The 144179-nt window shown below is 45.2% G+C and overlaps 1 protein-coding gene across 1 annotated transcript; it reads right to left on the bottom strand.

Annotated features, from left to right (window-relative positions):
• Positions 1 to 78195: 78195 nt before the first annotated feature.
• TMEM167B (transmembrane protein 167B) lies at positions 78196 to 138922 on the bottom strand. Its single transcript, XM_069633534.1, has 3 exons — positions 138650 to 138922; positions 102920 to 103051; positions 78196 to 79859 (listed from the first exon to the last, which is right to left on the bottom strand). The coding sequence occupies exons 1-3, from the start codon at positions 138657 to 138659 to the stop codon at positions 79777 to 79779; spliced, it is 225 nt and encodes a 74-aa protein (XP_069489635.1). The 5' UTR covers positions 138660 to 138922; the 3' UTR covers positions 78196 to 79776.
• Positions 138923 to 144179: the final 5257 nt, after the last annotated feature.

Here is a 144179-nt window from a genome sequence, read left to right as displayed (position 1 = left end):
ATTCTTACTGATTTCAGGGCTCACCTTTCTCAGGATTTTCAACTTTTGGCTAAGCACATTGGTAAATGGAAAGACATGTTTCCCTCCTTATTGCTCATTCCTGTGTGAGAGACTTTATTCATTTCCCCATGTTCAGAGGTTTTTTGGAGTGTGGCCACTGTTCGCCCATCCATCCAGATATCATCAGAGGTCACACTACAACCCTCCAACTGAACATGTGTAACAACATCACTTGGCAATTTGTCATTGTCTAATTCTGTGCATTTGTGATTATTCAGTATGATACCAGCCCTTTTAACCTCTTCAAAAATATGTGGTTCAAAGAATTCTTCAGGTGATTGACCTGTACCCTCCTTTTGAGCATTTCTTTTTCCTGCCTGTGTTTGGTCATTGTTTGGATTGCCCAGGGAAGGAGTTATAGCATCGCCACTTACTCCCGGTTCACTGGTATTCCCCATGCATGAGTCAATTTTCTTAAACCTGTCTCTTTGTTCTTTTGGATTTTCAGGTTTTCCTATTTCATTTGTACATATCGCCAATGTTTGATTTAGTTCTAGGTTAAACCGTACCTCTCTTTTAGAAGTATTTGCATTTTCTGCTACATGTTCATGTACTGGTATTTTCACTTTTAAATCATTAGGCATCTCAGAGTCATTATGCAAAATTACATCAGAGCAAACTGTCTTTTTGGTGCTGCAGGTATCAAAAGTACTTAGTCACTTTTCAGAAGCCCCCCGATCATTGCTATGGCCTTCTGCCCCCTCCTTTGATGACTGTTTTTGTGTTATGCAGAGCTTTCCTATTTGCTCAGCCAACATTTTCACTTGGGCCTCGAGGCACTGGAATCTTTCCATCTCTTTAGAATCCTCTCTCTGTGGCCTAGATCGATATTGGTTGTTTTCTCCCTGATTGGATCTATTCTGATACCTCACAGGAGAATGATTTCTATTGGGATGGTTCCTGAACTCTTGATTCATTTGCGGAGGGGAGCGGGGTGCACCCATCCTTTGGTTGTAGTCCCCTGGTGGGGAATCATTGTACTGACGTGACATGTAGTTCATATTCTGTCTCATATCCTGTCTCTCATGTGATGGGTACTGGCCCCTATGTTGATTCCCATTATCAGCAAATCGATCCACATATCGGGGTCTATCCTGATTACCATATATCATGGTATTGGGATCAAATCTGCTTTGTGTCCCCAATGTCTGATAAGGACCATCATTTCTTTGATCCTGATTTTGTCTCTGGTTATTGTTAATACCTGACATATCAGGTCGATAGGAGATAGGCCCCGGGCAGGCTAAGTACCTGGGGCTGATGTAGCTCTCCCTATTACTAGGATCATGTGATTGGAACATTGGTGCAGTGTGTGATGACCTTTGTTGATTACCCCTCTGTTCAGGTGGCAAATTATTTTTACTTGGACTTTAACAGACTCAAGGGACATTTTGGCTGATCTGATTTCCATCACTGTTGCTGAGGGTTCTTTAGATTTAGGTCTAGTATCTCTCATGTGATCACTTTCTCTACCCCGACAATAGAGTACCTCATATAGTTTTGTGCTTTGGTGTACAATCCATTCCAGGGACTTGTCACGGTCAAATTCACGGACCAATTGGGATATGATGTCTTTCTGTAGCCCATAGAAGTAGGCAGTTTTAAACTCTTTGGAATTGGGCTCAAAAGATACATCAAAGCAAGAAAATGCTCTTTTTAAGTCTTGTAAAAACTGGCGAGGGGATGTATTAGGCCCAGCAGTGATTGTGTAAGCGACTTGCTTTGCCTCCTGCAATGACTGCAAAGGAGAAAAATGACACCTAATCTCTTTTTCGAACTCCGCCCATGTCATATTCTGCTGTTCATTCAATCCTCTTATAATACTGGCCGTCGGGGCATCTAAAGTTAAATGAAAATATTGCCTGTACTGTTCCTTAGGTATCTGGAGTGCTTTAAAAATGTCATGAACCACTTCTAAGTGATCCTCAATGCAGCATTCCCCTCCTTTTCTTAAATGGTTTCATCAGGGCTTTATTGGATTTCATTATCTTTATGTGGCTACTTGTTGCAATGCATGGAATTGCACTACTTGGTGACTCAACCCTGGTTCCAGGTGTATGGGATTGGTGGCGGCCCCCAATGGGAGTATAAAATCCCCCAAGGGCGCTGCAACCAAGTTCAGTCACCGGCCCAGTCACTGGGGAACTAGCCCTTTGGGTAGAAATAGAATTCACCTCAACTCCATTAAATGTGGTACCCTTCCGCCTCTCCTGGGACATGGAATGCACATTTGCTGTTCTAAGTCCTTACACTTTTTAAGGAGCCTGTTTGCTTCGTTTTGCAAATAGTTTTCATCACTCATTTTATTAATTACCTCCTGCATGTCGCATATTTGCATTTGGCACTCATTAAATTCTTTATTCCTCTTGTCTCTTTCTTGGAGCATTTTAACCATTTCTTGTTCCGCATTTCGGAGGTCACTTTCTTTCTCATAATGTTCTTTTTGCAAAATCTGCATCCCTGACACAACCTCATCTTTATCTTCTCTAATGTGTTCCACCAATGCTTTTAAGTGTACCAATTCTTGTTCACTGTCCTCAAATTGTTTCTTGCTTTTGGACAATTGAACATCAAAATCTCTGCATTTTAACTGCATGTCTTTTTGGCATACATCCAATTCTGCTCTTAACATTTCCTGATTTTTACTTGCCCCATCTAAGTCAGTCTTTAACCTGTTATTTAGCTGGGTGTCATTTTCTTGCATTCGCAGGGACCTATTCAAAATAAACCAGATTTTGGCGCATAGCCATATCAAACAGTCTTTCTCTGCATTTTTATCGGCTGCATTTAATAACCTTAGAAGGCAGACCTGAATTATGCTGCCTTCTGCAAAAATATTGTCTAGTTTTTCTTTCTGCACCTCACCATGAATGCGGTCATGCCATTCTGAGGTACTGTTTGATGACCACGTCCCATGTGCGAATAACTTTGCCTCTAAATATTGCACTAGGTCTGAGAATGTGGTTTCCCTTTGAGACATTCTGAAATTCGTTTTTGGTGACACACTGCTATTATGAAATGGGTTCCCTTTAATGTACAGATGGCGGTGTGAGACACACTTCCCAGGCACAGTAGGTCTCTAGGACCACTTTCCCGGTCTGCAATGCACCATAAATATGTAGGGTATTTTGTGTATATTCAGGGCCTAGCGATATTTTCTTACCACCAAGAATACAAATAATTTAGCAATAATCACTCCTTGCATTCAGATTGGGTTTGGTATTATAGTGGTATCGTGGCTATGCATTATTTCAGTACACAGATACATTTAGTTGGTATGCATTTTGTTGTGGTACAGTGATGAGCATAATTTATTTGCTTTATTTGTGGCCCCAACATACAAAACCCCTTTCTTTTGTTTAGACTGTTCTTGTGATCTCTAGAGGCCTCAGGCTTCTACATTATTCAAGAACACCACATTTTCATATGGAGTGCCACTGATGGCTGTTATCACTACACCAGTGAGCTATGCTTCCAAAAGGTATTCACAATAACATGTGGTATAATCACTAATTTCTTTACATTAGTGAAACTATTTCCAGAGGCCTCTTTCTCTGCTGACTCATTTACGTCCAACAGACTATCAGATTGTGTTCCACTCAGAAGTCACACACACATACACTGAGTGGAACCACACACACAGCTATTTATAATTACTCATAACATAACTTTTTCCACATGGGATGCTTGACATATATTACCTAATAACCTCCCCTTTTATCAGGTGATATGGGCTAAATGTACCAGAGAAAAACAGAAGCAAATAGAAGCCTTTACACGGATTGTGATTTACATCAGTTTCATTTCAAAAATCATACATTACCAGTTTTGTGAGGCAGTCTATTCTAGAATAAACATAAGAGAAGCAATTGCAAAATACATGGCATTTCATTAGATTCTTTGCAATAATAAAAAGAACAGTGCACCAGTTGACTTGCATTTCTGAATAGCAACATTAGAATGCAGCTATCGCTACACTGCCTTACTGAAATAGCTTTCATTCACACACCGCATTCTCGCTTTGTGTAAGATAATTACCAGCAAAATTGTAGCAGTTCAGCACGCAAACTCTCTGGACAGGTCGCTTTCTTTAAATGGCTCGCGGCTTCCTTTTAGAGCACCCGGCAAGGACATGCAGTTCCAATCTACATTCTTTGGTCCTCAAGCCGGTGCCAATTGACTGGAATCTCCAGCCTGTGAAGGTCAGCAGTACACTGGAACGACACCCCTCAATCAGGCAGCCCCCACAGCAACTCCCGCCAAGTCCTCACCGAAGCTGTGTAAAAATGTCCACTGCCTTTCTTCCTCCCCGAGATGCACCAAGAGACCTCTGTTACAGCCCTTCATGTGACGTGAATCCAATAAAAATCTATCATGGCATACCCTCCTTCTTCAAACAATAGCTCACTTTTCAGTAAGAAACTGTATCCACTAATGTCCTGCTTATTCGAGTTTTGTTTCTTTCGCAAGGACCGTGAAAAGCACAGAGAAAGAGAAAGGAAAAAAAATTCTGAATGTCCGTTTAAAATGACTTTCAGCCTGCCTCATTTTGCACTTGGAGAACACATTATGATATGAATAAGTTAAGATCATGTTAGTACTGTTAATTATATTAGTTCATTAATCCTCTGTGTCTCCTGCAACAGAGGCATTTCAGGTGAGAAAAAAAATATGGTGCGTTTTTAAATGTGAAAAAAATAAAATGATGTGTTTTTGACTGAGTAGCCTGTCTTCATTTATATATCCATATGTTACACCGGCAACACATGCCTTGTTGTACCGCATTATAGCAATATATTGATCCCATGCAGTGGTGCTGCACTCCAAAAACACGCTAAATAATCCTACAACACACCTGATGGGTATTCTCACTCAATTTCTCCACATCACCTACCAGATCCGGATTCACTGCTGTTTGTAGACTACCCGAATCCAGCATCGCCCAGGTAGGACGACCCTCCACCTCCGCTTCGCAGACATACGGGTACGTTGGCTGATGGCTTGGTGAAGTTCCACACTGATTGACATCTTTGGTTGGACCAACATTTCCGACATCCATCGGTTCCGACTTGGTTTTCCTTGGGCGTAACCTCGCCAGATGGCGCCACTCCCCACATTCAAAACATTGAGGGCCCCACGCACTGAGACTAGGACAGGCAAGATGGGACGTCCCCGCTCCTTCACTGTTAGGCCGGAATCTTGTTCCTTCCCAATCTGGTTTCCTAATCATCTAATTCGGCCATCGTGGGGAAGACATTGGGCGGTTCCCCACACCTAAAGAATTTCCCCCAGCCTTGGGAGCAGAGGGTTAGGCCATCAACTTCGCCTGACCAGCTTTCTGATATGCAGAGGCTATGTTGACCGCTTCCACCAGGCTGGGCCTATGATGCTGCCTGACCCATCTCTGCATTGGTAAGGGTAAGGCCTCTATGAATTGCTCCAGAATCACCTTCTCGGCCATCTCGTGCATAGTTGAGGAGTTGGTCTGCAACCACTTCTCCCCCAGCTCTTTTATTCAGTAGAAGGGTTGGTGTGGAGTCTCTTCGATCGATAGCTTCATTTCCCTAAACTTAATCCCATAAGCTTCGTCGTCATGCCCAAGACGTTCCAACACCGCCCGCTTCATGTCTTGGTAACTGGTGTCTCCTGCCGGGTTCGCCGCCGGGTAGGCGCTCTGCATCTCGCCAGTCATGAGGGGGCCGATGTAGTGGCACCACCTCTCGTTTGGCCACTGGGCATTCCTGGCGACCCTTTCAAAGTTGACAAAGAAATTAGTGGGATCTTCGCCGCTAGTGAATTTTTGAAGGACCGACGTTGGCACTGGGGTCTGGCTTCTCATATTTGTGACTTCTAATAGCTGGGCATGCTGTAGCTGCAAGGCTTGCTGGAAGGCCTGTCTATCAGCCTGGGCCTGCTGACTTTGAAGTTGCTGGGCTTGTTGTAACAACTGCTGGCCCTCACTCAATTTCTTTATCAAGTCCTCCATCGTGTTCCGGTCTATCCCACCGCTGCCACCAAATGTAATAAAGCGAGTGGAAATAGACTACACAACAGACAAATGTGAAGTTGGAACTTTATTTTAATTGTTTTTCTTGTAACCTAGGAACAAACAATATTGCAAGACAGCTGGCATTATTCGTGACTCTTGGGACTCCTCCCTCCCTGGACCAGTCTTTAAGTTGTATCTTTTGCCTCTTCTCTTGACCATAAGTTTGAATTAGAGGAGAAGTGCCCTTATAACTTCCTGTGCATCACTTCTGTGCTTTTCTTATTATCCTCGTCCATACCCGAACGTGGCCTTTCATATGACTTTCTTTCTCTATACAGTTCGGTAGATCCCCTTGTGACCTTGTATTAATAGGGCTAATGGGCAGCCTTTTATTGTCAAAGTTCAACCTTCTCCCTTAATTCTTAATTCCCCGTCTTGAGGATATCTCAACTTTACTGGTGCCTCTCCTTATGATGTCATATCAGATTATCCCATCCGCCTCCTCCCCAACTCATTCCGTGACACGGGCTGTTCTCGTGCTCCTCTGCCGTAGGATGGACCCTCTGCTCTGCCCTAGGGCGTTGCACTGGCACTTCACCTCTTACGAAGGCAGAGTTAGCTCCCTGGTCTTTCCGTAATCGTTTCCTCATTCACCTGTGCCGATGCGGACTCACAGCTGATCATACGGCTTCAGCCGCCTTCGACGAGCTGACTGAGTCCTCCTCCGCAACAGTGGGGCTTCAATGCTGCTCCACTGCAACCTTCCAGCTGATCAACCACAAAGCTGATCCCGCGGCTTCAGCGGCCTTCGATGAGCTGACTCCTCCTCTGCAAAGGTGGGGGCTTGTCTCCGCTCCTCCTCACTTTCTCCCTCTGTGAGGTACAAGCCGGGGCCGAACTACGAGACTCACAGTTGGCGGATAGTACGGCCTTCTCCCAACCTTGGGTCTCTATCCCTCTCTCTCGATCTCTGCCGATTCACTACTGCAAACTATTGTAATTTATGATAACTTCACAAGATGCTCAACCGGAGCGTATCTTGGCTCAACCTTCATGGCACCTGTAACGCAGTAGGCCCATTCATATACGATTTCCTCTTCCGAGGTAGCCCTTTCCTCCTCACCCTTCTCTGCAGGCTAAAAAACACAAAACAAAACAAAATGTCCAGTATTAAAGTAAAGCACCTTCTTGGGAGATCTCTTTATCTCTCAGATGTTTTTCCAATAGCTATGGCTCTCCCCTCGCTTATGACATCATCAGTTTACTCTTCCTGCTTAGCATAGGCCCAAGGGGAATTGTAGTTAATTGGCTCTGATATGTCTCAACCTCGTCTGGCATCATCACATACATTTAAAATAAAAACATCTTAGAGGCAATAATGCTTGACAATCAACTACTAGATGTTGTAATGTTTTGCGTTCCAAATTACAAAATCTACACAATATGTCTCCAGGGTGTAACATTTTATCCATTTTATCATAAGGTCCTTGGTAGTCCATAAATTCAACCTAAATCGTAAAAAATCTGAACGATGCTGCGGGTTAGGCGATTGTAGCAAATAGGTGGCTGTTACACCAAATTTTTCTAATAAAATGGATTTTGCTTAAATTTGAGATATATCATGCAGCAATTGTGTGTTAGACACCAATCCACCTCGTATAGTTTTTGTTTAGCTTTTTCAGGATTATTCACCAAGCTATCAGGGGAAATATCAGCATGAAACAGAATTTTCATGGCTCTATGTCGCCATGATTTTGCAAATTAATCATTAGATGCTTTTATATATTTAGCAATTGATGTCAATAAACCTTTAGCATGTTCATTCATGACAAATTTCCTATACGGGCAACAGATCTTCCATTTGTATAAAGCATGCATAGAGATTAGGCCCAATTCATGTCGAATCAATGCAAGAGGCTCTGAACTAGGTAGCTTTAGAGCCTTCTTGCAATATCTGCTCTCAATTTTAGCCGAATAAGAATAGGACTTCCATGATTTACTTTCAGCTCCATAGAGAACAATAGGTATCATTTTTTGTTTGTAATAGGCTATTAATGGAATGATCGACAATGTACAATACTTGGATCTAATTATATATGATTGAGATATAGCAGTTTTCACTTTAATTCCTTTTGAATCTTCATAAAGGATATCTCGAGGATGATTATTAATAAAAACCCCTAGATATTTATAACATGATACCACTTGCAAGGTCGTTCTCTGTAGGATCCACTTATATTTTATATTCCTTTGTTTATTATTCCCAAATTGTATGATCTGCATTTTATCAGTATTGATTGTAATGTAATGACTAGTTGTGTACCTCTCTAGTGTCATCAAAAGTGATTTTAGGCCTTGAGGTGTCCTTGATAGTAATACCATGTCATCAGCATACATTAATATATGTATGGGTTGTCCACTTATCCTTGGTGCACCAATATTCAATTCTGCAAAGCAGGTATTAATATCGGCTATGAAGTAGTTGAATAGAGCTGAGGCCAGTAGGCAGCCCTGCTTTAGGCCACAGTCGGTTTGGATGTAGTCCGATAGTAATCCTTCTTTGATCAAACGAATCTGGATGGAGGTACCAGTGTGTAATTCGATTATCCACTTCAGTATATTCCATGGGAATTTATTGTCTAATAGCTTCTTAAATAAAAGTTTGCGAGGCATTGCATCGAACGCTGTTTTAAAGTCAACAAATGCAACAAAGGTTGATTCTGACATGTCCTATGCAATATGATGGCTTGTAGGGTAATCAGGTTAACACCATTGGCAGGACCTGGTAAGAAACCTGTCTGAAAGGGATCGCTCAGTCGTTTATTCGTTACCATTTATTGAATTACAAGGCGGGCAAATAGCTTACCAGAACAATCTCATAAAGCTATGGGTCGATATGAATTAGGATCCATCTTTTTGATACATAAGTGATCTCCTTCCTCTTATCCATCTATTATAGATCATTTTCAAAGTTTTAATTTGTATCAATCTTAGTTCTATAGGAACATCATGTAGAGATTTTATAGTGTCTCAAATCCACTTTTTACTTCCATATCTGGCGCATGCAGGTGCTTATGTTGATAAAGCCCAGTTCGTAATCGTGTTTGTACAAATATCTGCATTGCCTGAATGTAACAGAAGTTATATCTTGTACATTCTTTTACAAGTAAATGATCAAACCTCATCAGTTTGGAGTTTGTCCACTTGATACGATTACCTGCGTTATTTATGCTCATAAACGCTAGATTGGAGTTTTTCAGTTTAGTTTGATCTTTCCCAGGCCAAAGCCATTGAAGATGTAGTTGTTTGTCGTCACTATGAACATTTGGTTTGACACAATGTTTGTGCTAAATTCAATGATTTAACATTGCATTACACGTAATCTAACACCTAAATACCACTCTGTTCCAAGTGGTATTTGCTGGGATATCTCCCACAATGGAACCATTTAACTTTACAAAGTTCCTAGATTTCATTAGTTTCGACCATCGTAATTCACACGAGTTTAAAGGGACTGAAGCTCTTGAAATTAAATGAAGATTTAGATCACCCATAATGACAGTATGATTCATGGACATATCCAATGCAACTAAATCCAACGACATGTTTATGTTTTTAAAGAAAGTATTTGGCGCCAACTGCAAACGACTCCTGTATATGTATGATTACCATTGAAGATCCATCTTTCGTTAATTTCATCATCTCTATGGAAGGGATGATGTGTTTGTAGATCTCAATTTCAAAGCCTTTGGATTTTTTCATTGCTATTAGAATGCCTGCCATAGGGCGTCCTCTTTCATTCCTTAAAGCAGGAACTATGTACATGTCAAAGGAATCCCATATTGGGTTAGTGATCAGCCAGGTTTCCTGTAACACGACAATATCCGAGACAAAAAGCTCATTATTTTTATTATTTATAAAAATGTCTATTGCTTCTCGTGTTCCAGGATACTAGGGTGATACACTCATATACAAATTGTTATGATTGGTCTTGGGGATGTGCCATGTTTGTATATGTTCTCAATACTGGCACAGAGTATTGATATTTATCCAAATCATGTGAAGTCATGTCTTCCGAAAGGATAAAGCCCAAATTGTATAATGCCACTCTTGCTTGCCATAAAGAGTTAGCAATGAGTCCAGATTTTATGAACAATCTAGCTTCTGTTAAGTCCTTATCATTTGTAAACTCTACCAATTCGATGTCGGTTGAAGATAAATCAGCCAAGTGTGAGACATCTCGGCATATATTCAATATACAAGCTCGATTCAGATCGTATTGGGCACATGGTTGTTCTCGACATCTTAATACTAATTTATGATAATTCTTGTATTTACTGGTGGAAGCATTCCATTGAGTATGTGCTTTGGACCCCATATTAGCTAGTTGTGCAGACTTTTTGGATCACACTTCACCCTCGAGTCAATTTAGATGGTTCAGTGACTTTTTGAATTTGGTTCTCATCTCTCTGAAGGTATGTGGGACCCTTCCAAAAGTGGCGTATATAATGACTGGGGTATGCGTAAAGTGAGATCAATATTTTTATCATTGGTCTTTCGAAATTCTTCAATATATTGCTCAATTGAATTACAAATTTCGTCTCTTAGTTGTTGGATACTCAGCATTTCCTTCTCTTTTGGCTTTTTTGTTCTATATTTGGGAACATAGTGTTGCTTAGCAGACTCATGGGACCACCCTGAACTTTGTTCAGGTCTACAATATCACTTAGAGGTTGATAATCTAAGGGCCTCTGGCCCATCATGTTTCTCAGACATTCAGCTTGAGACGCTTCTTTACAAGGTATTGTAGATTCAGATGTCTTACTGTCTGAAAGGGACAGCAACAGTTTGACAAAATGTCGTGTTTTCAGTCTATGGGCTCTATATAGGGTTGGTTTCTCAATCAACCCTTTCCTCTTCATGATTATTTTCACTATTTTTGCTTAAGTAGGCTGTTTCTTAGCAAAAATATTGAAAGGGTTTTGTAGTAACTTGAAATCAACTACAAGACGAGGATGATCTGTTTCTGCTGTTAATGTTTCAGACTCGTTCAAGCACGGAACTTTATTAGATTCAGGCACATCACTTATCACAGGAGTAAAGACCTCAAGCACTGTGTTTGATACAGGACATTTTTTTGTAGCACAGACATCATTCATGCTTTTTTTGTTTTTCTCATGATTAAATGGTATGCTAAAATCTTTGTCAGGAGAGAGTTTACCATTCACACATGTCAGTGAGATCAGTAATAGCTTTTGTTGTTGACATATAGCTTTTGTTTGGGCATTTTCAGACATTACATTAAGTAACAACTCTGTTTGCTTTGCAATTTTTAAATCCAAAGTTTCATATAATTTAGCAACTGTCAATAGTGCTGCATTGACAGCGCATAGAATGTTATTTAGCACCGGTGACTCAGGAAATGAAAAGCGCTTAGATTGACAGTCATGCAATGGAAACTGTTGTTTACCCGGTACATCACTGAATCTAGGTCTTCTTGGAGTTTGTGCTATAAAAGACAGTGAGTAATTAAGTAAGTGATTATCAGATTTATCAAATAAAATTGGGGATCTGGATAATTCATGCACAGATATCACTTTTTCTGAACTTCTATCTGATGTTACTTCATGGTTAACTATACTTGGGAGAGGGGAGTTAGACCCCTCGTGTGGTTGAATAAGGTGACCCGTGTTAGAACATATATATTGCACTTCAGCGGGTTCAGGACTCTTGAGGCTTGTAGTGTTCATGAATGCTATTGCCTCTTCGTCAATTTCACCTGCTATAGTTAATTCGACATATGCTGCACGCAGAGCGTGTTACAAACCGACTGAACAAATGGCAGAGGGCTTTACTATCGCCATGCCGAATGTATGATTGGATTGAAGAAACCGCTCATTGGAGCAGGTTTCGGGTTGTGTAGATAGGATATTATCATGCTGACACACGGATTCTAGAATTGAATCAGATATTTCTACTGAAACACGCGGGCATGCGTCATTGACTACTGGTGAGATACTAGAAGAGCTTGAGCACACTGCAATGACGAGTGGAAAACTTTCTAAGGAATCTACAACAGAAGGATTAGCGTTTACATTTGGAGGCCAGAGTTTGATGGAGTTCGTTGTAATTCCGGACGACAAAAAAAACCTTATATCTGCTGATAGGGAAATCGCTCGTTGATGTTTTTTTACTTAGGCCACACTATTTACAAGTTCCTGCTACTAGCATTTTTGTGTGGTTATAGGAGTTTATATAGACACCTTTCTCAAAATCAGCCCGATTTCAGTGAATAGCTAAGAGTTGACATAGTATATACTATGAAATTCACCTAATTAGATAACGAAAAAAATTATAAAATGGGTTACTAGATCACGAAGATAGGCTATCTTCCCAGTCTCCTGCTCACCACCGAGAGAGCGATCGCAAATACACTTCAGCAAATTCACTTGTGCAAATGCGTGCGCGCAAACATGTGCGCGCTGTTTATATGGAGTTCTGGGTAGATAGGCGGAACAAAAGCTAAAAACAAAAAAGAAAAAAGCAAAGTGAGAACAGTTACTAGGTAAGTCTCTACAGGGTCTCCTATTGGACTTCCAAAGTTCGAAAGTTAACAATCCATACCGCTGGCTCGTATTGGTGGAAACACGTCGAGCAGCGGTCACGTGATTTTTTTTCCAACAGATGCAACGCTGCTACGGCACTGGATACAGAAGTCCTGGCAGATACTAATAGCGATCCACAGCGAGACATCGATCGCAAATACACTTCAGCAAATTCACTTGTGCAAATGCATGCCAGCATTCAATGAATAAACATGTAGGGATTTACCAACTGTTTATGTAGATGGATGCGCATACCATGTAGAAAATAATGCAGAAAAAGAGCTTGTTGCATGAATAGGAAATATATGGTGGTTTAAAGGTGACAACATTCCAAGAGTAAGCATGACAATAGGTCCCAGAAGAAGTCAAGTGGCAGAATTGGCCACTATTTATGAGGCAGTATCTACAACAGTATAAAATACATTCAATTAAATAGTTCTAATAACTGAATCTGATTATGCGTTAAATAGCTTTGTAGAATATTTACCTGACTGGAAAGTGAAAGGCATGCTCACCTATAACAAGAAACCACTTGAACATGGCAAGAAGATTCAAGCTATAGACAAGCTTGTGTCAGAAAATGATCTGATAATCCATTGGAGTTAAAAATGCGGTCATTTGACAACACCAGGTGAAGACAAAGAAGAGCGTGATATGATGGGTTATTTATAACGCGCTTAATACCCAGAGGTTTCTAAGCGCTGACCGGGGAATCGAACCTGTGTTGCTCCGTGTCGTCTTGCTTCCAAGGCGAGCATGTTGCCCCTGAGCTATCCAACCGAAAACAGAATGACAAAGCAGATCAGTTCACCAAAATTGGAGCTGTAATGGGGGAGTTATTTCCTATTGAACACCTGCTTGGTGAAATACAGGTAGATGCAATAACATCCTCAAGACTCCAAAAGCAGTTGAGCAGCCAGAGGCACAGTGGAGTTTTGATACTCCAGATCAGGACCTAATCAAAGCGCAAAAGGAAGACCTGATTTTAGGCCTATTTTATAACCATTTGTTCGATGCAGAACAAAATCCTCAGACAGAAGTGGACTGCATGGGGAAAGATGAATTGAGACTAAAAAACAAAAAGAAAATTAGGTTACAAGATGGACTGATGATTAGAGAATCAGTGACAGGCCAAATTCAATGGGTAGTGCCTTTGTCATTTTGGGGACTGATGTTACATCATGCCATATCTGCAAGACACAGAGGTTGACAAAAAACCTTGGACATTTTAAAAGATTACACCTATTGGCCACACATTTCCCAAGATGTTGAACTCAGTGTGCGCACAGTTCCAACCTGTGTCACCTGCTCATAGAGCACCATTAATTAAAAGGGATTGGACATTCCCATGGTCTGATTTCCAAATCGACTATGCCGTGCCTGCAAAAAGATCAGCAAGGGGAAACAGTTAAATGCTAACAGTAAGTTTTCTAATGTCCAAATGGATGAAGTGCATTCCAGCCCCTGATTGCAGTGCGCAAAAGGAGGCCAAATTGCTTGTAAATCATATTTTTTCAAGATTTGGGTTACCTCAAAGAATAGAGTCAGACCGTGGAAGTCATTTCTCTAGTGCATTGATGACAGCAAATGTTGGGTGTGAAAAGAAAGCTGCACATTTCTTCCCAGCCCTCCTCTTCAGGGTTTTCAAAAAAGGTAGCAGGTGCTCCTCTCCAGAAAGAGCATGGCACGATAACCTGTTCTGAGATGAGAGTTTGCAGCACATGCTTTTTGCTCACTGTACCTTTCACAGATGGGAAGTATCCATTTGCATATCAGTCTTTGTCCCACCCACAACGGGCAGTCCAGCACCAAAATGCTATGGCAATTCCTCTCTGAACAAGAGTACCAACAGCAACTCCATCATCTCAGAACAGGTTATCATGCCATGTTCTTTCTGGAGAGGAGCGCCTGCTACCTTTTTTGAAATACTGCTCTTCAGGGGGAATGGTACGGTGTAACAGATCAATAGTGGATAGGTTAAAACTGTTTGTAGCTGAAGAAGGTTCTAGTTGGGATTTGTGGCTTCCATTTGTACTAATGGCTATCAGGTCGATGCCCGCTACAGCGACAAATTTCAGCCCCATGAAATATTGACAGGAAGAAAAATGGTTCTGCCACAGCACTTACTTTACAGAACAAATGAACGGGTGCTTGTAAATGCGTCCACATTTCATGAATATGTGGAAGAAATGATAAAGCACTTGCAATATGCGCTTGCATTTGCACAGCAAAATTTGGAAAAGGCCGCTGGTGCAAAGACATATCATAGGAAAGCATCTGTGACACAATATGAAATAGGGGACCAGATTTACAAGTTTCATTTCGGCAAGGGGCAGCATATAAACTCTACATTTCTTGCAGCATGGCGCAATTCTATCCTATTCAGCCAGTGTTCCATCTGCGTCAGGATTCTATTCAGTTAGTTGTGTGTGCAATATAAATGTTTCAAAATCAAAAGGGCCATATTGAATTGTAGATAAGGTTTCACCTGTGGTCTACATAATTGCTAAAAAGGAGGGAGAATTAACAGTGGAACAGTTTGTCCATGTTAATCAAATTAAACCGTTTCACCCGAAACATGAACTGAAAAGACTAGAGTGAGTTGAAACTAGCAGGGAGTTAAACAAAAAAAAACAATAAAAATAGAATTTCCATAGCAGGTGGATAGGTGTAAATAGTGTAAAGATGTCAAAAGGAGATTTAAAGAGGTTAAAAAAAAGAGTAGGAATTATCAAGGTAGTGGACAAAAATGCATTTGAGTAAGCAAATAAGGGAAAGGAGTGTGGTTGAGGCTATCTGAAAAATACTATGTGATATTAGTGTGATTACTTCATGTTGTTTTCAGTAGTCATTGGGAAAATGTCTTGGCTACATGGCATGTTATTTCTATAATTTCCATTTGTGCGTATAGCTAAATTTGATTTCAGGTGCTCCAGTGAAAAAGGAAAAGTAAAAGGTTTGATGTGCTTGTTACTTAAGTTGTCTTTTCTTTTTACTCTAGAAAAATAATTGTTTTCCCCATCAGCACAGGATCCTTGGAGCGCCAGAATCATGGAGGATACCACTGGATTGGAGTCCCTGGAAAGCCCCCTGGACTGAAGAAGGGGGTGAAGATGATGACCCCAAAAGATGAGGAGATGATGACCCCGAAAGAAGTCACACAGAGTCTCCGAATGGAGGAGTTCCACCAAGAACGGTTTCCTGTGCGAATTATTGTTTACAAAGACTTTTTCTTATCAAAAACTATTAAGTTAGACTTATATTTACAAAGACTATTTTTATTGCAGACTATGTTTGCCACAAATTGCTTGTCATCAAACTGATTTTTTCTTTTTTATTACTGTTTTTTTCATTTGATTGAAGCCAATGGCACAGTTTTTGGATTTATGTTTTCTGAAAATGATAATGCTTACCTTTAATGTTTGATAAAAAACAAAGAAGATACAAAGTAAAAAAAAAAATTGGATCACCAATTGAAAAAAAGAGACAAAGATAAAGGTGATCAAGAGAAAAAAAGAGAAAAAGTAAAATAATTTAAAAAAAGAAATTCAAGAAAAAGAACAGATCACCAATTAAAAACAAAAAAGATAAGAAGATAACAAGAGATCATATACAATTTTCTCAGTTATATTCAAGAATTGAGTGGTATCCTTCAAATAAGATGGTAATATCAGCACTAAAGGGTGGATAATGTTGTCCAGATATTCAGATATTGGTTCCGTTGCCCACCCCATTCCGCTTAAGCTGAGCCCTGCTTCCAGCATATCTTGGTATTGTTTGTGTATCTTCAGCAAAAAGTACATAGTGGGTATAATAGGTTATTTCACTAAGTTTCACAATACCACACAAGTCTTATAACCAAGAAAGTCATATGGGAACCAGATTACCTTTTGGCGACCCTAGACGTCAGGGCTCTGTACATGTCAATCAGACATGAACTGGCATTCAGGACTCTAGAATACATATTCAGAGAAAGTTCCTCATCATATTATCAAAATGTAGAACTGCTCAAGGAAATGTTACAAGTCACATTAGCACACAACAAATACATTTTTGATGACACATACTACCAGCAGACAAAGGGTATAACGATGGGTGCCAAATATGCCCCAGGTTTGGCCAAGGTATGCTTTTTTCACAATCTGTCAGAAGGCCCTCTCTGTACCATTTAAAAATTTGCTCATTGAGGCCTGATAGGACTTCCTGTCTAGGGTCTGTCTTAAGTATCTTATAAAAATCAGGTGTTTCCAAATGTGTTTTAGCCATTGTAATATAGTCGTTTGGTTCTTTATCACAATATTACCCCCTTTGTTAGCTTCCTTTATTACAATTGGTTTGTCATTAGCTAGATGTTGAATAGCTTGGTGTTCTGTCCTTGATGGTGTTGGGAAGGGGGCAGCACGGTCACCCACCCAAGGTGCTTTAAGGTAAGGCTAGATGCATTTGAGGCACTATGATGAGCCAGGGGTGAGGGGTACAGTGAGAGGGATGCCTTCCCGTCCAGCAGGACCCCATGTTAATATAACCAATTATAGTGTAACTACATGGTGTGGCCCAAGGCGCAGGCAGCATCGCCATTCTGTGTAGATATGAATAATTACAGGTAGAAGGGAAGGCTTGTGCAGTAAATGCAGCATTACATGCACTAGGCCCGAATCCACGAGGCCACAGAAATCTCCAGTCATGCCCAACCTCCTATGAGGACAGTTTGCACCCCCACCAACCACACCATCTATTCATTGTTCCCAAAAGTGTTGCAAAGATGTGTTTTTCACCCAAGAGGAATGTGCCCTACAAGGCTGCACCTAGAGTCCGGCACCTGGTCCGCAGGTTATCTCACACTAGCCAAAGCACAACCCGGCCCATTCTCGGGTGACCACAAGTTATAGCCCATATAACTGACTGAACCACAAGATCCCCAAATTCCATGGCAGCAGGTGCCACTTGACCACCAACCCCAAAGTAACAAGTCCTGAAATGTTCAAATAGGATGGACAGGGCATATCGTTGAAGCGACAGTCAGTCATCGTTGAAACGACAGTCATGTGATTTCTATTGCGAGGTGCCAGGATGGATACATTATAGTTCGAAATGAGGGTGGAGACCAGGGAGCTGGATGTTGCAGAGGGAGTCTGTGAATGTGTGTGTGTGTGTGTGTGTGTGTGTGTGTGTGTGTGTGTGAAGGTTAGATTGCCCCAGAACTTCCTGTGTGTCTGTCTTAAATCCTGCCAAGTAGCACAGTATGAGTGATAAAACAAGTTGTATAGTAGGAGTATAATTAATTTGTTTTCTGACCTTCCACATGAGAAGATGAACCCTGTGATGAAACATGGATGGACTGGGCTGGGACCAATAAAAGGCCATCCCTTATGGATAAAGATGGTACCTGTATAGGGTCCATCCAATCTGCCATGCAGGTTTTTACTATATGTATTGCCTTATTTATGACAATGTTTTGCTTTAAAAGATTCTGCTTGTACTACTTTTTGGCAGAATGCTCTTAGCAGCAGAGATCTTTGCTGTTGCTCTCATCTGCATGTGAGATTAAACTTGTTATCCTTATAAGATTGACTTGGCCTTTCTTCCCTAGTGTGTTGTATTCTCTCTGGTGTGAGCATTCAGGGACATGCCTTCAGTAGGGTGTCCATAGTATGTTTCCCCTCCGTTTTTGTTTCTTGATTGCTTTATTCGAGGATATCATTAAACTGTAAAGACTATATTACAATGGCTAAAATGCATTTGGAAACACTGGATTGTTATACGTTTTGCCAAAGATACACAAACAATACCATGATAATCTGGAAGCAAGGCCCATCTTAAGTAGAATATGGTGGGCAACGGAACCAAATATCTGGACCAACATTACCCATCCTTTAGTGCTGAAGTTAACTTCTTATTTGAAGGATATCACGCAACTCTTGAATATAACCAAGAAAATCCTATGGGAACCAGATTACCTTTTGCTGCCCTTAGACGTCAAGACTCTGTACATGTCAATCAAACATGAACTGGCAATCAGGACTCTAGAATACACATTCAGAGAAAATTCTGTATTATATTATCAACATTTAGAGATGCTCAAGGAAATGTTACAAGTCACATTAGCACACAATGACTTCATTTTTGACAATAAAACTTACAAAGTACTGGGTTTTTTTGATTACAGAGGCTTAGGACGGTGCCCGATGCAACACGTACTGTCTACAAAAAAGGGTCCTAACTCACCCTTAAGGAGCCAGCAGAGAACAAAGAAAGGGTGTTGTGATGGGTGCCAAATATGCCCCAGCTTTGGCTAACCTTTTTATGGGTTTGTTTGAGGATACCAGAGTATATACGGATCAAGAATATTCCCAACATGCGACTGTATATAGACAATATATACTAATATGGAAAGCCAATCTGAAGGAACTAGAGGCATTTGTTGAAAGGCTCGATATTAATAACTTGGGAATCTCATTTACCTGTAGTAGCAACAAGCAGGCAATAGATCTTCTAGACCTTACAATCTACGTAGATGGAGCTTCTCTGAAAACATGTACATATAGAAAGGCAACAGAAGTTAACAACCCTTCATGCCACATGCTGCAACCATCAAACAGTGAATAACAATATACCAACTGGGGAGTTCATAGGAGCTCAATGTAACTGTCAAGATCCAGCACTTTTTTAAAAATGGAATGTCACCTTCTGACCAGCAGATTTCTTGAAAGGGGTTACCCCACACTGTGCATTGACAAAGCATGAGGAAAAGCACAGAGGATGGAAAGAAGTAACACACTTGCAGAGAAACCAAGGGGAGACAACAACGAGCTACAGTCAATTAAATGTATCACCCAATTTTCCAAGTCATACCTTTGAAAAATCACTGCCATCACTTGCACTTGGATAAAGACCTCACAAGAGATTTTTTGAAGACAAACCACAACTAGGCTTGATGAGGGCCACTGACCCTCAAGAACAAACTCAGCCCTTCATTTTCACCAAGTTCTGACAGTGGCCCAGCTGCAAGATGGCCGACACCTTTGAAGAAGGGGTTTTTCAAGTGTGGAACATGTACAATGTGCAAGTATGCAAATGCAAACACACAAGAATTCCCTGGCTTCAGCGGAAACAGAGTAAGAATTACAGAGAACATCAACTGAAGATCTCAGTTTGTAGTGAATGCAATCTGATGTGTTTGCAAACAGATCTATATTGGAAGTAGAATCCGTGAATTAAGAACTAGGATACAGGAACATATAGCAACAAATTGGGAGTCAAGATTCAAAATTCCCCTTAGCAACACACTGGCAGTCAGCACACCAAATGGAGAATAAAAAAGATTTGCGATTCATTGGTTTGAAAAATGTTTCCGTAGGAAAAGGGGAGCAGACAAAGTACTAAAGCTTTGACAATTTGATGTAAAACTAATAAGCAAATTGCAAGTAACCGAATGGTTGAACAGTGATCACGAGATGGGATTATTTTCTGTGAAGATCACCGTAGCAGCTAAATGGCACTGAACACTGGTATGAGCATATTTGTTGGTTTGTTTTGGGACCAATAATGTTTCATTATATTTGGTGGTTTGATTTGAAAAAGCAATGTCTTGATTCATTATGGCTTGACCGCGTCAGGATGTGGATGGTTAACTGACGCAGCCATTGTGACAATAAGGTAATATAAGACTCACACAATGAACATGGGTATCTGAACCCAGGATCAGATTTCCGGATACATTAAGGAAGTGGAATAGCAAAACAAACAGAATGGGCCTCATTACAACATAGGCAGTCGCGGAATGAATGGTGCCGGTAAGGGACCAGCACCGTTTATTCTGGGGCGCCACATTACGAGGCCTTCAGCGGTTCCCGCTCTGGACAGACCAGACGTCCAGAGCGGGACCCACTAGCAGACCAGGATGCTAACAACGGACCCGTCATTAACAGACCCGTTGTTGGCATCCTCCCCATTCCCATTAAACCCTATAGGGGTTCAAATGGGAATGGGGATGTACCGGGTCTGGGTCCCAGGAAAGGGAATTACCGGGCCCGCTAAAGTCGGCATGGCCCGGTAATTCCCTATTCCTGGAACCCTGACCCGCTACTCGGTTTGGGGGTAGCCATGCCACTAGAAATTGCATGGCAACCTCCAAACTTTTAATGAGGCCCAAAGTATTGGAAGGGGTGTATTTTCCTACCAAGATAGTCCATAACATATTTGACCTTAGATGACAAATATCCTTTGTGTTGAGCATACTGTAAATATGAACATATCTTTCTAGTTGACCTTAGATTACATAAATCCTCTTTAAATTGAGCCCACTGTAAGCATGATCTAATCATGGAATTAGATATGCGGCTACATGTGAAAAATCATGATTAGATCTGTTGTTGTTTATGGAATTCCAAAGTCATGCAATATAAGGAAACATACAAAATATTTGCCTGTCTGATCTCAAATTATATCTATAATCTCTGTATAGAGCACATTCCAAGTGTAATCTAACATGGAGCCAGACATTAGACCATACGTGAAATAATACCACTAGAATATATATCGCCTAGACAATGCATCTAATATAAGGGAACATATTCCAGTAGATGCCGTGGATTTTGGGCAATCCAAGATGACTGCCGATATTTGTAACGTCACGTGCATAATGTCTGGTTCCACACAGTGTTTACATAATAAAGAATCTAAATTGGCACCCGCGACGAGCATGCGCATGTGGACCATTCCAAATATCAAGGTATCCTTCCCTAAAAAGAAGGTAAGCGGGGCTTCGAGGGTGTAGTAATAGGCCGGTTTCCATCTTTTTCTGGATACTATAAATGGTATCCATTGGTCTTAAAGTCTTGATAATATCCCAATCAGACATTGGCCTGCTATTTTTAATAATGTAGGTAGAGCATAATGGATAAAGGGATGGTTTGCAAGAACATCAATTAAGATAATGTTTATATTATAAATAATGTTTTGAGAATGAAGCATGTTGCAAACACATGCACTTTGAGAGTCTCCACTTGCCAGTCTCATTACTTCAAAATGATTTTCAAATTACTGTAATGCATTTGTTTATCTGAAATATTTTCCCAACACACCATAAGAGACCATTGCAACTGCCGATTCAATATGGTAGTTCTTGTGCACACTTCCAATGACCTATCCCGTAGCCTTTCCTCAGTATATATAACTGAGGATGTCTGCAACTTTGCAAGATAATAAGGTGAGCTTTCATGTTGATCTACGAATACAACCCAGGATTAGATTGAAACATTGATGGTGTATATACGCTCCAGGGTGTTAACTTTGTATGAAATAGATATTGACCCACACAAATACTGTACGGTTGGGCAATCAGACAGATTTCCTAATATGCATGGTCACAAGCAATTAGGGTTTAGCTTATGCAACACTAATAAATCACCTATAAACAAGCACTATTTCTCACTCCTAAAACAGCAAGATGGGTATGCATGGAAGATGGGTATGCATGGAATACCATATGCGCACAATAAGTGTCACCAGAGGCACTGGAAATGTAACGGTGGATTGTAATTAATGAATGCTATGTACATGTTATTGAACTTTATTTTCTCATACCTCTCTCCTGTGAGAAACCTGAAGTTGTCTCCCTGACTAGTGCCCAGGGTTCTGTTATCCAGGTGGCCAGGACAAGGCCATCGTTATTGGATCCAGTTCCTTGGGGTGGACCAGTGCAGGAGGATCACCTGGATGAAGGGTCCTCCGGGAGTGGAGGTGGGACACCGACGCGTGAGATGCGGTATCCCTCCTTTCTTATAACACCTTTTCCCCAGCCTACCACGTAGGATACTCAGACACTCTACCCCCTGTTCCCCCCACCAAACACAAACACTTTCTTACACTGCGAAAGACAAAAGACTAACACTAGAGCCATTTACCTGACATGTCCCAACACAAGGGTCAGGCAAAGTCAGGCATTTGACCAGAACCAGAGAATAGAGGTGAGAACTGAAAGAGCGACAAGGAGAGAAGCGACCTTGCCCTTTCCGACCAAGACCCACAAAGCCTCTTTGAAAGGAATCATAAGACCGCAAACAATAGCCAGTGTTTGATGCAGCAGATGTCAACGGTACACAGAGCCCTCATACACTGATACTCAGGGCCGAGAAAGACGCTTGCTACGGTGGTACCGTCCTTGACTCCAGAGACAAGAAATGCCAAGTAGTTCATCACAGCTGGTAAGTCAAAGGGAGAACTGATAAGAAACCAAACTGTGTTGAACGTAAGTTGCGAATGGCAAATTAATTGGAAAACCAGCTGCAGAGGGGCCCGGCAGCATGTCGGTGCTCACTCGATAGACTCTGGGTTATTGCCCTATTGTTGAAACTACCGATACCAGAAGACCGCAGGAGAGCCACAAAGAGAAGGTCAAATTGGACATGCAGGGGTCTAGCAAAACCCCCTGTACAGTCGAAAGTATTTGACCGGCATGTAATTGTAAAGCTAAGGGAGTTGATTCCCACATAGTGAGAAAGGAGAGGGAACTGTGTGGTTGGCAAGAGTGAACCCGACGGAGGGATGCCGACAGAACGGGGAGGAGTATGATGCCACAATGAACATTGTGTTGACAAGCGTGAACTCGATGGAGGGATGTCCACAGTGGCATGTTTAAAAAGTCATTAAGATTTGTGAATGCAAAAGGAGAAATATTGTGAATAAAAGCTGTAATGAACTTGACAGAGGGAGGTTGCTATTCGAGAGGGAGCTGAGCCCGCAAGAGGGGGATCGAGGGGTGAAAAGCCATCACCCACTGTACATACAGAAAGGAACGGTTAGTTTTATTATTTTGAACCCACCGGATCCTCAGAGGCAAGAGTTTTTTTTGTAGAAAAGAGACTTAACCACCGAAGCTCCTGATACTTGAGAACAGAACTGTAATCCCGCCTTGTCCCATGCTCAAAACGTGGGGAACAGAGACCCCCAGCTATAACATCCTGACTTATCATTTGTGAACACTTCTTTCTTTCTTGTGAACACTATCCCACACTTTTTTTGTATTTAGTTGTAAGGATTGGCAATAGTGTTTTTTTTTTTAGTATAGGCCCTTTTATTTGACTTGACGCCACTAGGACTGCCTTATTATTATTTGATGGACCTAGCTTGCTCCCATCTTAGATTTAGGTTTAGATTAGGCATTGTCCCAACCTATCTATACAGTTTTATAAATACCCTTGAGCTGTGATCACTTGCGTCTGTCTTTACTGTTGCCACCATGAGATCCTTACACTCCCCTGAATAATCCTCCCTTTGCCAACCCTGACTTATCTGTGTCTTATTAAAATGTGATGCTCTTACATGCCCTGATCTGCTGTTATTATTATTAACAATTGAACTGTTGCAAACAACATATTTGTTTTTTACTGGAATTATCTTTCTTTTGGAACAATACATTTCTTGATTTTTTTTTAAATGGGTTGACACAACCAAGATTTTATTTTTCTTTTCTTCACTAACTGAATTTAACATTGGTTGATATGTACAGCCCTAATTTGAAAAAGGCCTAAGTGAAGCCGAAACACGTGTCAGACAGGGGCAATGTTGTGTATGAGCATGCAGAATAAAATGTCCACTTTCAAACACTATTTGATCTCACTATTCATCACCTAATTAGTGATGATTCATTGATTATTCAGAAGCCTGCTGCACCATTGGGCGGCATTACTATAAGGTCTTACAGATGATGCGCTGCCATACAGTAGGCTTCTTATGGTAGATCCATTTTTAGAATAAGCCCACTCAGAGGGTCTCCCCCTGTAGATGAGGCTTTGCTAAAGACTAGCCTGCCGTAGCCTAGGACTCCCTTGCAGACAAGCCTCTCCCATCAATGAGCCTTCTCCTTGACTAGACTTTCTTTGGGAAAGGTGCTTCATAAGTCATACTTATAGCCATTCCCTTCGGAATATCATTGAAAACTGAAATAAAATGAAATGGCAGATCAGACAAATGTCACTTCAATTCAATGAGAGGTTTTGTAAGCACCATGTAGGTTAGGTTTGCAAATCCATCCTTGAACAAAGACAGACAAATGGAGCAGGAATAAAGATGCGGTCAGGGCAGGAAAGTAAAGACATTTCTCCTGCATGTATTGCACAGAGATGTTTCTTTAATCTCCAAATAGAGCAGGTTTTGAAGAGGCCTTTATGGAGGATCAGTCATGGTGAGGAGCCGAAGGCACACTTCAATGGACTCTACCCTGAAGGCACACGGTATCCATAGAAATAACATCATATAAAAAATATAGGTGTGGGGTAATGGTATTAGTTAAGGTAAGTAGTGAGTTCGGGGGGAACCAGGGGATCGCCCCAGAGTTATTAAAAAAAAGTGCAAAAAAGTAAAAGTGAATTTTTGTTTTTAGGTCAAAAGAATTTCGTAATTTCTCCTTTCGTTTTCTTTTGTTTTTTTTCATGGACATTCAAGGAACACAGAGTATACTTGGGCTCCCCGTCACCCCTTCTTAGGGGAGTACCAAGAGAGTGCCAAAACTCTAAAACTACATAATAGTAAAGTACTTATCTGCAGCTTTCAGAAAATATGAAGGGTAAAGATGTAGGTTGAAACTTACTGCCAAAAATGTCAAACAATGTGAGAAGCTTGGAGAAGACCCCCATACCGGAATATGCGTTCAAGAATCTGAAAACTAAAGTGAATGCAGTTTCTTGCATTTCTATGAAACTGCTTAATGTTACCAAAGAATCTCAGCCTGACTACAGGGAATATTCCAACACCATGTGAATCTATGAAAGGTCCAATACTAGAGAATCTGCAAGTTAGCATGTCAATTCAGAGGGGCCCAAAATGCCCATAATTACAGAAACCTAAACTACTAGATATAAAAATATTAACCGGTTAAACACAGTGTGGAAACTCGACAAAGAAAACTACATAATGACCAAATATGATAAAACAAAAGGAAACTTGCATAATCGGATAGTTGAAAAAGTAATCACAACAAGCTTGCACACCTGGGAGGCCACAGTCAAGCAAGAACCCAAAGTAGTGGGGCATAAATTGACAACATAAAAAAATAAATCTACAAAGGACTAATTTTATGTTTTGCACATAGTAACACCTTGGTTTTTAAGGATAATAATTGTGAAGGTTTTGGTTATTCCTTCCTCAATCTAAAGTGGCCCGCCAGATCATTACTCCAAATAGAGGACAATCCAGGTGTCAACATACATTGAGTCCAAAGGGATGGACCAAGCCAGCCTGTGCTCTGGCATTAGACAAAAGGGAAGTAAGGCACCCCACAAGGGGCTGACACAGGAGCAGACTTAAATGGGGCTCGGGTGAGCACAGTTTGTGTACTATCAGATGATTGGATCCAAGTCAGAGTTGTCCCTGATACAAAGTGAAAATAGCTAACCCCACCCAAAGGATAGGATGGTGCATATTGTTGAAGGCTGCTGAAAGTTGCAACAGGACCAGGACCCCCCCTACACAAACACTTATCCAAAAATCACTCCAAGATCATCCACAGCTGAAAACATGTATGGGAGGATAGGTCCAGGAGACCCCCCCTCCCCTGCATGCCCCACCTTGTGAGGTTTGTGGCTCGTCAGGGGCCCCCCTGTCACCAGGGCCCAGGTGACGGGGTGACTACTGATCGACACACAGGACTGATCATGCTGTACCATGGATACCATTTTGGAAAGCATCAGGACTCCATTTTAGATATTGACAGCCTGAAACCCAACAAGACAGCCTGCCTGTGAATGCTGCAGCTTGGCCCCCACTCACAGAGAGCCATGCCCTTCCCCTGGCGCCTCCGCTCCATGGCAGATCCGCTGAAGGCCCGTTCTCACGAGCAACCAGACACAAACAAGTATCAGAACAAACACTGTATCATTTACCTTCCGCATTACATCACTGTCCCCGAAGTGACCTGACTCGCGGTTGAAGTCTGGAAAATAACAACAGGCCTCGACCCTGCATCTAACCCGTAACATGTAGAATATATGATGTCAATACCCTCTTTGTATGAACCCTTGTCGATGTCCAACCACACTCCAATGCCTGACGGTTTACAAAGGTTGCTATATCAAATATAGACACCCATGTTTAAGAAAGAAATAATTCATACGTTTTGGTAAAGCAAACATGGTCTCAGATCATATACGGTACCATGTGTAATGAAAAGAAATTGATACTGACCGCCTAGGGCTAACTAACGAATGCTGCTAAGTTCAAAGGAAGGCAAACGGAGCATTACTGCAAGCATGTGTGTATGTGCATAGAGGGACACGTTTAAATGTACAAGCCAGAATGAAAATGTATTATCGTCTCTGAATGTATTGCTTCCATGCTTCTGAGTACACCATCAAACCTAATGCAACCTCATGTGTTATTCAGTTACTGCCATGTGACATTGCTAAAATATAGTCGTCTAATGTTTAATGATGTATGTAACACTGCCAAATTATTGTAGACAAATATAAAACAATATACGAATGTATAGACGGTAGAAATGTGTGATCGTTTTAATATTACCAACTTTATTAATCATTTCCTTGGTTTACATAATGTGCAGCCTAAGCACAGAGAATTACACACACACACACACACACACACACACACACACACACACAAGGCCATCTCCCCTCCTTTCGTCCTCTCCCCTCCCCTCCCACCAAGGCACGCCAGGATAAGCTGGTATGCGAGCAGCACAGCCTCACCTCTCCCCATTCTGCTGGACCCGCTTCAAGTATTCACCTCCCCCCCATGTCCCAGACCGCCATGGTCGGCCAAATGAATTATTTACACCCCAGTCCTAAAACCCCACCGCCCCAAGGGGACAGAGGTACACCCTCGCTGATCCAGTGGCCCTTCCGGTTCACCCTAAGTTAATGTGCCTTGGGAAACAGATATTCAACCCTGTACTAACATATCATAAAGTAATTCTTTACTACATCTAACGAGACCAGAATGGCAGTGCAACTCACCCCATGCCCTCAGACCAGACCCCAGGTTTAGGACACCCGGTCAACAGGTCAGAAGTAACAGTGTCTTGATGTATTGGTAAAGCCTCACATTATACGTATTCCTTCCGTGTCTTATTAACCTTTAGAGTAACCTATTGCAGGATTTACAGGACAACCAGAATTATCTAAATGAATGAATGTTGTATGTGTGGCCACAAGGGCAGAAAGTCAGGGCACCCGTCCATCAACGACACTGACCGCGCCTGGCCTGGTAGCCCCACCCCGATGAGCCCAGCTGACCTATCTGCCCCACGTTGGCACCACGCTGATATCCACCAACCACGGAGCGGCTCGTCACAACTGCACCTATAATTAGTCGACGCCACCCAATCCCCAAGATTATGCGCCCCCTATAGTGTGTAGGTTTCTATGACGAAATTTTGTAATAAATAAGACTGTCTTTGCTATTGTCAGTCAGAGCGCTCTTGGAGCTTGCGGAGTCCTTTGCATGCCCTATTTGATTAGATAAAGAACCTTTTACTTTTACCCGCACTTGGTCCTAGCCTCATTCCCGTTTGGGTGTGTCTTTTATTGCCTCTCATTGCGGGGAGGGCTTTTGGGGACGCTTGCCTTCAACCACTAGCAGTTTTACTTGTTTACTTGGCAGCTGTGAAAGTTGGGGAGTAACAGAAACCACAATAAATGGTGTGCTAAATTATAACAATAATCTCAATTAGCCCAGTGTAAAAGATGAATTAATGACGATGCATAAGTCAGCAGCCAACAAGGTGTGCACCTCTTTAAAGCTACAAGTGGGACTGGAATTTCAGGGTGACGAGGCACAGTGGCTCCACAATTTCAAGAAGCTGAACCTAGACATGCAGCAGAAGGAAGCCATTATCCGGCCATTGTCATATTCAGTGCTTTTCAGAAATAATAAACAGCCATGGACCCGAATCCCATCAGACAACCATAGACACTGTCAATGCAGCCAGCTGGTTGCACAAGCATTGGGGAGGAGTAATAGGAGTGTCCAGGGCATTTGGACGACTAGAAAATGAGAATTGTGTGATCATTAGGATGGTAATTGTAATTGGTTATTTATAACCGCATGCTCAGAGGTTTCTAAGCGCGGATCCGGGGATCGAACCCATGTTGCTCCGTGTCGTCTTGCGTCCAAGGAGAGCACGTTGCCACTGAGCTATCATCGCGAGGCTGCGGCTGAGACATTGTTAACTCATGAGAAATGTAAGAATGCATTTGTTGTACATTTATCAACCCTTGAGCACTGTATTGCTGCCCTAGCTGGCCTTTTAACAGATCTTCTGTATAGTGAGATTAAGGTGATGTGGTGTATAATAATAGATGGAAACGACTGTTTTGCTTCCATAATGAGACTTATTTCTATTAGACCACACGATATTTGAGAAGGTTCTTCATGATACAGAATAAGTCATGTGGGTGGCCCTAGGGCATGTATAGCGTTGTTTACAGAGGCCGATTTTAGTAGGGTTTGACACTTGGGTGTGCCACTATGGATTATTGATGAATCATCAGGCCAGCTAGTGAGTCGGTCTGGGTCATATAAATGAACCATTTCCAAATTATAGTGTAACCAGTCCCCATGGCTAGATAGCTTTTCTGGTTGAAAGGGATAACAAGAAGAATAAGGAATATACATAGAGCTCCCTTAACGTGTAACCAACCACTCGTTGCTACAGGCAGCTCTGGGAAACATCGAAGTACATTCAAATCAAACTGGCAGCTTAAACCTCTGCTTCCATATGTGTTTTCCCCCCAGCCTTTATCCAATGAAAATGAAATCTGGAACCCCCCCCCCCCCCCCCGCTTATTGAAAGGGCTTGGCCTCAGAATCTAGAAGTATGGAGCACCACCACATCGGTGTGAAAGAAATATGCTTTGGCACAAAACCTGGTGCTCACGGACAGACAGCCACAAAACCAGACATTTTCCACAGGACTTGGACAAGGTGGTGGCCTGACCTATGGTAATTTCGCCTTTAGACCACTGAAGTGCCTCCATATTCAATCCATTGGAAAAGGTTGTCCAAGCAATGAAGCGGTAAGCACTCCACAGACAGGCATGTTCTGCAAGAACTTTACCAGATTCCAGTCTCCACCTGATCAGGTATGAGCAAGGGGCCGATACACAAGGGACTGGTTACTGGGTTGATATCTGTCCAGACACCATGCGGCTTACTAGTAGTGTAATGTTTCTAGTGCTTCTTTTTCTTGAAGTCTTCAACACTTCCACATTGCGGCTCAAGACTAGGATGCCCAAAGAAAATGTCCTTTGGGACCAGGCCAACAAGGCCATAGACTGGGCGTGTGTAGAAGATCGCCCATCCCTGTTGAGAATGAAGGTCTCCGTACCAGCAGAATCATTGATTTTTGGGCAGACCCCAAACTGTCAGAGTAACAGTTTGTGCTGGGCCACATAGGTGCTTTCAGGATTACATGAATCACTTATCTCCAGAAAAATAAGGCTAGTCAGCATAGTCTGCAATGACATGCATCAGCGACAAAACTAGTGCAAATATGTTAATTGCACCAACCCAATCAACTCCCGCATTCATCCCGAGACTTCAATGGCATGAATTGCTGATTGGCCACCATGAGTCTGGTTGCACTAACATAAGTCCTCCCAGAATAAAAAGGGGGGAAAATGGGATACAGCGAAATCCCCATCAGGTGCCAATGCTGGGGTGACGGATCATGGGCGGGCTCTACAGCAACACAAGCCGAGCTGCCAAAGTATCAATATCAGGGAAGGCCTAAGTGACCAGCTCAGCCTCACCATCAGCTGTTTCTCCCAACAAATTAACGAGCAGAGGACAATGATAAGAATGCATAGGCAAGGATGGTTAAAGACAAGGGCATCACCTGTTTGTGCCCAAGGGAGAGAGCATCTGCCTCCCCTGCTCTGGTAAAACGGGCTATGCGAAATGGAGAACTTTCTTTCAGCAGAAACGTGAAATGTTGGACCAAAATTCACCAATTTCTCCCATGGACTGAAATGGGGGACTTTGACTGTTTGTGCCAGAAATAGTTTTATTGGCGTGGCGTTGCTTCAAAGGCCCAAAATGTGAGCCAATTAGGGGGTTATGATGGGGTTCATCCCACTAACCTACTGAAATTGCAGGCACCCAAAAAAACAAAAATACATCCCCAAAAGTGTTGAATCAGAGAGAAAATAAATATGCTTCCAAAAGCAAAATGTCACTTCCCCAGCAGAAAACAGTCTGGAGAGACTGGACAATCAGCCAATAACTCACATGACAACCACCACAGCAGCAAGAGGGAACTTTTATCTCTTTTCAGCTGTAAAGAAATGTCCAAGGAAACCCCTGGACTATCCCCGTCCCAAGAAACCGGCAACCGGTATCACTGAGAGTGGTAAAAAAAAAAAAGAGGATTCTTCACTGCATAGTAGTAAAGGAAAAGCATTCAATATAGTGAGACAAGTATTTTGTTAAATAACAGTTGTGCAAGAACATGGCTAGAAATGTATGGGGTAATTCATAGATTTCAGCGCATATGCAGTGCACGCGAGCAGCGCAGAGAGTGAGCGTGCCCCAGCCGTGTTTGCTAAACAGCATTCTGGCGCACCACGTATTCATGGAATTTCAAAGCCATTTTGAGCGCTGGGGCAGAGAAGATCCCGCAGCGGCAGTTACGCCCCCAAGAACGCCCCTTGCGCAAGGAAAAGGCATTGAAATCCCCAATGCAGCGCACAGTGGCGCGCTAACCCTGCACCAGTTCACAGGGCCGGTACAGTGTATTTTGGGGGTGTGTGGGAAGTATCACACGTGATAGGGCTTGTGTGAGCGGGGTACGTGTATTCTGGGGGTGCGCGGAAGTTTCACATACGATAGGCCTTGTGCGAGCGAGGTACCAGTGTTTTGGGGGTGCGTGGGAAGTATTACATGCGATAGGGCGTGTGTGTGTGTCGTAGGTGTATTTTGGGGGTGCGCGGGAGGTATCACACGCTATAGGCCTTGTGCCAGCGGGGTACATGTATTTCGGGGATGCGCGGGAAGTATCAAACGTGATAGGACTTGTGTGAGCGGGGTACGTGTATTTTGGGGGTGCGCAGGAAGTATCACACGCGATAGGGCTTGTGTGAACAGGGTACGTGTATTTTGGGGGTGCACGTGAGGTATCACACGCCATAGGCTTTCTGCGCGCGCGGTACGTGTATTTTGGGGGTGCGCGGGAAGTATCACACGCGATAGGCCTTGTGCGAGCAGGGTACGTGTATTTTGGGGGTGCGCGGAAGATATTACAATCGAAAGGGCTTGTGCGAGCAGGGTACGTGTATTTTTGGGGTGCGCGGGAAGTTTCACACGTGATAGGGCTTGTGCGAGTGGGGTATGTGTATTCTGGGGGTGCGCGGGAAGCATTACACGCGATAGGGCTTGTGCAAGCGGGGTACGTGTATTTTGGGGGTGCGCGGGAGGTATCACACGTGATAGGCCTTGTGTGAGCGGGATATGTATATTTTTGGGGTGCGCGGGAGGTATCACACATGATAGGCCTTGTGCGAGCGGGTTACGTGTATTTCGGGGGCGCGCAGGAACTATCACACATGATAGGGCTTGTGCGAGCGGGTTACGTGTATTCTGGGGGTGCGTGGGAAGTATCACACATGATGGGGCTTGTGCGAGCGGGTTACGTGTATTTCGGGGGCGCGCAGGAACTATCACACATGATAGGGCTTGTGCGAGCGGGGTACGTGTATTCTGGGGGTGCGCAGGAAGTATTACACGCAATAGGTCTTGTGCAAGTGGGTTACGTGTATTTTGGGGGTGCGCTGGAGGTATCAACCGCTATAAGGCTTGTGCGAGCGGGGTACGTGTATTCTGGGGGTGCGCGGGAAGTATTACATGCAAGTGGGGCTTGTGCGAGCGGGGTAGGTGTATTTTGGGGGTGCGCGGGAGGAATCACACGTGATATGCATTGTGCGAGTGGGGTACGTGTATTTCGGGGGTGCGCGGGAAGTATCACACGCAATAGGGCTTGTGCGAGCGGGGTACGTGTATTCTGGGTGCGCGCGGGAGGTATCGCAATGTTGTGTATGAGCATGCAGAATAAAATGTCCACTTTCAAACACTTTTTGACCTCACTATTCTTCACCTAATTAGTGGTGAGTCATTGATTATTCAGAGTGCCTGGCGCACCATTGGGCTGCATTACTATAATGTCTTACAGATCATGAGCTGCCATACAGTAGGCTTCTTATGGTAGCTCAATTTTTAGAATAAGCCCACTCAGAGGGTCTCCCCCCGTAGATGAGGCTTTGCTAAAGACTAGCCAGCCGTAGCATAGGACTCCCTTGCAGACAAACCTCTCCCATAAATTAGCCTTCTCCTTGACTAGACTTTCTTTGGGAAAGGTGCTTCATAAATCATACTTATAGCCATTTCCTTCAGAATATAATTGAAAACTGAAATAAAATGAAATGGCAGATCAGACAAATGTCACTTCAATTCAATGACAGGTTTTGTAAGCACCATGTAGGTTAGGTTTGCAAAAACTTCCTTGAACAAAGACACAAATTGAGCCAGAATAAAGTTGCAGTCAGGGCAGGACAGTAAAGACATGTATTGCACAGAGATGTTTCTTTAATCTCCAAATAGAGCAGGTTTTGAAAAGGCCTTTATGGAGGATCAGTCATGGTGAGGAGCCGAAGGCACACTTCAGTGGACTCTACCCTTAAGGAACACGGTATCCATAGAAATAACATCATATAAAAAATATAGGTGTGGGGTAATGGTATTAGTTAAGGTAGGTGGTGAGTTCGGGGGGAACTGGGGGATCGCTCCACATTATTAAAAAAAAAGTGCAAAAAGTAAAAATTAATTTTTGTTTTTAGGTCAAAAGAATTTGGTCATTTCTCCATTCATTTTCTTTTCTGTTTTTTTATGGACATTCAAGGAACACAGAGTATAATGGGCTCCCCACCCCCTTCTTAGGGGAGTACCAAGAGAGTGACGAAACTCTAAAACTCCATAATAGTAAAGTACTTATCTGCAGCTTTCAGAAAATATAAAGGGTAAAGATGTAGGTTGAAACTTACTGCCATAAATGTCAAACAATGTGAGAAGCTTGGAGAAGACCCCCATACCGGAATATGCGTTCAAGAATCTGAAGACTAAAGTGAATGCAGTTTCTTGCATTTCTATGAAACTGCTTAATGTTACAGAAGAATCTCAGCCTGATGAAGTGGGAGAATGGAAAACCAGGCTCCCGTCCTTCACCTCTCGCGCTTGGCCTAGAGGGTCACGGCCCAGACACCCGCCACGAGAAGAGTTTGTCCATTTACCAGACGACCAAATACCCTGGTACAGGAACATACGGATGTGTCCATCTGCCTGCCCAACAGCCCGCACTGGCCATGCCGACACCTGCGGTTCGGATCAGCTAGACTAAAATCCACACGTCGTTAGAGATGCCATGACGACCTAGACAACGGGAAGCACTTCTGTACAAATATACACACTGAACATTTCCACACCAATCTACACGAAGAACATACTCAGTGCTCTGACGTAGGCGACAGGCATATTCACGGACGTGCATCTTTATTATTTTTATATAGGCTTTCAGAATGCAGAAACGCAAGACGCATCATGAACTCATTTATAACGCTTGCTCACGCTTCTCTTGAAACCCATTACCACCATAGAGATATACTGGAAACACGATACTGGTCATGGAAATATATGCTATTATAACCTAAAAGCACCTATGCACCAAACGGACTAATTATGCACCAGGCCCAAGTAGGCCTCAACCAAGAGCTCCCGTGGACATTAACAAAGCACGAGTCAGGTTGCTGATCCTGCAGAAAGAACCCAGTGGAGCAACCAGCCAAGGTCGTAATGTTGCAAACTCACAGTCCAAGAACACATCATCAAAGGCACGATGTTGCAACCTCGCACCCCGCGCACCAACGTTAAAGTCACGCCGGCAAATTAAACCAGACGCGCAGTAGAAAAAGCAATATTAATTGTGCAGAATTCTGCCTCTTTCACGGTCCCTCCCCACGTGACCAAGCCGAACCTGACGAGATGCCAAAGCCCAGGAGGAAAAAGGCGTCTGGGTCCCTCGCTACGAGACACAGGCCAATACACTTGAAAGGCTCAATGGACATCTGCTACAGTGGGAGCGGTCAGCCTTCCACCTATGAATAAATCCTCACATTGTCTGCACGTACCCATATTGAAACATTGTTGCAATCACAGGTACACCGAGAGCTGGGAACAACGGTGGTCCCAGGCTGGGAAGCTCACGGGTGCACCAATCAGAACATGGGGCTCTCATCTCAGACGTCAGTAACATTAGCCAATCCTCAGGAGTCTTCATGTAACAATTCTTATGTATCTAATTGTAGGGACAACCCAGATATACCACCTGACTACACCTTGTCCACTAATATCATTCTCTATATGTGTACTATACTAACCCTACCACTCGAGCAACCAATTAAGAGTGGCGATAGGTTTTTTGCTAACTTTTTGACGTGACGCAAGTAGCGCGTCATAATACAGTAAAAAGGGCCTGCGAGCCCCACGATTGTGTGTGTCAGGACGAACGCGTACGCTCCTTGACCCATCCCTGCCGTTTGCATAATAAACAGCAGAAGTTGCCTTGCTCCTTGTGTGTGCCTCATACTCTGTCTCGATCCGAGATATACACGGGAGGAGTTGGGGCCTCCCTGCCCGGAGGTCTGCGGACGGCCCGGCCGACCCCGGCAGAATTTCCCCCCGACAAGTTGGAGGCACTGCTGAGATCTGTTTAAGATCGACTTTTATTTTTAATTTTTCCAGGCACTCCCGTTGCGAGGAGGCCCGGCGGCGCGGCCCCCTCTGCCGTTGCCCCCTTCTGAGGACTACAGGACCATCGCGGAGCTGCGAGAGGACCGGACAGCGCAATCCGGATATTGGCCCTCGGGAGCCGGTTGAGAAGTATCCCGCCCGCGGTCGGCGAGTGTCCAGACGTGGTCCAGACGAGGGGAGGTGGCGAGCCGCTTGGAGGGGTGCACGCAGTCGAGCGGCCCTGCATCGAGAGAACTTGGTGAGCATGACACGCACAACAAGCAATGCGAAATTGTGAGGGAAGGGGAGGAAGTAAATAAGGGAGGAGGGAGGTATTGTAAAGCGGCGAAGGTTTAACTGAGTGTTGCTAATGGAATGAATGGTAGCGAAACGAGTGCGAGAGCAGGCGGCTAACGTTACGCGAAAGAGGGGGGCGGGGCACGAAAACATCACGTGCAGCCGCTCGTAACAGTGAGCTAACGTTACGCGAAAGAGGGGGGCGGGGCACGAAAACATCACGTGCAGCCGCTCGTAAGACACTGATTGGCCTAAATCGCGACTACGTGTGAGGGTGGGTGTGTGGTTTCCTACGATTTGACATTTATTATTCAATGAGTAGATGAGGTTCCCTATTGTTCGAGCAAGAAACTCGATAGGTAGATGACGTTTCCCTGTGGGCGGTGGCTAGTTACGTAGTTGCCCAAAACAGAAGATAATTGGCTGGTTAAGCCCTCCTGTTGAGGGGCGTATCACGCGCGAGGCGACGCAGCGTGCGCAGTCCGGTTATAGTATTGATGAGATTACCTTGTTCCAGGAGAGACAGGAAGACAGCTGTAGGGTTAGCGGGGTAGATTGCAAGTGTATTTTGAATTTAAAGAACATAACACGAATATACCAGTAGCTCGAAGAAATTGGTGACGTCACCAGTAGGGATTTAATAGGATATCGCGAGCACAAGGAACCTTGGGTTTGAGAGTGGTGGGGAAGAGAAGCATGATAAAGGAGCTGATACGGAGATAAACTATAAACCAGTGGAAAGAAGAAGGGGAAAGGGGCGTGGCTGCGCACGGAGAATGCCGGCCACGGCAAGTGTAAAAGGGGGAGGAGAACGGAGAAACAGGACGACTGTATAAGATCGTCGTAAGGGGTACGCAGCCGCAGGGGGCTGCGTGCGCTTCGGCCGCAGGGGGCCGTAGGGGAAGGAATATAATATAACATCATATTTATTATTATTGCATAATTTGTCAAAGGATTGTCGTAAGTCCCCACACTTGCGGGGCGAGGTAAGCAATACAAGGTTGTATATTGTAAACTGCTAGTAAGGGGAAGGGTAACAAGGGGAGTGCAACCATGTCATACGGGAGAGGGTCGGGAGGGTGGGGGAACACCCTCACTACCCCACTACAGCACATATGCACCACACTGCCACCACACAGGGAGAAGTTAATTAAGTACAGCATAGAGTGGACCCAGGGGACAGACAACAAAATGTTAACACCATGGCCGCCTAATGGTAGTTTCGATCCATATGCCCAACATTCACTACTGAACCATCTGCACAATACATACAAGGGGAAGAAGTTGGCAAACCATGTGGAGGTGTTTAACTTATGGAGGATGTTCCAGGGGTCTCGACCAGGACCAAATGGAATGTTCTCTATGGGGGAAACACCGGAAGAAAAGGAGATTAAGAAAGAAGGAACGGGTGGGGAAAAGGAGTGCGAAAGCACAAAGAATACGAGGAACGAAAGACAGGGAGGAGAAAAGGTTGATAAATCAGACGACATAAAAAAGGAACAGAGCAATGAGATACCCATAACACCGGGAGTGAAAACAGAGGGAGGAGGGTTGTACCCTTTAAGAGAATTAGGAGAAATAGAAGGACAGTTAAGGGCGGCTGAAGGATACTCAAACCCGGCATACAGCCCTCCACCATATGTGGCTCATGGGAAGATACCAATGGGGGAAGGGAGGATTAGAGAAGAGCAGACTGTAGAGATAGGAAACGATGAGTGGGTAGCTGCACAGATATTGTTGAAATTACGAGGCTCACTAACTGGAGAAGAAAGGGAGGCGGTAAAGAGAACAAACGAGGATAGTGCCAGAGAGAGTGAAATGAGGGGAGAGGAGCTACTACGGCAGAAGGAAGAGATTTTGGAGGAAAGATTAGCAAAACTAAGGGATGAGCAGAATGAACTGATCAAACAACTTGAGAGGGAGGAAAGAGAGAGAGTGAGGAAAAGGAAAGAAGGTAAGGACGAATTGGAAAGATTAAGGGAACGAAGTGAGGAGCAAAAGAGAGAAGCTGAAAGGGTAAAAGCAGCAGCAGATAGGGTATCAAGAGTAGTGCTGAGAGAGAAGAAGAAGGAAGAAGAAGAAAAGGAAAAAGAAATGGAAATATGGAGGAGGAGGATAATATCTGAGACAGCTAAAAAATATGAAGAGGGGAAGGTAATAGAGAGTATAGTAGAAAGAGAAAGGGTGAAATGGGAAAGGAAGAAAGAGGATGAAAGAATATTGGAACAGATGAGCAACGAAGTAATGGAGGAATTAAAAAGGAAAAGGGAGGAAAATAGTAGGGAAATGGAGGAGAGAAGTGAAGAAGGAAGAGAAGGGAGGGGTAGGGAGAGTGAAAGATGGGGAGATGTATATAAAAGTAGGGAGGTAGCAACGACATCAGCACTAGGGGGGACAGTTGGTAACAACGAAAGGGGAGAAAGAGACCTAATAGATTTGAAAACAGTAACAATAAAAGGAAAAAAGGCAGAGTGGGGGGTGCCATTTATGAATGATTTTTGCAGTGAGGAGGAAGAAGGAGTGGAGAAGGATGGAAGAAAGAGTGAAAGGGAAAGCTTAGATAAACTGTACCTCACTAGAACAAACATAGATTCGCCCTGGATAAGTAGAAGATGGGAGGAGCTGGAGAGAAGTAAGGAGGAAGTGAAAAGAATAGGGGAAACACAAACCAATGAAACCACGCCACCCACATCCCCATCACGCCGCCCTCCCACGTCACTACCTACATGTTCAACCACCGCACGCTCTCTGCACAGAATAAAGCTCGCGCCCTTCATGAACGAACTTACACCTTATGCATGTCGGCTTAGGGACCTCCCTAGTCGCAGGCAAGACAGACAAATAAACATACCCATATTGAACACAGGAAATGAGGAAAGAAGGGGAAAGGAAGAAGAGGGAGGTAGGGGCAGAGGTAGTAAGGAAGAATTTGAAGTAGTAAAAGAAATGGGGGAAGAGGAGGGGTGTGAAGACTCAATATCATGGAGCGTAAAGGGTGACACAAGACAGAATTTAATGCCACTGCTGGAGAGAGGAGGGGTTAGACCACAGTATGTACCTTGGAAACATACGGATAAGGAAAATATAAAATGTAGGCTCCCATCCCTAAGTGGAGGTGCGGGTAAGTGGATATATGAAATGGAAAAACACACCGCAGGACAGAAGCTAGCAGTAGGAGATGTGAAGGGCCTGTTAATATCAATATTAGGGGATAGAGCGGATGACATTTGGAAAAGAGCGGGATTCCATGGGGTAACAATAACAAACACATCGCATGATGGGGCACCATTTGCAAACTGCAGACATGCGCTATGGCAGGCACTGAGAGTGCAGTACCCAGACACATCAGACATAGGAGCCATTACTTCCCGTAAGATGGGTGAAAATGAGGATCCTGTTGATTATATCCAGGATATTCAAGAGAAGTGGCGCATGGAAACTAGAGAACAATGGGACAAAACACCAGCCATATTTTATCATATACTAGTACAAGGGCTCCCAGAAGGAGTTCAGAAACAACTAAAGAAAGTAGTGGGAATGGAAGCAAAACCATGGCCAGAAATACAACTGACTATAGTACATCACTGCAGGACATGGCAAGGAAAAATGAAACAAAAGGAGGAGGATAGGAAAACAGAAGAGGCCAAATTAGTACAGAAAAAACTTACTAAATATACAATGGAAGGGGCACTAATAACTACGCCCACACCAATGGCCCAAAGCCCAACGCAAGTAGTGGCTGCACAAGATCCAGCTCAAATAGCGCCTCCACAAGGTGTAATACAGCAAGTGCCGCCTCTGCAATTACACGCACCAAACATGGGAGGAGGGTACCCAATGCAAGGAACTGGGTATTATAGTTATAACAGAGGGAGAGGAGGGTTTATGAGGGGGAGAGGATATGGATATAATACCCAGCAACAGGCTGGGGGACTCAGAAATTACTACCCCCCCGGGCAACCCGTATACCAGGACAACACAGGGAGCTTCCCATGGCAAAACAGGGAACCACCCGTGTGTTGGAGCTGCGGACTATTAGGACACATGTCACGTACATGTAGGGTCAGGCCAGGAACACCAGCATGGAATGAACAAGCACAACCTAGGACCTCACAAGAACAGCAGGGCATACAACAACAGCAGATGTCACAACAAGGGAGTGACCAACAACAACAAACACGACAGCCACAAACCTATTCACTGCCACAACAACAAATAACACAGCAACTGACGCCGCCACAACAACAAGTGGCGTTAATACAACCACCACCCCAAACTGAACGAACACAATTGGGTGGGGTGACGGTGTTGGGACACAACCCTTACACAGGGAATGGCCAATCATTATACCCCCAATAGGTCAGCCCACAGACGGCCTTGGTGTGTCCCATCCTGTCAGTAACACCTAATAGTGCGGAGGAGCCACGCATAGAGGTAACGATAGGTGACAAAAAATTATCATTCCTTGTTGACACCGGGGCAACCCGGTCTTGCATAAGGGAAGGTAAATTTAAGATGTCAGGCGAAGCCATGAACACCCAAGGATTTTCTGGGGCTAAAGGGTTGGTTCCATTTACTGATAACGTTCCCTTATCTATTGGAGATTATGATCTGTCAGTCCCACTTTTGTATTATAGTGCCTCACCAGTAAATATACTGGGGAGAGACATAATGAACAGGTTGAATATGACGATCTCCTTTACAGAGGATGGCATAATTTGCTCTACTCCAGGGATTAACATGCTCGCAGCACGACAGATTTTGCAAGCATACTGTGGACAGATAGCGATTAGGGCGGAGCCAGTAGATGGCGAGCTATTCCAGTATGGAACAGACATGGCATTTGCATGGATGCCAGGGATAGGAGGGAAAATATGGAGGAGGCCAGCAGCCTATCTATTCCGACCAGAAACACCAGCTAATGAACTGGAAGGGAAGGTGTTTGCAGTGGACATTGAGAGCATTATTGCAACAGCTGATTATGTTGCTGTGCACGCCCAAGATAAAGAAGGGAGAGCCTGGAGGGCGGTGATAGCACTAGCAGAAGGATGTAGGCTGACCCAGGTGTCAGATGAAGAGCTGTTTTCAGAAGAAAAGGAGGAAGGTGAAATGGTGTTCATGATGAGTGTAGAAATATGGCTAAGAGTGGCTCACAAACAAGTAGCACAGAAAATTGCAATGGCACTTGAGGCACCCGCAGGCACCCCAGTCCCATTTTTTAAGGAAGATATGTCAAAGGTGCCCAAATCATTATGGACTATTAGCCCTTATGACGTGGGATGCATAAAAAGCATAGGGGGTGTAAGGATAAAATTGAAAAAGGGTGCCATACTACCAAGAGTGAAACAGTACCCATTGTCAAAAGAGGCAGATGAGGGCATATATGAAACCATAACGGCCCTTATAAACAATGGCATATTGGTCCCCTCAGAATCACCATGTAACACAGCTGTGTACCCGGTGCGCAAGGCTAAAGGGGGGTCTTGGCGCTTCATACAGGACCTCAGACCCTTGAACAACATAGTAGAAGCAGAGTATCCAGTAACAGCAAACCCGGCCACAATATTGTGTGGCATTCCAGCAGAAGCATCACGATTTACAGTGATTGACCTTAAAAATGCTTTTTTCTCAATACCATTACACCCAGACTCACAAGATTTGACAAGCTTTACTTACCGAAATACAAAGTGGAAACATACCAGATTACCACAGGGGTATTGTGAATCACCCTCAATTTTCAATAGAGTAATACAGATGGATTTGGGTAACGTTGAGATGGAAAGCACAGTGTTACAGTATGTGGATGACATAATAATTTGCAGTACAAACGAAAGTAAATGTAGAGAGGACTCCTTAAAAATGTTGACAATATTGGCTGAAAAGGGGTATAAGGTAGACATGGAAAAGATACAATACTGTCAGGAACAGGTACTTTACATTGGCCAACTGATATCTCAACATGGAAGAAGGATTGCACCACAAAGAGCACAGGCCATCTCAAGCACTCCCGTGCCACAGACTGAGAGAACTGCAGCAATTTCTGGGGCTGTGCAACTACTGTAGAGCATGGGTATTTGATTACAGCTCATACATAGGACCCCTGCTTGAGGGTTTGAAGGAAGCAAATAAAGGGGAGAAAAAGTTGGGGTGGACTATGGAAATGAGGGAGGCATTTGACGAATTAAAAGACGCAATATCAACTGCTCCAGTACTGGCATCCCCAGACTATGAGCGGCGCTTTTTCATATTTTCACATTGCGACTCAGCAGTGATGAAAGCAGTGTTGGCCCAAAAAACTAGCATGGGCTATAAACCAGTAGCATTTTACAGCGGTCACTTAGACCCTATAATGTTAGGCCACTTCTCTTGTGAACAAGGTCTTGCTGCAGCTGCTTTTGCAGTAGAAAAAGCATCAGCAATAACTATGGGGTGTCCAACTACACTATTTGTGGAACATGCACTATTTGCAATATTGAATAAACCTAAGTCCACACTAACGACACAGAGGGCATCAGGTTATGAGATTATTTTGTCTAAAGCTGAACTAGCAATTGTTAGATGTAGCACGGTTAACCCTGCAAGGTTCCTAGCAGAAGTAATTGAAGAGGGAGATTACGCCCACGACTGCACCCAAGTAACTGAGATGTACTCATGTACTAGGAAAGTTGAAGAAAACGCACTAGAGGGAGGTGAGCTTTTGTTTATTGATGGGTCATCAACTATTGATCAAGGAGATGGGATACGAAGAACTGGGGCAGCAGTAGTAAAAATGATGGAGGCGCCGGTGTGTGTGGCTATGAAGTGTGTACAATTACCACAGCATTACTCTGCTCAAGCCGCGGAACTGGTTGCACTAATATTGGCATTAAAGGAAAGTTTTAATAAAAGAGTAACTATATATTCTGACAGTGCATATGTTACATCGACTGTCCACTCAGGGCTATCAAAATGGAGAAGAAGAGGGTTTAGGAGAGCTGATGGCACTCCAGTACAACATGCCCTCTTGTTGGCTGAACTAATTGAAGTAATAAACGACCCCCAAGAACTAGCCCTGGTAAAATGCACCGCACACACAAATGGAGAAGACTACGTCTCAAAAGGAAATGCAGCAGCAGACGCACATGCGAAATATGCTGCATATTTTGGTGAGATATGGAACCCCACAGACTCACAGAGAGGGAGAGGGAGGGGAATAGCTAGGGAGATGTTAATAAGAGAAGGGTACACCCATCTCCCAGCCACACAGATTATGGAACTACAAGCGGCTGCACCAATGGCCGAAAAAGAAGTATGGGTGAAAAGAGGATGCACAATGTCACCAACTGACGCACTATGGCGCCAGGGTGGCACTGGGAAAGTTGTAATACCGTTGGCACTGTTAAATACCGCTCTGAGCCAATTACATCACCCTGCCCATACAGGCAAGGAAATAATTGCAGCACGAATTAGAGAAGATTGGTTTTGTCCCGAGTTAACATCTCATGTGTCAAATTTTATCAGCAATTGCCTCACATGTCAACAGTTTACGGCCGGTCATACTTTAAAAGTGATAAGAGGTACCATACCCCGGCCAGAAGGACCTTTTCGGCACCTTCACATTGACTATGTTGATATGATCAACATATGTCAAGGTAATAGGTATATGATTGTAGTAGTATGCCCATTTTCTAGGTGGATTGAAGCAGGGCCCTGTTCACACCCTGATGCGTTTAGAGCAGCCAAATTCATAGTAAGGGAGGTCTTCCCCAGGTGGGGAGTGTGCGAGGTGTTAAGATCAGACAACGGCCCCCATTTCGCAAACGAAATGTTCCAGCATATCACATCCCTGCTGAACATTAAACACAAATTTGCATGTGCATACCACCCACAGGCTAATGGTGTATGTGAACGCCTGAATGGCTTATTGAAGGAGGCAATTGCTAAAATACAACAAACAACAAAGAAAAGTTGGTTGTATTGCCTTCCGTTAGCATTGTTTGAACTTAGAAACAGGCCAGGGTCCGACCACCACCTCACCCCTCACGAAGTGGTTACTGGACGCCAAATGCGCCTTCCCCTAACACCAACGTCAAGGGCATTCACCGACCACGAAATTTCAGCGAATGTGTTAGGTGATGAAATGTATCAATATGTGTCTTCTTTGATTACTAGTGTCGTGTTTGTGTCTCAACAGCTCGAGCGCACACGGGGCGGGTCTACCAGCAACCAAGAAAAAGACGAAAATACAGAATTGGGAAAGGAGAACTTGTGCAAACTTGCCAAAGGTGACCACGTACTACTTCGCAATTTCAATAGGAAGTGGAACCAGAAAAGGTTCACTGGCCCCCATCTGGTAGAGGACGTATCAACAAGAGCAGTAAAACTAAAGGATAAGCGTGCCTGGAACCACCTACATTACGTAAAGATCTACAAACTGCAGACCCGCCCCAGCGCCAACGACAGGTCCATTGGAAGGACAGTAACAACATCCCCGACAGCGGAAGAAAGTTCCATCACAGACAACGACCCAATTGTTCCCTTGGAGACAATAACTGACGAAGAAAAGGGTGATCCCCATACTGCCCACCCTATGGTCACACGCTCAAAGAGTAAAAACACTTCCGCCATTTGAGAAACCCCCCCCCCATTGACTGCTAAGTACAATTGTAATTAAAACTGAAGGACATTGCTTGCACCAATACACATGTAAACACGTGAATGTTCTCTTTTTTCTCTCGCACATACAGGAACTGCGTAATATTGTATTGTAAGAAAAGCTAATTAACGAATTCAGTGTGCAGGCGTAGATGGTGCTGCCAGACGATAACTACCCAGAAGAATTGTCACACCAATTTGTATACGAAATAAAAAGGCCAACATACTTAAAAAGGAGAAGGGTACGTGTCTACTACACAGCCTTCCTCCTGGCCATAGAAAATTACATGCCCCACCTCCGCCCATACTTGCCGGTCTTAAGAGACCGATCACTTAGGGTAGCGTGGGAGCAGCTCTTCACCTGGGCACTGAATGACTACTTGATAGGGAGAGCTTAAAGCATGGGTGCACAACTTACGGCCCGCGGGCCAGTTGCGGCCCGCCATGCTCTTTTGTCCGGCCCGCGAGGCACAAAGACTTTCCTAATGGAGGGCGGCCCGCGGCCGCCCTCCATTAGGAAAGTCTTTGTTGTCTTCCGGGCCGGACAAAACACTGGCCGTCATTGGCTCAGCACACATGCACCACGTTGCTCCTACGAGCCACGTAGTGTGTGTGTGCTGACCCAATGGAGGGCCAGCACTACGGCTGGCGTGGTCCATAAGGCTTGATGCCGGAAGGCATTTCAGCCTTGGACCACGCCAGCCGTAGTACGATTCCAGCGTTCCTGCTTACCTGCCGCTTACCTGCCTGCCTTCCAGCACGTCTCCGGTAAGTGGTCTGTTTGCGTTTGTGTGTCGGGTCTGTTTCACTTTATGTTTGTGTGTGTATGTTGCGATGGGGGGATGGGGGGGTGTCGGATGTGTATGAATGTTGGAATTTGAATGTATTTTGTGTGTGTGTTGAGATGCGGGGATGGGTGTCGGATGTGTATGAATGTTGGGATTTGAAAGCATTTTATGTGTATGTTGAGATGCGGGGGTGGGGGGTGTCGGATGTGTATGAATGTTTTGATTTGAATGTATTTTGTGTGTGTTGAGATGCGGGGGTGGGGGGGTGTCGGATGTGTATGAATGTTTTGATTTGAATGTATTTTGTGTGTGTTGAGATGCGGGGGTGGGGGGTGTCGGATGTGTATGAATGTTTTGATTTGAATGTATTTTGTGTGTGTTGAGATGCGGGGGTGGGGGGGTGTCGGATGTGCATGAATGTTGGAATTTGAATGTATTTTGTGTGTGTGTTGAGATGCGGGGGTGGGGGGGTGTCGGATGTGTATGAATGTTGGAATTTGAATGTATTTTGTGTGTGTGTTGAGATGCGGGGGTGGGGGGGTGTCGGATGTGTATGAATGTTGGAATTTGAATGCATTTTATGTGTATGTTGAGATGCGGGGGTGGGGGTGGGTGTCGGATGTGTATAAATGTTTTGATTTGAATGTTTTTTGTGTGCTGAGTTGGGGGGGTGGGGGTTCGGGTCTGTATGGGTGCATGTTTGTGTGTGTGCTGAGTTGGGGTTGGGGGGGTTCGGGTCTGTGTGTGTGCTGATTTGGGGGGTGGGGGTTCAGGTCTGTATGGGTGCATGTGTGTGTGCTGAGTTGGGGGGTGGGGGGTTCGGGTCTGTATGGGTGCATGTGTGTGTGCGCTGAGTTGGGGGGTGGGGGTTCGGGTCTGTAACGGTGCATGTGTGTGTGCTGAGTTGGGGGGTGGGGGGTTCGGGTCTGTAAGGGTGCATGTGTGTGTGCTGAGTTGGGGGGTGGGGGTTCGGGTCTGTATGGGTGCATGTGTGTGTGCTGAGTTGGGGGGTGGGGGTTCGGGTCTGTATGGGTGCATGTGTGTGTGCTGAGTTGGGGGGTGGGGGGTTCGGGTCTGTATGGGTGCATGTGTGTGTGCTGAGTTGGGGGGGTGGAGGTTTGGGTCTGTAAGGGTGCATGTGTGTGTGCTGAGTTGGGGGGTGGGGGGTTCGGGTCTGTAAGGGTGCATGTGTGTGTGCTGAGTTGGGGGGTGGGGGGTTCGGGTCTGTATGGGTGCATGCTTGAGAATGTGTGTGCTGCGTTGGGGGCGGGGGGTTCGGGTCTGTATGGGTTCATGCTTGAGAATGTGTGTGCTGCGTTGGGGGCGGGGGTTCGGGTCTGTATGGGTGCATGCTTGAGAGTGTGTTTGGGGTATAGTGTTTGGTTGGGGGTGAGGGGGCCATGGGGCATAGTGTTTGGTTTGGGTGAGGGGGCCATGGGGCATAGTGTTTGGTTGAGGGTGAGGGATAGGGGGCATAGTGTTTGGTTGAGGAGTGAGGGACAGGGGGCATAGTGTTTGGTTGGGGGTGAGGGACAGGGGGCATAGTGTTTGCTTGGTGGGTGAAGGACAGGGGCATAGTGTTTGCTTGGTGGGTGAGGGACAGGGGGCATAGTGTTTGCTTGGTGGGTGAGGGACAGGGGGAATAGTGTTTGCTTGGTGGGTGAGGGACAGGGGGCATAGTGTTTGCTTGGTGGGTGAGGGACAGGGGGCATAGTGTTTGCTTGGTGGATGAGGGACAGGGGGCATAGTGTTAAGTTGGGGGTGGGAGCCATGGGGCATAGTGTTTGGTTGGGGGTGAGGGGGCCATGGGGCATAGTGTTTGGTTGGGGGTGAGGGACAGGGGGCATAGTGTTTGGTTGGGGGTGGGGGCCATGGGGCGTAGTGTTTGGTTGGGGTGGGGGCCATGGGGCATAGTGTTTGGTTGGGGGTGAGGGGCCCATGGGGCATAGTGTTTGGTTGGGGGTGAGGGGGCCATGGGGCATAGTGTTTGGTTGGGGGTGAGGGACAGGGGGCATAGTGTTTGGTTGGGGGTGGGGGCCATGGGGCATAGTGTTTGGTTGGGGGTGAGGGGGCCATGGGGCATAGTGTTTGGTTGGGGGTGAGGGACAGGGGGCATAGTGTTTGGTTGGGGGTGGGGGCCATGGGGCATAGTGTTTGGTTGGGGGTGAGGGGCCCATGGGGCATAGTGTTTGGTTGGGGGTTAGGGGGGTGAGGGGGCCATGGGGCATAGTGTTTGGTTGGGGGTGAGGGGCCCATGGGGCATAGTGTTTGGTTGGGGGTTAGAGGGGTGAGGGGGCCATGGGGCATAGTGTTTGGTTGAGTGTGAGGGACAGGGGGCATAGTGTTTGCTTGGGGGGTGAGGGACAGGGGGCATAGTGTTTGGTTGGGAGCCATGGGGCATAGTGTTTGGTTGGGGGTTAGGGGGGTGAGGGGGCCATGGGGCATAGTGTTTGGTTGGGGGTGAGGGACAGGGGGCATAGTGTTTGCTTGGGGGGTGAGGGACAGGGGGCATAGTGTTTGGTTGGGGGTGGGGGCCATGGGGCATAGTGTTTGGTTGGGGTGGGGGCCATGGGGCATAGTGTTTGGTTGGGGGTGACGGGCCCATGGGGCATAGTGTTTGGTTGGAGGTTAGGGGGGTGAGGGGGCCATGGGGCATAGTGTTTGGTTGGGGGTGAGGGACAGGGGGCATAGTGTTTGCTTGGGGGGTGAGGGACAGGGGGCATAGTGTTTGGTTGGGAGCCATGGGGCATAGTGTTTGGTTGGGGGTGAGGGGGCCATGGGGCATAGTGTTTGGTTGGGGATGGGAGCCATGGGGCATAGTGTTTGGTTGGGGGTGAGGGGACCATGGGGCATAGTGTTTGGTTGGGGATGGGAGCCATGGGGCATAGTGTTGCACTCCAAGAGTGAACTCAATAATAAAGCTAAAACAGGCACAGTTAGGAGATGTACATCCTTTGCTTTTTTGAGGAAACCTGACTCAACGAAGGCCATACTCCTCTTGGGTAACCCAAACAGCAAACTATAGCAGTCCAAAATAACGGAATGTCCAATCAAGGGTCAATAAAATATATATAATTTAATTAAACAGACGATATACAATAACTAAATCGAAATAAATGATAGCAATGGAAAATGTGTAGTACAAAATGTAAGTTTGAAATGCAATAAAAATCGTTACCCCTCAAAAACATCTTTTTCCATGTGTTTAATACAAATTGGGGGTTGAAAAAGCCTCCTGACATGTCCCGCCTACCGCCCCGCCCACTTTTACTTTTCGGCCCACTATAGCCCTCATGTAAGGTACTTTCGGCCCTCTGTCAAAATCAGTTGTGCACCCCTGGCTTAAAGAAACAAAACTAACATTTAATAACGAGCACTTTTGAGAATTTTTAGGCGGGCAACTTTAACGTCACAAGAATACGCTGCCAGGACTGCAGCAAGGTAAGAGCAAAATGCCGGTGAAATTAGCATATGTAATAAAAATAATAGGGATTTTTATGATCACCGGGTTCTTGGCTGCCTCTGTCTGGCAGTACAGCTATGCTATCCATTTTATTGCTGCACCCAAACCTAATATACCCCCGTTCCCTGCTGCAACAGGTGTTACGTCAGGTGGTAATAGTAACATTGCACCCAAGCAAAATAGAGTTAAACGCAGCACATACTCTGACAATAAAGGTATTGATAATTATGAACAAGATTCAGCACACGTCACAAACAACATATGGTACCAGCACATGACCCGCATTGGTAAGCAGACAACTGAGGATAGCTGTTACGTTTGCTCATTAATACCATACGCCATGAGCGCTTCACGAACATTTGTTGCCACTGAAATAGATGAAAAGACAGCACAGTGCATAATATATTTGGCCCTGTTCCAAACGAAAGGAAGATTTCAAGGAACAGTAGTGCACATGACATGGAAAACACGAGACTCATACCCATATGAAAACAACTTCCTTAAGACCTGAGTTACCACAAGACCAGTTTACATGCTGAAGCATTCAAATACATAACAAGTGGCCCTGCAAAAGGAGAAACAAAGAAGGTAACACTGCAGTATCTACCATGTGATTGGTACGCCACTGAAGTTCCGGGTAAACAAGGATGCTGGGAGAGGCCGCTACTGACGATAACAGGAAAGGTGTATCTGGACAACAGCTGGGAGATAGGAGTAATTGGCAGCAACATGGTAACAAAAGAAACTATCTCAACCATCGAGACACACAATCATCGATGTTGGACGACGTGGATCAAGTACGTACCAATGCTCACGTGGGTAGAAGAAGATGAAGACCCAATAACAATACTACCATTGACTGCGCCCAAAGTATGCTACCAGCATAAAGGAGAGGTGGACGTAGGATATAACACCAATTGTGCAAGCGTGATGGAGTTACCTGAGGGGGGAGCGGGAACAGCAGTAATAATGGACCATTATTGGGCCTGTGGAGAAAAGGCATATCATACACTGCCTCCCCTGTGGAATGGTGTGTGCACAATGGTACACGTCAATGTACCATCACTAGTGGTACCTAAGAAGCATGTCAATGTGGCGAAATTTCCTAAAATGGATGAAGGGGATAAGAGACGAAAGAGATCTGCACCACTCCAGAAGGAGCAAGAGAACAAGACCAACAGCGAGGATACTGTCCTAAATAGGAGAAAACGACAAGGAGAGCCACTGACAGGAAATTACCTGTGGGGAAGGTCGGAAACGGAACTAACGTCAATACCGCCAGAACACAGACTATTCAGCAGAGCAGCAATGTTTTTCTCTTCAATAATACATCCGGGACTGCAGGCATACGCAAACGCAAAATGGCTCCAAATAACCAGATGGGAACTAATGATGACCATCAATTCAACTGTAAATGGGTTCAACGCAATTAAAGAGGAGCTGCGAGCTGTAAGGATGGTAGCACTACAGAACAGATATGTACTGGACCTTCTCACAGCAATGGAAGGAGGAGTTTGTGCAAAGATAGGACAATCTTGCTGCACGTTCATACCTGCCAACGATGCTGACAATGGTACACTGACAGAAGCAGTATCACAATTGGCCCAGATGCACTCCAAAATGATGGACGAGAGTAACGGTGTAAACAAGGATAAGAGCTGGTTTTCACTATTATGGTCATGGATGCCATCTTGGCTGTCAGATGGACTGAAAATAATAGTGGGGTGTACTATTTTGGCTGGAGCTACTATGATCATAATTAGATTTTGGAAAGCCCGGAAGGCACGCACGACTGACGAGTTGCTGGAAATGGTGGGAATGCACCCCTTGATGCCAGCAGATGATGGCCAGCATACAGGGGTGATAATACAAGAGAGGGAGAAGCTGCGCACCCAAATCATCACCAACCATCTAGACCCACCATCAGTGAAGATCGAGAACCCAAGGAACCCCAGGAGCTACATAGGAAGATGGGTATACTGTACTCCTGGAGGAACATGTGAATATATGTATTGGTCATTTGAAGATCATGTAAACCATTATGGACATCTCGGAGGGATAACTAAGATATGGAGGGTAAGAGGAGATAACGAGAAGGATATGTTTGTGGTCGACAAGTCGACCAGAGGGGGGACTGAAGTGGGAGAATGGAAAACCAGGCTCCCGTCCTTCACCTCTCGCGCTTGGCCTAGAGGGTCACGGCCCAGACACCCGCCACGAGAAGAGTTTGTCCATTTACCAGACGACCAAATACCCTGGTACAGGAACATACGGATGTGTCCATCTGCCTGCCCAACAGCCCGCACTGGCCATGCCGACACCTGCGGTTCGGATCAGCTAGACTAAAATCCACACGTCGTTAGAGATGCCATGACGACCTAGACAACGGGAAGCACTTCTGTACAAATATACACACTGAACATTTCCACACCAATCTACACGAAGAACATACTCAGTGCTCTGACGTAGGCGACAGGCATATTCACGGACGTGCATCTTTATTATTTTTATATAGGCTTTCAGAATGCAGAAACGCAAGACGCATCATGAACTCATTTATAACGCTTGCTCACGCTTCTCTTGAAACCCATTACCACCATAGAGATATACTGGAAACACGATACTGGTCATGGAAATATATGCTATTATAACCTAAAAGCACCTATGCACCAAACAGACTAATTATGCACCAGGCCCAAGTAGGCCTCAACCAAGAGCTCCCGTGGACATTAACAAAGCACGAGTCAGGTTGCTGATCCTGCAGAAAGAACCCAGTGGAGCAACCAGCCAAGGTCGTAATGTTGCAAACTCACAGTCCAAGAACACATCATCAAAGGCACGATGTTGCAACCTCGCACCCCGCGCACCAACGTTAAAGTCACGCCGGCAAATTAAACCAGACGCGCAGTAGAAAAAGCAATATTAATTGTGCAGAATTCTGCCTCTTTCACGGTCCCTCCCCACGTGACCAAGCCGAACCTGACGAGATGCCAAAGCCCAGGAGGAAAAAGGCGTCTGGGTCCCTCGCTACGAGACACAGGCCAATACACTTGAAAGGCTCAATGGACATCTGCTACAGTGGGAGCGGTCAGCCTTCCACCTATGAATAAATCCTCACATTGTCTGCACGTACCCATATTGAAACATTGTTGCAATCACAGGTACACCGAGAGCTGGGAACAACGGTGGTCCCAGGCTGGGAAGCTCACGGGTGCACCAATCAGAACATGGGGCTCTCATCTCAGACGTCAGTAACATTAGCCAATCCTCAGGAGTCTTCATGTAACAATTCTTATGTATCTAATTGTAGGGACAACCCAGATATACCACCTGACTACACCTTGTCCACTAATATCATTCTCTATATGTGTACTATACTAACTCTACCACTCGAGCAACCAATTAAGAGTGGCGATAGGTTTTTTGCTAACTTTTTGACGTGACGCAAGTAGCGCGTCATAATACAGTAAAAAGGGCCTGCGAGCCCCACGATTGTGTGTGTCAGGACGAACGCGTACGCTCCTTGACCCATCCCTGCCGTTTGCATAATAAACAGCAGAAGTTGCCTTGCTCCTTGTGTGTGCCTCATACTCTGTCTCGATCCGAGATATACACGGGAGGAGTTGGGGCCTCCCTGCCCGGAGGTCTGCGGACGGCCCGGCCGACCCCGGCAGAATTTCCCCCCGACACTGACTACAGGGAATATTCCAACACCATGTGAATCTATGAAAGGTCCAATACTAGAGAATCTTCAAGTTAGCATGTCAATTCAGAGGGGCCCAAAATACCCATAATTACAGAAACCTAAACTACTAGATATAAAAATATTAACCGGTTAAACACAGTGTGGAAACTCGACAAAGAAAACGACATAATGACCAAATATGATAAAAAAAAGGAAACTTGCATAATCGGATAGTTGAAAAAGTAATCACAACAAGCTTGCACACCTGGGAGGCCACAGTCAAGCAAGAACCCAAAGTAGTGGGGCATAAATTGACAACATAAAAAAATAAATCTACAAAGGACTAATTTTATGTTTTGCACATAGTAACACCTTGGTTTTTAAGGATAACAATTGTGAAGGTTTTGGTTATTCCTTTCTCAATCTAAAGCGGCCCGCCAGATCATCACTCCAAATGGAGGACAATCCAACATACATTGAGCCCAAAGGGATGGACCAAGCCAGCCTGTGCTCTGGCATTAGACAAAAGGGAAGTAAGGCACCCCACAGGGGGCTGACACAGGAGCAGACTTAAATGGGGAACGGGTGACCACAGTTTGTGGACTATCAGATGGTCGGATCCAAGTCAGAGTTGTCCCCCATACAAAGTCAAAATAGCTAACCCCACCCAAAGGATAGGATGGTGCACATTGTTGAAGGCTGCTGAAAGGTGCAACAGGACCAGGACCCCCCTCCACAAACACTTATCCAAAAATCACTCCAGGTTCATCCACAGCTGAAACCCCCAGCAGTTTTACTTGTTTACTTGGCAGCCGTGAAAGTTGGGGAGTAACAGAAACCACAATAAATGGTGTGCTAAAATAAAACAATAATCTTAATTAGCCCAGTGCAAAAGATGAATTAATGACGATGCATAAGTCGGCAGCCAACAAGGTGCGCACCTCTTTAAAGCTACAAGTGGGACTGGAATTTCAGGGTGACGAGGCACAGTGGCTCCACAATTTCAAGAAGCTGAACCTAGACATGCAGCAGAAGGAAGCAATTATCCGGCCATTGTCATATTCAGTGCTTTTCAGAAATAATAAACAGCCATGGACCCGAATCCCATCTGACAACCATAGACACTGTCAATGCAGCCAGCTGGTTGCACAAGCATAGGGGAGGAGTAATAGGAGTCTCCAGGGCATTTGGCCGACTAGAAAATGAGAATTGTGTGATCATTAGGATGGTAATTGTAATTGGTTATTTATACCCTGCATGCTCAGAGGTTTCTAAGCGGGACCCGGGGATCGAACCCATGTTGCTCCGTGTCGTCTTGCGTCCAAGGAGAGCACGTTGCCACTGAGCTATCATCGCGAGGCTGCGGCTGAGACATTGTTAACTCATGAGAAATGTAAGAATGCATTTGTTGTACATTTATCAACCCTTGAGCACTGTATTGCTGCCCTAGCTGGCCTTTTAACAGATCTTCTGTATAGTGAGATTAAGGTGATGTGGTGTATAATAGATGGAAACGACTGTTTTGCTTCCATAATGAGACTTATTCCTATTAGACCACACGATATTTGAGAAGGTTCTTCATGATACAGAATAAGTCATGTGGGTGGCCCTAGGGCATGTATAGAGTTGTTTACAGAGGCCGATTTTAGTAGGGTTTGACACTTGCCACTATAGATTATTGATGAATCATCAGGCTAGCTAGTGAGTCAGTCTGGATCATATAAATGAACCATTTCCAAATTATAGTGCAACCAGTCCCCATGGCTAGATAGCTTTTCTGGTTGAAAGAGATAACAAAAAGAATAAGTAATATACATAGAGCTCCCTTAACGTGTAACCAACCACTCGTTGCTACAGGCGGCTCTGGGAAACATCGAAGTACATTCAAATCAAACTGGCGGCTTAAACCTCTGTTTCCATATGTGTTTTCCCCCCAGCCTTTATCCAATGAAAATGAAATCTGGAAACCCCCACTTATTGAAAGGGCTTGGCCTCAGAATCTTGAAGTATGGAGCACCACCATATATGCGTGAAAGAAATATGCTTTGGCACAAAACCTGGTGCTCACGGACAGACAGCCACAAAACCAGACATTTTCCACAGGACTTGGACAAGGTGGTGGCCTGACCTATGGTAATTTCGCCTTTAGACCACTGAAGTGCCTCCATATTCAATCCATTGGAAAAGGTTGTCCAAGCAATGAGGCGGTAAGCACTCCACTGAGAGGCATGTTCTGCAAGAACTTTACCAGATTCCAGTCTCCACCTGATCAGGTATGAGCAAGGGGCCGATACACAAGGGACTGGTTACTGGGTTGATATCTGTCCAGACACCATGCCACTTACTAGTAGTGTCATGTTTCTAGTGCATCTTTTTCTTGAAGTCTTCAACACTTCCACATTGCGGCTCAAGACTAGGATGCCCAAAGAAAATGTCCTCTGGGACCAAGCCAGCAAGGTCTACAACCTACAAAGGTCTACAACCTACATGTCCGTATCCAACCCCCAAGGTTTTGTGGCATGGGTTTACACATTTTGCAGCAAGAAAAAGGAAATATTGCAGCACAAATATTTAAATCTTGTACCATTTTCACTTTCGATGGATGTGGGGGGGGGGGGGGGGGTGTCATGGGCATCCCCCGGATCAATTAGTGCAGAAGACAGGGTATACCTCATGGTAATGCCCACATTTGAGCTCCTAGGCGGGAGGCTGCCACCATCACCGATCCCAGGGATAAGCCTTTGCTCGCACCACATCCACACTTCCACCATGCCAGACGAGGCCTCAGCAATCCTGTATCTACACCTCTGCAACAATGGCGACCATGGAAAAGGAGCTACATGTAGTTCCCTTCTCCCTGCACCCATCGCATACATTTTGTTCTGTCGTTTTTTTTTAATTTGAGAAACTGCAATTGCGACATTTCTCAAATTAAATAACCATTAGCACCCAGGATGGAATCCTAATATGTATAAAGCCATCCGTGGATCGATGTTACCAGTTGGGTAATGGTGTCAGGCCACACGTGAATGTCCTTGCTTCTCTCAGACCTGTAACTCTGGCCTCAGACCATTACCCAACTGGTAGGGACTCTCATCAGGGTTTATTGCAGATATAACACATTATAGGTAGTCACTAAACCAAAGAGTTCCAATTCTTTTTTTTGTTAAACTAAGTTTGACAAGCACATGTTGCATATACATCACAAAGCTTGTTGCACGTGTACATAATACTCTTGCTAAGCAGAGTCCACAAATCGGATGGCATACAATTCACCTTGGTATTACATCAATCTGCACGTTAAACATTAGTCTTTAGCTTGGAACTCACTCCATATACCCCTGGGGTGCGACAACGCTGGCTGCATGGAGACATATGTATCGTCACACTCGCTTATCCAAACTAAGTCCCTTAGCCACTCCATTTAATGTGAGGGGATTGCTCTTTCCATCACCAGAGAATGCACGCTTCGCAAGCAGGCACCCTAGATTTAGAAAGGCACTCAGCCATTTCTCTGGGATTCCCACCCACACCTCAAATAATGCACTCATAGGCCTCAACGCCATATGCCTGTTCATCACCTCAGACAGTGTTGCATAGATCTGTTCCCAAAAACGAGCCAATCTGGGGCAGTTCCATAGCATATGCATGTAGCCAGCCTCTTCTTGTCCACATCTCGGACTTCTATACCCATGAGCTGGGTATATTTTCCTTGTATAACCTGTGCAGGATCCAGGGGAGTTGCTAGGTCTGGAAAAGACCCGGGGCTAAGCTGATGTCGGAACTGTTGGGACTGGGGGCTAGCTAGTCTTTTGGCTGTAGCTCCAGAGATTCTATCCGGGGCTACAACCAAAAGATCAGGGGCTATAGCCTCTTTAGCCCCCCCCCTAGCAACGCCCCTGGCAGGATCTTATATTGTATTAATTTAAACCTCAGGTTCATGGAGACCCGTTCAGCAAATAAACAGTCTTCCACATCCCATCCGTTATGTCCAGTTTCAAGTCTTGTGCCCATTTATTGCAAGCCTCATCTTTTTCCACAGGGGTATGATCTATTACATTAGTGCTTAGAGATGTCACTATTCCCCACTACCATAAGATTTGGATATGAGGGCCAGCAGATCATTTCTGTGGTTGTGTACCCCTGTGTTCCTCCCTCCATGTTTGCATAGTCAGGAACTGCCCATTCAGGACCCAAGTCTCCCATTGAGCGATAGCCCCAGCCTATTCTAAAGCGCCATCAGTGATTCATCCCAGGTGGGGGAAGAGTTTGGGGACCTTCCCAAGCAGTAGCCATCTATAGTATGGCCTTGCCACTACCGTTCTTTAAAAAATGGCCCTCCAGGCGAACAATGCGGCCTCCACAGGGTCAAAAGGGCACTCATTTGTGTGATCCAAGCCCAGGATCAGCATTTTCATATCTGCCCTCCCTACCCCTGCTTTATTTTCCAGTTTAACATGTGGTGGGAGCCCCTCTGCCCCGTACCAGTAAGTAACATATTGCGCCTGAGCCGCCAGCCAATATACTTCCACATGCAGGTTGGTCAAACCTCACTTATGATAGGGCTGAGCCATTCGATCCCATTTCTTCCACACGGCCCTAGAGTGTCAGTGGAACTGGGACAAAGTGGCATGAAGAGTGCAAAAGTACCGTTTACCCGGCCATAGGGGCACATTGGCAAAGAGGTACAGCAGTTTGGGTAGGTGTATCATCTTGGCCAGTGCTAGCCACCCGACAATACATCAGGATAGAATTCCAGCGGTTTATTTTAGCATTAATATATGTTGCGTGCACCCCGAAGATGTTAATCATTTGGGTACCCTTGCCTCTGGACACTATAACCCCAGGTATTTAAATCGGCTTGGTGCCCACAGCAATGTAAACACTGCCTGAGGACAGGTCATATCAGTAAGGGGAAAGCTCTCAGATTTGTCATAGTTTATTGTGAACCCTGAGAAAGGACCAATCTCAACAATGTCTGCCAGCATAGGGTCTGGGTTGCCTTGCGGACTTCAAACAAAGCAGCACATCATCTCCATGGAGCAAGATGATATCCGGACAGCCAGATATCCTGATAACCCGTTTTATTTTTATTTATTTATTGTGCATTTGTTAGGTGCTTATACAACAAGTAAATTGTGTTTCAAAAGCGCCCACAGGGCAACAGGGAGGGAACCTGGAATTGAAAACTATTTATACACTGGAGGATAAAGACGGACCTACTAGGACTTGTGAGCATTCAGAGCATGCACGTGCAAAGAGAAGTGGGAGGAGGGAGTGGAGGGTAAGTGCTGGACTGCCTTTGCTCACAGGTCGGTGAGCAGCAGATGCAAGTGCTCAGGGTAGTAAGTACTGGGGAGCGTTGAGCTGCAATAAGTAGTTAAGTGCAGGCCCACAGTGGCGTAGGCCAGTGGGTACCAAAGCAAGTGCTGTCTGTAGACAGAGGTTGAGGCAGTTGGGTTTGGGAGGCCAGGGCCCCGAAGGACACATAAGGGGGCCCTGGTCACCAATCACAGCAACTGTGAGATTAGTAAAGGAGGGAGGAAGTGAAAAGTAAAGTCTTGAGGAGCTTCCCGAATTTGAGGAGGTTCAGCTCAAGATGAAGAGGAAGGGGGATTGTTCCATAAGAGGGAACAGCGGAGGAAAGAGATCGGCCTATGGCCCTCAGTTTAGGGAAACGATTTACAAACAAAGTTGCTACCAGAGGACCACAGAGGTCTGGGAGAGAGTATTTAGTAAGAGCAAGTTGCAGAGAGCATGGTCCCCGGCCCCAGATAGCCTTACGGACGATGAAGAGGGATTTGAATTTAATCTGTGCAGTGTAAGAGTGTCCCTAATTATGCTCACACCAGAATCAATACACCCCTCTAGGGAAATAAGGCAATCCCTGTAAGGATAACAAGTTTAATCTTTACAAACGAGGATGGTAGCAAATGATTCTGCTGCCTGAACAGTCTTCCCTTGTCCTTCTTCCCGTTCCTTCCTGACAAAGTGGTCTCAAGCAGGGATTTATATAGGTCTGCCTTTCCATGGTGATGTCACTGGAGCTGGATTAGGACTGCCAAATCCGTTGTCCTTCCATAATAGGGATGCTCCAACACCTTCTTTCTTCATTGTCAGCAGTTTTGTCAGGGGATGCCGTTCTACATTTTGCTAACTATGCAAAAACACACTGCAGATCTGCAGACTTTTACAAACCTTGAGGTCTAGCCCAAAGAAAACTAAACATTGTTATTTATGTACAAACATTTCCATTTAGTCTATCCATATTTCATTCATGCTGCTCATCTTATCTGGGTCCTTAAGTTTCCTCCACACTTTATACTTATAATTTATGCCATTCTGCATTTTGCCGCACAAAACATGCAAGTCCTATTTTTAACCCGCATGAACCCTTGATGGACAGTAGACACCTGGTAAATCAGTTTGTGCTGGTCATAGTGAAGAACACTGCACACTAAGCCTGTGGTCTATTTTGAATCCCACAGGCCACATTCCTTCTGGGAAGGAGGGGGAGTTTGACTCATCTACAGCACTAGCTAAACTTTTAAAATACATGGGATCTGACATCACATCTATCCAACTAATAGTTAATTGTGCCTTATATTAGACATTAACTACGTTCCTCAGTGCTTTCCTACATCTGTGTGCTTTTGATTATGCTTGCATGAGAGCCTTCCCAGTGCACCTCCTCCCAACTAGTTAATTATAGTGCCTTAAAGAGGTCTTGCCCAACTCTAAAGCACTTGGGGGTTCAGGAGGATCCTGGTTCCTTCCCAACAGCAGCAACCGGGAGCCAGTGAAGAGTTTGTAGGGCAGGAGAGATGCAGTCCCTAGGCCTGAGGCCAAGGATAGGCCTTGCTGCCCTATTCTGGATTAGCTGGAGGCATCGTAGAGAGAAAGAGGGTAGATTCTAGAGAAGAGAAAGCTATTGCAGTAGTCAAGCCTAGAGAGAGCCATGGCTTGGGTAACAGCTTCTGGGGGAAAGTGAGAATTTATTTGAGAAAGAAGAGTTGGAAGTGGGACTTCTTGGCAATGTCCTGAATGTGAGGAAGGAGAGAGGAGTCTGATGCCTCAGTTTCTGGCTTCAGATGAAGGAGAAGGGGGAGAGCCAATAGAGGATGACCAAAGTGAGGGTAAAAAGGAGGGAGCTGGGGACCCAACAGGAAGGATCTCAGTCTTGCTGGCACTGAGGCAGAGATTGTTAGAAGTGCACCAGGACTGGATGGCAGATAGGTAGTCTGGGATGATGGAAGAAGTAAGATGGTCAGCGGGGAATTTTAAGAAAAGTTGTGTCATCTGCACAGCACTGGAAGTTAGGAGAAAACGTGGAAATGAAGAGTGCCAGTGGAGCAAGGTAATTGTTAAAGAGCCAAGGGGAGAGGTTGGAGAAAGAGGTAGGGGATGAGAAGGTGCCCAGAGTGCCCTCGGATGGATGGTCACTGAGGAAGGAGGTCAGCCAGTCCAGTGCCTGCTCCGAGATAACGAGGGTATCGGGGAGCCAATTTGAGGATGGAATTGTTGACCATGTCAAAAGGCAGAGGAGAGATCAAGTAGAATGAGGACAGCTGGAGGGTTAGAGTCCAGAGATGCAAGCAGATCTTCACGGGTGTTCAGAAGAGCAGTTCCTGTGCCTCTGGATGGTGGAGACTGCCAACCAGTTCAGTATGAGAAGTAAGTTAGGGGAAGGCCAGTTTCTCCAAGAGTTTCCCCAAGGAAGGTGGTTATAGAGCTGTAGTTGGCTGGGTCTGCTGAAGGTTTTTTGGGAGATGGCACACAAGGGAGTGCATGAGAGAGGAGGGAAAAGATCCAGTGGCAAAGGAGTGGTTGGGGAGAAAGGGAGAAAGAGTCCATAGGAGGCAAGGGAGGGGGAGAGGGACACAAGGGTGGTCAGGATGTCCTGAGTTTTAGCAGGGAAGTGTGGGGCCAATGTGTTGTAGAGGGCTTGGGAGGGAGGGGTGAGGAGGAGACTGCGGATGGGTTTGCAAGTTCCCTGCAGATTTTAAAGAGTTCAGTCGACCAGGATAGAGTGGTGACCAGTGGGGAGGAGAGTTAAAGATCAGAGTAGATGAGGGTGTCAAGAGTGTGTACAGCCAGGTGGGATGGACCAGAATGGGGAATGGAGAGGGGGAGCAAGGTGCACAGTGGATGTGGTGATGGAAGAGTCCAGATGGCTGTTGAAATCGAGAAGAGCAGAAATCAGTCCATTCACAGAGGCAAAAGGTGATAGAGCCGGGGGGCCTGTAGATAGTTGCAATGGTCAGAGGAGGAGAGATAGATGTGCACACCAGGCTTTCAAAGGAGGCGTAAAGCTGGGTCGGTATGAGGGAAGAAGGGACCCACTCAGGGAAAATTAAGGCAACCCCACTGTCAGCACGGTTGGGGCGGGGCTTGAAAATTATCATGTAGCCATTGGGGAGAAGGGAGTCCAAAGAAGTGACCAAGCTGGCATTGAACCACGTCTCAGTAAGAGCGAGGATGTCAAGGTCAATGTCTTCAAGAAGGAGGCAGATGTCGGCAGAGTATTTGTTGGCTAAGCGAGCATTAAGTGTGGCTATAGCCCCAATTGCTTTTTGGAGATCACAATAATGTACGCAATGGGTTTATCAAATAGAAGTGTCCAAGGACAGAGATGTCTGGAATTCTGCGAGTCAAGGATAGCTGACAGGAACTGTAGGACCTACCTCCAATGAAATCTGCAGTTTTCCTAACACAAAAGAACTTAATTAAACAATGATTGACAGGCGACAGTAGAAACTCACTTAATACTTTACGTGATGTAAATAAAATAGGAGAACATGTCATAATTCACAGACACACAAAGGCCCTGCAAGATTTTGTTCTATCTATAATACCCACGTTCCATTTTTTACCGTTTTATACACCAAATACACAGTCTCATATCCTTTAGCTCACAATGGAAACCACAAGATCAGATATATTTTGTTTAATAGGTTCACTAATGTTACTCACCTATACAGGCACAAACTTTAGATATACATGTTTTTATTGCTATTAAGTTATCGAGGACACGACAGAATCCAGCTTGCCATCACATGTCCAAGTATCTGTTAATAGTGATCTCAGGTTAAAAACAGATTTTATCCAAACATATGGTAAATAAAGATAATTTTCAGGATTCCTTGTTGTAGCCAGAGCTGTAATGTATATATGAAGCTCACTTATAACAGGAATTGATACTGAGCAATTGTGCTCCCATATATACCAGACAGAACCTGCTCTAAGCCGCACATGTCCTCACATACCGGCCATCTGGTCAGGCAACAGTTACACGTTTAACATAGCAACATAAAACTACTTAGTAACGGAGCGCGACAGTCATGGTTGACTGCTGCAGCGCACGTAGATGCAGACATCTCTGTACCGATTGAAAGGTAAGTGTAGCTAACACACATATACGGAGATTAAGAGAGATCCTCCAATCTCGATATGTATCACAATATACATTTTCTCTTACAGATCACTCAGCTGGAACATTCATTGCGAACCACGTTCGCACATCTGTGGTTCACACATCTAAAAGGTCAGATTCTGTAATCACTACCACTTGAAAACACGCACAGGGTTATGGTGGTAAGCATTACTCACAAACAGCATACCACAGCCAACAACTAAATAGCACAAGGCTATAGTAACACAATGACAGTTGCACACATCCACCTTTAGATGGCATACAGTGCACGTCTAGAAGTAAGAATATCAAATCGTTTATAAACACGGAAAACTATGCAACCGTGCTAAAGGTGTCGTTGTAAAAAGCTAATGGAATCTTCATTTTTTTTGTTGCTTACTCTTCAATACCAGTAACGGTGAACAATGATTGCGACGCGCCTTTGGCACGTCATGCTACAATATGTCATTGTGATGTTGATGAATATACGGATATGTATGACTATATGGACAAAAATGATCAGGCACATATAAAGCGCTGTCAAAGGATATTTTGACCAAAAATGCATAGGCGAGCATTTCCTTTTTCACTAGAAATCGCATTAATCGACAAAGAATAAAAGTTTTTTTTCACAAACAAACTAATTGAGCAATACATTTTTGAAGAAATCAGTATAATTACATTGACAAATATTGGAACGTTATGATAACCCCCTCATGGGTTATTGGGGGTGTGGCCCACACCGAACGCAACATAGCCTTGGTCTCTTTCTCTCACACTTACAGAGAATGGGTTTTTAGCAACAACATTGCCGATTATCTCTAGACTTTGGTTTGTTTTATCTGGTAAACAAATTATCTTAGGACTGTTAAGAGTTATGTGATCAAAATCGCCATTTGCGAGCACCCTCTTTATGAAACTAAGAATGACCATTCTCCATTTGATCAAAATCGCCATTTGCGAGCACCCTCTTTATGAAACTAAGAATGACCATTCTCCATTTATCACCTTTAACCAACACGTGATACAGAACTGAGGAGGTTTGTTGTTCCTTCTGTAAAGGTATTTATGAATCCGTCAACATAGCCTGTTTATTTGCGTAAGCAACTTAAGAAACTGCTTAAAGAACTACAATAGACAGTGCTGACCTTTGTGGAAGCTTGTGCAATCCGGCTATGGTGTTGCAGTCTCAGATTACCTGCTATGGGGCTGGAGAAGAGGCCAATCCAATCTTAAGCTCCTTATTGAGAGTTCTTGAGGCCTTTTTTATTCTATGAACGGATATATGAATTTGTCTGTTTAATATATTTTTAACTTAATTTGGGCTTGGTCTTTTAATGTATGCATGCATGCATGCTTGCTTGCTTTTAACATGGTCTGCTTTTATGGCTTTGTGCTGAAATAAAGTCTTTGATTGATTGGGCAGAACATGGTCTGGGACAGTAGGAGTACCGAGAGCAAGAGATGAAGAGTTCAACTGGTGGTCATTGTTAAAATGGGTGCAAGCATGTTGAGTGGAGCTTGTGAGCAGGGGTGGTGGTAGTAGAGGAATGTTAAATTGTGTGCTTTTATTTTGCAGTATTACAGGGAGTACCGCTTTTGTTGGCCCAGTGCATTAGGCAGGACTGCTTAGGTATCATAACCGCTCACCCACTTCAGGTAAGAACATCCTTTGGTAAGCAGCAGTCAGCCCCTGATCTTCCATCTGTGCCACCTTGCTTCCACCTGCTGCTTTGTTTGTGCTTTCGTCAATCAATACTTCCCTTGACCTTCCTCCCTACTCCCCCGAGCCTGCAGAGCACTGATTGGCAGGGCGCTCGCTCACGTGAACAGAAGAACAAGTTACTTAAACTTACCCACTGGTAACGTTCTTTCGATTGGATGTTCCTCCAATGCATTCCACATCTTTGACATGTAATGTGCACAGCTGTGCACATTACATGTCAAAGATGTGGAATGCGTTGGAGGACACAATCCATTCGAATTTGCTACTTCAGCTTTTATGGCAGCGGGCAAAGGCCGTAAGGGAAAGGGCAGCCCCCTCTGGGAGCTCCCTCACTGTATGCCCCATTCGCCCTTGGTCACGGATAACAACCTCTATAGCTACAGCCAGGTAAGGGTGGGGAAACACAGGCATTACTGTGCTCAAAAAACCCTGCCACATTCTATACTACTAAAAAAGCTACACATATTGCATATAAAGTACTGCATACGTTTGGAAATTAACCATAATGTAAAGACTAGTAGGGGGTGTCTGCACTTCCGCTCTCTATATGGTAGAGGAGAGGCACAGCTGACCCCAGCCAAGATTCTCTATAAGGTAGCAATGGACGAGCAATCAAGGCCTAGCTTCTCAGGAGGTGTTGCGAGCTGGTTCTTAAGTACAGTGTAGTCCCCGAACCCCCACAAAGGAATGTCCACACACTGTATTACTGAAAACAGTGTTTATATAATTAATATTCAAAGGTATGTACACGATCACAATAACGCACTTTGTACTTGGAAGTCAATAATGATAAATATATACAATTCTAAAGTGGTACCAATAACGTTATCCAATCTCATTAAAGTGCATCAACTGTACGGTTAAAATGTCACACAGATTAATAACGAGGAAACCAGCAATAGAGATAGGCAGGAACGTAAGATGGTTGAAACAATAGGCAGAATGATGACCCCTACCACTAGGCATAGTTCTGTGTGGAGATTCCCCCCCCCCCACCTGGACAACCGGTAAATAAAAGATATATAGCACAAGCCCAGTCCATATGTACAATAGTCTCACTTATTCCTATTAAGGTTTTACCCCCCCCCAATGTACCTGGTGGAGTAGAGTTCTCGACAATGCGTCGACCGAACCTTCTTGAGTGCCTCCCTTTCAGGCGGGAGCCACGGATCGTCGAGGGGTGTCGGGGAACCTGTTGTTCGGTGTTGGGGAATCGACGGCCCTTCTCGAGTGCCCTCCCTTTAAGGCGGGAGTCACGGGTCGTCGAACGTCCGACAGTGAACAGGGTGAACTACAGCAGGGAAGTGGCAGCTTCGTTCCTAGCGGTGCTGGTCGACGACAGAGCGTTGGCGTCCTGCAAGGAAGAGGCGTGCAGTGCACCTCGGTGACGATAGTTCTGGACCGCAAAGAGATGATGAAGAACTGTGGCCCAGCAAGGACGTCAAGTCGACAGTGGCGGACAACAGTCCGTGTGCTTCTCCTTGGCGCTCCGCAGCAGTCCCCGTATCGGGTCGGCAGCCTGTCAAAGGTCTGTCTGTCTACCAGGGAGCGTTGGCAAAGATCAGCTGTGCACGATGGTCCCTCGTAGCTCGGGAAGAGGTCGCCATACCAGGTCCTCTCTGGGTCAGTCCTTGGGAACACAGCAGCCTTCAGATTGCGAGGGAGAGCCACAGCACTCCTTCTCGTCCAGCGGGGGTTTCAAGGTCAAGCGTCAATTACTCCAGTTACTCGTCGTAGTGGACTTCAGCTTCTGAACACGATTCCTAGCAGTGAGAGGTCCCCAGATATACCGTTGATCTCCCATTCATTCCGCTGGGTCACACTCAAGCATCCAATCACGACTACGGGCATTCATGCAGGCAGGCAATCAGGCACACGAGGTATTCAGGCCATTCACTTCTCTCCAGACACTCACAACAAGTTATGTGTATTGGGACAAGTACCGAGCCATTCAACACTCCAAGCTGCATTCATACCGGTTTCGTGCAGGGTTGTCTCAGTCATTGTGTCAACCACCAGATACTAGACACCCACAACACAGAATGCATATTCGTCACACACTCTATTCACCCAGGTCCCACCCACAGGAGGTACCTACAACATACATCACCGGGAAGGCTCCAGCTAGTCTGGCCGGGCCTTCACAACAACACCATATATGGCATTTCCACCCAACAGCCAATCAGGGGGAAGGGACAGAGTCAGGACTTCCCAGGACTTTGGGAAAACAAGGTAATGGGTAATACAAAGCAAGAGGCCACCGGGGCCATCTCGTTTTCCATCAGGAATCAACTGATCTCAATGGCAGGGCCGGGAGTATCCCAAAATGGAGGATACTCCACGCACCTGTCAAATTCAACATGGAGCTGCTACCAGCCCATACCCTGCTCTGCGGGCCACCCACAGGTGCCCAAAAACATACACTAGGGGCACAGGGTTGTACCCCCACCCATGGGTGCCATAAGGGTATCCCACGGGTCCGTTCACAAAACCAAAAGAAAGAGCTGCACTGCCAGGAGTCCCACATGAACTCCTGCGCGGAAAACACGACAGAACACACAATAAAAAGCAGTAAAGGACAAGGATACAGAGGCCCTGTCCCTCCAATGCATTTCCAGCATCACACCGCATACAACTAATTGTCTTGTAGATTACGACACATACTGGGAAACTAGTTGTATTTTGAGTACTGCATGTCTTGAAACTAGCTGCATTTTAGGCTACTGCACACATCTCAAAACTATCTGTATTGCAGGCTACTGCACATATCTCAAGACAAGCTGTATTGCGAGTACTGCATATGTTTAGAAATTAGCTGAATTGTGGGTGCAGCATATACTCTGAAACTAACTATATTGTAGGTACTGCAAAATGCTTGAAGCTTGCTGGATTTTAGGCTACTGCACGCATCTTGAAATTAGCTGTATTGTGAATACTGCACATGTTTTGAAATTAGCTGTATTGTAGGCTACTGCACACACCTCGAAGCCAACTGCATCATAAATGCTGCATATAGGGCCTCATTACAAGTATGGTGGTCGGGAAATAAGGGTGCTGGTGGCAACGTACTTGCACCCATTCTGGACCGTCATACCTCGAGAATGCTGGTAGGGGGCAAAAATCCACCGGCATGCCTGACCTGCCAGGAAATCAGGCCCCTACCAGCATTGTTTTCACCGAAGCTCCGACAACGTTCGCAACAGTGCTTCAGTGAGACCATTCCCATGGAGTCCTACGTGACTCCATGGGAATGTGGATTTACCGTTCCACCACCACTTGTTATATCCCGTTGGCACCAGGATATCAGCCGGTGGAATCAGTGGTACGGGGTTGCCAGCAATCTCATGAGGCCCTACATAATCTGGATCAAGCTCCACTGTAGGCACTGCATATATTCTGAAATTAGCCAAATTGTAGGTTAATGCGCTCATATTGAAAAAAGTTGCAGTGTAACTGCTTTATTCGAATTACCCGTTTGTAGATGTTAAGAAAGATTTCCTGTAGGTGCAATTTTGACTCCATTTGTGAACCACCCCCAAACTTTTTTGCTTTTGTTTGGCTCACCTAACCTGACTTTTCCCAGTGGAGCACAGCCTTCAGCTGCACTCCTCTGGGCTTTCGCTCATTTGTTATGGGGAAACTGACACGTCCTTCAGGCTGTCAGTACTGGGAAACTAGGTTCTCTTAATCTTCAACTTTGTTGCCATTTCTTGAAATCTTTTTATCTATGTGCCAAGTACCTTACAGTATCGCGCATAGGGGCCTTTTGTTTTATGGCCCTAGCCACCCTCTAAGGATGTTTTGGTGTTTGTACAAGTGTGCCAAGGACAAACTGGTGCCAGCTACTTTAAAAGTATTTTTAACCTCATTTTTATGGACCATACCACGTTTGACCCAAGACTGTGGCCAGTGCAGAAAATGGCCATGTCACAAAGTCTTTTTGTTCTGTCCTTTGGCCATTTTGTCCCTTTGCCTACCCCCAGGTCAACAGACTCAGGTATTCCTTATTTGGCCACCCAGAATTGCGTGAAAACCGCACTACAGGCTCCTGCATATCACGTGTGCTAGTGCCCAGGAAGAGGGTTGGGACGGTCTGGTCCCAATCCACACTACTGGTGCCAGCATGTCACGTAGCAATGAATGACTGGAACCACCGTGGACCACGATTGGCATGCATGCAAGAGAGCAGATCTTCCATTGGCTATCTAAAATTTGAGCGCAAACCAAATATTGGATGAAAGGGCTCTGCATCCATTCCATGTCAATCTACTGAGGTTCTCACTGAACCACATAAGGAGCCAGGTATCCTTAAGAAGAAAGCAGACTCGAGGAACTGCCAGTGACATGCTTGGAAGGTTTGGCACCATGACCCCACCGTTATCCCGTTAGACCCCGGTTTCTTCGGTTGTATACGAATTGTTCGAACTACAATTGTTCGAATTACAATTGACCTTTGCACAATTGACCGAATTATGAAGGTCAATTGTTACATATATGCGGGGGGAAACCCCCCCCCCCGCAACACTAATATATATATATATATATATATATATATATATATATATATATATATATATATATATATATATATATATATATGGTCAATTGTGCAAAGGTCAATTCGGACCCTCGACTTTCGGTCAATTAGATAATTCGAACAATTGTGTTAGAACAGGTAATACCGTTTCTTCATCGAACCAAGAAGGCCTGCAAAGGCGCTTTGCCTCTTTGGAGTAGTGGAAACAACTATTCTTGGCTTTTCTTCCTTACACTTGCAAAGAGCATCTTCGGAAGGGAACGGTTCCTGGGCCATCCAGTGAACTGACCAGCTTGAACCCAGGTTATGGAGACTTGGGGAAATCGCTAGCTTGTGGTCCTGTGCTCGCTCCCACCACAACTCGTCCTAGCGCCTCTGGGTTACGATTCACGAGAGTGCGCCACGCTACAAGCATTTGCGGTACCTGTGTCACCCTGCTGTGGTGAACCTCACTGAAAGTGCCTGCAGTTCTTGTCTACCGTGTCCTGAGACAAACCACAGTGGAGCAAACCTTCTTCCTTCAAGGGCTGAGAAAGTGCAAACGTTTCGCCACAGATGACCAAGCCGTATCACAGCTGCTGAGAGCGAGAGCGTCCTGAAACTGCAGAGTTAACACCAAGGCGAAGTGGGCTAGACTGACAAAGTTTAGTCTGGATTGTGTCGATGGTCAGTGAGTATTTTCCTAACTTACCAGTGGCCCCCTGGCACCTCCATTCACTTTTACACACAGTGTCCTTCAAAAGATAGTCACCTTGGCTGGGATAGCCTGCGCTCCCAGCTATTCCCAAACTCCAAAGGTCGCTCTGTCCAGAAGGGTAGACCCTCTTCTGCATATGTGCATTGTTAATGCACAACTGTACTTTTGAGTGCTACACTCCTCTCTTCGTCGGGCTGGACTTCATAAGTTAGGGATTGTTGATGAAGGACAGCCTACACGGATATCGGTGTTGATTTAACCCCTTTACTGTTAGAGTTCATGGTTATTTCCTTCCCCCCCATCATCAGCCTTAGGCTAATCACATTCATGTATATATGTTACTGTATGATCGTGTGTGGTACTGTTTCTTCATAACTCTGGTTTAATTGTGTTTTATTATAAGGCCTACAGTAAATGTATTTGATAAATCTGTCTAAGAGTAATCCGTGTAGTTTTACTGTGTGTGCTCATTGTGGGCTTCCGATCACTCTCTCCCTTCCTGAGACTTAGTCTTGACCACCTGCCAAGCTACCATAGATTGGTCTGGTTTCTCCAGAAAGTTCCCCTGTTCCACTAAACTGGTCAGAGTTTAGAAATCCACCTTAACAGTAGGTTACAGAACAAAACTTAAAACTAGCTCCACTGTAGATACTGCACATATCTTTGAAATTAGCTGTATTGTAGGTACTGCACACGGTTACCAGACATTTGGTCGAAAAAAATTGGTCGACCAGACAAATGGTCGAACCAATTTGGTCGAAAACCAAATGGTAGAATTTTTTTTAATTTTTATTTTCACTCTTTTTTTCAAACCCCTTTCTTTTCTAAAAAACACTTTTTAAAAAACGAAAACCCGAAGAAAAAAAAATATATAATTTAAAAAAAAATTCGACCATTTGGTTTTCGACCAAATGTCATTCGACCAGTTTTAATTCGACCAAATGACTGGACACCACTGCACACATCTTGAATTCAGATGCATCCTACGTACTGCATATTCTCTGGCAGTAGCTCCATTGTAGGGTCCGCATATATTCTAGCCATTTTGTGGATAAGTGCGATCATCGTGAAACTAGATGCATTGTAGGAACAGTTTTATTTTTAATTACCTGTACTGTGGGTTACTCACTGCATTAAGAAGTATACATTGTGACTGTTGGATTCCTGTTAGCTCCAGCCACAGTTGAACCTTGATACAGCCTTGCACCACCCACTGTAACTGCCCTAAATGCTGCTCCACCCTAGATTTAACTGGCCATCGATTCCACTCGCTATTAATTTTGCTGCACACAGTAGCCTGTTGCGACTGGTTATTCCTTGGCGCGTGCAAAAGTTCAGCTGCAGTTGGGCCCAACCACTGATCGTATCTTGCTTCACTCTAACACCACACCATAACTGCCTTCCATTTCTCTATGCACAAAGGTTTAAAGTGCAGTTGACTGCTCTCACTGCTTGAATTTTAACACACTCAGAAGCCGCACTCTAGTCTTATTGCTCCCTATCCAGAAGAGCACAGAAATAACCACCTACCATGACACTTGGGGGAACCCCCCCGACCCCCACACCACTCCCACAAAGGTAAGATTACACTTAGAACCCATATAACAGGGCTATAAGAAGATTCACCCACAGCACAACTCCCACCACAACCTCAGATCCAAACCCCACAGTTCTTCCTCCTCCACCCAACTACACCATAGTGCACATCTCTCGATACGGCAGAGCAGACCAGACACAATCCCACCTACAACACACAACCTAGCACTGGATCTCCATCAAGCAGTCCGCAACCCACTGCGCAAAACTCAAGCACAAATCCTATTACCTAACAGAACCCTTTGCCACTGCAAGAGAGCATGGGCAGACAACAAGCCTCTACCTCTGCGAACCAACAGAAAAAAAAACTAACTACAAGAGAGGCCTCCAGCACTGTGAAGCAATACGGGGGACACCACAGGGAGGCAGTCGCCACGGAGAACCCAACTCTAGCACAAAACCCGGAAACAGAGAGACCTGCATTGCAGCGAAGAAGAGCTAGATCTACACAGTACTGCACACTCCGACCACACCAACCGTAAAGGAAACCAGGACTGCATGGACTAGAACTGGAAACCAGGAAATAAACCAACCACGAGGGTACATGCCCCTGGTAAACAATAACAAACCTACACCAAAAACCTAAAGGGAAACCAATAAAGCAAAGGAATTATAACTGGGGACCAGGAAACTGCTGAACCAAGAGACACCTGGCCCGGGAAACTTACTTCACACAACACAAACACACGGACATGTCTCAATACAAGACAAGGAAGCGAGAAAGGAAAACTGAAGCAGGGGGGAAAACCATAACACAACAGTAGGGAAATTACCCTGCAGAACTCACAACAAAGAAACACTTTGGAGACACCACTGAACAGACTAAGAAAGGAGCAAACACTGAATCACGATACCTCTCCACCTACAACTCCATCGCAAAGGATAATAGACAACTTGCAAATATCCCACACCCAAACTAACATGGACCTCTCTGGGATGCGAAACCAAATGCACCAAAAAGCAAAACACTGCAACCCGGATAACACCTTGGGAGAAAATCAAATCCAGGGCAAACTCAAGTCCATATCCATCAACACATCCTACATAACCAAAGACTGGAATAAAGCACCCACACTCAAACAACCGACCAACATGCACAAACTAAAACAAAGCAACCCTGCCATCAACCTAATTAGACTTCTTGACAAAGAGATAGAACACCCAAGAACAATCTCACCAAGCAGCCCCACCCAATAATGAAAACCTGACAAAACACCACACTGGCTGGGACACATGAAAGAACAGACAACAACCCACAAGGGAAAAGAGACAAACTATACATCAGCTTACTCAATGTAACATCTATGGCTAAAAACAGAAATATATGACCCAAGCCAGAGCGGCACAGATGCGCTTTTCCTAACGGAAACATGGCTATCGGACCACTACAAAACTATTGTGTACAAAGCAATACCGGACAACTTCAAAGTAATACACGCCACCATAGAAAACCAAAGAGGTGGAATTTCAATGGCGCACAAAGAGCACATATACGCCTCGCCACTCCCCTTCCACTAAATCGAAGACTGCGGATCTCTCCTTGTCAAGATCAAACTCAACCAAGCCAACGGTATTCCTTCTGATCTACAGGCCACCATCCTACAACCCAACGTTTGCTATGAAATTCACAGACTCCCATCACCAACCTCTCCACCTACAATGACAACCTAATCATCCTGGAGGACTTCAATATCTGGTTTGAAAGAGAGCATAAAACCACAGCAAACTCACTCTGCACCCTCCTGGCAACACTTCAAGCAAATAGTAAACGGATTCACCCACAATGCCAGACAAACCTTGGATGCAATCTTTTGCTGAGAAGGACTCTGTGCATCCACCCCACCAACACCAGTTATGTGGAGTGATCACTCATAACAGACTCCGGTAAATCCTGTGACTTAGTCCCAAGATTCTTGTGGATAGTATTCACACTATATAGCAGTTGAATGTATATCTAAAAGCATAGTAAAGGAGGACAGACTGCCGACTTCTTAGCCACTGCATATTAATGCCAAGATGCCAAGATATTGTGGGCAGGCAAGTTATTACAAAACAACAACTCTCAAATCACATGATATACAATGCTTCAGTATGTACCACACACTTAGTTAGGTACACCTTTCTAGGATGGCCGTCGACAATCTTGCACTGTTCCGAGCGAGTTCAAAACCAATGGTAATGACAGCTTGTGACAGAGCTGACCTTGAACCACGTCTCTGTCAGATCGAGTTCTTCCAGGAGATGGCAGATGTCGGAGTGTTTGACAGCTGAGCAAGAGTTGAGATTGGCAATGTTGCCACCTTTGAAAGACTTCAGTGGAGGGGTAAGCCCTGAGGAAGTGTTGGAGGCGCCGGAGGGTGGGCAGAGGCAGAAGGAGGAGAGGGAAGGTAGCCAAGGAAGGTGAGGTGGGTGCCAGAAAATTGGTAGAAGGAAGAGGCAACAGAGGCCGGAGAAGCAGCAGGGACAGCTGTAGAAGTGTCGATGAGGAGGGGGACAGAGGAGCCAAAGAAGGAGAAGGGACAGCAGGAGCAGAAAGAAAGTTGATAAGGCGCAGGAAGCATCTATAAAAAAGGAGGCAGTTGGCCTGAGGGCCTTGGGCCAAGAAGGTGCCTTTAGGTAAACATTAATGATGGTCTTGGTGGAATGAAAGGGGGCCAGGAGGGCCTCCCATCGGGTGCCACCATTAATGGATGACGAGGAAAAAGGAACAAAGACCAAATGGAGCATCCATAGGCGCGGACAGGGAACAACAAAGTGGATGTCGGTAAGGGTCTATCTGGAGGAAGCACTGGTGTAGTTATTATCGATAGGGAGGCCTGGGTTGAGACCAGGATATCCCTCTTGAAATTGTTACTACCAGACTTAGTGAGGATAGGATAGTCGATAGAGAAACAGTTGGGAGAAGATGGGAGAGACAGAGCACCAAAGAGGGTGCAGAGGGGAGGGTGGAGAGTGGGGGGTGAGGCATGGGATAGGGGCTAGAATGAGTGGAGGAGGGCACAAAGCAGACAACACAATGACCGGAATCAAATACAAATATAGACAAGCAAACAAGAGCAAAAACGCTGCTAGAGAATACATGGAACCTGAAAGAGCAAGATGTAGACAATAAAATGATGCAACAAACTAGAAGAAAACCTTCAAGACAGATCAATGAACCAGGGAACCTAGAGAAAGAAGGAACGGCAGGGAAACAGTGACACAAACAACCAGGAGCTACAAACACACAAAGAAAGAGCAATCAACCGGGGAACAGAGAAAAGAAAGAGCAGCAAGGATACAGGCAATACAATGTAAGCAAGCAACCATGAATAGAAACACAACCCAATCAGGACAACTACCCAGGGAACCTAGAGGGAAAGAAAACAGCAAACCATGGAGAACAAAATCACAGAGTAAACAAGAGGTCAGGTGGGGGAGGGGAAGAGTAGGAGGGGAAATAATGAGGGAACACATGCAGCCAAGAAAGGGGGAATCGCTGCAGTCGGGGAATGCGCAGGAACGCTCGCGGATGAGGACGCAAGGAGCCCATGTGATCAGGGGATGCACAGGAACGCACACAGACCAAGATGCGAGGAGCACATGTGATCAAGGAAGGCGAGGGGACACTGTCTAGAAGCAAGGACGGAGTACACACAGACAAGGAATGCATGGGAACACATGCGGCCAAGGGCGTGAGAAGCACACGCGATCAAGGAGTGCATGGGAACGCACGCGGTCAAAGTTATGAGAGAGCAATGCGGTCCTGGGATGTTTTTGGCATGGGACATAATGTAATGCACGCTTATCGCGCTACATAGATATGAATTTTTGTACTGTGTCCACCGCTCTTCTCTCACCATGTGTTACATATATATATTTTTTAAAATATTTTTCTACATGTTATTATGTTGTATGTCTTGTGGCCATTTGCACATTGTATGGGGATTAAATTTGATTATGGTGTCATTTTATAGATAAGGACAATACGCTGTCTTGATGTTTTACTGCTTCAAACGTGGGAATAATGGCTCGATATATAATCTGCACAACATTTTTGTTGTTTGACTTGTATGGCTAAAAATGACCAATACAAGCCCTGAAGAAGGTCTTTATAGTTTGAAACGACGACAAAACAAAAGTGCTTGGTGTTTGAATTTGACATGAAGACTTGAATTAAAGATATTAACAATTATACCTACTGAATGCGACCACAAAGTGTTATTTAGGGAGTGCAGCTACACCGCAGGCTAACTTGCCTATGTTTTTTTGCTCAGGGAGTGATCGCTACCGGATACCATTCCATTCCATTCCATTCCATTCCGAACTTCAAACCTGCATACTGCCTGGTGCAATGTGGCCACAAGGAAAAGAAACTGAGGAAGTTAAGACTTAAAAACCTTAAAAAACCTGTTGGAATCAACGCAACCAAACACTCCCGAGCTGAACGGAATTACCCTGGTCTCAGCTGAAAAAAGAACACCTGATCACTGAGGCCCTAGAACAACTAGCACCAGCAAAATCTTTCAAAGCATCAACAACAAAAGATGGCAGCAGGATGGTTCACAGAAGAGCTGAGGGAACTCAAAAAAGCAGACTGCAAACTGGGAAAAGTATGGAGAAACCTTTACAATCCCTTTGACAAAATAAAATACCAAAGACAACTGAATACATAAATACATCAGCAGTCCTCAAAGCAACGGAAAAAAAAAAAAAAAACACACCACAGTAATTTTATCGGCAACCAAACCACATAACTCTTCTTAATCAAAGAGTTACAAAACCAAAATCCTACAAAACAGGAGCCATTCCAACACGAGCAATATGCCACATGGCCAACTACCTTGGAACAGAAATTGAAACAATCCAACAGACCATCGATACAAGCCGTGCAACTATGAACACAAGCACTGAACCACTGATAACTGGCGATACACTAACCACAGCAAGACTTGTCTGCTTCGAACCAATACATGAAGAAGCTTCCACACTAATAAAGGACATCAAACTTGCAGGATGTCCAAGCGCCCCCCGCCCCCCAGGGCATCGACCAAGAAATACTCAACCACAGCACCCCAGTATCACACTACTAGCATCTAATGAACCTCTCCCTATACACAGGAATAGTACCAAAATAATTCAAACATCTATATCCAACTTTCTCTACCCGACAAAAAAACGGGAGAACCATGTATACAAAATCCTACTCGGCTATGAAGAAACACACAGAATACTCGACAATTTGCACTTCAGCTTCAGACCCATGAGAGGAACACAAGCAACCATTTTAGCTATATGGGACTTAAAAGTAAATGCAGACAACAGCACTCTATCTGCCGTCATACTACTGGACATAGAGGTGTTTGAAACAATTGGTCACAAAACAGTAATAGAAAGACCAGAGGAACGTGGTGTAAAAGACTGTCTTAAAATGGCTAAAATCGTTCCACACAAATCGAACCCAAAGAACGTACCCACCACCTTTTATCTCAAATACCAAACACCAAAAACATCTGCTGTGGAGTGCCACAAGGCTCCAGCCTCTTCCATCTTCTCTTCCACATCTACATGTCCCCCTCCTTGATGAAAATTATTTGAAATCACGCACTGACCGCCAACTACGTAGACGACACAACTCACCGTCAAGATAGCCACGACCCAAACACCACGGTCAACAAATACCTTGCTGAAATATACAACTGGATGACAACATACAACCTCAAATGAAAGCCGTCAAAACAGAAATAATAATCTCACAACCAGAGGGCAACGCAACCAACCCACAACTGAACTGGCTGTCTGGCATGGGAACCCAATTGGAGACTTCAAATGTGATAAATAACTTAGGAATACTTATGGACAACGGACTTTCACTGGAACCACAAGTCAACACCATCACAAAGAAGTGCATCTACGTCCGGAGATTACTCAGAGCGATGATACTCTACCTCTCCTTTCCACATATAACCCTTGCAATCATCTCCCTAGTATTGTCAAGAACAGACAACACAAACGGCCTCTACCTTGGAATGCCAGACTGGCTCACCAAAAAACTAACACAGCAAAACACTGCAGCAAGGGCACTCCTGAGATTAAACAAAAGAGACCACATTGCACTAGCTTCGAGAAGCCTAAATTGGCTCCCAGGTGAAAAAATGCATTAAATTCAAAGCCCTCTGCATTGCCCACAAATCACTACATGAACAAGGAGCTGCATTTCTCCAAGCCAAGAGCAACAGTTACCAACCCGAAAGAAACCTAGGATAAAGCGACCACCTCCAAATCAAGACGGAACATTACAAAATATGGAAATTTGGAGGAACGACATTCTCACGCCTAATCACTAATATATGGAGCACAATGCCAAAGGAAATTAGAACCACAGAAGACCACCTCACCTTCAGAAAATGACTGAACATGGCTATTCAACCGTCAATGACCAGCACAAACAGACAATACCAGCGATAGCAATGGGGCTTAAAGCCACCAACCACTAACCAACCACTTTCTGCAACTCCACTTCTAGCCATGCGTGACATTTAGATTTGTAAGGACTAGCCATGCCCCACATCTAGACAGATCTGTGAAGACTAGCCACACATTTAATCTAACTGCTCCCAGAAGAACACTGTGTGGCAATTCTAGCTGCGCAGAGAAGGGATAATGGGAGTAGCCAATGTATTGCATGTAGACAAATTTGTGGGAGTAGCTAGTGCATTGAGCTTGGAAGGGTGGAGGGGACAGCCACTGCACCACACCTGCAAGAATTGAAGAGTACCACTGACCTGCAGCTGGATGATGAGCTCCAAGAACATACCTGGGAGACTTCTGTGAGTAACAAAAATACTAACCAACCTGCTCCCCTCCAACATTCCTCACAAATACTGTACATGCCCATGGGCTATCCAAACTACACACAAACACACACCAAACTAAACATTAAAACACAGCAAACGATCCCCAATAATATGGATACAACAAGCAAATGTGCTCAACCATAACTACAAGTCAAACTATACATGAAGCACACTAAAACACACACAACATAACATTCTCCTGCATACAACAAACAACCAAGACACTGGACCCCCCCCCCCACCACATATAACAAGCCAGTGCGCACAAAGAAACTACCACACAACCAACATAACATTTGTATATAACAAACCACCAAGGGATTGAGACTTACGCCTACGGATACCTCAGGTACCTAAATTTAGACAAAAATAAAAAACGGCGGCAGCAGCTTCCCAGTCAAGACAGCCCAACACTGGAATGCTCTCCCTCAACATCGGAACAGACCAATCCTACTACAGTTGTAGGCGGAACACTCACCTGGCTACGCTCCAATGACCCCTATGACTTAACCTTGCCCCTCTCACCCTAACAGACCCTATCTTACCCGACTGTATATATGTACATTCCTTAACTGATCTGCCGAAATGCAATTTACTGTCTGTTTATATGTAAATCTGTTCACCGATTTGACAAAATGTAATGTTCTGTTCTATACTTAAATTGTGCCTTATCCTGTAACTAAGCTTTTATATAATCGTATTTTCCTGTTCTCTGTTGCGCCCTGTTACCTCTGGGTTTGGCGCACCATACAAAATCAATAAACAATACAACAAGCCAACTCAACCAACTCGTATACAAGCCAACACACACATGCCAGTTTCTCCTAGTTCTGGACCTATACTATCATTCAATCGTCACTAACACACCTGCCCTATTTCTTGCAGAACCAGGTGAGCACCTGGACACTGTCCCAGTGGTAACGGTGCGTGGTAGCAGACAACATAACTTACATTTTGCCCAGCAACTACTTTTGGTGTAGACATTTTCATATTTTTGCAGAATGTGATAAGATGAGGCATGGTACAGATCTGGGGGAGAGAGTCCCACATTCTAAGAAGAAAAACCTTGAAGTAAAAAAAAATAAAAAATAAAGATTTAATCATTTTCTTTACGTTGTTTTTATGTACAATTTAAAGAAAAGGTACATGTAAAGTCATGGAACAGTTGTTTCAAACTAAAGATCCCTAAAGTTCTTACATTTGTAAACATGTTGTCAAATACCGGTCTATATTAAACCCCTCATTGCAGGGCTGCTGCTAAAGTAACAATCCATTTATTATTGTGGAACAGATATTAAACGGTCAGTGGGAAACTGAATCGTTGAAACCATGAATTTACAAGAAACCATACCATTCCACAAGAGCAGTCTTGGCTATAGCAGCCTGTAACATTACAAAAAACAAAGAGGAGCTGCTTGTATCCTGGGTGTACATATCCCAGACATAAGTGTTTTTAGGAAAAATAATCTAATATCTGGCAAAGCTGGGAGACATTCAGCAGTTTTAAAATCAGGACTCCGAATTAGGAGAAACAAAGAAAAATACTTACTGCAAGGCCCCCGCTGTTTCCCCGGAGGTCAGGTTTGGCTGGGTTAAATTGGGAGATCAACTTCATATTTACATGACAAAACAAGTGCATGTTTGAAGTCCATAAAGCATGGAAACAATTGGTACTTGACCAGGCATGATGCATTGGTTTTTCAACAGGGTAAAAGGTACATTGATGAATAACAGAAATCTGCAATACTACTTTTAAAAGTAATACAGGAATTTTTGGATACCGCCTAAGCATTGCTGCTCATGGATTACAGTTCACGGCAGGACTTCTGAGCCATAGGATTGTGGTCCCCTTTTCTATGAACGTTACATACCCAAACAGCTAAGAACCTGAGTACCAACTCGACCGTCATGCTTTTTGTAGAAGGATGGCTCTGTTGAAATGTGTCTGCAAGTATGGAGTTTACAGATTTGTGACTAGATCATATAATTGCCATTCCCAAAATCTTCTGTAATCTACATACGCACATTTTAACCTTTAACGCAGTACTAGAAATAAAGGGAACCTTGAACTACATTGTTGAGAGACAACACTTACTTGTACATAACTTGTACATAAAAAGCCAGGTCTACTGCAAGCTGCGATTTACAGTGTTTTTCTTGTATTATCGCCATTCTATACGCCCTGTCATAGTGGCAGGACAGGGATAGCATGTACAAGGCTGGAAGAAAAACGAACAAAACAAAAATAAAATCAAATAAATTGCCCTCCATGTTGAAGATATGTGCAAATGCTACACTGAGTTAGTGTGGCACCACAAACTTCATGTGCCATCATGCTTCCAATTAATCCCCCCACTCCCCAATCAACCAACCGGGCAAGGAAGACACTCCAGGATCATTAAATATCGTAGATAGGAGTTCCTGCTGTAGTGACAAACACATGCCACCTCATTTAAAAAGCGAGCATGGCTTAAGGGAATTTTTGCAAAGTGCAGACTGTAGACAGTTACTTAGGGAGACTTCAATGTTGCAGGTTGCCACTGTGTGTCTGCAAGCAAGGAGAAAGATATCCCCTTGACAGAAGCCAATAGTGTTCCGTTTTGTCCCATCATAGGCATTGCCATCATGAAGCCTTCTTCTTGTTAGGATGAAGGTTTGCAGTTTCATTTTATAAACAACACATAAAACGCCATCACAATGCAGGACACTGCCACAGCCAGATGCAGCCGAGAGCCAATGACAGCAGCTGGAAGGTTAAAAGGACAGAAAAGTTAAACAAAAGCTGAAAAGAAAGTTTTACTTCTAAAAGTGTCAACCAACAGACAATAATGCAATAAGAAACAATCAATTACTGAAGACTAAGTCAGTTATTATGCAATATGATCAACCATCTGAATATTCCTCGTGCATCAAAAATCCCAGGGTGCATATTATGGGATCTCCAATTACTGCTTGGGCACATAAGTGTCTGTGATTCAGAGATTCACTATCACACAGAATGATGGTTCAAAACCGTCTCTTATTTCCCTTTTTTTACCATGGACAAGATGCCAGGAAAAGTGCCTCCATAACTATATACAGATTCTCTAAACTTGGCAAAAGCTCCAAATAACTCGCACTTGAGGACAGGTAACGTTATTCTAGGGAGAACCAGTCATAATTCTCTGCCCTTTGGGGGAAACCGTGGGTAAGGTAACCAGGGAGAGGAAACTGAAATCTAAGCCCAAAAAAAGTGGGTGTGCCGTTCCATCGTGCGCAAATTACAGTTTGCCTGGTAATATAAAGAAATGGTGGTGCATGCTTTCAAATAGAGTGATGACAAATGTCACCTTTTGCATTAATGTCTTTTTCTAGAAGATCAGCTTGACTGCTTGCAGGCAATCTCCACCCATGTACCTCTCAGATCACCTCAGGTAGGAACCCAAGGACTGCGCGTCTCTCCACAGAGAGCAGTCGGCTGCCCAGTTGTGTCGCTGAACTCCCATAAGCTCTGTGGGAGTCCAGCAGCATACTCTTCCACTCTGCTGCAATTCTTCCACACTGCTCAAAAGTGTCTCACCTGCCTGACGGCTGGTGACCACAGAAACACCAGGAAAGGGAGTCTCCGTAATGGGACTGAGTCGGCAGCCTGAGTGACTACATCCGGGGCTGAACGGCTAATTTACTTACCTTCAACTATTGTTCTCCAATATGGATTCACATCCCCATGAATATTCCACGTCGTCAGGCTGGGAATCCTCGGTAAAAGGAAAAAAATAAATAAAAATAAAAAATGTAAAAAAATGTGCACTTTCAAACTGTATTTCTCCTCTAAACCAATCACTGTCCTCTGGGTTATACTGCCCCATCCAATGACAGCCCTCTTCCCCAAGCCCCGCCTCTGGCAGCCCTCTTCAGATTTGGTAAGCACAAAGTGGCAGTATGACTAAAAAGGAGCCACAGTGGGGCCGGAGGGAGGGTTCACATGTGAATCCATGCCAGACCCATACTGGAGAACAATAGTTACAGGTAAGTAACTTAACCTCCTTCATGGGGTCTGGCATGGATTCACATGCTCATGAAAAACAAATACACAGTAGTACACATTACACAACCACAGGAGGTGGCAAAGCTCAACAGAAGTAATCAACACTTTTCCTGGAACAGACTCGCCTCAAGCGAACAGGTCTCGTAGCACTGCCAGGCCAACTCTGGAATCCCTGTCGACGCAGTAGAACCTCGTGAAGGACCTCCATGTCGCAGCCTTGCAGTTGTCGAGCAGGGGTACACAATAAAGGAATGCTGTCGTTGCAGCCATCGCTCTGGTGCAGTGGGCTCTTGGGCGGCTTGGCAGAGGCTGGTTAGCCAGCCGATGACAGTGCATAATGCAGCCAGAGGGGGGGTCATCTTGAGATGGAAACCTTTGACAATGCCTTCCCATTACTCACAGGTCCAAAGTGCACAAACGTTTGATAAGTCTTACGAAAACTCTTGAGTGCCACGTAGAACTACAAGGCACAAGAAACATCCAGCAAATGAATGATCCTCTCCTCCGGCGATGACGTTTTTGGAAAGAAAACCGGTAACCCCAAAGGCTCTTTGAGGTGGAATTCCAACAGAACCTTCGGCATGAAAGAGGGGAGCGTACGCAAGACCACCCTCTATTCGTGGAAAGTCAAATACGGCTGCTTGCAGGATAGGGCTAGTATCTCACCCACTCGTCTGGCTGAGGTGACCACAAGGAATGCCGTTTTCCACGAGAGAAATTTGAGTGGGGCTTGATGCATAGGTTCGAAAGGTGCCCACATATCTTGTCAGGACTACGTTGAGTTTCCCATGCCGGGGCAGGCAACCTCACCGGCGCGAAAGATCGAAAAAGCCCCATGAGAAAGTCCTTGACAAGTCTGTGGGACCACTACAGGGATTATCCCCAGTGATCTGGCGTAGCGCGAGATGGCCGTCACGTGTACCTTGATGGACATGCGAACAAGAGCAGCTTTAGCCAAGGAAAGCAAGTATGGAAGAATCTGTGGGCCCGTGAATCTTCGACGGTACCACGTAGAAAAACTCTTCCACTTATGGCCGTAGCACTTTAGTGTCTCTACAACCTGGCTCTGGTGAGGATCTCCCTGCAGTCCAATGGCAACTCATAACCTCCAAACTCTAAGGCTGCAGGAGCCATGCCTTCAGGTTCAGGGATCCTGGGTCGTGATGGAGGATTGTGCCTCCCTCTCTGGTGAGCAGATCTGGCTGGAGGCACTGTTGACAGGCCGAGTAGGTCCAGATACCAAATCAGCCTCGGCCACGCTGGGGCTATGAGTATCATCTTGCACAGACACCGTCTGAGTGTGTTGATCACACATAGCAGGAGAGGACACTGAGGAAAGGTGTACAGAAACAAACTTTCCGACGGGAAGGAGAACGCATCTCGTTTCCCCCCCCCCATCCCCAAGCTCCTCGGGTGGCATTTGCTGGCAAACGTCTGGCATTTGGAGTTCGCCTCTGTGGCAAAAAAAATCTATCGGGGGTCAGCCCCATTTGCAGAACAAGTGGTTCACCTGATCCTGATGAAGTTCCCACGTGTGGCAGGAGCGCAGTTCCCTGCTGAGGGAGTCTGCGATGGTGTTCTTGGTGCCTGCCAGGTGGAGAGGGATGAGGAACATCCCCGGTCCGATGGCCCAGACCCACAAGTTTGATCTTCCTTGGAGAGTGCTTGGAGAGTGGGACCGAGTGCCCCCCCGCTTCCTGATGTAGAACATGGTGTTTGTGTTGTCTATGAAAATACTCACCACCATGCCCTTTAGAGACAGTAGGAAAGACGAGTGCCCAGAACACTGCCCGTAGCTCCAGGATGTTGATGTGCAGATTCTTCTCCTCCGGAAGCCACAGACCTCTGGCAAGTAGACGTCCTATGTGAGCCCCCCCCCAACTTTCCAGCGAGGTGTCTGTGGTGACCATCTCCAAGTATGGCAGGGAAAGCATGTGGAATAGACTCAGAGCCCCCGAGCCATTGGAGAAGGAGCTATATTGCCCCTTTCTGTAACATGGCTCAGACTTCTTCCAGGAGCTGAGGGATGTGCTGCTCCTGACAGGGAAACGGTGGAATACGAGGGCACCTGCGTTGGAATTCAAGAGGTGTCCCTGAGTGACCACGTCCAGCACCAGTCAGTGGTGATGATCTTCCACTGATTGACAAACCTCATCAGCTGGCCTTCCACCGGGGTGCACAAGTGGGAGCCCGACGTCTTGGCTGATTCAGGCTTGCTTGGACGCGTGCTGCCCAGCAAGTGATGGCAACGCTGACCTCCGTATCCCTGTACCCCTGTAGGCTTCCTGCGGAGGATCGGGGAGGATACTTGTATTATGTGGAGAATCCTTTGATGATCTGCTCGATTTTCACCTGGAGGAACGAAAAGACAAGCAATGCTGCTGTAGAGAGAACGTGCCATCTCTGCATCACTCTTTATGGGATTTGTCAACCACCTCCCCGAACAGATTTTAACTGTTGCATGTCCAGCACCTTTCCATGAACGTCCTGATGAAGTTTGTGGCCTTCAACCGTCCCTATCGGCGAAAGAAGACTCCGGTTTCCCATCTGCCAGAAACCAGAGTCAGTGATGTCCACTGCCACTCAAATGGCATGGTCCGACGCCACCTCACCTTCCTGAAAGAGGGCTAGAGCTTCAGTTTTCTTGTCGTTGGGGATGATTTCCAGGATCAGGCCCAGCTTGACCCAAGGCTCCCGGTCGTATCGGGCCAAGATAGCCAGAGCATTAGGTGCCTTGATCGTGGATGCCGCTGTGTATATGACGCTTTTCCCATGGCGTCCATATTCTTCCCCTCGTTGTCCGGGAAATCTGATGATGAAGCTGGATTAGCCAAATGTTTCCTTTCAACAGCCAGCACTACCGAGTCCGGCCACAGCTGTGACCTCAAGGAACTTGGGTACGGAGTCCAGCACCCTGTATTTCTTCTCTAACCTGTCTCATTTGGTTGGAGCCGTGCATGGGTTCTTCATGGGGGCTTCCACCCAAACGTCATCCAAAAGGGGTACCACCATGATCATCTTCCTCTTGGACTCTAGATGCTGATACAAGAAAACCCTCTTTCTCAGTTTTCTCAGGCTCCAGCTGGAACAGCTCAGACGCCCTGAAAATATAAAGTAGAATGATCCCACATCATATGGTGGAGAGACTACGAGGAGCGTCCAGGTGCAGTGATGTCGTTGACTGCCGGGACAAAGTCCTCATCCTCGTTGGTCCCCGTGGCTGTATCCATACCAGTGTTAGTGTGTGTACTGGGGTCCACTGGTGGAGTCGGGGCCAGACGAGGTGGAGGAGGCTGAAGTGGAGGCGTCGGATGGCGCTTTATCTTCCTACTCTGAGGCTATCAGGGGTCTGCAGCACCAGCAGATCAGGAGGCCAACCTCTGCTGGATCTCGGTCACTAGGGTGTTGAGAGTCGATGGGTTTGTCCCTCAGCTGCGGAGGGACTGCTAGGGCGCTAGGCCCTGCGCCGCAGTCATCCTTGTGCACCGTCTGGACAAACCCTTGGTCATCGTGGTCCGTGGATGAGATGTTCATTGGTTGAAGGCAAACCATGGAAGGGCTGCTTTGGGGCCTCCCCGCCCCCCCTCTCTTTGTCCACCCTGATGGTTTTGAACTGAGATTTGGACCAGTGTCTTCCCCACGCCCCTTGCTGCTTGCAGCCTTTGCTGTTGCCTCGCCAGCCTTGTCGAGTCTTGGAACCAGGGATACTATCTGTACCATAGGAGCCATACTCGTTGGATTGGCAGCTACCGCCACTGTGGTCGTCACAGAAGATGTCAAAGTGGTCACCAAGGACTTTGGCTGCACAGCATTCTTCTCTTCCGCTGCCTTGGCTTTTCTGACTTGTCCCGTAACTTGGCTGGGGTGGACGACTTCCTCTTTGAGGAGGACCGCAATGGCAGGCTGGCTATGGAGGCGGACAGCGACACTGATTGCGACCTATCCAACCTGAAAACCATATCAGCGGCAAACCCAGTGGAATCGAACTTGCAGCTCTTAGCCACATCTTGGACCTCCACGGATGGGGCGACCTCAAAGGACTGTGACCTCTTCCCAGAGGGAGACCGCTCTTCAGACCAGTCAGTCCTTGGTGAGGCATGACCCTGCTCGGAGCACGGGTCAGAGACCTTAACCGATTTGAGCCATACCTCCAGCTGGCTATGCCCGTCTTTCCTTGTCTTCTTCGAGAGGCCCAGGCATATCTCGGCATCCATCCTCATTGTGGTTTGGGCGCAGCTAGTAAAGACATTGTAGGTGTTTTTCCTCCACAAAGACGTTACGTAGCCCACATTGGATGCAGGGCATGAAGAGGGTCCTTCCCTCCTTTTTGTCCTCGGTCATGGTCGGAGGGTGCGAAGTAGGCCAAAGACGGCCCTCCAGACACTTCTGACGAACAACCGCGCTTGAGGGGCAGCAACTTCATTGGCAACGGATCCCCATTGTTGGCCGATGAAGACAGTAGAAAGGCTCCAAAGAAATAAAAATAGAACTTTTCGAAGAAAAAACATTTGGAAAAATAGTACATAACTCGGAGAACAACTTGAGGACTCCCAACACTGAAGCTTGCAGTAGTAAAAATCTGAAGGCGGCTGCCAGAGGCGGGGCTTAGGGAGAGGACTGTCATTGGATGGGGGAAGTATGACCCAGAGGACATTGATTGGTTTACAGGAGAAATATAGTTTTAAAGTGAAAGTGAAAAACCAAACAGTTTTTTCTTTTAGAGAGAATTCCCAGCCTAACAATGTGAAACATTCATGACCATGTGAATCCATGCCAGACCCCCTGCTGGAGAAGGCTTACATCTGTGACCTAATTTGGGGGGGAGGGGTTTCCAGGATACTGGTATCCAGACCTCATAGGGGTTCCCCAATATCATACTCCTGTCAGTCAGCTTTGATTTCAGCACCTATTGTCAAAACTGCCTCTCCTTAGAAACTCTTCCTCTCAAAGTGTGGAATGCCCAATCAATGTTGGAGGTGGGAATCCTGGCTCAAGACCCTCCCCATGCTACACTGGAACAAGCCATTTTCAAACTGTCCAACCTTTTCCATATTCAAATACTGTAATCTGCTCTTCTCAATTTTAGGGGAATAATACATAAATGAAGCTCACCAACTTCCATTTTTCTAATCCCTTTCTCCACATATTTTTAACAAAGTTAACCATGCATTTGACCGGTAGCTGTGATAAAGTCTCTGTGGCACTTGGCTCAGGGGCTGATACAGGGTTACAGAGTGCAGTTTTCAGTTTGTCTCATAACTTCATCAGTAATCCTGGCACCTCTTGAAATGACATACACTTTGAGGCAATGCTTCTGCTGTAGCTTTCGCATACAAGCTCCTCAGAGGTTTTGGTGACCACAGGTCTATACATTGGGGTTTACACGGAGATATTTCAAGTCTCCAGTCAAACCCATCATGTAGCACTGGAAACAATAAATAAACATCTCTGCATATTTCTAGAAGGTCATTTTCATCCTTGCATAGTTTACACTGAGTGAGCAAGGGGTTGAACCTGCTAATTCTTTAGTAGAGTACAACAGCAACAATGTAAGAATGTATAGGCCTATAACACATGGACACCGCCCCAATCAGCATTTCGCTCAATCCTGAGACGCAAGCTTTCCACCTCGTTCACCTTAGCCAGTCCAGACAAAAATAAACATAATTCTATTTATCAAAATGTAATGAAACGACATTGGAACAACCTTACATAAAGGTTCATCAAAATAATGTATACCACTCATTTCCGATATTAATATTTCTGAGATGAACAAGAATCATTTAAACTTTTATTGTGTACTTTTTTTCCTTCAACCTAGATTTCCTCAAGGCATGTTCTTGTGACACCATTGAAGCCCTAGCACTATTGTTTGGTCTTGTACCCTTAATTTACACTTTACAAGTACTTAGTGAGTCCTCTATTCAGCCCAACAGATAAGAGGTGTATCGTCCACTTTTACTCCCTAAAAACAAGCAAATACTAAATAAGAAACAGATGGGACTTTGTGCCCCTGCTTTCATCCACACATCCCCATGGTTTTTGTATTTATTTTTATAATGCGCCTATACGCCATGTTTTTCGCCCCAGTAGTGCATGTATTTCCACAGAAACAAACTACAATTATTACTGCCTGATACGCATAGGTAAAGATGCATCTTTTAATGTGCATGAATAACTAGATTCTAAGAAAAAATTACAAAACACTTCTGTTTTCAATTCAAACATAATAAATTACTGCTTTTCTCCGAGACGGACAAAATCAATGAACTTAGAAGAAATCATACATCCATAATGACCGGTGATCCCACTGACCTAACGGATTTACCGGAATATCTGAGGGCACTGACATCCCACAATGCATCTCAACTAGAACACTTGGAAGCCCCCCATAGACGACGGAGAAGTCATTGAAGCCATCAAATCTTCCGCCCCTGGCCCGGATGGCCTTTCCGCAAACTTCTACAAAAAATTTGCCAGAGTTTTGGTACCCCAGCTAGCGGCCTTATTTAACTCCATCCTAACCACAAGAGCAGTTACGAAATCAATGGCAGAATCAATCACAGTCCTACTACACAAGCCCGGGAAGGATCCCGAGCTACCAGATCCCTACCGTCCGATATCACTCCTGAACAACGACGGCAAGATTTCCGCTAAAGTGTTAGCTAGGAGACTAGGGCCGGTCCTCCCAGGCTTAATCGACCAAGACCAGACGGGGTTTATCCGTGGAAGAGGGACCCAGGACAACATCAGGCGAACGATAAATCTAATTGAGTGCGCCCACAAAACACAGACTAGGATGGCGGTGATCTCACTAGACGTCCACAAAGCCTTTGACCAGGTGGACTGGGGCTATATTCAAGCGGTCCTTCAGCACTTTGGCTTCGGCCTCAACTTCACCACATGGGTCATGGCCAACTCCCAAATTCCCACCAGGCAACTTCGAATTAACGGTGCCAGGTCAGATCACATACAGATCTCAAGAGGCAACAGACAGGGTTGCCCACCATCACCTTTAGTCTTCACCCTGTCCATGGAACCCTTTGCCGCCAGAATCAGGCATAAAGCATAAAGGGGATACAAGTAGGGGACCAACAATACAAAATCGCGCTTCATGCCGACGGCGTGCTTTTCACTGCCACAAACCTAGAAACTTCCCTGGAGGCAATATGGAAAGAGATCGAGGAGTTTGGGGTCCTTTCAGGATTCAAGGTGAACCTGTCCAAATCTTCAGCATAACCCATTAACCTCTCCATCCAGGATAGGATATCCCTCACCCCACTCATCGATTCCCTGGGCCAAGGGAGCAATTGAATACCTCGGGGTCCAGATCCCCAAAGACCCAATGCGACTGTACTCGACCAATATCCCGCAATTAATCAGCGACCTGCAGAGCGACCTCAAAAGGTGGAAGCAGCAGGAAATCTCCTGGTTCGGACGAATCACTGCTGTCAAAATGAACCTGATCTTCAGGTGGCTATACCAGTGCGCAGCACTACCAATACAGATCCCAGCCCCCACCATAAAGGCTCTACAAAAGAACATACTATTTGTCTGGGGGTGGGGACCCCGAATCAACAGGCGAATCATGCTGAAAGGGAAACCACAATGGGGGCTGGGAGTCCCTGACTCGGCCAGATACTCCCTTGCCGCTCAATTAGTACATGCATTCTCTTAGGTGCAAGAAGTAGACCCCCCCCCCGAAATGGCGACAAATTGAAGAGACCTGGTGCCTGGTTCCACTACCTGATCTCCCGCACCTACCACCTATGAAACCCAGGCAAACAGCGGGCCCCTATCAGCCACAATGGTAACGACCCACTGCTGGAAAAGCACAGCACGGAAATGGGGAGTCCGAAGCGCCCTGGGCCCCATGTCCCCCATCTGGAACAACCCTGAATTCTCCCCAGGAAATCCCCCGATGGACTTCCAAACCTGGATAGCGGGAGGCCTGGCGAAAACTAGCGGCTTTCTAGAAGATGGTTTACCCATCACATTCGACAGGTGCAAAATCAAATTTGGAGTGGGAGAGTGGGAGAACGGGAGAGATTCCGTTACACCCAAATCAGGCACTGGATGTCCCACAGAAAAACACGAGAAAAATGCTCCAGAGATCCAACAGCGCTGGAACTTACGCTAACAACTCCAACCAGCAAAGGCAGAATGTCCACGATCTACCGCCTCCTAGACAGGTTAGATCCTACAAAAAAAGAAAGATACATGACAGAATGGGAAAAGGATCTTGGGCGTGAGATAGCGGTAGAAGAATGGGGGAAAATATGGGCTAGATTGCACAAAAGCTCACAATGCATCACGAACAGGGAAGGGGGATATAAACTGTGCGACAGATACTATATCACTCCTACTCAAATCCACAAAGCCAACCCAGAAATCCCTGACACATGCTGGCGCGGTTGCCAGATTCCCAGATCCCTATTCCACCTGCTGTGGTCCTGCCCAAAGGCGGAGGTATACTGGAAGGAAGTCCTAAAACACAGACATTTCCGGTCCCTCCATTCCCTGGGACCCAGAAATTGTTCTCTTAGGCAAAACCGGAGATGAAGCATTCCCGATATCAGGACTAATACCCCACCTATGCAATCATCTGCTACTAGCCGCAAAAATTGCGTTGGCCCGACTATGGAAAGACGATGGTGCCCCCTTTGTTGCCCAATGGTGGGCCAAATGCTGGGACATAGTGCTAGCCGAAAAAAATCACAGCAATACGAACAGACTCCCTAAATAGAACCTGGAATATATGGGACCCATTCTTGGATTACGCTGCCAAATTCCCAACCCTCACCAGGAGGCCCCCTCTCACCAGGTGGCTTCAATGCAGCCCACTTTACTGAACCCCAGAGATCCCCTAAACACACCAGAGTCAAGGGGGTCACCTCCCCGGGACCAAGATGATCTGCCGTTGATGGCCAGAAGTCCAGCCCATTCTCAACCCCAACCTACAACCACCGCGAGAGACACTTACTCATGACTTTTTATAATTGTTGCACTGTTGTAATGAATATATCACTTTGTAAAAAACCAATAACATGTTGTTATAAAAAAAAACATAATAAATTACTCCCATTGGGAATTGAACATTTTTTTCATAACTTCCTAGAAATTAATGTTACACCCACAGAGAAGGTGTAAGTATTTCTGTTCAAATTAATAGGGGATAGTGGTGTTGCCCTTTTCCCAGTTTGCACCAAGGAAGTAAAGAGTATGCCAAAGGAAGAGCATTGATAATTCACGTAAAGTTAGAAAAAGCCATTAAATGCCAATTGCCATCATTTTCCATACCACTTTTCATGATGATGACGCTCGTTTTTAAAACATTTTTATAATGGCTAACAATCTTTGCATGCAGAGGTTTCAAACTGCTGAAGTGAGATTTCTAAGAAAAGTAGGCTAGGTCGAATGTAAAAAATTAATCTACAAATGTGATCCGACTGAATCAATGCAACACAATCAACTCTTAGCTAAGGTGCACATTTTAAACTGTGACTTGAAGAAACAAAGGTCAATGGCCAATTAAGTATGGTGGAGGGAGGGGTCATGTTATAAGAGGACATTTAAACATTTTGTAAGTCTAGTGATTCCAATAACCCATACAAAACGTGGGCAACACAAATACTATATGAACTCAAGACATTGCGTATTGTGGAATATTATTCAATGATTTTTTTGACAAGGTGATTAAGTAGCCACAATTACAACTAAAATTAGACTGTTTACCGTAAAGAAAGCAACACGGTAGGGTGATTGCACTGAATGAATTTAGTTATTAATAAACAAGGGACCAGGCTATGAGTTAGCCGCCAATTCAGATAAATTGAAATACCCTACTTTTGGAGCCCTACATCTAGGTTTATATGGAGTCCAAACTGGCTGCCGACAACATGTAGCCGGCAGTGTTTGCAGTAAAGAGCAAATTAAGGTTTCACCATGCGTAGCTGGCCTTTGGGTGGAAGCATTGCACCAAATCTGAAGTATGCTTATGGCGACATGCACAATTTTACAGGAAGCACTGGAAAATATTTTGTCACCCCTGGCCACAGGAAGCGTGCATTTCTTTCAGGCGAGTATGTAAACTAAGGAACTCGCCCTGCATGTCTAGTGGTATTTTTATGAATTTGCAAAAGACTCTAAAAGGATTTTCAATCATTTTGTTTATAGGATTGAAACATTACAAAATAAAATGAAGAGCGCACACTAGAAGGAAGGAAGACTAATTATGCTGCTGAATAAGAAGAGAAATACATTGAATGTAATCTCAACATGATGACAATAATAATAGAAAGATGAAAGTTAGTTCATGAAATCAATAAGGTCCAACTTAGGAAATCAAATGCAGTATTGACAAATTCATGATTTTCTTCTAGAACATGGATACTTCGCTTTAGAACATTAAAATGGGACGACAGATAGAAAGTACTACTGTAGCACAGAATCTGACTGAGCTCTGAAATTTTAATGAACTGTGTGGCTGCTCCTTGTGGACATTATCCGATTTACACACATGCACATTTTAAATCTGTATGTATTGTTTGTAAATATATATTCTAGATATTTTTTAATATGTTGAATTGATCTTTGTAATGTATGCATTTTTACTCTGTTAATGGTTTATGGATAATTTGTTTCCAAATAAACTTATGAATGTCTATCAATTTAAATGTGTGCCATTATTGTTAAGCCAAATATTTAACTGTATTCTCACTGCACTGAAGGTTTTAGGGTACCCAATGCTTAATAGTGAGTTATTAATTGGAAAGAGTAATTGGGTTCCCTAAATTGAAGAGAGATGTATATAGCCTTTGCAAGAGTCATATTTCAGTTTCAATTTTACTTTAGGATTCTCTTTTCCTTCATTATCATTATATATCCTTTGACTAACTGTATAATATGAATTTGAATATGATTTGGATTTATTCGTAACAAATTTGCCTTCATCAATTGGTTGTTTGGAGTACAATATTTTGTAATGAGCAGTCTTATGTTACTAACACTAGGATAAATGTCCTGAAACAAAGCTCAAAACATCTGTCGGCTAATAGGAAATACGTGTAAAGAAAATATTTAAGGTGCATTATTGAAATGAAATTTAATAAAATCTTATATTAATGCAAGGAACACATGCTTAGTATGAAAGAGCTTTACGTTTCTTGCTGTTTGTGTTTCAAAGATTTATGGAAAAGTGCCTCAAGCTTGGGGGCTTTGTGAAACCTTCAAGCAAGTTTGCAAACCAGAGCCGAAGGCAGGTACTCTTTTCGAAATTATTTTGTTTGCTTTAAGTGACTAAACGCATGTGTTTGTCTGTACTTTGTGAGACATGCATGGTTATCATGAGAGAAACTCAGACATAATGATTCAAGTTTATGAAAACCTTTATTTTATAAAGAAAGGTGTTTGGAGACTGCCTAACTTGCCCTACATCTATAATGGGAGTAGTCTCAACCCACAACAAAAATTTAAGTCCAAAGTCAGTGAAGTTAGTAAAAAACAAAAGTGTTTGTGTGAAACATATTCTTTCCCCCACACTTTCTAATGTGCATGGGATTGGACTAAATAAAAAGGGTGTTTCAAAGTAAAAGGTCAGGATAGTATTGGAGCTGCTCCACAGCTCCCTTCCCAAAGCCTTCAGCCACTTGAATGAATTCCACAGCTTTCAAAAGGCATTGTAGAAAGTTCTTTTTACAAAGTTCAAACAGTTCTGGTCGCACAAGATCAAAGCTCCTTTAGGTAACAATTCCTCTGTCACCTCTCCTCAGGAAGTCTGCTACGTGTCAATAGTTCAAAAGACTTTCAGAACAGGTTGGTGTATTGCTATATCAGGGCCTTTGAACAACACCCGGTATTCCTCAGCCCCAGGCGCGACCACTCTATTACCTTGGCTCGCCTCACACAGTTATTCAGCAGTTTACTGTGTGTTCATCGAAAATCTCCGATACATTGCTTTCGGCCCTGTGTGGGACCACTCTGATACTTAGGCCTCGGTTTCAGCTTTCTCTTCTCATCGTGACCTCGGCACCTTTTTTACAATTTATCACCAAGTTTTCATGGGGTCTATGTATGCCTTTTCACTCAAGCCTAGTCCCCCGTCACTTGCTTCTATATCCCCTGGCTTCCCAGCCCTGATCCGTGCAAGGTTGTACTCGTCCCATCCCTGGAGCAGAGACAGTTCCCATGAATATCACCCCCCACTGCCCCAACACGCTGGGTAGGGAGTGGCGCTGCACCTGCCAAATAAACTCCTGTCAACAGGAGATGGGCTACACCCGAGTTCTTGATCACTAATGGACACAGACACCAGAGTGAACTTTTTTTTGAGGACCCCTCTTTATTAAACCTGCCCATTCTTAAAATCTATAGAACCTAGGATTCCCATGACGTGTGCTCCATCTAAGCGGGGGCCGGCTATGTCAGCTCACCATTCTTTGGAGGGGTCTCGGGGACCGGAAAGATGAGCTTGCCGCAAACAATTCCCTTCCTAAACTCCGGTTCCACCCATATGGAGCACGCTGCCAGAGGATGGCTTTGTGGCCGGTCCCATCTTGCAAGGGGGCCTTGGGCAGGCCGCCAACCTATCTGATATACCTCTACCCCACAGCAGGGTACCTCCCTCTATCCCCAATAAATAACAATGGCCATCTACCTAATATATCTATCCCTTCTTAACACTTACTCTACTTAGCATTGTCAATACCGCAACTCTCTACTTCCCCTTACTTAGAATTTACCCTACATAACATTAAATACATATACACAAAACTACTCATACATATTTACAGAAACACGCAACTGCTCAGAAGGATTTCTGAACTCTGACCAGCAATATTAACAAAATGAACACAACACTAACTATGCAACATATATACAGTAACTCTTAGTCTGAAGTAATAGTCATCAAGTGGAGATCCACAACCTGTCAGAAAAGCGGTCATACAGGGCAAATATACTTTAGGCAGTCCTTCAACAACTCAAACCCTAACTAATAGGCAGTCCAGTCCCTACAAAAAGTGGAGCTTTGTGCTCAGAAGTACATTCAGTGCCAGAGCACTCTATGGTGCGGTTAAGTTCAAAACGGGTCTCTTCAAGGGGCTGTAGCGGCTCAGGAAGGTGGGTGAGGTGAAGCCTAAGGTCCCACTACTAGAGGAGGGTCTCCACAAGAGGGCAGAGTGATTTCCAGGAATCGGGGAATAGAATGCTAGCACAAGCTACTTTAACAAGGGAGAGTTGACCTTGGGGGACACTCGTGCATAAAAGTCTATGGATGCGCCAGGGGCCACCGGTAAGGGTTACAAGTACCCTCAGCTGACTCTGGACCAAACTGCCAGTCAAGTCCAGTTCATACGCAGGTTTGAATTCCGCAGTTGCACGTCTCTTTGGCTTTAAGTGGCTGTATTCAGGTACCTCAGTCTATGGCTTGATATGGCGATTTCTCCGCTTTTGGTGAAGGGATTGTGCCAGTTCCTCTGCAGCTCATCTTAGAGCACAGGAGGGCACAGCAGCAAGGCGCCAACAAAGTTTGTCACCACAGAGGGACAACACGAGAACCATGTATGCTTGGGTTCAGGCGGACTCTCCTAATTCCAGACCTAGGAATGCTAGGTGTACGAAAATCAGCAGGAAAGTGCCTTCTATCAACAGCTTACGTTTCTCAAAGGCTCAAGTCGAAACATTGGCGTTTCCAGGGCAAAGGTCCCGTACGAGCTGCTCAGTTCACTGGGCAGTCCAGGAAGACTTCCGAGCAGGTTTGTTTGAAGGTTAAGCAGGAGGTGCCGAGAGTAGTAGTCCCACTACTCCAACGGGGCGAAGCGCCCTTGCAGGCCTTCTATGATAGATGAGAAACGGGGGCTCAAACAGGACAACAGCAGGGACAGGGTGCCAAACCTTCCAGCGGGTTCCACGGATCTGCTTCTTCGGTTCAGGATACTTGGCTCCTTTACCAAGTTCAGTGTGAACTCAGAAGATCGACCTGAAATAGGTCGAGAGTGTCTTGTCTTATCCAGAATCACCTTCATGCCAAAACGAAGAGAAACCAATAGCAGAGCTGCTCATATTCAACCATACCAGAAGTGGACCAATCACGGAGCCCAGCAGTCCCAGTAATTCCTAGCACACCATACATCCTGGCACCCAGGATGTGTATTTGAACTAGACAGCTCCAGCCCACATCCTGGGCACACACACACGAGGCATGCAGAAGCCCGCAAAAGCTTCGGTTTGCGCAGAGTTCTGCGTGACTAAATAAGGAATTTCCCGGGTCTGCTCGACCGTGAGAAAGGCAAAGGGACAAAATGGCCCAAGGACAGAACAAAGGACCTCGTGGCATGGCCATTTTTGGCACTGTGGACAAATGAGTGAATGATTCATTGTAAATTGAATGAATTGCATAGATTACTATGGTTTTAACTCTCCTGCAATGTAAGTAATATGTTAAGTGCAGATTAATCACGATTAATTCATTTATTCAAATTTTGTATCAGGCACAATAAATTCTTTTGATACTTTGATAATCAAGCAAACTCCTCTGGACTCTTTTTTCTGAGAAAATTAGTTACACTAATACCTAGCCCAGAGTGGGGGGGGGGGGGGGTTTCCTGCGTCTTTCAGAGATGCACACATTTTAGGCACTGGCCACTGTCCTGGGCCAAATGCAGTTTGGATCATAGAAAAGCGCCAACAATGCTTTAAAAGTAACTGCTGCCACCAGCTCTGTCCTGGGATCACTTGTATATTCACCAAAAATCTGTCTACAGCCTTAAAAATGAAATAAAAGAGACCCCAGCCCACTTTACTGGAAGGTACATTGTACACCGATAAAAGGTTGCTAAGAACTAGAAACAAAGTGAAAGACTAGGGGAAACAAAGTCTCCAGTACTGGCAGTCTGAAGGGCATGTCAGTTTCCCTTTAACAAAATGAGCAAAATCCCAGCGGAGTACAGCAGAAAGGCTGGGCTCCACTGGCAAAAGTCAAGCTAGGATGGTCAGACAGCAAATGGTTGAGGGGTTAATAACTGGAAGGAAAGTTATCCTGATTTCCATTTCTTTCCTAACAGCAACACATATTAGGGATGTAACGGTATAACGGTATACCGTTAAAAAGATACCGTGAACCACTCAATTGAACAATAATAACCGTCACATTGTTTATACCGGTATACTGTTTATACCGTTAAGTGTGCTTTTCAATCTGATTTGGAAAGCTGCAGTAAGCAAGTGCTGCGCAGTCTTGGTCTTGCACTGTTGGATGTGCCATCTGTCGAGTAGTTTCAGTTGGAGCAGTTTTTAATGCCATTCCATAAACCACACCTCCCTGACACAAAATCAATAACTTAGCAATAGGAAGAATAAATACAGTGCCAAGAAGGAAAAGGGTTTACTTTGGGTTGGCGGCTTTTGGGTTTATATATTTATAATGTATAATGTGTGCTAAACATATGACAATGGGAGATTTCCCTGGTTCTATCATTGAATTAACATATAATAAGTCACACTGCGAAATTCAATCATATCTGTGGGTATTCCCTGCTGTCATACCAAAGGGTAATGTCCGTGATTACTGAACACCTTTTGGCCCACAAGTAAACTAAAGGCTGTAACGTAAAGAGAGTGTGCGTGTGCGAGTATGCGCACAAGCTTATTCTACCATCAGCCTCCATTGATCTGTGGCATGCCGGTTATAAATATGGCAACATGTTCATCTTCACCAGTAGCCAGTGGGGGAGCTAAAAGCCTAAATGACAACTTAAGAAAAGCTATTCAGTTTGCTTTGCCAGTCGCAGCAGGGCTCTCCCCCCCTCCTCCTCCTCCTCTCCACACATGTGTTTGTGTTTGGTGGAAGCAAGGGGTGGCATTTCAGTGGAAAGTATGTTGAAAAGCCCAATTCTGGCCCTGGGTGCCTGGTTTTGTTTGTGATGATAAATCTGACAATTTATGACCTTTTAGAAAATATTTGTTAAGATTGGTTAACTCCACCTGCTATACCGCGATAACCATGATATACCGTCATTTGGCAAGAAGGTTATCGTACCGTCATAAAACTAATACCGTGACACCCCTAACACATATACTACATAAAACACTACATTACAATGAGATGACTGCTGCAGCCATTCACCCATACGCAGTACCTTGAGCTCTGTCCCGGGGCGCTGGCTCTGAATGTGTTGATGCAGGGGTGCTTCCGAGGGGTAAAGCTGCTGACAGGATGTAGACTGGGCAAGGCCCCACATATGTCTGGGTCCTATCCCCTTCTCTTCTTTCAGGGTGGACCAATCCACCACAAAAGGGAAACGCTCCTCGTGCAGACAATGTTCTTTAAAACTGATCTCTGCGCATGGGGACCGCCCACACTCACTGCCGCATACACATGGCGTTTCAATTCAATGTCACTGCAGCTGCCCAGACACCATTTTTGCTTTTGGCAGCGTTCCCCTTGCCCCCCGCCTTGCTCACCGCCACTCCTGCAGCCTGGATCTCCAGGCCCACCCCCTCTGCAATGCGTAGGGAGACACAGGGGGCGGGTCGCTCACCCTCACCGGGGCCGCTGAGCGTTCCAGAGTTTTCTTCACCCAGGCGGCCCAGGGCTTCCACACCTCTTCACCCGGGCTTCCGCTGCGCACTCTGCATTCCCTCCAGGGCTGCTCCTGGCATACACAGCCAGATGCCTCGCTGGCCATGATGCAGGCAGCCCGGTTGGGCCACCCCCCCTCACGCAGTCCTGGCCTGGTTGCTCTTCTTGAGCCCGGGCAGCCACCGCCAAGCTACCCGAGCCATAAAGGTGTCTGTGGCCCGTCCGGTCTCGCCCACGGGTGGGCCGACAGTCGCCACACAGCCACACAGCCACACACATGTCATTTAGTTCCTGTGTGAGTGCCAGCACGTAGCCCAACAAACCGGGCCATGGCTACAGTTCTATATTCGCTCTCTCCGTGAACTTCAGTCCTGTACACAATGTCTCTGTTCACTAGAGCTTCTTTCACCACGTGTTAACGTACACACAAACGTTTGCTATTTTGTTTCTCTCATCTTTTAACTTTCACAACAGACAATCAAAGCTTTCCTCTACAACGTGCTTCTTATCCTACGCGTGACCTTGTAATTATCTTACTGCTTGCAACATTTTAGCCCTTCGCGCTTTGATGCTATAATCAATCGGGTTCCCCTCTGGCTTTGAACTCACAGGTTGTGATTTCTTTTAACGTCCCTGTTCATCGACTAAGACCAAGAGCTCCTCGCCAGCCCCTCCAACTCTCCTCAGTGGCTTCTCTGGCCCAGGATAACGAACACTCTTCACTCTGGAGAGCAGCTTTGCACTCAACTCCCTTCTGGCTCCTTGGAGACACAGCTCCCTCGCCACGCTTTCATTAGGTCTTTTACATCACAGGCTCTCAGCGTCTCTGGCCTCCGTTCTCCACCAACAGGTCTGAGGTTGTCTGGGAGTCCCAGTTCGCATGTGCTCTCGTACTTAGACTTGTGGACCTCCCTGGGCTCCAGCTCGCTCGCTCGCTCAGTTTCTCTAGCTCACTCATTGTATACACCTGTGGTGTGCTAACTGTGCTCAGCTGTGTTCATTCTGTATTCAGTGCCCAACTTTGCTTGTCCTTGTTAATGGGACATTGATAGAAATGAAAAAGTGCCTCCGTTGGCTTATGCTGCGTTTTAGCCGAGCGGGGAGGTTTTGTCAAAGGGAAAAGTCTGCGGTCAATTAATAGGAGGGAGTGTCGGGTAGGAGGTTATTGGAAAAAGAGGGTTGGGGTGGTGGCACCATTCGTCGCCTTCGGGCAATCCCTCCTTATGCCCAAAGGCGACTCCACCCAGGTGATCCTCCCTCGCTCGCTCTTCCACCCCAAGGGTCGGAATCTAATAGCGATGGCCTTACCCTGGACACCCGTCTAGAAGATCCCCCAAGAGTAGGGAGGGAAAAAATCATCAGGTTTTCCACTACGGTGTGCATATACAATAAAAAGAATTAATACCAAAAAAGACTGAAAAATAAATATCGGGGGGGGGGGGCAAGGGATTATAAAGTGTGGGGCGTGAGGTTAAAAGCATGAGTAATCGGGCGGTATGGAGGGCCAGGCCCCACCCAATAAAAATAATATTTAAAACAAAAAACAATAGTTTTCAGTATTATTTCATTCACTATATTTTGATTAGTTATAAATACATTTCAGCTTCCACAACATCCAAGCTCATCAAGGCCATGCCCGTGTTCTGAAAGTAAAAATATAATTTATGTAGCACAATGTCCAGGTTAAAAAAATGGATGTATGAAAAACAGAGCCCTGTTAACAATACAATTATTGAACAGAGAGGATCAGAACGAATCGACCACTGGCTCAATTGTTCAACACTTTTTAGAACATGGGCATATCCCTGATGATCTTCGATGGTAGGCCATTAAGAAGGTACAGAAAAATACATACAGACGGCTAGGTGCTAAATCCAAACAGGCAGAACGCAGCCGCCTCCTTTCCTGCACTCAGAAAACGACTAGGTTCAACTGAGTCTCAAGACAAATGTGGATTTTTTTAAAAATTAGAGATGGTAAAAAAATGTGACTAAATGTGATTAACCATCTTTGGTGAGAGAGTCTATGGAATGTTTTTTTAACAGCAACTGGCCAAGGCGCTAGAATTTATTGTTGGGCATGGTTTAGTTCTGTGTTATGACCAATGAAAAAACAAACACAAAAAAAGGACTGTTTGTTGAAAAAGTATTGGTGGATCGAGAATAGTATGGATGTAGTATATTCATATATTTGTAAACTTGTATTAATATAAATTCATGCCTTGTCATTTTTGTAGAGGATATTTTTATTATGATACAATGAATGGGGTAAAAAAAAAAGTGATACTATTGCCTTTGTGCATGCTATAAGTGATTGCGCTTTGTAAAGGGACGTTTAATTTTCAGTGGCGGCTGGTTATTTGCCCAGTCAAATAAATCATTGAATAATAAAAGGTTCCATTATGATTTAATACTAAACAATGTGTTCAGTTGACAAAAGACGAAAAGGAGCATGAAATGTAGGAGCCACCCACTGATGAGATACAGCAATAGGAAGTATAGGAGGTCTGGCAAAGATGCTGAAGCAAATATTCTATAGGAGGATTGAGAGTTTAATTCTTGCTGAAAGTTAACACAGGAATGTGGTTGCACTGGAGATCCTAGAGGGAAAACAAACTGGGGTCGAAATGGCGAAGAGCTGGGCGCTATTTAGTGCCTTCTGTGGCGAGTCAGAAGAAGAACGCAGACACTTTTGAGGACATGGTTAACAAAAAAGAAAAGTATAAAACCCAACTTTTCCTATCTCTTTGGGTGGACCTGGTCTAGGTTTCCAACTAAGGTGCTTGTCAGTCAATCGTGAATGTCCAAAGGAATAGGTCTGCTGTCCAACACTAACCTAACTGACCCCACCTCTATGAAAACTAACATATCTGGAGATTGACTCCCTTCTCCTGAGGGTACTTCTAGTATCAGTCTGTAGGATTATTTATCAATAGGATTCTTTATCAATATGTATCAGTCACTGTAACTCTTCAGATGCGCTCTTCAGTTTTCCCCTTCTCATTGGCAGTCTCTTTTGGGGATCTTTTACAAGCTATAGATTCCTGGTTGCGTTTTCCAGCATATCACGTGAAGACACTTATTTGGAAAGTCTTTCTCTCCTGGCCAATTATAAAACAGCTTAGTATGGTCTACTTGACTTTGTACTTCGTTCAATCGTCTAGTTTTTCTGAACTCTGGCTCAAAATATTCTCCCCTTCTGATATTCTGTTCTTCCTGTACAAAATATCTAGTGGCTTTCCCCTTTTCCCAGGGCATTGTTATCCACTGTTCTTTGCTCTTGGCATTCAGATTCTCAGTATTTCTTTCTCTGGTATCACAACATTTTAATGGAATGAGTTTCATGTTTGGTGTTGCCTATTTCCCCCTTTCACAGGATAACATAATCCAAAATTCACTAATTTTTCTCTCAATATCAATTCTCTCTTGTATCCCAACAGTTTACGTTCATCTGCTTCAAGGGTAACTTGTCTCATGACCTCTACTAAGACAAGTTGTCTGCAGGGTCCGAAATTGCCAGGAACCGGGAGCCATTTAGCTTCTGGTTGTAGCCAAGGGGAGGCTGGTTAGTTTGAAACCAATTGCAACCAGCAGCAACTTTTGACTGCTGGGGCAAGTGGTGCCATACAACTGGTTATGCTGTATACCCAGGAGGTGCTTTTTGCTCCTGGCCAACAAATCCCAATAACAATCCCTGTGTCTGCATGATACAATGATCCCTTCCTGGCCTCCCATTAAGCAGTTCTTCCTGTTGCCTTCTATTGTGAAGGAGAACATCTTCGGGAGCCCCGTTTCTTGGGACCCTTCTCAGGTGTTGAACCGTTGTTGCCTTGCCTTCTTCGGCACATTCCTTTTTGCAGCCTCTCTTCTCACTACAGTGTCCCGGTCTTTCTACGAGGGGCCAACACACTGCGCCTCCCTATGCACGGTGTTATCAGAGATGTTTCTAATACCCGACTGTCCACCACTGGCCCTTCGTGGACTCGCCACTACCTTCCTCCGGGCTCCTCCCTGCCGATTTCTCGTTCTGGAGTTACACTGTGCGTGGCTCTGGTAAACCTGTCTCTGATGCACCTCCGGGCTCCAGCCCTGCTGGTTTCTGGTGCTATGGTTTCAGCGTGGCTTTGGCGTCCCAGTCTGCAGTATCGGTTGGGTTCCAGAATTGCAGGCTTCCTCATTTGGGCTTACTCTACCAACCTACAGGGTGTACCGCAGCACAGGGCCTTCCCTTGCCTCCATATGCGTTCCTCTGTCTTCTCTTTCACTGTGGTTTGCAGAGTGGACGTTATTCAACCTACTCGCCCCAGTGGATTGGATATTTGGATTTTAAAGGGATATGTTCTTTTTCTGTAAGGTAATGGCATCCATTAGGGGTTTCTTCGCCATAGTCATGGTTTTTAGAGGTTCCTGGTATTTTAGAGCATCCCATGTAGGCCACAGTTTATACAGGTTTAGGGAGTTCCTCACATGAACTAAGGAGGAGTCTCTTCCGGTGAGGTCCCACTTGCTTCTGCCCCTAGAGAGGATGTTGCGGAGTGGGCTCACCTCCCTATCCTCACAGGGGGTAGGGCTCACCCTTGGAGAGAAGGAATTAATTCCCTCAATTGGTCACACTACTTGTAGCCAAGTAGAGGCTGGTTAGGTTGACACCAATGGCTACTAGTAGCTACTTCCGATACCCCAGGCCAATTACTGCCATACCCAAAAATATGGACAAAGGTTATAGTTTTCTTCTCATGTGGATGTTAGATTTCCAACTTGCTAGGTACTCGATCCTTCTTCCTGAGTGGTACCTCCTACTTACGTGGTGATGTCGGATACCCAGGAGCTGCTTTTAGTTTCCACTCAAAATCCTATTTCAAATTTTCCATTAAACCTTCCTGAAGTAACAGAACCTTTCTTAGCAAAAAAAAACTAAAACAAAATGCTTGAAGGCACACAATTGCCCCAAAGACCAGTGCTCAACTAAAGAAATGTAATTTCAATTAGCATCTACTCTCTGGTGTACCTTCTTCTCATGCTCTGCATCAGCGCATTTATGGGGTCTTTGTGGAGTTTAACTCACCTAGTTGTCATGTTGTTTTTAGGCATATTGCTTAGTGTTACTTTGTGTTGAATGCCCATTGTAATAGAACATATTTTAAAATACATTAGCTGATTTTTGGATTAGAAAATATGGATAATTGTATTGTACATCTTACCTTTGTAAAACACACCCCACACACCCTTCTTCTCAGACAGTAGCCAACCTTTTAGCCGTGGAACTTTCTTGAAGTAGGCGCAGGTGCACACAAAGAGCAGGCCGAAAACCAGTATCCCATCCAAGGAGTATACTGCAAGAAAAAAAACAGCATCAAAGCCTGTCATGATCGAGTAATCACACAATAACCGCAAATCTGAATTGGTGAATCAATGTGGAGTAATGAAATTACAAACAGCAAGGAGAATCTAAATAATTCACTGCGCCAACTCATAAGTGCATCTCCTCAGCTGCTACCACGTACTGCCAAGGACTAAAGGCAGGGGAATGCACCACATTCCTCCACAGGCACAAGCAAATATCCTACTACAACAGTGACTACAACAGTGGCCCCATGATGCTAAAATGTAAAGCAAGGACAACATAAAAACTAAACTCATGAACAATCCCACTGCTCTCTTGTAATGCCTGCAACACACTTTTACTGAAATCACTCTACGAATAGCGCAGCTCTGTCTCATCCAAGAAGAAAAATAAAGGAAGAGCACTTGAAAAGGGACTATGAATCGTTAGTTTCTTTAGATAAAACATCTCCCAAGACCCTCCGTGGCGGCCAAATTAGATTAGAAGCTCAAAAAACGACTACACAGATGTTTAAAAGCTAATCTGCTCCTCCCACAAAAGATATTGCAAATGCTAGTAGCTGAGACTCAAAACCTTCTGGCTTTTATCACATTTATTTTGATTCAAAAGCTTTGTGACAATAGCGCAATATTCATCCAAAGAGCTCAGAAAAAAAGGGCGAAGGAGATACTCATGGATTACGCATTGCTCTTAGAAGCAAGACAACGCTGAGCGTCACAGGGTTTGAAACCCGGTCTCGCACTTAGAGACTGGTCTCTGGCATGAAGTACAATATAAAATAAAAAGGTAAAAATGTGTCCAATTATTAGCAAGAAACAAGCCTAAATGGTACTAAAACAGGAAAACATTGCCCATAACGTTATATGGTCCTGTACTTGACCACTAATTTGGCAAGGCAGTTTTAGAGGAGCAGTTGTAATCCCCCTGCTATTTATAAAAAGAAAACTAAATAATGAACCATTCATGCTTTGTTATTTCTAACATATTATAAACCTTATTAACCTAGCTAAAATCCTTGGAGTCATAAAAAACCAACCAACACAATATGTATTCTACTTCATCCTAAATTCTTTCCGACGACACATTTACCAAGGATAAGATACCAAATACACCCAGTCTCCCTCTTGGATACCCTTACCTGATGGACATTACTTCTGCCTCCAATAAACAATAGACTTACTTAGATGAGAAGGGCCAGCCAGAGTAATTTGAGGCATAGCTCTAAATTATAATAACAATCCCCTTCATAAAGTGAATTGTAAAATGTCCTTTGTACAGCATTGGATTTCTCCTTTCAAGTAGAGTTCATCACATTTTAAGGTAATCTTTGGAAACGGTGGTCGCTCTTTGGACTTCCGAGCATATGCACAAAGTAAAACTGCTGTCTTGCAGAATCTAAGGTCAAGGGCCGTCAGTACAGTTTTGCTGGTATTATGGGTGGGATACCGGCAAAGCTGCTTTACCGTCTCTGCCGCCAGATATCCCGGTATTACAGGCAGCAGAGACAACAGTAAGTTCCCATTCCTTGGAGTCCCATAGGACTCCATGGGATTGCCTGAAATCACCAGTACCAGTACTGCTGCCAGTGATTCAGGCATTTCTTTGCCGATAGGGGCCTGATCTACAGGCAGGTCAGGGCTGCCGTGAGATCCGCAGTCCCCACCGGCATACTTGTGTTTTGCCGGTCCGCAAAAAAAATGCTGGTGCCGGAATGACAAGCATTTTATTTTTTCGGACCAGCAAAATCGTAATGAGGGCCAAGTTCTTTTAGACCCAGGTGACTGCATAAACTGGTAATGGCCGGAATGCACAGGACCACTCGGACAGCATGAAGGATGACACAATGGGAGGGGGGGGCAAGGGGGCGCCTATGCTCCTTGGGGTGAATCATGTAAGGAGGACATGCGATATGGAAACCCTAAGTGACCATCCAAGAAGCACTAGGCATGAACGAAAGGATGCATTTTACTTGTGGGAGGCAGGATATTTCTGCACCAAGTCCTAGTGATTGTTTCCAGAATGCACTTGGGTGGTTTCAAATCTGCCAGGTGACTAGTGAGCTTTAAAAAGAAAAAGAAAAAAAAAGTGGCGTCTGGAGGCAGAATTAGGCTCGTAGGGTCAGTTCCGATCGACATAGAAGGTTCTGCTCTTTGTCTTGCAAGACAATGTTGTCTCGGTCTGTCATCGCCTTAAATCAATGTGCGAGACAGGTTTCTGAGACCATTCTGGCGCCACTGCTCTGAAGTGTCTTTCATCAGTAACTTGTGAACTGCTGCCTCCCGAACACAAAAACAGTTGTAAAGACTCGGACTTCAAAACTCCAGGGTAGTCAAGAAGCGGCTGCCAGTGGTGCTCTTGCTTAGCTACTCAGAGGAGCTGAGTTTCACGATGACAAAGCGCAGATTTATTTCAGTTTTATGCGACTATTAATTTAAAATTCTGGTTTGGTTATTTTGTTCCTTGTGGCAGGTCAGAAGAAGTAGAAAGACCAAATGGTGGCATTCATATAGGTATTTTATTTAAATAATATGTGAAAAGGCCTCACCAGCCCTATTCTATGGATTTCCCTACCCAGCGCAACTAACTAGGGTGCTCGTCTGCCGTGAAGTCCAAAAATGTCTGTCCTTCGTCTAAACACAAGCTAGCTACGCTGACCCCATCACGAAGATAAAGGGCCTCATTACAATACAAATCAGCTGGTACGGAAACAACGGTGGCAGTAAATCCGCTGCCACCGTTGTTTCCGGACCAACTGATACAGAGTCCTGCAGGTCTGACCTGGCAGGAGTAACAGCACCCACCTGCAGGCAAACATGTAAACACTGGCTCTGTCATAGACAGAACCAGTGTTTCCATGGATTTACAGAATTCCACCTCCAGAATTACCGGGTCACTGGGGTTGTAATGCTCCGGTGATTCCGGCAATCACGGATGGTGGAATGATATTACCGCCGGACTCGTAATGAGGCCCAAAGTAACAAAAACGGCAAGAGAATGACTCCCTTCTCCTGGCTAGGCATCCCCAGCCTCAATGCAAGATTCTTAGATAGTTCTTGGCCATCTTTTGCATTAGCTTAGTCAGTTATTGTAGGGGATTTACCCACGTATTTCGTTCCCCTCTTTCTGAGCTTTGTAGTCTTCTCCTCCTTGGCGTTCTTGGCATTAGATTTTCTCTTTGTTTTTCTGAAGTTTCTCTGAAAGTCTCCCTGTTCCCGATATCTCTGGGGCAAGAGTTCCTCTTTATGGGATTCCTGTTCTCTGTAATCCTAGGATTCGTCATCTCCTTACTGTACTGTTTCTCTCTAGTATTCACTCTCTACGCCTTTTCTTATACTACTGAGACTAATAGGATGCGCCCCTAGATGAGTTTCAGTCTCCTGCATCACTGGGACAAGCAGGATTAGTCCCTCAAAATATTTCACCCTCTTTCCTCCTTCTCATATCACTAGGACAAGTAGGCTGTGCCCAACGATGCACTTAATTCTTTCGGTCCTGGCTCATACCACTTGGAGAAGTCCTGTGATGCATTACACCTTTAGGGTTCTTTCTCGTGTCAATGGGACGGGTATAAGTCTTGTGATATAGGTTTCTCTCTTTACTAGGAAGAGTTTGATGTTGGTACTATTTATTCCTCTGTTCCCTCCTGGGTCGTCAGCCTCTCCAGTTACTGTGCTTCTCACGGATCTGCATGACTGGGACTGCCTTCAGGACAGGGATCTCACTTTGGTTGTTCAGGATGGCTTCCGCCTGCCCTGCCCGTCTCCCTGCTTCTTCTCTGCAGCTCCACGGGGCCAGCGTTACAGCAGTCTGGACGTCGTTGCTGGACTGGACAGTCCACCTCTTCTGGGTCACGCCACCACTCACAGCTGGCGTTCTCCCTCTAGTGGTTCTCTTCTTCCTTCAGCTCCTTTGGTGCCTCTTGCACATGCCACCTTCTTGCGTTCTCCTCGTGGAGGATCTCCTGGTCTTCCAGCTTTCACTATGCTGTCAATTGAAAACCCCCAAGTTTCACATCTCTGACAGTAGTCCTTTCCTTTTTAGGTTACATTGCTGGGTCCTCCCCAGCAAACTATAGCCCTCTTTTGTTTCTAGTTGAGCCCTCTTCATTCCTCACTCCTTCCTCCTACTACACTATTGTTGGTTTCCAACCACTGAGCAATCATTATTACTTGCTCATTCTTCTTCAAACTGGTCTCACTAGACATTTCTTCAGATTGAATCTTAGAATGTGTGTTACAGTAGAAAACAGTAGCTGAACTACTGAATCTTTCTTACGCCTTAATGTTACTGCTGGTACAAGAGAAAGGGCCTTCCTCTGCAGAACAGGAGTCCTTGTCCCCAAGATACGAGTCGCTCCATTAGGTCCCGCTTACCACCACCCCTAGAGGCAATAGTGCATAGCGGGCTCACTTCCTTAGCCTAGCAAGGAAGGGCTCCCTTCTGGGGAGAAGTGACTGAATCCCATGACACATCACATCTGGTAATTGTTGTAACCTAGGTAATCGGTAGGATACGTGGTTGTAGTGTATTCATTCTGGTCTGGTAATTTCCTAGCAACCATCTGGAAAACTGTTGCTAGTAAAAGGTGTACATAAATCTGGGAATGCAGGGATCAAAATAAGGATTTGATTAGCAGGAGCTAAAAGCTGCTCCAGGGCATCAGGCATCCCCTAGTAATCAAGAGCTGTCTCAGTGAACCAGCAGCTAGAATGTCGCAAACATAATTCCCACATGCGATGCAAACTAAGGTTTTGCACTTACATAGGACCCTCGCCCGTCAAAAATTTAAGTTGCAAGCTACTAAGCAGCCATAAAAAATGTCAATCACCACCTCCATCCTATAAACACATACATACATTTCTTACTCGCCAAGAGTCAAACATCACTTGCAAATGTCGAGATCAAATTTTGTACCCTGCATAGGTTTTAAAGGTCTTCTGGATATGTCCCGATTGTCATTTATATACATTCTTTAATGCGCAGCGTTAATGTAATATGGATACATTTGTATGGCACCAGTTGGTCTGTGAAGCCAAATGTAGCTCCTGTTAGCTGTTGGGTGTCAAGCCAACCAGGCTCGCCTGGCCTATAACCAAGCAATTTCGAAACTGGTATAATGCTAGGGTGTACAATGTGAGCCAGAATAAAATGGTGCCGATGCGCAGCCATTTTGAACAATAATAAAGTCTGCGTTTCCGCAGGCCTCACAGAATGAACAAGTAACAAAGCAAGGTCACAGATATTTTGCAAGCGGACTCTACAGAGAATAGTTATTGTATTGTCCAGTGAAGGACAAATACAGAAGGGGAGATGGAGTGCGCTGCAGCTGCACAATAAGGGGTCTGGGAATGCATGCAAGTAGAGGAGCGCTGGGTTTTTCCCCTTCCAACTGGATTTTTCCACCCTCTGTCTCTTCGAGTTGTGATCTGCCTTTCGGCCGAGGGCAGAACGCAATTAGAAGTGGGTCAGGGGGGATGCCCAATAAAGGAGATGGTATCACAGAAAGGTGATTATTGGATGTTGAACCTCGGGTGTTGCAGTCTCGCTGAAAGGGAGGACGCTCTGCTTTAAACCCCGTTGACCACAGTAATCTTCCCTTAGGGCCAAATAGACGCAATACACCTGGAGAATGAAACACATGGGTAGTATGGCAAATCATCCCCCAGGGGGAGCCTGCCCCATACGCAACACCCTTCGTAGTGGTGAGGCAAGTGGGACCTTACTGGGAGAGACCCCCCACACGTTAGGGGACAATGACTCCCGTTCTTGTGAGGAACTCCCAAACTCATTCTCCATAATGGCATACATGGGAAGCTCAGAGGTGAAGAACAAGACGTGGCTGAAGGTTGGAATACAATACTCCGCGTAATCGTATTTCTGATGCTTCTCTCTGCTTAGATTCACATGTTCTGCATAAACTGACATCTAGTGGAAGCTGCAGAGTAATGCACATGAAGTTTTTGAAATTCAAAAAGGGATGTCGACACGGCTGGATTGTAATACTATCCCTAGTGTGGTACAACCTGTACCCATGAACCCTCACGCATCTCAGATTATTTGTTTCGGACAAGATGGAGTGTAAATTCTAAGCGTGAATTGTAGGTAGAAACCATGAGGTGTGAAAGATCAATGCTTCGTTCCTAGTCACCTTCTACTCCAAGAGGAGAGGAACGGCGGTTGCATGCGAGTCTAAGCAGATACAAGAATCAGAAATACCATTACGTTGAGCAATGCATCCCTGCTGAGGCTTGTGGATCTGCTTAGAATCACATGCTCTGCATAGAGCAAGCAGTACTAGTGGAAGGAAGTGGGTTATTAGAAGGTAGCGCTGCAAAGAGATGTTTCAGCACCACTTGTCCCACCCGTGTATCACCCCTAGAATGTGCGTCCAGACAGTAATGTTTGGTGAATGTGTCGTAAGGAAGGCATGGTATTGACAGTGAAGACAGACAGCTCAAGGCTGTTTATTGAACTTCATATGGGTCGGTTGAATGCCTATCTAAACCTAAAGATGGGCGCAAGATACGACCAACAAATGAAAATAACAGTCCTAGTGGGGTCTCTCAAAATAAACAGGCCTATATTAATAAACCTATTGCCAATCCTTACTTCTAAATACAAAATTGGGTGGGATAACAATGTAGGCAAATGATGTGTTCAAGAAACGATAGGTCAGGATAGTTGAGAAGTTGGCTCCTCTTCCCCACGTTTTCAGCACGGGACAAGGCAGCACAGATGAGCTTCGAGCACACCCTGGCTTCTCGGCCACAAGGATACAGTTCAAAGCACAGACATACGGGCCTTCTGCCAAAGCATCTTTTCCAATAACAGTCTCTTACAGCAGAGGATCTGTTTTAACAAACAAAGTCTCAAAATTCCATTCCTTTTAGGATGGAGACACACACACACACACACACACACGCGCACACGCGCACACGCGCACACGCGCACACGCGCACACGCGCACACGCGCACACGCGCACACGCGCACACGCGCACACGCGCACACGTTCTCGCTTCTAATGTTCATCAGGGTCTCCCTGCTTCGGGTACAGACCATGGATCTTCCTCATTTGGGCTCCGATCCTCTTGATATGGATGTCCCCAATTCGGTCTCATATCCCTTTTAGCATCAAAATTGAAGACTTTTCAATGTGCAATGGGTTTTGCTTAAACCGTTGCAGGACCACTTCGATTCACTTCACACAATATTCATATTGATATTTTATTTGTATTGCGCTCATACACTAGTTTTTCAGAGAGCGACGAGGCAAGGAAGGGGAACAAGGTAGAACAAAAACAACGATCTTACTGGGCCCAGTGACATTGAGAACGCGCAAGTGCAGGGGAGACGGAAGGGGGAAAGTGCAGGGAGGAGGGTATGACATGGAAAGTGCTGAGCAAAGGAATACAAAAGCAACAGTGGAAGTGCAACCAGCATGTGGCAAGTGCTAGGTTTAAGGCACAGTGGGTGTCTGATAAGTGTGGAAAAGAGGGTTAAGGGTTGGGGTGGGGGGACTGTAGGGTCACAGATACAGCCCCAAGTGCAAGGGTTACCAGGAGGCAGTGAGGGTGTGTGTCAGGGTGAGCAGGTACCTGGACAGAAAATAAGAGGGTAACCTAACAATCTTCTAATTTAGTTTCTCTTAGCGGGTTACCTTACAGAGACTTTTGATTGAGCAGATTCAGTGTCAGACCACTCTGTCAACAGCATCGTATCTTGCCTTCTTAAGTACAAACATTCATCGCAGTTTAGCTTTTACTTACGTCTTTCATCACACACATTTAACAATGCTTGTTCCAGAGCTAGTTCTACAATGTTGCTGCTTGCAACCTTGACTTCAGCACAGATCAGTCTTGCATCAGTCTCCCCAACTCACCAGCTGTGTTGATCTCTGATATGTATTTGTTCTTGGAGCCAAGGACGATACCATGGCGGCTGCTGCTACTCCTCTCAGCCTTGATCAGTAACGCGGGAGGGCCTTCGGTATCTCCGACACACAGCGCAGGTTTCTTCAGTCTGGTTTCCTGGCCTTATGCTTTCTACCTCAAAGGTTTTGTGAAAGTAACGGCTTCTTGATGAAAAGGTCAAGGGTATTTCCCACCTTGCAAACCCTTCTTGTTTTCCCGTCTTTCGCCTCTCGTTCAGCTGCCAACTCCAAACTGCTGTTCCTTTGTGTGCTTTGTCTTACTCAGAGTGTGCTCTCATGCTCCGCCTTTTATCCGTGTGGGGGAAGTTTAATGGAAGTCAGGGGGAGCGATTGTCAGTAATTGCCTGACTTTGTAGTGGGACATGTCGGGTATATTACTCAGGTGTTAATCTTATCTCTCAGAGCGGGCTGTCTGTGTGGAAGTGTCAGAGAGAGAAAAGGGGGGGACGGTTCCCACATATCCTAGCGGGTAGGATGGGGCAAAGGGGGTTATAGGGATCAGATAGGATACAGCATCTCGCTATTTAGTGTCACTCCCACTCCCCGAAGACCCCTCTCCCAGGTGGTCCTCCAAAGGCGATGGCTGTGCCCTGGCCACCTGAGGGAGCAATCTGTGGGGACTAGCAGGTAAGACACCTCTGGTTTCTCACAGTGTGTACTGAACTCAAGTGGCAGCCCTGCAAATGGCATCTAGCGGCACGTTTGCTATGAAGGCTAAAGTGGCCCTAGTGCCTCGAGTTGAGTTGAGTTTGCTCTGGGCTTAAAGGCCAATCTTCTTTTGACAAGAGCGTTAACAGAGTTGGATGCAGTTGACAATACATTTAGAAATTGCTGCCTTAGAGATAGGGTCAACTTATATTCTAGCGGTTACATATACAAAGAAACTACCTGTCTTCCTGATCGACTGTCTTTTGAAGGTAGATCATGACAGCTGCGTACATCCAGTGTATGTAGACTTCTTTCTGCTGTGTTTGTTGGATTCTGGAAAAACTCAGGAAGCTCAATAGTTTGGTTGCCATGGAATATTGATATGAATTTGGTTGAGAAGTGAGGATGTGTGCGTACCACCACCTTGTCTTGGTGTATAACTACAAAAGGGTCTTGTACTGACAGAGCTTGTAGTTCGCTTACCTTTCTGATAGAGGTAAGGGCTATGAGGAAGGCTGTCTTGCATGTCAGATGTTTAAGGCTGGCACTGTGCATAGGCTTGAAGGCCCCCGCCCCACATGAGCCTTGCGAGTACGACATTGGAGGACCCAGCCGGGAGCAGGATTAGAGACGGGAGGGTACAGCTTTTGACAGCCTCTATGAAAGCCTCAACTACGGGCACCTTCCACCACAACATTTTATTCCGAGACGTGGTGTAAGCGGAGAGAGCTGCTAGGTGTACTTTGAGTGAGTTAATGACTAATCCTGAGTCAAGTAGGTAGTAGATTATATTGGTCCGTGAACAATCAGTTGGATTGAGAGACTGTCCTGCACCATAACACAAAGCGTTTCCATATGTTAATAAAAACAGTGCCTTGTGTTAGGCTTGCGTGCCTCCTTGCGGATTTCCATGCATCTTTGGTCTAGGTTAAGGGAACTAAACTATGACCTCAGGAGCCAAGCTGCCAAATTCAGCTTCTGAGGGCATGGGTGCAGCAGTGTTCTCTGAATCTGGATTAACAGGTTGTGTGTGCAGGGTAGTTTCATGGGAGGACACAGCGACATCATATGTAGATGTGGGAACCAGCTGGCGGGCCCACATTGGAGCCATTAGAATCAGCGGTACTTCTTCCTGGTGAAGCTTGTGGACTATTTTGTTGAGAAGAGGTGATGGGGTGGGTGGGGGCTGTTCGAGCATATGCAAATCTCCCTGGCGAGTTCATCATAAGTGCATCCTTTCTGGGGAAACCTGGGCGCATAATCTTGGCATTGCAAGTTTTTGCAGGGTTGAGAAAAAAAGGTCCATCTCTGGGAACCTCTAGTTTGAGAAAACGTTAGCACATCTGTGTTTAGTTCCCATTCGTGCTCTGAGGGTAGCATTGAACTCCTGCCAGAAAATTGAGTTCCCCGGGAACATGTTGTGCCACGAGGAACATGTGATGCAGTGCCCGCTGCCAGATGTTCTGGACTAGTTTGGGCAGCCCTGGAGAATGTGCACCCTCCCCCCCCTATTTGTTTACATAAAACATGGCTGTGGTATTCTCAGTAAGGAATAGCACTATCTTGTGCCCTAGCGGAGTCTTGAAGGCTTGAAGTGCTTTGAGAATCGCTATTAGTTCCAGAAGCATCACATGCATCCTGGTAAGCGCCTGTGTCCACAGGCCGTGAGCAGTGAGATGCAGGTAGTGAGCGCCCCACCCACTCACAGGTGCATCTGTTGCGAGAGTGGCCTTGATCGTTGGTGTGTTGAACGGTTACCCCGTTAGCAAATGGTCTCTGTTCCACCACTGTAGGGATTGACCTAGAGGTTGCAAAACCACCACTTGCTCATCTCACAACCTGCTTGCTTGCGACCACTGAGCCACTCTTGCATTTGATGCATGCACATTCTGGCGTGAGGCACTAGATAGAGGCAGGAAGCCATCATCCCCAACATGCGCATCGCCTTTCGTACCATCACTTGACGGGCTACATACTAAGGTGTTTGAAACAGCATGTTTTGGACCCTCTCTTCGGAGCGGTAGACTGGATTGATGTCTGTGTTGTTTAGTGCCCCCAGAAATTGCTTTACTTGGCTGGGCACATTGGGCTTCTCCATAAACAAAAATAAGTCCAATCGAAACAGCAGATTGATTGATTGCTGCGTGTTTTGAGGGTACCTCTCGGGAGAGTGCCTGGGAATTAGCCAGTCGCCTAAGAAAGGGTAAACTGGAATGCACTAACTTTGCAAGTGAGTGGCCAACACTGGTAGGACCTTTGTGAATACCCTGGGGATTGATGCACTGCCAAATGGTAGCACCTTGAATTGGTAGTGCTTGCTTCCCAATTTGAATATTTTTGGTGCACTGGCAACATTGAAATATGAAAGTATGCATCTTTCATGTCCAATGTTCCCATGTAATCCACATGCTCAATAGTAGGATGAGTTCCTGCAGCGCTGTCATCCTGAATTTTTGGGGTTGAACATACGTGTTTGCAGGGCGCATTGTTAGAGCTTTCTTTGGAACAAGGAAGTACATTGAATAAATACCTATATTTTGTTCCCTGAAGGGCACCAGCTCCAAGGCTCCCTTCTGTAGTAGGATATGGATCTCCTCCTTGAGGATGTGGATGTGTTCATTGGACATTCGTCCTGCACGCGGTGGATGGTGGCAAGGTGTTTCGAAGAACTCAGCGGTCTAAAGTTTTTCACTCCCATTGCTGGGCAAATGCAACCCCTGACTGGGGACACATGGGAGAGAACATGGACTGGTCTGTCATTTGGAGGCAGGGGCTGCTGCGCCCCTAGAGGCTGCAGCTCTGCCTCGTCCTTTCCCACGGCAAAACCCATGCTGCTGGTACTGGTAGGAAATCTGAACATGCAGGCTGAAAAAGGAGGCACCAGATGTGCTTGCTCCAGCTTGGCATAATTTTCCTAAGCCGTGTGCCCAAAAGGTTTGAGCGTGTATTGAACACTCTCCTCGGGACAAAGGGCTTGTTGGAAATCTGAACAAGGGTCTTGATTGTTTGATGCTCGTTTTTCACCATCTCCAGCTGGTCGTCAACAGCTTTGCCAAAGAGGAGACCCTCCTCGAAGGGCATGTTAATCAAGGCGGTCTGTGTCTCCACTTAAACCCTGCGTCTCTAAGCCAGAACTTCTTTTCAGGAGAGTACCCTCTGCAATGACCCTTCTTGAGGTGTCTGCAGAATCCAAGACATTTTTCAGAATGTTTTGGGAGACAGGTTTACCCACGGTGGTGACTTCAAGAAGGTGGGAGTGCACCGGTTCCAGAACTCAGTCCAGATGCCATGATACCTCATCCCACTGGGTGCATGCTGTAGCTGACCAGTAAGGTGGAGTTTGCTAGTTTGGTAGGGTATGCAGCAGAGGTTGTGATACGCTTACCTAGCATATACGTTTATGTTCATTTAATGATATGCTTTTAACAATTAAAGTTTTGCATATAAATCTCATAAAATCACAAATACAACTCATAAGCTTCTAAAAAGGTTAATACGTCACCAGTAAAACATCAATATGTCATTTGATAGCTCTTTTAAAATATCTAAAATCATTGCATAGAATATCACAAAAAATGTAATTCATGTCATTTCCATCAAGTAATCTTCGCCACACAACATAATACACATGTACATATTATTATATTTCATCAAATGTTTACTTTGTAGCTCATCTAGGCTGTCACATTCACATATTATATGGTATGCTGTTTCCAAGAGTATTCACGCCACATAGTGTGTAATATCCAAGTTCTTTTTGGATGCCGAGTTTGGCCCCCAGAATTACAAGCACGTTACAAATATTAAATTTGAACATCAGGTACCAACGGATCGTGTTACAATCTGGATATGCACACCGATATGTTGGTTTATTTTCCCTCATAGATAGATGGCCAAGAAATAGTCCACTATTTACTTTTGACCCAAGATTTACTAACATTTGTTCATGGTCCAGATCATATATCAGACTTTTAGTTTCTGCTTAATCTGTTTGATCGAATACAACAGCCATCTGGCACCATCATTCTTAATCCACTTGTAATAGACCCCTCTCCATCTATTAAGAGTAACAAAGTCAACCTTGTTTTGTACACTTCCATATTGTTCCATGAGCTTTACCACAAAAGGTACCATTAGTAAGTCTAGTCAGCTTAACATATTACATGGCCACCGTCAGTTCAATACGAATATTCACACTTGGCAACTCACATTCTAATAGAATCTATTAATCTGAGAGATTTTTGGGCATTCTCATTAGTATCTTCAACAATTTGGCTTTGAATGCTTTCAGCTCTTTCTTAAAAAGACTCCCCCAGATTTTTGCTCCATAAAGCATGCATGATACAATTTTAGCAGAATATACTTTGAACACTGTGCTCACTGAGAAATTTCCTTAGTTTCCAATACATTTACTTAATGCCATGGTCGCTATCATGCATTTACGCTTTGTTTCGCTCCAATGTCTTTTTTCCAATTAAGCTTGTTATCCATTATTACACCCAAATATTTATATTCATTAACAACTTCAAGCTGTCTCATATCTATCACCAATTTTACATTTTGATTCTTATTCAAGTTTTTATAGTCAAACGTCATGATTTTGGTTTTCTCTATATTGACCACCACATCATTCGCTGAGGCAGATTTTACCAATTCCTCCACCTTAGGTTGGAGTACCTTGGGTGTATAATCTAATAAAAAGGAGATCATACCCTAGCCAACCAAGTTGTAGTATCCCAATCTTAATGTCATACCTCTGGGTATTCCTCACCTCTTAGAAAGTCTGCCAAATACAAATTAAATAATATGGCCGCTAACGTACAGCCTTGCTTTACTCCACGGAGCGTAGGAATGGCTTCGGATAGTCTCTCCTCTATATCAAGACAAACTCTGACTGATGTATCTTTGTATAGCAATTGTATCATATACAGCAGTCGGAGGGTATTCTCCTTATCAAGTTTGTCAATGAGACTACAGTAAATGTTCCCTTCCACACCGCAGCATCATTCTGTAGCTCATTTTCTTCACTGGCCAAAGTACCTAACATATTTTTGATATAGGTAGTCCATCCACTCTCAGGTACACAATTGATCGGGAGTGACTTTTCTTGTTTACTATTTATAATATCCCACATGGTTTTACTATTTCTATTTTTAGACGTGTGTGCCAAAGTCAGCCATATTCCTTCTTTCTTCTTTTTCAAATTATATTTTTGCCAATTTTTATGCTGCTTTTTAAGTTCATTTATCTTATCTATGGCATTTGTACCATTTTCCTTTATACATTTTTGGATATTCTTTCTAAGCTTTTTTTTTCCCTTATGTATATCATTATCAAATCGCTTTTGATGTACCAGATTCAATTTTTCACCCACCGATCTATAGCTTCTTTTTCTCATTATAGCGGTTTTTATATTTTCAGTCACATGTTCAAAGTCGCTAATTAGATTACTCATGGTATCTAAAGGGCTACATTCAAACATTTCAATAAAGCTTTCCAACAAAGGTATAGCCGTCTCATTCCCTTGCTCAATATTTCTAGGGTTTCATTTTATACGGTTGCCTGCATTATTTACCTCAATATCCCCATTCTTTTGATACTCATTGGTAGCTGTATTTTTGTTAATTATGCAGAAGTAAAGAGGAAGAGGATCACTTTCTTCTCTACATCCAACAGCCATATCACGCACCAGCATACGTGCCCTTTTATTCACCATCATGCAGTCCAGCGTACTCCCACTACTGCCACATATCCGAGTCACTTGTTTCTCAGCATCCCTGAGTGTATTACCATTCAGGAAGGTTAGTTGGAATTCATTAAAGAGGGAGATCCATGCTTTGCTTTCCTTCTTATAGTAGCAATCAATGAACGGTTCAGAATTATATTCATCATTTATACATTCTGTCTCAAAGTTAAGTGTTACATTTAGATCTCCAACAATGATAACCGGCATCTTACTTCCATATTCCACCAGGATTTTGGTTAAAGTTAATATATTCTCTTTGTTATGCTTTCCACCGGGCGGATTTTATACATTGACAAAAGTAAGTTTGTCCATAGTTGACGCCATGCATTTTACAATAACTACTAAAATCATGTTAGTGGATTCCTTATGTTTGATCCCACTCCATTGCTGTTTAATGGAGGTCATTAATCCTCCCTAAGGCCGTCCTCTAGATCCTTGGGTTGCATTACTAACATGATTACTACGACCATCAATTTCGTATTCCTTAATAAGCCACGTCTCCTGCAAGGCCAAAATTCTAAACTTAGCAATGTTATCGAGAAGACCATCTTCGCTTGTATAGTGGGCATTTCCTCGAGTATTTCAAGATGGAATTATCTCCACCTCATCAGGAGCAGTTTTCAAAGTGGGATTTAAATACTGTGGGGAGCCTCTGCCAATAACCATCAGGGATTTCTTTATCAATCGGTCTATTTGGTTTCTCAACATAAACTAACTTTAAATTTGTTTTGGTCACCCTTTTTTCTTTACTCTTGAGTATACTTACTAGCCTCATATTTTACTTTCTGGATGTATTTTTCATTACATGTATAACCTTCTCAAAATGCTTTTTCGGACTCAGTATAAAATCATGTATTGACTGCTCATAACACCAGACGTTAGTGATGAGCCTTGAAGAGCTTAGCTTACCACTTGGTTCACTATTTTGGAATCGTCAGAAACAATCATCCGCAAGGGTATGATTGCTGCACATATTGTGAGAATATGATGTCTATTAAGGACCATCATCTCACTAGTGTCTACTTTTTCTAATTGTAGGGCCAATATTATGTTGCTCATGTCATCTACCTCCTTATTTGTTTTAATGCTCATTTCATTACCCTTTTCAATATTCTGCGGGGTGCCATTGATGTTCCCCTTACCACTCCATGCTTTAGTGTTTTTGATACATTCTTTACTTGCCCCTTCATCACTAGAACGTGAGGGATTCTCATAGAGCTTATGTACATCCATCAATATATCCTCAGCACGCTCCAAGCTCTTTTGCTTTTTATTTTTTCGTATTGCCACTTTCTTGGGGGCACCCTGCCATTCCTCACTGGCTTTACCTGAATGTAGCTTAGATGATTTCATGAAAAATTCTCCAATATCAATATCATTAACCTTCTTTTATCTTTGTCTTATTCTTACTGCTATCATTCATCCCAGATTCATGCAATCGCAACCTTATGTTCACCCACATAATTTGGTTCTTTAAAATTCGATAATGCTTTCCAATTCCATGGTATTTCCCCTTATTAGATTCATTCTCAGGTATTTCTATTTTATTGAACTCAATTATATCATCTTCATCAATAATACAACCATTATTGGCACCTTTTGTCTTTCTTGTACTATACATGGCTCCTTGTCCATATCTTATTTTCTTCTTAGATTTTATCTGTCTTGTTTGTCTTTTAGAGTACATGTTTTCCAATTTCCCTTTGCTACCCTTACCCTTCTTAGGTGGAATACACTCTGACACTGTATATTCATTATTTCTTTCCAGAGGCTACCTCAATTTTCTCTGGCCATTTATGTTCAAACAGTCGCATACATTTCCACTCTCCATTTCTATGTTAGTGTTCATGCTTTTATCACACATCTTTTTCTTACTTCTTCTACTAATATCACATAGTAGCAATGAGTGTATAGCTAACTTAACTTCTATGGACTCACATTGTTACACAATCGTAACTAAGGCGTTTTTCAAGGCTTGAAATAACTCCTCTGTGTTCATACTTATAAAGCTTGTTTCATCTAATGTCTCAGCCTTTAAGACATTAGGTTTACATTCAGACATCCTATCAATCACTTTATCAGGAATATAGTTGTCAATTGCCAGACGAGCTTGCCTTATAACTATTAAGCCAGAATTGGCATCAATCTCAAACCTCTCTCCTGGGTTTAGCATTTCATCATTTTCATCTACTTTTTCTTCCACAAAAGATTCAGTCAACATGTCAGTTATAGGGCTTAATACTGTGCTATTACTAAGTAGCGCATTGCTACATTTATATTGGGCAGATCCTATAGGTTTTAGCATTTGGGACAGAAACGTACTGCCAATACACGGAAAAGCCGCTGATAGTTCATCCATAATTTCTGATGCACTACATTCAACCTCTTTGGGGTCATTATTAAATCACTTTTTGTGTGTGTTTTGGTTTCCGGGCATTCTATTTTACTAAAAAATGTCGTCATTTTAGCTGGCTTACATTCTGTTAGTAGCCCTGGTTGTGAAATTATCTTCCTTTTACATGCACAGTTCGCCCTACCTTTGTGCATGGCTTTAATACCACTAATGATAGTATTTTGTGGTATATTATCACCCATCTGCATATTAATAAAATTTCAATATCTTACCTCATACAGCACACCGCGCACAGTGAACAGTCAACAGTACACTTTCGTGCACTTACTGGTGCGCGCGCGTGGTGCGCTGTATGATGGGTATTTCAGTGCTTCACAGGGTAGGTAGGGAGGGACCTCCTAATGCCTGCCAATCACTCCGTTCTAGTGAGAGAAGAAAGAGAAAACTAGTGTCAGTTGAACACGTGATTCTCTGACATCACCAAGGGGTATTTCAAATCTTACAGGGCTGGACCAAGGACTCAGTCAGGGGGCTGAGCCAAAAGAGTCACAAAACAGATGCAACTGGCTTAGCGAGATAATAGTTACTTAAGAGTCGGGCAAAGTCTGTGTGTTACTCCAAATTACTTCCTCCTTAAGAAACGCTGCTGCTCGGCAATCCCACTGCATGATAGCGATCCGACCAGGAAAGTTAACAGTACACTTTTGTGCACTTACTGGTGCATATACAGTCTCTTGCACTCCTTGTTGGGAGGTGCACTACTCTGCTAATGGCCACCACCAGAGAATCTGGCTTGACGTGACCGCTAATGTAGAGGGGATGTAAATGAGAGTATGAACGGTTTTTTCCACCGTGGGTTAACCGCTCTAGTAAGAGAAGTAGAAGGGGGCGGAGAGACCCTTTTCTTGATGGACTCCAGGAGTGGAATAGCCTAGATAACAGGCTTTTTCTCGTTGAGAAGATCTTCAACTAAGTCGGTCCCTGCAGGACTGCTGTTTAAAAGAAAGAGGCTGCTCACTATTTTGGCATCAATACCGAGGACGGTATTGATGCCAAAATGGTGAGCAGCCCCTTTCTTTTAGCAGCTCATTGTAGAGAGGTTGGTCTGCAATAGGAGAAGAGTGACCGCCCTCAACTACGGAGGGGTCAACAGGGTCGACAAAGACGGGGTCTGTGTGGTCCTGGTCGTGAAAGCAGGTAGTCCTCACCCGCTTGGCTGTGGAGGGGCGGGCAGAAGGGTTCACCATGAATACCCACCCACATGTCCTTGTCAGCTTGTGTGGACTGCATGTTCCCATAAAGAGATCCTTGTGAAGGCTCAATGGGTGGCACGGCTGGGGCAGGGAGAGAGGGTGTTGCCGACACTGGAGGAGGTATAGGAGGCTGCTCAGCAGGCCTTGAGGGAGTGGGCAGCTTACTCATGTAGTCCACAAAGAATGACATTTTACCCATGGTGTCCTCAAGCTGTGATTGGGTTCAGGGCACAGCAGACGGGATGTGTCTTGGGGGCTCTGGAGTGACCGTTAGGCCAAAGGAGGTGTTACTACCAGGTAATCCACTCCAGGAGTGTCTTTGGGGCTCTCCCGAGGGCACCTTTTATTGAGGTCGGAAGACAGAGGTGAGGATTCATCCTCAGTTTTCAGAGTCCTGACAGGCTTGTCTACCAGGAGCAGAAGGCTCCTTGTGGTGTTTTTCTGGGCGAGAATGTGGTTTGTGCTTCTTTGGCTGCTGTTTCTGCATCTCCACCTCAGCCATCGAGCAGTGTTTATGGGCAGCCTACACCAGAGTGTCTGCATGAGCACCTTGTGGTAAGCACGTAGTCGGAAACACAGCCGGCACGGTCTGTGTTAATTCGCTGAGCAGGGAGGTGCCAACCGACGGCGTGCGGCCCTCCGTCGACAAACAGCTAGGGGGTATGCGTTTATGGGAGAAGTGTGTGCATGTACGCCGGCATCGCCAGAGTCCTTCCTCATAGCAGTTCACTGTGACTGCCTTTCGAGGCTGGGGACAGGTATGCAGGAACTAGATTGTCCTATGGCAGTGTCCTTGTGCTCCGAATTGGAGTCTCGGCTACTTCGTCCTTCGAGGTCGGGCTCGAATATCCCAGTGGCTGTTTCCGCCGGCATGGCACATGTCGCCCACTGCTTGGTCCGGTGCTCCTTTAGGGTTTTGGGCCTAAAGAGCTTTCACACCACACAACAGGATTCGAGGTTGTCACGTGGAAGGCAGTTTGTTGATCCACAGGAATTTTCTGTTGCACTTGGGACAGAACTAAAAGGGGTGTGCTCCATAGTGGAAGACTGACATTGAGGCAGCAGGACAAAAATAGTAGCGGGCGGAAATGGGGTATGCATCCTTTTTTCTTAAAGAATCAGTCCCCCCCCCCTCGCTCTCCCTCCTGGATAGGTTGAAGCCTGTCATCTGAACAGTACGTCTGTTCCGGAAGCCGGTATCAGCCGCTGAGATGTTCCGGGGAAACAGCAGTCGAATTAGTGTGTTGAATGCAAATGACAGAAGAGGTTTGGATGAGTTTTAACACTAAAGTAGGTGAAGCTACAAACGTGGCGGAACCTATCGTATGGACCGAGACGCGTGAGGGATCATGCGTACGTCACACTAGGGATAGTATTACAGTCACGGCTGGTCGATGTCCCTTTTCAAAAACTTCATGTGCAATACTCAGCTTCCATTAGATGTTGGCATATGTAGAAAAAAGAAAAAAAACATTTATACATAAACCAACAAGAAAGAGAATCTCTTTCATATAACAGACGAAGAAGCTGAAAGGGGATGAGTAGCCAAGGCAGAAGAAGGTGTATGCACACATGGGAAGACTCCTTCCACCTTAACCCTTGTGAGAGGTGGAGTCGAAGAGGGCCGCGGAGCCCGAGACATCAAGAAGTGCTCTCAATCTAAGAGTGGGATGCTAGTGGTCCAGGGTCTATGTGGAAGGAGGAAGTGAGAAGACAGGATCCGAATCCCGGTGGTAGCGTGACCACGACAGCCTCGTGGTGGGTAGTGCGCCGAGTCAACAACGCCGAAACCACAATGTGGAGAAAACTGCAAGCCGGCTGGTTGCAAGCAGGAAAACCTGACTGCAGATTCGAAGCCGACAAAGAGAGGGACGCCAATGAAAGCTAAAAGCCAGAGAAAGAGTGAACCACGAGAACCCAACCAGCGCTGGCCCCGAAGACACTCCACTGCAGCTATCAAGGTAACAGGGAGAAGGGGAGTCTTGGAAGTCCACCGCAGGAATCCTTACTCAACAAGGGAAACATGTCCCAGTGTAATTGATGAGAGAGTGGATATAAAGCCGGTCAAGTGGAACTATAATATTGTGAGTAAGAGAATCGCAGTTGAATCTGAGAGAAAGATTAGTAAAACTGGGATACAGAACCTGGGGAAACGGGAAAATTACCCCATACATTAAGTGAAGAGTGGAATAGAATAGAGACAAGAGTACTACAATGAGAGAAAGAGAATTCTATGAAGCGAAGGCTAGTGAAGCCCTTAAAAGATAAATCACACAAAGCAAGTTAACCCAAGAAAGGGGGAACATTGATGGTCAAGAAAGCCTACCCCACACAAGACAGAATGTTACAGAGAGACAAAAGACATTTCATTTGGGATAAAACTCAAGGATAGTATGAAAGAGTTACAAGAATTTGTTCAGAAGATGGCCAAAGATTATTTGAGAATAGACTAACAACAAGATCCCGACAGTAGAGGGCACACAACTCAAGAAGAGACCAGCAGGATAAGGGCGACATTCTCCTAGCCTTATTAGAATAGTGGTAGGGTCAGTTAGCTTTAGGTTTTTGGACAGAAGACTTACTGTTCTTTTGCGCAACAGCCTGACAATTGACAAGCACCTTAGCTATTTATATAGGCAGCAATAACGCATCACGATAAGAAAAATACCTATCTTTCCCTATCATTTAATTAATAACGAAGTGAAATGTCAACCCAGTTGTTACGCTCACCTGGTTCCCACAGGGGTGTCGGGTGGAACTGGACAGCCGCGGTCTCCACCAAGGGTATAGGCCACCCGTTGAGTTGAGTAATAGCCCCTCACTGCGTCCCCATTTATCACCTCTGATATTCCCGTTCGCCAAGCTCACCTTATAGTTTTGAATGATGAGCTCTCCATCCTGCGAGGAAAGCAGGGGCGCGTTGAAGGCCAGTTACTTCACTGGCTTGAGGATATTGGAAGAGTTCTAGACAATCTTGGCTCCAAAACCCCTGGCGAAGGGCCGTAAGTATATAGTTCTAAAGAGTTCAAAAATGTCTGAATAATCACTCTTGTCCAATTCCTTTGTTTATCTTGCAGCTTAGACCCAAATGAAGATAGTTCTGTGGCAGCTGAAAGCGTTCTGGTAAGAGTCTGTGCTATTCCACACTGTCCGTTAAATGATGTCAAAGTTTAACTCGCTGCGGTCTTTTCTTACAGGTGCGGCGTAAGAAGATTTGGCGTGCTGGTGAATAATACCTCTGGCGGTAAAATCAGGTAAGTATATGGTGGCAAGAGATTGTCCTCATTTGTTTCCCCTCGGCTCACCTTGTTGTTTTCTTGTCCCCCTTAGTTGCTGGAATGCGGCAACTTAATGATGGAGACAGCGCCGGATAGTAGAGATGCTGCGAGGAACGGCGAGTATGGCGCGGCACTGCTGCTGGCGATGCGCCGTGTTTAAAATAAAGTCTTTTTCTCGTACAAAGATGCAATGAATCCGGAATCAGGTAAGAAACCCAACAATGTTCTTGTTCTAAGCTTTCTCTTCTTTCTAGGAGCTCTGGACTCGAGGCAGGCGTGGAACGAGGCTGGATGCGGACTGCAGACACGGTGAGCTTTACGCTGCTGGATGAAGAATAACGCGAAGCATGTGCTGCCCTTCGGGCGTGGTTTAAATAGCCTCCAAAGTAGTCCCAGGTAAGTATTCCTCTACAACCACACCCGAGTAACAAAATAGTCCCTAGGTAAAGTAGTCCCTTCCAAGCCTCACATGGGCTTGGATCTCTTGCAGCATGGTCTGCATCAGGAAGTTTTAACATATGAGCCTGGCGCAACTGTTCCCCCATATGAGCCGGGTGCTATAGATGCCAGGACTGTACCCATATAGCCCCTAACAAGAGTTGCTGGGTTTTCTCTGGGCAACATGATGCCTGCTTCCGGGGTTGCTGGACTTGGTCTGGTTGCCCGGGGGTAGGCATCATGACACCAGTGTCTGCGTCCTCCTCCTGCTCTAAAAAGGGTCAGGTCGGGCGAGTAAAGTATGTGTGCCATTAAATCCCATTCAGGACCACTTGGCGACCTGGCGAATTGATCCCCTTGCCTTTCGGGATCACAAAGATCATAGAGTAAGAGTATGAGTGGAACCGAGGCGTGTGAAGAAAGTAAAGTTGAAAAAAGGGACAGATGGGGCCATGGGTACGTCAAAGCAGGCGAGCCACACCACCTAAAGGCATGCTTGCTCACATTCTTGCGAAGAATATTAGTGCCACGTGCAAGTACATCGAAGATAGGCACCACTTGAAGCAGGAGATTACGCACATGCAATTCCTGCTTGAGGTGACCTACTTGGAAAGGTTATCCACTTTGAAGTGCTCATTAGAATCAAAGAAAGCATAGACAAGTCAGAGGCAATGGTGGGAATGGGAGGGGTGGGAGTTATGCTATGCGTTTTGTGAAAGCCAAAGCTATCAAACAGCATCCAAAATAAGGGGGTTGAAGTTCCAACAAGAAATTACATGGCCAAATTAAACATTAAACAAATAAGGGGACAGGGTGAAAGAAAATGGTATGAATTCTCCACTAATTTGTCCGCAAATTGTAGACAACTAGGACAACTAAGAAACCTCAGAAAATCGAATAGACTTTTTCACCAATGTACATTCGCCAGCTCCTCAGGGGCGCAGACGGCATTGCGGCCACCATCTGACAAACCATACCGGTTTAGCACCAGACATCCATAGCGATGCTTAGCACCCACAGAGAGCGCTCATGATCCCCTGTTCCCCACTTCGGGAGGGGCTATTGGCCCCAGGTTTACAAAGATATCTGTTGCTTTCCATTTCCCCATTGACTCTAGCTGACTTTAGAAACTTGGCCAAAAACGTCCAGAATATCTGGGCAGAGCCTCAGAGAGGAGATCCAAATGGTCATTCAATGCCATAATCCTACCTGAACCGACATGCATTAGTTAATGCAGATAATTAGGTCTCTGGAGGTTTTACAGTGACTTAATCGGCAGGCAGCATACCTCGGAATAGCAAACCCATTAGAAAAAGCCCAAAATAGGATTATACACACTACACCAGAGGCATTCACAAGAAAGACAGATTAGGGGAGCAGCAAGTGTAGACACGAAAAAGGAGAATCCCCAGATGTTCAGCATGACCGAAGACCATTTTCACTCAGCATCCAGGCATCAGGATAACCGACGACACGGGCTAGTGGGCGAATGCAAACTCTTGTCTACAGTCCCCAACCTAAACTCCAGCTCAGTTGGTGACGATTTGCACCCAGCAGGGCAATCCCAGAGAGTATCAGGATTCAATGATTTGCAATTATTTCAAGAGGGTAGGGCACTAGAAGAATGAATTTCCAAACAGTCTTCTCCCCCCACCCCGCTAGACAGGGAACCTACCCCATACCCAATGCTCTGAAATTCCCTCCAAATGAGTCCAACAACAACCTGCCAAAAGAGGAACAATGCTGAGACAGTTTGAGAGAAGACCTCCCTATGTACGCCTTGATACCCGTATACTAAAACGGACCTTATGTGCAGTGTGAAATTGATGGGCAAGCAATCCCTGGTTGCGCTGCAAAGCGAGCCTGTGGGTCTGCTTTTTAGTCGCACTAATTCCCACACATTCCTTTATCTAAAACCGTCAACGCAGCAGACATTTCTAAATAACCCTTTTCAACACCCATTTTCTTAACCAGCATCTATTACCCTTGGGCCAATCACAGACCAACACGGTTTCCTCCTCAGACCTTCAGCACCCATCAGCTTGCTAGAAAGAGACTGGTTGTATAAGCAACAGTGCAGTATCTTCTGCAGTCCTAACAGTCTTCTTGAGCGCTTCCAGTAAAAATACTGGGCGGTATCCCTGGCCTTATTGTAAGTCACACAAGAGAAAAAGCAGTATGATCCGGACATTATCATTTAATTATAGTTCCTAGGTTTAGCCTTTGCAACATCCCGATTCTGCTGCTCAAAGAGCAAGGAAGAAACACCTATAGATTTGTCAAAGGTTTAAGAGCTATGAATGCAATACTTATTCACACTTTCCTAGTGGTCCTCAACACAGTCACAAATATATCTTGCACCCACGGGCAAAGTTTCAATCTACTAGTCGGGCATAAAATGTCACTCATAAGTATTCAAGATGATGTGCGGCATCTAACTGGCCGCAGAAACTTAACAAGGACGCTGGTATCCCACAATAACCCTAGACATGGAATGGAATCTAGGTGTATAGCTGCTTTAAAAGCCAAGAACTGATGTGCGTCTTTCAAGTTAAAGTTCACATCAACGGCGTGAGGATTGACAAGTAAGATCACTCCAGGTCCATCGACGGACCGCAATTGGGACTGTGTAAACTATCATACAGTACGGGAATGAGACCAGGTGGAAGGCCAGTTCATTACCTGACGAGTGCCCCAGGAGCATCCCCCGATTTACGAAGAGGATTAGGCACCAATTGGTTATAATGGCCCCTGCAGCCTCAATAGCTGCAATACGGTCTTTGCAAGTGGGCTTGTGGTCAGGTAGAGTTCGTGGAAATCAAATGCATTGGGAAGGATAGCAGAGGGAACAACCCTCCAAGGTGGGGTTTTGTTTCAAGCAACATTATAGCTGCATACAAATGATAGCATTAGGTCCATTTGAGATACATTTTCCTTCTTAAATCTAGAACACAACATGTTCTAGCCAACAGAAATGTCGCAAATGGTAAGTTTACAACCTGAATTTGAGCAAGATAGCATCCTATTGATTCTACAGAGAACCTTCTGTTACAGAAATTTGAAAAGGTTAAAAAAGGGAGAATCGTGTTTTTGAGGTCGTTTTTGATGAAGAGAAACAAGCATTTTAGGGAGCAAACCAGTATGCCACCTTGTACACACCCGAAATGTGTTGTGGATTGCTAGAAAAGTGCCAAAGAGAAACTTTAGTCACCACTGCCTTGAGTTTGTTAACCATATCAGGGTGCAAAATGTCGTTGTAGGCCACTAGTCACAGGCAAAGGTCACTTGCCCTCATTTGGATAAAGCATCGCCAGCCCATGTGTACCAAACTTTCAGCAATAGGATACACATTAATTGCCATAAAGACACATGCATTGGTCTTCAGTCCAAAGTACTGTTGCAGATTCTTCCAGAGCAAAGAATTCTCATTTGAATGGGCATTAATGAGCTTCCCTGTGCCTTTACATCTCTTCGCCCGATATACTATGCCGATCGTACCTTTCGGTCGCCTGATCCATCAATTTCAAAGCAAGCCAACAATAAAATAATATGCACAGCGCAAAGTAAAACCTGAGCATATCTCGGCAACTCGGTCAAGAATTGAAACCCAGAGGCTAACGCTTAGTGGCGCATTTGAACATATTCAACGAGAAAACAGCACATTTAGTTGCTGAAAGTGGATCTATTAACAACGAAGACAGTGAAAATACAGAGAAAATTAGCGGGTTTAATATATGATGCAAACCATTAAAATTACTGAGGACACCAAACAAGACCAATACATGTCTGGGGTCGCATGTGGTCTCGTGTAGAGGGGATATGGCCTGCACGTTCAGGTTTGACTACCTCTTTTGGGGTGGGATTAAGCCCAATTTGTAAATTGTATACCCCTTTCGGTTGAAGCATGGTTGCCCAGAGCATTGCCGGTGTTTAAAATGGATTAAAAAGCATTAATTCATCACTTTTCTGTTTTATGGCAATAAATGAACATCATTGAGTCGGGTTCTACTAACACCTGTAATTTACAGCAATACTTAAAACTATCTTGTTTAAGGAGGGTTGCGCACTGAAGGATACTTACCTTTATCTGGGTTCGGTCTGTGGACTCACTTCACTATTCGGTCCGCGGATGGGCCTTCGATTGGCTCAGAGGCCAACATGGGGTACGTGGACATCGGGCATCGCACGCTTTGCACCATCCACGCTAATTGGATGGTGCAAAGCGTGAAGTGCGTCAGATTTTTCAAACACCCACCATGTTGGATTCACGGACATCCGCCAGTGTCCACGAACATTGCAATAAAAACATTAAAAAAAAAAAAACGCATTGCATTTGTCAAACTTATCAAACAATCTCTGGGGAGGTGAGGGGTGATGAGGATGGGATTGCATATGGCCTTAAAAGCCAAAACACTACAGTTTTTGTTCTCGGATGTCCGCAAATAGTCCGGGCCAGTCCTGAGATGTTCGCGAACATCTGAAATTTTCGGGGCATCTATGCTTACTTGTGAATTACAGGGTTCGTGAAAATCCATTTTTGGATGGCTTATAACATTGGCGCCACTCAAAAAAACTACATGACATTTTTGACTTTCATTCTAGATGGTTCTGCAAAGTGTGGTGCTGTTTTATCAAGCGGGAACAAAATTAGAGTGATCCCAAACATTTTTAAAGGCTTATAAATATGGTGCCATTTGAAAAATGTGCATATCAGTTTTCAAAAAGATTGTAGACCTAGGTATGAATGTTTTTGCGAAATTTGATGGGATTTTGTCAAGAGGGGGCAACATCAGAGCGGGGGTCTCGACAATTTTAGATGGCTTATAACTTTGTTGCCGTTTGAGGAATGTGAACAAACATTTTCATAAAGATTATAGACCCAAACCTGAATGTTTGTGAAAAAAAAAACAAACATGGGCAGATTTGCAGCTAACACGTATAAAGAGCATTGGCAAGGACCTGAAAGCATTATTTGCAAATGTGTCAGTGTTTTATTTTTTGAAAAGTGTGTAGGTACAAAAAAATAGTGAAATACCTTTGGTCACTGAGGTATAGCCTGTGGCCATGGGCAGTGGCCAGATTGTCTGAGGCATGGCCTAAGGCCATGACCCAGACAATCTGGCTGCTGGACAGGACCACGAGGGACCAGCAATGGAGTTAATGTGGTCATGGGCACCAGGGAAAGGCTATGTGGTAACGTTTTTTTTAAAATTGGAACTTGAAAGCATTGTTTTGCAAATATGTCCTGTGTTATATTTTTTTCAAAAGTGTAAAATGTAAGGACACAACACAGTGATAACACATTGGTGTCTGGGCAAAGGGCTTGGATGTTAGCAAGGAGAAATGTGTACTGTAATTTGGTTATTGGGGCATGCAGAATGGCGGAACCGGTAGGTTTATGGGGGAAAATATTCTGCTTGTGGTTACAGCCTCAAGTGGTGGACTAGATTACAACAATTGTACACGACGAGGATTAGCAAGGACCCGAAAGTATGTTTTTGGAAATATGTCTTGTGTTTTATTTTAGAAAAGTGTATGAATTTAAGTAGAAAAACTAGTGATGTAGATTTGTTGTGTGGGTAGCAGGCCTGGCCCTCGTCAAATGCAAATGTGTACTGCGATTTGCTTATTGGGGAATGCAGCATGGCCGAAGCCTATGCCAAATGGATTAAGCACTGGCCATTGGTTACATTATTTGGGCATAGTGGACACTGAGCTCGGAAGCAGGGTATAATAGGAGTGGTTTGGTTATGGTCATGGTAGAGCCTTATGCCCTATGCAATTGAACAATGACTTACGCCGCCAGCATGCGCTGCCGATAATGACAGACCCAAATACGTGTTGCAAAAAATATCTAACACCATGAAACATTTTGACTTATAAAAACCTATTAAATTGACAGAAAAAAACTTTGTTGAAAGGATGTTACGGTTAAGTTGCATCCCACCCTTGGGACACCTCTGCTCCAGTAGTTAGCCAGTGGCAGCCAGTGGCATCCCTTGGCATTTCCCTCCTGGGTTCTCATGAGCACTTGCCAATTCATACTGCCACTGCCATTTATGCACTTCTCTCACTGCACAATGCATATATGCATTTGTAGGAGCATTATGTACAATTTGCATAAGGGAAATGCAGATGCAAAAGATTTGTAGGTTATAGTTAAGTGGCAGTTGGTGTGTGGAAGCTTAGTATGGTCATACAGTTATAGGTACAATTTTTGGAAGTGACTTGTGGATGGGTATGTGACTGTTTGAAAGCAGGCCTTGAGGGAGTGTTACAAATATAAAATTTAAAAAAAAAAAAAAAAGGGCTGCCTTGTGTGAAGGTGTGCACCTGCCATTCTGGTCTTTTAATGATCCATGGCCTGGAAAGGGAACTGTGAAGACTGTGTATAGTTATAAAGGTTAATCAATTATGGTCTTTATTGTGTGCTAGCTAAAGTATTTGGGACAGAAAATTGTCCTTTTATATATTTTTCTACTATACAATTGTCCATTAGCACCCTCGGTGGGGGAGCCAGCCAATAAGTTGGCTAAGAACGTGGGCCTGAACCGCCAGTACAAGCACGCATTCCAAGCCACCCAACGGCCTGCTCTAGCCCCCCACCGTCCTTCCCATTTTTTCAGCATTTTCTTCCACCCCCTACTTACCTTATTTCAGCAGCTACTGGTGCATTTGCTCCTTTTCTTCGCCTCCTGCAGACTGCCATGGAAAGGGAAGATGGGGCTCTTCCCTTTCAATGGAGCCCATCTTGAACAGGATTGTCCTTCCTATAGCAGGATGCGAGTCCCCCGGTAGGAAGGAAAATCCTTTTTTTTTGGCCACCCTGAGTGCTAATTGCCTTCATCCCCGAATGCAGGGGCTGGAACAGGGAATAACAGCCCAGAGCCCTCGCCATCTGCCCTCGCTTCACTTGGGCTAATAACTTGGGCTGCCGGGCAGTTATCCCCCGTTCCAACCCTTGGAGCGGGGGATGAACACCAAATTATTTGCATTAGCATAACACAAAATGCTAATGGATGTTGGAGAATCTTATCGAGTCCATCTACTTTTGTGAGAACTGTAAAGAAGATGGAGTCTATAGGATTATTTCTTTTTGTTGTTTTTTAACTGTGAAAGGTGGTTCCTAAAGGAACCTTTTTTCTTCTTTTTTTTTTTTTGCAGGAGAGGTCAGAAAGTTTGTTTGTTTATTTTATTTATATTGCGCACCTGACCCGGAGGTAACTGGGCGCTAGAGTATGGTAATAGTTACATGGCATAGTATAGACAGTTGTACACATGAGTACAGTTTGATCATTCAGGGAAAAAAATTACAATGGTACATATATATATATATATATATATATATATTAAACATTATACATAGGTCATAGCAATAGTATAGACACATACTGGTTGTGCAGACCACCTAGCGGTTAGTGGTATCAAGGGCTGTTATTTTGTGTTTTGTTGAGTATCCATGTGATAACATGGCTTCTGAATTTGTTGAAGGTTTGAATAGTCTGAATATTCTGAGGGAGAGTGTTCCAAAGCTGGGCGGCTAATACCGGGAAGCTGGAGCCTCCGGCTCTTTTTAGATTGTATCTTGGCACCACCAGACATGGTATGTTAGATGATCTAGTGATTCTGTTGGATACCTTCCATGTGAACTTGTCTGTGAGGTGGGGGGGGGCTTGGTAGTTGAGCGCTTTGTGAGTGAGGCAGATAGTTTTTAGGACAATTTTGTCATGTATAGAGAGCCACCTGTAGCGCTTTCTAGTTTCTGATATGTGTTCCCTTTTGGGAAGATTCAACGCTGCTCTGAGCGCATTGTTTTGCATGATCTGGAGTTTATTTAAGATGGTTTTGTTCGCTCCTAGATAAAGGCTATTGCAATAATCCAATTTAGATTGTATGAGCGCTCTCGCAGGCGTGAGGCAGCTGGTTGCGGATAGTAGAGTTCTACAGGCTCTAATCAACTTGCCTGTGTAGGCAGTAGCAGAAGAGGTTGGGAGGGAAATGAGGGAACAGGCACCAACTACTAATAGGGAGGGGCAGGTGGACAGGGAAAGATATTGCTTGTGTGTTACATCTAAGGTAGGGGGCAATGTTTCTTATGCTCCTTGATTACAACCTCAAAAGCGCTTTGAAATTGCTCCCCCCGCAGTGTGGTGTGTTGCAGTATATACACAGTACTGTTGTCTTTGAAAAACATATGGATCAACTGCCACTTTTATCTCTTGCACGGTAGCTGGTGGGATTTTGTGTCCCACAGAAGTAGGCTGTGTGGTTATAGTATTGGTTGAGGAAGATGGGGAGGAAGACAGCCTACTACTTGCTAAGGAATGACAACTTTTCTGAGAGCATTGCAGTGGTTGGATTTGGTGTGGCGGCACATGGAGGTGGTCCCATAGGAGTACTGTCCATGTAGTCCGCGACTGAGTACTCAGTGCATTTCACTTTGATAGCTTTAGCCTTTGGTACATTCCCAACAGTAGTAAAGAACTGCAACACCCATGATTCTCGCTGGGTGCTCGAGGTAAGCACTTTCTCATCTTCTTAATCCTCGTCATTGTCTTTGTAAGTATTGCGCTTTTTTTTGTTGTGTAGGTCCTCCAGCTGGAGTTAGTGGCTCTTGGGGAGTTGGGATGATAATAGACACTGCCATGTTCAAGATGAATAGCAGTTTTGCTAATCTTCCAAGTATGTGTTCTATGCTAGATTGTTAATGGACGAATAAGAATATTTGTAGGAGCTGTGCAAGGATACATTTTGAGCTTGAAAGTTCCTACATCAGCAGGAAGTGCATTTCCAACTGTCCTCGAGGCACAGATGTGATTGCAGACACATCATGCCGCATGCGTGGTCACGTGATGCTGTCCGGTCTGCGATGAAGTAGTCAGACGTTCACAGACGTTGGCGGACACAAAAACAGTGGGAAAAGTTGCAAAAAGTATATAGAAGTGTTAAAAATGATGCTAGAAGATGGGAAATGGCAGAGTGTTAAGGTGAAACTTTGTAAATTGGACACAATTTTTGCTATATTGGGGTTAATATGATATTAGTAAGTTGTAGGAAATTATCCATTGTAAACCGCCCCCCCCCCATTTTTACTGCATCTCTGTGTTTCCACTAATTTTCCTTTCTAGCAGACTTTATCAAGTTATAATGTAGTCTAATACATTGAAAATAGTTGTTTGCCCGTGGACCTCCGAACATGCATAGTGGACCTCCGAACATGTAAACAAGGTAGGACTATAAAAATGTGGTTTTCCAGAAAATAAAGGCAATGGGCTTCATTACGAGTTTGCCGGTGCGGAAACAATGGTGCTGATAAGCTCACCAGCACCCTTTGAGTCTGCCTGATGTGGCTGCTGTGCTCGACAGGTCTGACCCTGCAGCCACAGTAGGCAGAGCGTTCACGGAAGCACTAGCACTGTGTCCCTACTCCCACAGGACTCTATGGGAGTGGGGACTTAAAATTTGACATCGCCAGACTTCCTGGGCTGCCGGACTCGTAATGAGCCGGTGTCACTGGGAAGTTGGGCGCTGGTAAAATATTACGAGTCCGGCAAAATCCCGCTGGTAGCACCGGCGGGGTTACTGCCAGTTCTGTAATAAGGCCCAATATCTTTTTTACCATGTGCCTGCATAAACTGGTTACAGGTCCGGGACGTACAAAGGATCACACAGAAAGCAGGGACGACGACATGATGGGAGGATGCCAACGCCACTCAGCGGCAAGCGTGACTTGTCATGTGACACATTATCCAGAAGTTAATCCCAAAGAAAGACTAGGTAGAAATGAAAGAATGTATTATCGTGCTGGTCAGAGGCAGAATTGAATCTGCCGGAACATGGGTGACACCTTCATATCACTCACCTACAAAAAAGTGGTCTTTAACCTTATTTCATCACCTGAATATATGTGTTTTCCGTTACAGGCATTAGTTGCAAATGCCATTATCTCGTCTTGGCCTCTATCTGGGGTTTCATGCTAGCCAACTCAAAATCAATTCAAAACACTGTAGCTAGACTTCCAACACGTGCAGGTTGAAAGAACACATTTCCCCTGCATAGTTTACACCACAATACGTCACCTACGAATACCAAATTTCTAAATTAATCATTTTCAAACAGACTTAACGACTGATCTCTGCAGAAGCAAATCCACAGAATTGTCCCTTTACCTAGTATGATAGCAACCTTGTTTGCCTCCTCCCCTCCCCTTACTTGTCATTTCCTCCCTCCCCGTGCCCCCTTCGAGCACTATCTGAAAGTCGTCAGACCTAGTACGATAGTTGCTTGTTTTGTTCCTCCCCTCCCTTTCTGCACCCCTCTCCCTCACCTTTTGTTTTTCTCCGGCTCAACCAGAAATGTCATTAGGCCTAGTATGGTAGTCGACTATCTGTTTCCATTTCCTTCCCACTCTCCCCCACCCTGCCTTATCTGTGGCTTAGCACTTGCATTATGTGAAATGTTGTCAGGCTAAGTACAATAGTTAATTTCACATCCTTACTGTTCATGGCCTGTAACAATGTCATTGTATTTTCCCTTGTTCCCTCCCTTGAAGCGCTTTGAAACACATTGTGTATAGGCGCAATATAAATAAACTATCATATTATATCAGTTCTGGAGTGTATGCACGAGCCACCCACAGTGGTCCCTGATTGGACCACTGTTGGTGTGTTTGGGGTGGGGGCAAATATGCTATTGAGTGGGCTGAGTTTCTGTGCTCACCTGAATGTAGGATAAGAAAACGAGTCCTGCAGCCATTCCAGCAGATCTGAAGAGGATCCAAGTATCCTGTGCAGCTGTAGGAAGACCTGTGGACCCGTCCAGAAGGGGCATGGCAACCAACTCTTGCTGCTGTCCCGGTGGACCTCTGTCTGGCTACTGATCTCAGAATAGCCTTGCTGGTGCTATGACCCTTTGGACTGGTGGAAACAACCAGTCTCTACGTCATCCTGTATCCCTGCAGTTTGGAGTCTTCGGAAGTGTCCGTAGGCCAACCAACTCTATTTTGGCCTACTGTGTCAGAAGCTTACCATTTCCGTGATTTCACCCGGAACTTCGGTGGTATCCAGCTAGTCCCGCAAGTCGCCTTCCTACGAAGTTCCATCATCCCAGCATCAAAGGGTCCGGCACTAGAAGCGTTCTTAGGACGCAACTACTGAGACGACTGCTCTTGCCAACCATCTGTGGCTGTCGCTGGATCCCCCCCCCCTCTCCTAACCTCAATGATTGCCTTGAAGTGTCCTGCATTAGCGTCTGTTGCATTATTCCACTAGAAGTGGTTGCACACAGATCCTGGACCAAACCGGAACTTCGCTTGCACCCAAAGTTCCTGGGCATCTTCGACTGGAACCAACGGCGGAAAAACCTACCTCCAGCGATCTGCTAAGTCTGAGGAAAAATTAGAGTTCGGGTGATGAGTGGTAATTATACTTATTGGCGCCCCCACCTCCACCCTTTAAAAGTTTTTGAAGAACTTGGATTTGTTTTCCAACTCTTGGCTTTGGTAACATTTGTTCCAAAAGCCCTCAAAAATATAGAAAAGCATTTGTACTCACCAAATGAGCGCCAAAAGCATTTGTACTCACCAGTAAACTCCTTGGACATTCTTCTGGAGCAATCTTCACATGCACAGAACCCTGTCCCTAACTTTTCCCAACTTCTAAAAGTATTTGAGAACTTTGTGAACTTTTGAGCACAAGGCCCAATCAATTTAGGGTTGGACTTTATAAGTCAGGGTTGTTATTCCTGTGGACTGTTGGTGCAATTGTTAATTACTTACCTTCCCTTTCAGGTATTGGTTGGTCTAGTGTTTACTTTGCATTGTCTGTCACTTTATAGACGTTTTATATTAGTAGTATTATGTGATAGAACAGAGCAGGTAATTCTCTTTTATGGTGTATTCTTTGGCCAATAATACATATAGTAGGGGTATACACACTATGTGTAATGCTTGACTGCTTCACTGTGTGGGCTCATTGTGGACTCCTGACGCCAATCGTCTCTCCAGAAACTAAGCCTTGGCCACTCTCCATGCTATCTTGATTGGTTTGCTGGTAGCCTCCTAAACTTCTTAACAGTGGGGCATACAAAGGTGAAAGGGGGGAGGAATTGAAGTGCAAAGGGAAGGGGAATGTGGTCGGGAGAACCCCATTAACATAAAAGGGCAAAACAAGGAGAAGGCTTTGATGCAATATTCAACCACCAAAAGTATACACCAGAAATAGTTTGGAGATGAAACCACATAGACCAACTCGCACCAAATGCTTGAAGGTGGTATTAAGCACTATTCATGAAACCCAAATACATATATCAAATCAGGAAACTTAATGGCCACCAACACATTTTTCCCTTCCTGCAAATCTAGGTTGCCCATGTTTAGTCACTGACGTCATAGCTGTGACAGTCCATTACACACGTCAAATCATATCAACTGCTTCAATGCCAAGAGACACCAGCAAACACCTTACACCAAGAAGCCACCATAGGAACCGCCACACATCCTGCCATCTGTGACACCACTGTCACACTATACGCCTCAGTTGCACTGTACACAAATTGCAATAAATACAACAAAGACTGCTCCTACAATAGTGTCAGAATTCACAAATCTGCTCAAGAACTACAGAAGAATGCGATTGCAGCACACGAATGGCTCTCCGACAAATATCCAGAATTCTCAAGTTTCCCATCCCATGGCTATGCGTGATAAGGCCATCCAGTACTGTTTTTCTTTTAATTGTGGGATTTATAGTTTGCCTAAGAGAAAAATACAAGTCACAGAATCGAAAAGGGAAAAACCCCCAGGACTGTGTGGCCTTCTCAATCATGGCCACGAAAAACCTGAGAGCTCTTAGGGATCACAAAGGTCCACGTCAGCACTATCCCAAACTGCAATACAGAAGTCAAAACTCAAAATAAAAGTTGGACTATGGAGATCCACCAACAAGGAATCCAAAAATAAATCCAACAAGTAATCCAAAAATAAATTCATAAATCCAGCACAGGAAATGGGCCGGAACAAGACAGAGCGGTGTGCTCCCCTGTCCCCAGACCTTGCACACGACATTCAAAGATCTGCTCTGAAACCGTGTTATCCCACAGTCATGCAACACACGCTTCACGAGTTGGCAGCTTTCAGAAGATTGCAGCGCTGCTGAGTCTTCTGAAAGTGGTCTGCTTGTTAATTGTGTGTGCGTTAACTAAGGTTTCTGAACGGGATCCTGCCTGCAAGATCTGTCCTGAAGAAGAGTTATCACATGCACAAGCAACCCACGTTTCAACAAGCAGATAAGTTGATTCAGCACGGGAAACTGAATACATAAACAGTCAAAGCCTCACATACTTCTTGAGCTTTCCAACCTGGTATATAAGACGAGCAATGTACAGACCTGTTTTTCTTAGGGTTAGTAGTGTGACCAATCAATTTGCTTTTCTGCAAAGCTTCAGGATTGGGTTCTATGACTACGAAGAGATACTGTATTGCTTGATCTAGCCTGGGGCCACGACCCCTCCACCACACGGCCGCGCCCCTCCAAGGATGAGAAGATTCCCACAGTAAATGTTTTCCATTTTCAGCACTGCATAAATTCAATGTGACACAACACCAAACAAATCTATCTAAGCCAAAAGTTGTAACAGAAACTGTCAATGCCATTAAACATTGTAGACCCCATCTCCCAGCCCCACCAATGAAATCACTCACTGCCACAGCGCACGACATTAACGATACCTTGGGAGCGTTAAATAAAGTCCAACTGGCAGGAATAACGTAAAACTGACAGCGCAGCAAAGAGACCCCTCTCCTATTGACAAGGAAGCAATACTGCCAAGGAACACTGTTCCAATTAACAGGGCATGAACAATCACTGCAAGATCATGTGGCAGGTACCCCAAAGGGAGATCGTAACAGTGAATACCGGACCAAGTCCTTCTTTCTCCCTCACCGTTGGTCATGGCGGCCCCGAGCACCGTTTGCCGGGCTCTCTGTACGGGTCACTAGGCTGCACGATACTCTCTCGATTCCAAAACTCTCTTTCCCCTCTACTTCCGGGTCCAGTTGGCAGGAGGCGGGGCAGCGCCCTGGCGTCTGTAGAGTCGCAGGACCTTCCTCGAAACGTAACTCCGCCCAACGTCACCCCACTGCTAGGTCTCACGGCTTCTAAAATGCGCATGCCAAGAAAGCAGTTGACGTTCATCATGGGCGCAAGGTGCACCATGATTGAGTCAGGCAAGCTTTCACCACGTTCGCGCTTAAGGTGCCTGCTCACTAATTGAGAATGTTATATCTTTGCCTGCTTCTAAAATGGCGCTCTTTAGTTCGGCCTACAGGCACGCGTTTTAGGAGCACCACGCGCGCGCAAAATCAAACCAGATGAGGTGGCTACAGAAGAAATAAAAGCTTGAAAAGATCTGTTCACTTATTTTTTATAAATACTCTCAAGCTTAATGGAGCGGCAGTGAAATAGATGTTTTTACACTCGGTTTAGTCTCACTTCTCTTATCTTTTGAAAAGGAGGATGTTTTTTCGCATGTTTTCAAAGAGCTCAGTGTTGTTATATGTGCCCCGGGGACCCACACACGCAGGCATTCATGCAGGCACACAAGGAGGACGCGGGACGCGATGTTGGTCCGTCCGCGCACTTTATTGCCGCCGCGCATGCGCGGGCCACAACGAGGCTCGCGCATGCGCGCTATACATAACTCGGGACGTCACATCCCTTTTCAACTTTAACAAAAATAGAACATAAACTTGCGGGGTGCCTGATCCCCGATGCAACTGGTGGCCTTGAACACAGCCTTTAGCCATTACACTTACGTCCATTCAGGTCCCTTCGGCTTGGTCTCCCGAGTCCAGGACATAGTCCTTGAGATAGCCTGGCAGCCTCCGCTCTCGGCGGACTGGATATCTCAGTGGGGTCTCAGGCCGCGTGGGACAGCCGAGTCCGGCTCCAGCTGGGGCTTGGCGCCCGCTCTCGCCTTGATCGGCGTGTGGTTCTTCCGTGCTTGTGGCTTCCTCCGGTGCTTCATTCTCGACTGGATTTTCAATTCTCTTGAAGAACGACCGGTTGCGTGTAACAGTCCCCCGATCACAGGCCGCCGTTACCATCGTGCCCTTCACGTGTGTTACCTTCCACGGGCGTGGCTCAAATGGGAGGGACAGTTTGCCTTCCGGGTGTCGATTCCTGACCAACACCGTGTCCCCTACCCGCATTTCCTTTTCCTGTAGCCCTCGTCGTTCACTTTCCTTTTCGTTGCGCCTGATTCGCTCTTCCCGAATCTTCTCATCGTCGATAACTCCGGGTGTTCGGCCTTCTTCCTCCGGTAGTAGTCCTCTTGGGCATCGTCCAAATAGTGCTTCCGCGGGAGCCACTCCCGTGGACTGGTGAGGTGTCGTGCGGTATTCCCTAAGAAATTCCACAAGCTTTCTCTCCAGGTCTGCCCCGCTGCTGGCGGATATTCGTAGGACTTTATTGAGGGTCCGCATCATCCTTTCGGCTTCCCAATTGGCCCGTGGTCAGAGTGGGGACACCCTGCGATGTTGAATTCCTCTTTCCTTGAGGTAGGCGGCGAACTGGTTGCCAGTGAACGGCGGTCCGTTGTCCGAGCATATGAGGTCTGGGAACCCGTGTGTGGCAAACATCTTGTCTAGTGCCTTCGTTGAGAATTCAGTCGCCGTTGATTCAACTATCTCTACCTCGGGGTATCGTGACCATTGGTCCACCGCTACCAGAAAGTACATGCCCCGTCCTGTTGACCCAAAGTCTACATGTACCGTCCCCCATGGTTTTTGGCTGCGTTCCATGGACCGGATCGGCGGAGCTCTGTCGCCTGGGGTCGCGGCCTGGCACGCTAGTCATCTTTTCACAAAGTTCTCTACCATTTTCTCCAAATCCGGGAACCATACTTTGGCCCTTAACCATGCCTTTGTTTTGACCACTCCCTGGTGGCCGACGTGCGCTAGCTCTAGCATCCGGGTCCTCAGCGTCTTTGGCACGACAATTTGGCGGCCTCTCAGTATGAGCCCGTCGTCCGAGATGGAGAGGTCCTCTCGCACCTTCCAGAGCGCTTGGAGGTCCCTCTGGGCCACTTCTTGTCGGCGCGAATTGTCCCGCAGCACCTCTTTCCAGTCACCGCTTCTTATTGCCCTTCGGACGATGCCGAAGACCTCGTCGTTGGCTGATTCCGTCGATACGACTGCTCTTGATATCGCCGTCGGAAGAGATCCTTCCACCACTTGACACAGTAGTCCGTGACAGTCACTCGCGCCAATGTCCGTATCCGGATCCTCTTTGTTGGGGTGGCGTGATAGATAGTCTGCCGGATTGTTGGTGCCTGGCCTATATATCAGTCTCACCCCATACTCCATCAGCGCCAGCATCCACCTTTCGATCCTGGGTGGTGGTTTCGACGACACACCGGCTAGTATCGGTAACAACGGCTTGTGGTCCGTCACGACCACAACAGGTTTGCCCAGGATGTATAGGCGGAAATGGCGGCAGCCCCACAGGATGGCTAGTGCTTCCCTTTCAATCTGTGAGTATTTCATTTCAGTGGTGGAGAGGGCCTTGCTCGCATATGCGATAGGACGCATGTTCCCACGCTCGTCCGGTTGCAGTAGTACCGCCCCCACCCCTACCGGGCTCGCATCTACCACCATCTCGGATTCCACTCCAGGGTTGAAATACGCCATGGTGTCGCCATCGGACAGGGCGGTCTTCAGGGTCTGGAATGCCTCTTGCTCCTCGGTGCCCCATTTCCATGCTGTGTCGTTCCTCGTCAGCGCCCTGAGCGGCTCTGCCGTTGACGCTAGCCCTTTGATGAATCGCCCACAGTATGTTACCATCCCCAAGAAGCTTCTCACCTCGGTGGGGGATTGTGGGGCGGCAGCGTTCCTGATGTCCTTGATTTTGGCCGGGTCTGGAGATACGCCCGCTGCATGGAAGATGAAGCCAAGGAAACCTATGCGGTCCTTGAAGAACTCGCATTTTTGCCGATGTAACGTGAGGCCTAAACTTTTCAGCCTTTGGAGAGTGCTTTCCAGCCTCTTCACGTGTTCCGATTCCGAGGCCGCGAACACCAGGATGTCGTCGCTCATGTTCAACACGCCTTTTAGACCTGCTAGGGCCCCTCGGATGGTATTTTGAAATACTTCGGCGGCTGACGAGACCCCGAAGCTTAGGCGTTTGAATTGGTAGAGGCCATCGTGCATCGTGAATGTAGTTATATATCTCGAGTCAGGGTGGAGCTCAAGCTGATGATACCCTGCTCTCAGGTCCAGTTTAGAGAAAACCTTGGCGCCTTGTAGTTCTCCGATGATGTCATCGAGGGTCGGTGTTATATGTCTTTCCCTCTTGATCGCCGCATTGGGCAGTCGCATATCCACACATATTCTAACCGCCCCGGGTTGTTTTGGTTTGGGCGTCACCACGATCGGAGAGACCCATGGCGTCAGCCCCTCAACTCTCTCGATGATGTCCATGCTGACAAGGGATCGGAGCTCCTCCTCCACCTTTTCCCTGAGGTGGAAAGGTATCCGCCGGTGTTTCAGGGCCGTGGGCCTGATTTATTCGTCGATGTGGAGACGCACCGGGGGCGCTTTCAATTTCCCAATTCCCTCGAAGATGCCTGAGAATTTGTTCAACAGTGTCTCGATGTCTATCTGATATACCTCGTATGCGAAGTGGACGAGGTTCAGTGCCTCAGATGCAGCGGAACTGAGTATGGAGTGTGGGCTGACATCTGTGACGAAGAATCTGGCCTTGATCGAGACTTCCCCCTTTGACACTGGTGATACAAATACCCCTTTGAGAGGCAACGGGGTATCCCCCCCGAAGGTGAACATTTTTGCCATGGACTTGTCCAGTGTTGGAGGGCCTGGGAGTCTCAGGTAGTGTTCCTCCGCGAGAACACACACTGATGCCCCTGTATCGATGAGAATTTGAGTTGGCACCCCCAGTATGTTCACTTCGCACTTGGGCTGTCTTTTCCGTTTGCTCGCCGATGCAATGTTCGAGATGAAAAAGACCTCGTCTTCCTCTTCTTTGTCTTCTTCCTCTTCCTCGGCGAGCTGTAGCTTTTGAATTTCTAGTTCCAGCGCCGCGATGCTCCGCTGTCTTCTGAAGCCGCTACCTCGTACTCTCGCGGGTCCTCTCTGCACCGGCACAGGAGCGGGGGTACGGCACATGCGTGCATAGTGTCCTGGTTCGTTGCACCTTCCGCAGGACCTCCCCTTGGCTGGGCACTCCTCCGTGTGTGGCAGGTCATATCCACAGTATTTGCAGGAAGATCCAGAGGTGGTAGGGGTGTTGTTTCCGGATGACTTTCCTCGTCGCCAGTTGTTATATGTGCCCCGGGGACCCACACACGCAGGCATTCATGCAGGCACACAAGGAGGACGCGGGACACGATGTAGGTCCGTCCGCGTCCCGGCGGGAACTGCCGCACGGGCGCACTTTATTGCCGCCGCGCATGCGCGGGCCACAACGAGGCTCGCGCATGCGCGCTATACATAACTCGGGACGTCACAAGTGTCACATAAGGTAGTAAGCCTGGTTTAGTGTCGATGGCCTCATTACAAATCCGGCGGCCCATACTTGCCTAACCTCCGGATTTTTCCCGGAGACTCAGGAATTTTAACCATTTCTCTGGGTCACCGGGAAAAACCCTGGAATCTCACAAATTTTGGTGGGGGACAGCTTTCACTGATTGCTTTTTTTGTTTTTGTTATGCCTGTAGGACTGCGCCGCCGCGGACTCCCTGCCGAGTTTGGCTTTATCTCTGCAGCAATGACTGTAACGCTTCCAGCACATTGGCTAAAAGAATTCAGGTGAACCAAAATAACATGTGTTTATTTTGCTTCACCTTTCATTCTTTTTTGCCGACTTTCAATGCGAACGAGAGTTTCTTTTGCTTTCGTTCTTTTTGCCCAGGTTAGGGTGGACTCAGCCCCATTGAACCACAGCCATCAGGTTTGCAGGCTGGACAACTCACCACTGCCCTAAATAACATGCTGAAAAACAACATAGCTCTCAACTCACCTGCTTTTGGCTGGTGTCACCCGCCTTGAAAGCAGATGAATCACCCGCCAAGTCCCTGAGGCGCCCATTCACTTCTATGGGCCTCTCACCCGCCAAAAAGAAAATCGGGTGTTTTCACCCTCCTTGGAGACAAAAAAGGTTGGGAGCTATGAAACAACAAAGGTGAAATGTCCAATTTCGGTACTGCGAAATTCAGGGAAAATCTTTGTATTGGTTCTTGGAGTTTACATGTGCACATTTTAACGTGTTGATTTTATGGAAGGCGAATGCAATTTGGTTGGTTATGATTTGGTTGTGTTGCCGAACAGCTCTCCTTGCGGTGATGCCCCCCCCAAAGTGAACTCTGTTAGATCCCCCAAGACTGCCCCATTCTCAGCCCTCTGTGTGTTTCCTTCTCCGGGTGACAATGAGGAGCTGGGCCTGTGGGCTGTCCTCT

This window comes from Ambystoma mexicanum, chromosome 13 (genome assembly GCF_040938575.1).
Source record: "Ambystoma mexicanum isolate Mex_15411 chromosome 13, UKY_AmexF1_1, whole genome shotgun sequence".
Classification (NCBI taxonomy): Eukaryota; Metazoa; Chordata; class Amphibia; order Caudata; family Ambystomatidae; genus Ambystoma; species Ambystoma mexicanum.
The sequence above is the reverse complement of the archived record's forward strand: the minus strand, read 5'-3'. Positions and strand labels throughout refer to the sequence as shown.

Excerpts from the sequence above, each read along its gene's own strand:
- TMEM167B (XM_069633534.1), bottom strand. Across the intron at positions 79,860-102,919 it reads GTGGGGTGTGTTTTACAAAG|CTGCTGTCATTGGCTCTCGG; the intron begins GTAAGATGTACA and ends TTAACCTTCCAG.